The 144,179-nt window shown below is 40.6% G+C and overlaps 2 protein-coding genes across 2 annotated transcripts; one reads left to right on the forward strand and one right to left on the reverse strand.

The window, feature by feature from the left end:
* Positions 1–12,524: 12,524 nt before the first annotated feature.
* Positions 12,525–37,750, reverse strand: LOC126298613 (protein starmaker-like). Its single transcript, XM_049990019.1, has 4 exons — positions 37,225–37,750; positions 23,336–23,788; positions 13,291–13,435; positions 12,525–12,946 (listed from the first exon to the last, which is right to left on the reverse strand). Exons 2-4 carry the CDS (start codon positions 23,778–23,780, stop codon positions 12,862–12,864), a joined length of 675 nt encoding a protein of 224 aa, XP_049845976.1. The 5' UTR covers positions 23,781–23,788; positions 37,225–37,750; the 3' UTR covers positions 12,525–12,861.
* A 21,373-nt stretch (positions 37,751–59,123) lies between these two features.
* LOC126298551 (axoneme-associated protein mst101(2)-like) lies at positions 59,124–74,135 on the forward strand. Its single transcript, XM_049989907.1, has 4 exons — positions 59,124–59,184; positions 67,011–67,715; positions 68,224–68,335; positions 73,796–74,135. The coding sequence occupies exons 1-4, from the start codon at positions 59,124–59,126 to the stop codon at positions 73,899–73,901; spliced, it is 984 nt and encodes a 327-aa protein (XP_049845864.1). The 3' UTR covers positions 73,902–74,135.
* Positions 74,136–144,179: the final 70,044 nt, after the last annotated feature.

A 144,179-nucleotide genomic window follows, 5' to 3' on the forward strand; every position in this document is an offset into this window, starting at 1 on the left:
ACTTGGAAGAGCAGTTGAACGGAATGGACAGTGTCTTGAAAGGAGGATATAAGATGAACATTAACAAAAGCAAAACGAGGATAATGGAATGTAGTCAAATTAAATCGGGTGATGCTGAGGGAATTAGATTAGGAAATGAGACACTTCAAGTAGTAAAGGAGTTTTGCTATTTAGGAAGTAAAATAACTGATGATGGTCGAAGTAGAGAGGATATAAAACGTAGACTGGCAATGGCAAGGAAAGTATTTCTGAAGAAGAGAAATTTGTTAACATCGAATATAGATTTATGCATCAGGAAGTCGTTTCTGAAAGTATTTGTTTGGAGTGTAGCCATGTATGGAAGTGAAACATGGACGATAACTAGTTTGGACAAGAAGAGAATAGAAGCTTTCGAAATGTGGTGCTACAGAAGAATACTGAAGATAAGGTGGATAGATCACGTAACTAATGAGGAGGTATTGAATAGGATTGGGGAGAAGAGAAGTTTGTGGCACAACTTGACTAGAAGAAGGGATCGGTTGGTAGGACATGTTTTGAGGCATCAAGGGATCACAAATTTAGCATTGGAGGGCAGCGTGGAGGGTAAAAATCGTAGAGGGAGACCGAGAGATGAGTACACTAAGCAGATTCAGAAGGATGTAGGTTGCAGTAGGTACTGGGAGATGAAGCAGCTTGCACAGGATAGAGTAGCATGGAGAGCTGCATCAAACCAGTCTCAGGACTGAAGACAACAACAACAACAACAGGGTAGTAGAACTGTTATTTAGCGATGATACAGAAATTGAGAAGCATTCTGCTATGTCTTTGGCTGGCATTGAAATTGTGGAACAACTGTCCGCCTGCTTAGAAAAATGGTAACACGCTTACCTCCCATGCATCGAACCCGGGTTCGATTCCCGGCCGGGTTGGGTTCTGTGTCATCTTCCTCATCACAGGCATGCGAGTCACCCAATGTGGCGTCGACTGAAATAAGACTCTCACTCGGTGGCTGACCTGTCCCGGATGGGGCCTCCCGGCCAGCAATGGGATACAATCATATCATCTGGTAAAATTGGTTTGGCTTGCTTTGCTTTAGAGCGCAAAATCAACTGGGGTCATACGCACCCAAGTCAAAACTATAGAACACGAATACAAAGTAGTTAAAAGAACGACTATACATCAGTCCCAATGGACATAATAGAAGAGAGCTAAAAAAAGGCATGTGGGAAAAGGGGCTACAAAGACACCATACAGAAACAGAAGTCCAAAACTAAAAATTAAATGGCCTTCGCCATATTGCTTTGGAGGACAGAAAGTAAGGCGCGGTCGACAGCCCGCATGTCATTTGCTAAATGGTCTGTAACTCAGATGGCAAACACTAAAAGGAACGTAAAAGATTAAAAAATGGACGTTCCATCAGGAAGTGGCACACAGTTTAAACTTGAGTGCAACGTGTACAAAGTGGTGGGGTAGAGTCACTTAGCAAATGACGATCTCTAAAAAGGCAGTGCCCAATATCCAGCTGAGTTAAAACAACCTCCTCCCGGCGGGAGGGCCGAGGGGAGGTTGACGAAGCTGCTGGGAGAGGCTTAATGAGCCTGTGCTTATTCCAGTGAAGCGAGGACCATTGGCGATCCAAAGGGATACCGCTTCCTGACCGACGGCAACAAAGATCATCAGAGCAAATATAGGTACTCGCGGGCTGAGGTACGAGGACTGCAGCTTTAGCAACAGCGTCAGCAGCCTCGTTTCCTGGTAGACCGACATGGCCAGGAACTCACAGAAACATCACACTGGCTCCACCAAGAGTGAGCAGTTGACAGTTTTCCTGGACCCGCTGCACTAAGAGATGGGTGGTGTATAGCGCTCAGAGACTTTGAAGGGCAATGAGAGAACCGAGCAGAGAACTACTGAAAAGGCTGTGTCACTGGATGTACTCTGTGGACTGATAAAAGGCGAAGAGCTTGGCTGTAAATACTAAGGAGTGTGCCCACAGCCAATATCGAAAGACATGGTTGCCAATGATGAAGACACACCTGACCCCATGGTCAGTCTGAGAGCCGTCAGTGTAGACAAAGGTACTATCGCTAAGCTCGACGCGAAGGTCGTGAAACTGAAGGGGGTAGACCGAGGCTGGAGTAATGTCCTTAGGAAGCGACTGAAGGCCGAGGTTAACACGGGTCGCTTCACTAAGCCAAGGTGGTGAAGGGTTCAACCCACCAGGAAAGGTGCAGTTAGTGTGAAGTAGAGCCACCGTATCAAGTGCCGAAAGTGGACTCCAGGAAATAAAAGAGAAGAAGGACGAGCCCCATACTGATGATCAATGGATTGATAGAAGGAGACAGCATAGGAAGGGCGGCCACGCATGGCAGAAAAACGGCTTGCATGCCTGCTGAGGAGAAAGTCATGGCTGTAGGACAGGGGTTGTTCAGCAGCTTCAGCATACAGACACTCAACCAGACTGGAGTAAAAGACACCCATGGCCAAACAGATGCCACGATCGTGGATAGTGTTGAGACGGTGTAAGAGGGATGGGTTTGCAGATGCATAAACGAAGCATCCATAGTCAAGTTTCGAACGGATAAGTGACTGGTAAAAACGGAAGAGGGTGGTTCGATTGGCACCTCAGGAAGTATTGATGAGGACGCATAGGACACTGAGGAACCGCTTACAACAGGCTGCCAGATAAGATACATGGGAGGCCCAGGAGAGTTTCCTACCCAGCATGAGCTCCAGGAATTTCGTAGTTTCGACGAACGGAAGGGCAACAGGTCCAAGATGTAAAGATGGTGGGAGAAATTACTTACTTCGCCAGAAATTCACACAGTGTTTTGTCACTGGAAAAGCAAAAGCCATTGTCGATACTACAGAAGTAAAGACGATCAAGACACCGCTAACGACGCCTCTCAGTGAGATACGGACGTGGAGAACTACAATAGATGGCAAAATCGTCAACAAAAAGGGAGCCGGAGATGCTCAGTGGGATACAGGCCATGATAGGGTTAATGGCGACAGCAAAGACGACGACACTCAGGACAGACCGTTGAGGTACACCGTTTTCCTGGATAAAGGTGTCAGATAAGGCAAAACCCACACACACCTTGAAAACTCGATCATGTAAAAATGCCTGAAGGAAACAGGGCAGGCGGCCACAGATGCCCCACGTGTAAAGACTACAGAGGATACCAGTTCTCCAGCAGGAGTCTTAGGGCTTCTCCAAATCTAGAAACACGGCCGCAGTCTGGGTTTTCACCAGAAAACCCTTTATGACATGGGTGGACAAAGTATCGAGATGGTCAACTGCAGAACGACGTGCTTGAAATCCACACTTTGCATTCGTCAGTGAATGGCGAGACTCGAGTCACCATACTAGCTGGGCATGAATCATACGTTCCACAACCTTGCAAACGCAGCTGGTAAAAGAGACTTGGCTGTGGGTGTGGGTATGGGTATGACGGTGGCTTCACGCCAGCGTTCAGGAAATGAGCCCTCTGCCCAGATGTGGTTGTACATGTTAAGCAGAAAGTGCTTGCTCACAAGAGGAAGGTGCTGCAATATCTGAACGTGGATGGCGTCCGGCTCTGGGCAGAGGATCGGGATGAACTGAGCATGATCGAGCTCCCTCGTAGCAAAGGCGGCATTGTAGCACTGACGTGAAGGGTATCGCATGAGCCGCCTCTGCTCGTTTCCGATGGAGGAAGACAGGGCGATAGTGGGAAGAGCTCGAAACATCCGCAAAATGATGGCCCAAGGTGTTGGACATAGCAATAGGGTCCATGATACCATCGTCTGCTACTGTGAGGCCGGAAATGGGAGGAATGGATCTTGGTCCCAGAGAGCCATTGGAAGTTGGCCCACACGACAGAAGAAGGGGTGTAACTGTTAAAAGAACTAGTGAATGAAATCAAGCTAGCTCGTCTGCTATCCTGAAGAATGCAATGGCACTTTGCACTCATCTGTTTATAATGACTGCAGTTTGCCATCGTAGGATGATTGTTGAAAACGCGGAGAGCATGTCTCTGTGCACGAATTTCATCACTCCAGGGATTGGGACACGACGTGGTGAAGAGGAAGTGCGAGGAATGGAACGTTCTGCAGCACTAAGGGTAACATTGGTGAGACAGTCCACCTGGTCATCACAACTGGGGAAATCATGTTCTTCGAAGGGCACCTGGGAGGAGTAAAGCTGCCAGTCAGCCTTAGTAAGCTGCCCTTCAGGCATGCAAGAGGATGGGGTAGGAGCCAGCAGACAGAGGGGATGATGTGCATTTAAGTCGCCAAGTAGCAAAAATAAGGGAGGCAGCTGCCCAATAAGCTAAAGGAAGTCTGCCTGGTGACAGCGAATGACGGAGGCACACATATGGTACAAAGGGAAAAAGTCAGGCGGGAAAGGAAAAGGTGAACTGCAACAGTTTGAACATGGGTAGTCAGAGAGAGGTTGAATATGAATGTCATCCCATATGAGCAGCATGATGCTCCCATGAGATGGAATGCCGACCTCAGGGGGGTGGACTAAACGAATCGGGAAGTAATGTGAAAGCTCAAAGGGTCGTGAGGGTGCAATTTCGTTTCCTGAAGGCAGAGTACAACTAATGCTGAAATGCAAAAAGCAGCCGTAAATTCTCTTTGTGGGGCTGAAGGCCGCGAACGTTCCTTTGGAGGACAGTCATGAGGAAGAAGAGATATAGTGGTATCAACTTGGCGTCTGTTGAGTGACAGCCGGTGTAGAGTCACTACTGCAGACCACAGGAGGAGGAGGATCCTGTTCCATGGGGTCCACAGAAGCATCAGCTTGCTTGTGCAGGAGGTCTGTGGAGTCCAACACTTAAAAACTGTTGGTGGTGCGCAATGGCGAGACAGAAGCCGGCCAGGGTAACCTGTTATGCGTCAGACACGTGGGCATGCCTTCAGGAGCTCACAGTGGTGAAGAAGAACTAACACCGAAGTGGAGGAACGAAAGGAGAAAGGAAAAGAAGAAATGAAATAGGAGCTGAAAACAAAGGTGTGACTGTTCTTACATCAGCGACAGACAATGCAGAACATTCCCTATAACACCCTAGATATGTTCCCAAGGATAGGGAAAAATAATAGCAAGAGGATATACATGCAGCACGGAAGGGGAAAAACGCCCCATGGTATCCAAGCACGAATCCGCCAAAGACCGGCGAGCCCCAAGGGTAGGGGGGGGGGGGGGGGCGGGGCTGGTAAAACTGCTGAAGTTGATCACGCTATCGACTGCAGTACATATTACAGTACAAAATCCCGTATCAACAGCCTTGCCCTTACCTTGCCTTCCGAAATTCCAGAAATATGAAATCGATCTGAAACCCCTTGTCAATAGCACTCAACACTTCATGTGAATAAAGAGCTAATTGTGTTTCACAGGAACGATGTTTTCTAAACTCATGTTCACTGTGTGTCAATAGACCGTTTTCTTCGAGGTAATTCATGACGTTCGAACACACTTTTCTAAAATCCTGCTGCATATCGACGTTAACGATATGGGCCCGTAATTTAGTAGATTACTCCTACTACCTTTCTTGAATATTGGTGCGAACTGTGTAACTTTCCAATCTTTGGATATGGATCTTTCGTCGAGCGAACGGTTGTATATGATTGTTAAGTATGGAGCTAATGCATTAGCATACCCCGAAAGGAACCTAATTGGTACACAGGCTGGATCAGAATACTTGCATTTATTAAGTGATTTAAGTTGCTTCTCTACTCCGAGGATATTTACTTCTGGGATATTTATCTCGTCTTTTGTGAAGGCATTTTGGAAGACTGTTTAGTAACTCTGCTTTGGCAGCACTGTCTTCGATAGTATCTCCATTGCTATCGTGCAGAGAAGGCATTGATTGTTTCTTGCCGCTAACATACTTCACATACAATCAGAAATCTCTTCGGATTTTCTGCCAGGTTTCGAGACAAAGTTTCGTTGTGAAAACTGTTATAGGCATCTCACATTGACGTCCGCGCTGAATTTCGAGCTTTTGTAAAAGATTGCCAATCTTGGCGATTTTGCATCTGTTTAAATTTGGCATGCTTGTTTCGTTGTTTCTGCAACTGTGTTCTAACCCGTTTTGTGTACCAAAGAGGATCAGCTCCATCGTTATTTTCTTTGGTATAAATATCTCAATTGCTGCCGATACTTTTTCTTTGAATTCAAGCCACATTTGATCTACACTTGGACTATTAATTTGGAAGGAGCGGAAATTGTCTTTCAGGAAGGCATCAAGTGAATTTTTTTCTGATTTGAGTAGGAATATTTTTCGAGGATTTGGGGATTACAGTATTCAATCTCGCCAAGACAACTCAGTGTTCACTAATCCCTGAATCGATTTTTGCTGCCCGTCATTAACTAAGGATTATTTGATGCTAAAACGTCAAGTGTTTTCACAACCGTTTACTATTCGCGTTGGCTCATTAACTAATTGCTCGAAATATTTTTTAGATCATGCGTTTAGCACAATTTCGGATGATATTTTATGCGTACTTCGGGAATTAAACGTTTATTTGCGCCAACATATCGAGGCTAAATTAAAGTCACCACCAACTATTATCGTACGAGTCGGGTACGTGTTTGAAATCAGACTGAAGTTTTCTTTGCAACTTTCAGCAACCGTATCATCTGAATTCGGAGGTCAGTAAAAGGATCTAGTTCCCAACAATGACCTATACCCATACTAACTCACAGGAAGTATCTAGTTCAATTTAGTGACAAGTTTAACTACTGACAGCAACCAACACGCCACCGCCAACAGTGTTTGGGAACACCGTTGGGTTCTTCGCAAAACTTTCGGCTGAGCTCATATTCGGCTTTAGCCAGCTTTCAGTGCTTATAACGATTTGAGCATCAGTTGTTTCTATTAGTGCTTGGAGTTCTGGTAATTTCGCAACACAGCCACAATTTACAACTGTTGTACCAATGGTTCCTGTATCTGCGTTCAGTCTGCCCCCTTTGTGACTGAAGCCGTTCTTGTGTTTTCCCGAGGCCCTCTAACCTAAAAAACCGTCCAGTCCGCGGCACACAGCCCCTGATACCCGTGTAGCAGCCTCCTGTGTAAAATGGACACCTGACCTATTCAGCGGAACCCGAGACCCAACCACTCTTTGGCGCAAGTCTAGGAATCTGCAGCCTATGCGGTCGCAGAACCGTCTGCCCTCTGATTCAGACTCTGCCCTCGGCTCCGTACCAGAGGTCCGCAATCGGTCCTGTCGACTATGCGGCAAATGGTCAGCTCTGGTTTCATCTTGCAAGCAAGACTGGTAGCCTTTACCACTTCTGCTAGCCACTCGAAACCAGAGAGAATCTCTTCTGATCCAAAGTAACACACATTGGTACCACCTGCAGTTGGCTGCACCCTGGGCTCTTCATCGCAACCGGGAGGACCTTTTCCACATCTGGAATGACTCCACCCGGTATGCATACGGAGTGCACATTGGATGTCTTAACCTTGTCAGCCAAGTCCCTAAGGGACCCCCATAACGCGCCTAACGTTGGAGCTCCCAACTACAAATAATCGCACCCTCTGCGATTGGCCGGATCTTTCAGGCTGAGTGGTTTCCTATGAAACAGGACAGCGTCAGCCACAGACAGCACCTGGAACCTGTTAGACAAACTGGGGAGGCCTTACGTGAAGCCGCCTGGGAAGTCTTTCGCTGCCTGCTTCCCCCCTAGGGCGACCTCCCCCTCGCCCGTAGGTGAGGGGTCAGCCTCAGTGTCAGCAGTAACTGGGTTGGCCACCAGTGAGGACTGATCTGAGAACTGACGTGTTGGACGTCCGTTGGATCCCCATAACAGGTGCCTAGCCAATGCAGCCTCAAGCTGTGTAACCCAAACCATCACAGCCTGAAGCTGAGAGCGAAGTGTCACCAACTCGGCTCGCACCAGCACATAACAATCGCAGTCACTGTCCATACTAAAGGCCATGGAAAACTATACTATGCAGATATACTATCGGCACGTGCAGCGCAACTCTACTGTAGACCCTGACGAAAACGCACGAACTATGTCTAGTAATACGCAGATAGTTAATATTTCATGTATCTGAAATGTTTGTAATACACACGTGCGTAACATTGATTTGAACACAAGATATGCTCCCAGGTCGTGTAGTCTGTTCGTTAAGTTGAAAAATTGCTTGAAAGACTTTCTTCGGGTCTACATTCTCGCTTTTTGTTTTGATTGTTACGAAATAACTGGTACATTCTGTGGTTGGTTTGTTTTCGCAGCAAAATTGTGAAAGTTTCGTCCCCCAGTTTTATGCACTGGTCATGTGTAGAGGGTGTATAACCAAACCTGTAAATTTTTGTTAAAAAAAATGGGTCAAATGGCTCTGAGCACTATGGGACTTAACATCGATGGTCATCAGTCCCCTAGAACTTAGAACTACTTAAACCTAACAAACCTAAGGACAGCACACAACACCCAGCCATCACTTTAAATTTTTGTCATCAATCTATGGTGATGCACATCTTTGGATGTCAAAATAGCGAGATGGACCTATCCTAGACACGTAGAAACTATAATTTTTGTTCATAAAACAAAGGAAACAATTTGCACTTGTTATAGGAGAACATTTATCACTACATTTTTTCCTTTTTAGTAGATTCTCGCTTATAGGAGATGCACTGACTAAATGCAACTGTTACAGTGAGACATTTCCGCTCAGAACATTGTGCTCTTGCAGGGGTGGTGTAGGGTCACCCCAGACTGCTGTGCCCTACCAGGGCACAGTGAGTGCGGTGGGGCTGTGCTGCTGGATTTTAGATGAGGGAGGTAGGGGAGATTAACCCTTATTTTGGCCGTAATCTTCGATCGATGAGAATGCAGTCTACTGCTCCCTCTGCAATCTTATAGGACAACCATTTTCCACAGTACGTGTGCTGCATTAAGACTCACCGATTCGGAGTGCTGCTGTTTTTTCCAAGAAAACAGCAATGTGTAGTTAGAGCAGTGAAGCATTTTGCGTTGGTTGGGGTAGCGTGTATTGACTTTCATTACCTGATCGAGCAGGCGTCTTTAGCGACCCCTGATGAACAGATGGATACAGTCCTGAGCTGTATGTTTTCAGTTAATACACAAACTCCTCTGTCCAACTCCAACATTTAATCAGTTGAATATATTAAAAAGATAGTACTTCCCAGTCCAGCCGTTGTTCCTACCATCTTGCAGGTGAGCAGTAGAGCGAATGCATCTGCCACTAGTTTTAAGTAGTATTGCGAAAGTTTTTCCCAGCAGTATAACACCAGTTGTAGGGTAGTCTTTAGCCCTACGCATATAGTTGTGTAATTAGGACCGATCTTTACTTCAGCTTCCCAACCAAAATAAAGTACACTAACCTTCCTCGCCTGCACCTGGACAGTTTCCATGTGTTGGGTGAGAAGGGGGGGGGGGGGTGCACTTAGGCTTTCCGTTCCGGAGAACTAGAGTGAGTCCCAGAAAGAGCACAGGCATTTTTAATTTTCTGTTAATTCTCAGGGTGGGAAGTCAGCACAACCATGGAACAAGGAAATTCCCACCGAACTTCGAAATACCTACTCATAAGGTAGGTTGGGGAAGGGGGTGGGGTGGGGGGTGGGGAGGGGAGGGGAGGGGAGAGGACCCAGGTGCTGGCTGAGGAAATCGGTCATCTGTGGGTGGGCGTGTAAGGGTAATTGATGACTCCTCTCTGCAGCAAATTGTGCACGGACATGAAACGAGACGAAGTTAGGACCTTTGCCTTTTTGGAGCAAATGCTCTACCAATGGAGGTACGGAAGTGAAAAACTTTCTACCAGCATAGTCAGTGTAATATAATAAAATGAGGCAGTTAGATCCTTAAGAGCCTGAAGCACAACGCCGTCGATTCCACATTTGACTTCCTCAGAAACCAGTGATATGGCTTTTCGTAATTTTCAGTTAAACGATGTAGGCCTACATCACATAACCCTGACTCACCACAAGGTCAACAGATTTCAGAAGCGTGAATAAATGCTAAAATCACACTATCGACAATGATTTGTTTTAGGCCCTTATGGTTCTCAACGGCCCAAATAGATTGGTGTATGATAAAATTCATAAAGTAATATGCTGTAACTCATTCAGATAACCACAAAATAGTTTGTCGTTGCAATTTTCACCTATATTGACGTCAGATATAATTTTAGTATTGTGAGTGAATTAGCGTATCTAGGGGTGTGCTATCTTCTAGCAGGATTTTCGCCGAGCTAAGAGAGATGGAAGTCTGCCGTAGTGTGCTGCTGACGCTGATGTGAACTAGTTCAGTGGGAAGGGCTAGCTGTGCACATCGTGAACCGTGCACGTTGTTTAAATCCGTATGTATTTGGTCCGTAAGGCAATTACGTCAAGCGAGTTGCGCATGCCGAAGAGCTCGTTAAACGTGTACAACGGAAGGTGTGCTCGCGACCCGGATGCCAAAGCGTCACGGAGTCTAGGAGCAGTAGCGCGGTAGATGTAAGTGCAGTAACTGTCAGAGTTCAGCATCTATGTTACGTTTAACAGCATTCGAAGAAAAATAACCAATAAGTCCGCTGGGTTTCGGAAGTTAGGGCGTTCACGTGATCTTGTGCTTTCACACAGCAGCCGCCACTGGTTACAGCTGAGGATCATATAGGATACTGAGGATCATAGGATACTAAGGGTTCGTCACACAGTCTTCGTCTCTGGCGTTATTTGATACGCAAAGTGCTGAAGAGCCATTGGAGGATTATGTCGACCCTCCACTGGTGGGGGGGAAAAAATTGAAGTGGACTAGCCCATTAAAGATATCTTTTAAATACACTGCAACGTACGATCTTGCCAACCGCCCATGATTGTCCAGGGTGCGGTGCTGTAATGGCAGCCTGTGCATGTGTCATACGACTTCCCGTCCCAGACTATACCTTTTGCAACTGAAAGTACACCCTTCAGAAACATGAAATCTGCATGCAAGGTTAACGCTAACTAGAGATGGCCACTCCCAAAATCAATGCAAAAATGTAATACCACTCAAGACGATGAATCAAAGGTTTCACATTACTTTACCTAACGGGTAACTAGAGTATTACCCCAAAGATCACAATGCATAAGAAACTAGTAATCGAAAGTATAATGGATGAGAAACTCTGCACAAACATCACAAAATCTAGCCGAAGTTAACAAATGAATTCCCTTACTTCCCATGGACAGAGACTTTGGATAACGCCATTTGACTAAATAGCATTGAGAATTTGACTCAACCGACAAAATGGTTTGGCAATATTTGTCTGCTCGCCTCAGAACTGGTAAAAATAGGCTCTCCGCCGACAGTGAACTAAGAGTCCCATTTCCCTAACCGCAAAGCTGCAAGTATTCGTACCAAAACGCACATCCGTCTGCCAGAAATGGTGATGCAGCAAACACCAATTTGTGTTTCTCCACAGTGCCAGGGGCTACCGTCGCAGGCCAGGCATGTGTATCTGCAGTCCCTTGTGCTCCGCACCCGTCTTCCACCTAACTCCACTGTGGTCCTCTGCCTTTTGTCCTTCACGAGTTATCAGCCAATGAGCTTTTCCCACAAAACGAGGCAGTTATAGGGTTACTTCTGATAAACCCGACTGCCAATGATTGTTTCACCTGCTTCAGCAGCAAACACGTCTTGTTGGCATGCGTAACTTAACAGTGGCACCGCTTTCTCTTGGGAGTCAGTGTTACGCCTACGTCGCCATCGGGTCAGCCACGCCATTTTCTCCCTGGGCAATGTCCTGCAATGGCTCACAAAAGCTCTACCATCCGTGACATACTTGCAAACTTTCACAGGCTCGCAGCCCGAGTAGTGCTGTGCCAGTGTGCAAGCGAGAGACTAACCTTTTTGTGGCTTGCCCCCAGCACATACGACACTCCAAATGCTGCCTGTCCCTCTGCCTTTTGTGGCAGGCCATCGACCATAAGACTTACAGCCAGCTTCAGAGCAGACAAATTATTCTCAGCCAGAAAATTAACTTTTAAAAATCTGCTGCATAATGTATCACAGTTAAAGCCTTATTAAAATGCGTTATTACCCTTCCATAAGGACTTACTGATAACGGCATAAAATAAATAGCTGAAATGAAGTCTGGAGTGAAATGGAAGCTGTCAAAGAACCAGCATCCTTCAGCCATCTGCTGGGCTAGGTGAATAATGTTAATTACAAATAATATTTTTTATTAAGATGGTCGAGACATGTCTCACCAGTACTGAAAGTCCAAAAACAGATTCTTATTTGGACAGTAAAGGTCAATGTGTGTTACGTGGTACGAACACACGGGATGATGGGACACCCATTTGTTGAAAACAACTCATTTAAATTATCCATGCACGACTGTAGCTGTAGCTTAATCTGAACTGTGTAGGGCATTGAGCAGTTTAGCCTACTGCACAGCTTTACCAATTTTATTCTGCTAAGACAAAATTAGGATACAGACGCATCCACATGTTAACTTCATGATAATGTCATGTTGCCTGTTATTTAAATGAAATCTATGTGGCATTGGTACATTTACACTTAGTTACAATATTTCTAGATTAAACATAAGGAAACCTTATTTATGAAAGTAAAATTAGGTGTGAAAGTAATTTAATTCAAAAACAAAGCATTTACATAGTTCATTTAGAAAGCTTAACTCATGGAAGGGGGTATAAATGAACTAAACTACATCAGAAAACTTGCTGGACATTACTTCCAATTTACATTTCTAAAAGCATGCAGGGTTAAATTTCGTTGTAGATATTAAAATTTTATAATTAATATACACAGTGCAAGACAAATTTAAAACACGAATAAACTTTAGATCACATTGATACAAGAAAACATACATGAAGTTTCAGCTGTAAAATTTAGAAATTGCAGCGAAGCTTTAAATTTTGTTTCACATGTTTCAGTCATATCTTCTTTGGCTTCAATGGGCTGTTTTCAGGAGTCCAGTCCTGTTCGCTGCAGCAGTCTGAACATGAGCACGTAGTGTCACTGTCAGAGACAAATAGACAAATTCAGTAGACCCACCACTAACAGAATGTTAGTTTTGCATAAAAATGGGAAAATTTGTCATTCATGCAGTATGTAAGAACTGTGTAGCACAAAATGGAGAAACTATTTATGATTTTGTAAATTCTTTAGTCTCTGCATCGTATCACTATGATTAAATTAAGATGATAAACCACAGCGACTAGATACAATAGGCACATTCTGCTGAAGGAATAAAAAACATTTAAATGTATCGAAATAAGCTACTGCTAAGAACGTTAGCATAGAACTTTCATATACTGCTTAATTATCTCGTTCATGAAGTGCTTTGGTCCAAATAAATTTACCTTTCATCAGTACCACTGTCGTAGTCACTGCAAGTGCTGCAGCTATCAGAATGACTTTCGCTGTCACTGCAACAGTCACAGTCGCTGTCGCTGTCGGACCAACTGTCCTCTGAACAAGTTGAACAGCTATCACTGTGCGAAGAACCTAAAATATATCAACAGTAAAATTTGAGTTAAGAACTATTTACTGTGTTTTCCTGTGCGCTATTCTGGGAATATTTTACAGTTTTCAATACTTCTCCAAGCTAACTGCAAAAGGAACACCCAATTTCTTGAAATTCAAAAAATTCACAATACCGCTTTCTATGTTAAAGTAATGAAGATAATGTACAAATTTAAATGTGCTGCTGTAAATGAAGCGCATTAGTGTTCTGAGAGATGGTTTTAGTTTACGCGAGTTGTGCAGTACATATTCCTCCTACAGATTTCTTCTTATATTTGGTATCGGTATCTGCGAGGACGGTGGGCAGATCTCCAGCGAGACCAAGGACTGCCCTATGATCAGTATACAGGACACATAGCCACAATATGCTGAACTGAAAGTGGCACGCCACAAACTTCACAGAAAGGTGGATCCTCCTCCTGGAGGAGGAAGCTGTGTGAAAGGGCTATACTCAGTCTGGTAAGCAAAACAACCTTCCAGCAGCGAGGCTGATACGAATTCCGCCTAACTTTTGTGGCCGGTTTGAGTGACCGCAGATGGTCAGACACCTGCAACCAGTCAGTCTCCCATTGACGCACGATGCATCTGTCAAAGTGAGAATGGCGTGAAACGGGATGCGACATTGATGGACAGCACAATCCCAACATGCTTCCTTGGCAGCTTGATCAGCCATCTCCTTGCCACGGCGTTGGAGCCGCTGCAAGCAGTCATGGTTGAGCTGAATCAGCGGGTACATTTGGTGAAGCGCTTGCAGTGCACTAAGAGTCGGACCAGACAAGGAAACTCGTACGGTGATGTCTGAACCCTCTCCAGTGCCATTAGAATGCCATATAAATCTGCATCATTTGTAAATTTTTCTGGAAGACGCACTTAAGAAACCATATCAGGGAAAACCACAGAACCTAGAGCATTCCCCTTCTGGGATCCATCTATAAATAACGATAAAACTCTGGTACATACTTAAAACAGACGAAAACAAAGTTGTATTAAGCATATCTGGAGTACCATTTTTCGGGTATTGCGTCAAGCTTAAAAGCACTTTGGGCCTCTGAAGATACCAAGGCGGCAGTGGATTTTCACGTCCGAGAAATCCAGATCCTTTATCCAAATGGCTGGATTGCTTGGGGCCGATTCCTGAATACTCGTTCGAAGGCAGGTTGGATCACTGAATTAAATGCCAACGACAGGGGTGACATTTTAAGCGCCTGTCGAGCCAAAAGTATACATCGCCGAATCCAGAGTGGTGGTTCACCAGCCTCTGAACACAGACTCTGAACTGGGCTGGTCCAAAAGGCTCCAGTCAATATCCGAATGCCCTCATGGCGAACAGCATTCAACATCCGGTGGTAGGAATGACGGGCCGATCCATAGATCACGTTACCATAGTCTAAGCATGATCGAACAAATGCTCTATAAAAATGTAGGAGGCGGGACCTGTCGGCTCCCCATGTTTTTCCGCCAAGGCTTTCCAAAATGTTCAACAATCTGAAGCCCTTTGTTCATATGTCTTTCAGGTGTGGGAGCCATGTTCATTGTAAGCTCTGGTTGGTTAAAACACACACACACACACACACACACACACACACACACACACACACACACACACACACCTCAGGTGAGAACCGAAAACCAGTTGTCTTGGCCCAGGTTTCCAACCTCCTAATGGTCAGTTGTAGTTGCCTCGTCGTCGTAAGATCAGAGGAAGAGTAGAATTTTTCAAAGTCATCCACAATCAGAGCATTTGTTAGGGCTGACTACAGAGGAATTGCCATTGATAGCGATGGCAAACGATGTAACACTGAGGACACTGCCCTGGGGCACCCCATTCTCCTGAAAATAGCAATCACATATGGCATTGCCAATGCGATAACGGAAATGCCTGTCCGCAAGAAAGGATTGGATCAGAAGCAGCAGGCGTCCACATAGTTCCCATTCATAAAGTTGGCGAAGGATGTACCTCCCAGTAGTGTCAAACTTTTTTCGAGGTCGAAAAACACAAACTAAATGGCTTCGGCGTAAAAAAAACACTTATCGCCGTCTCCAGTAGAATTAACCCTTTCGTGGTTGATGGGTCATATGTCCCACCAACTGAGCACCAGTTCAAGTGTCGGGATATATGTTTCCCAGCTCTGCACGGTGTTGCCATCTAGGGACCACTATACTGAACCCAAGAGAAAGTTTTGACTGCACTGAAAAGGCATTAGAGAAGTGGTGACCACTTTTGTTGAGTGGCGTGTATATATGGCCGCTGCAACGCCACTTATTTGTGTCTTTCAGTTTTCATCATTTCTCACTTTCCAGCTATGTCTGAAGTAAGTAATTCATCTTATTAACTTAATCATTTTTTAGTACAAATACATTGTGGAATGTAGTTCTCAGCAACTGTACTATCTTATAATCGAAATAAAATTAGTGGGACACGTGTCCCAGCAGACATTATTTGTCAAGATTAGCAAGACCATTGATTAATGGGTATTCACCCAGGAAAAAGAGGATAATGCCCACTTTCTTCCCAGCAAAGAAAGGAGTCTAGTGTGCCAGATGGCGTCCGGCTTGTGAACGTAGGCAAAGATGTACCGAAAGACAGTGGCACTAGGAAGCGATGCAGATACTGCAGCATAAACTCTGAAGAGAAGAGAACAAAAGTTGTTTGCACTGCTTGTGGTGTACCACTGTGCCACACAATGTTTTACCAAGTTTCATGGCATGTAAAGTTTTGTAAGTATTGATCATTTATCATGAAAACTGAAATGTAATGAATATTTTTTACACTGGCTCTACACAAAAGATGACATGCATGTATAATTTGTAGTTTTATTCTTTGCAAAATCCTGTTTATGGCTAAAAAATAAAATTACAAAATCAGTTAGCAGAAAACAAAGTTGTATTAAGCATATCTGACTACGACACTTCAGCTCTTACTGGGAGTGGAACTTTAAAATAAAATGTTTATTAATGTCAACAATATTGCTTGGGCAGTGAAACACGATTCACAGATATCTCATGTTTATCGCTCGTGTATCAAAAGGATTTCTACTGATCATCTTGCGTTGGTTCATGGGAAGTGTGTGTCTCACTTCCTGTTATGGAGAAATTAAATATTTTGGTGGTGAAAATATAATAATGGGACTGAAAAACTTATCACCTTAATATTTTAAAAATCTGTAAATGAATTTTATCCATGAAAGGGTTAAGTTGTCAAGAGCGGAACGGTAGCGCCTGAAACCACACTGGGAGCGGCTCAGGTAACCTCGGGATTAGAGCAGCCAGACGAGACGGCGGTTGAAAATGGGTTCAAGAGTCTTACCTATAGAACTAGGAAGGGCGATACTCCGGTAACTGTAAGGGGCGCTCCGGTCCTTACCTGGTTTCCAGAATGGAATTAAGATTGCCTCCTTCCAAGGCGTGGGGTACTGTCCATCAAATCAAATCTGAAACAAGAGGGGAGCAGACCTTTCACTTCAGGGCACAGATGAAGCATGGTATAATGGATCTCATCAGGTCCTGGAGCCGTGTCTTTGGCTGCAGATAAAGCTGATTCCAGTTCAACATGGAAAATGTAAGGTGTAGACTTCATTACGCTAGAAAAAATTGAGCTTCCTCATCTCTGAACAGCAGGAGCTTGTCTGGATGACTAAGTAACAGTAAAGTAGTTTTCAGCTAAAACGTGAGCCATCTATTCTGGCGTGTCCACCAAGAACCCATTATTTGACAAGGTTGTAAGGTCATGTGGACTACCCTTGCCTGAAATCCTTATTTCCAAACGTGCGCAGCGGAAGTGGACTGATTAATGGAAGTCCAATTCCCTCCAAGAAGCCCTCTTCCATTCCTTAATCACTCTCCTTGCACGTGCTCTCGCAGACCTGAAGACATTAAGGTTGTCTGTATGAGAACACCGTTTGAAGTTCTGACCCTGATTGTCAATCAAGTGGTCATTCTACCATGGTACAGGCCGTCGTCCGAGGTGGTTACGAGACCTGGGGATGGAATTGCGGCAACCCTTGGGATCTCTTGAGTGATATGGGCCACCGCCTCTAAAAATAGCCGATCGACTGTACTGTAACCAATTTGCCCTTTGTATCAAAAATGGTTGAAATGCTTCTGAGCACTATGGGACTTAACATCTGAGGTCATCAGTCCCCTAGACTTAGAACTACTTGAACCTAGCTAACCTAAGGACACCACACACATCCATGCCCGAGGCAGGATTCGAACCTGCAACCGTAGCCCTTTTGTATCATCCACGTGCGTGGTCTCCTGCTGGTCACTGTGAAACGTCCCCTTTGAAAAATTTATACACGACTGTGCTTAAACTGACAATATTTTTAGCGCAACGCAATCTGACTTCCAAAAATTCCTACGAAAGAATGGCCCTGACTAACATTAACCTATAACTTTCACAAATCACTTACCTCACAAAAAATCTTCGTTACTCGAACTACTGCAATACAGCGAGCACCACTACTGCCAGCTAAATAAAAGATTCTACCTACGGAAGGCACTAACTACTGATAGGTATAGTTAGCAAATGAAAGATTTTAATAGAGAACAAACAGTGTATTTACCTTAATAGTCAAAATATATTAGATAGTTCATGACATCCAGTCTTACAAATTACAAAACTCCGCCATCTCTCTACCCACGTCCACCACTGCTGGCGGCTCACCAACTGCGCAACGCTACGTGCTGTTAGCATCCAGCTGCCGCTGCCCAACACTACAATGGCAGACAACAATGCAAACCAGCCACAGACTGCACACGGCACAGCCAGTGATTTTTATACAGAGCGCTACGTGGCGGCGGCGTTACCAATAAAAAACTTAAACAGCTTACTTACAACTGTCCTAGGTAGCGGACGAATCCACACTGGGAAGTGGTCACTAGAATTTAAATCCGGATCCACTTCCCACTGAACTGAATCTGCAATAGCTGATAAACAAAACCAAAGATCGATAGCTGAAAAAGACCCTGCAGCTGTGGAAAAGTCATCCGACCCGCGTTCAGAAGGCACATCTCAAAATGGACGAGTCGCTCAATCAGCCGACCCCTGGAGCAAGTAGTAGCCGAGCCCCACAACACATTGTGGGCATGTAAGTCCCCAACATGAAGGAATTTGCACTGGAGTGCCTGAAAGAGGTCTCCAGTGCGTCCGCATCCAAAGTGTCATGGGGGCAGGTACAAAGAACACACTGATAGTAAATTGTGAGAAAACTTTCACAGCAATTGATTGGATGGTTGTGGCAAGACGGACAGCAGAGGAGCGGTATCTGTCAAGAAAAATAGCCACACCACCTTTAGCCCGACCTACATTAGTATCGTGTTTCCTGTATATGCGGTAGCCCCGTAATGTAGGTGTGTCTGCGACTTTAAATTTTGTTTCTTGTAAGCAGATGCAGAATGGTTTATCCTGGACCAACAGGTGCAATTCTTCCAAATGTGAGCGATCTCCATTAAAATTCCACTGCAACACAGAAGTCCCTATGGAAGCCATTGGTTAGCGATGGTGGTTCTTTCCTGTCTCCCTCTTAGACGGTGATTTACCGGGGAGATCAGGGGTAATGTTAGCCGGTTCCACGCTCTCTAGTTCTTCCGATTGGAAGTCCGTATCTTCAAGAGCATAGTCGCCATCAGAAAGGGAGAGCACTCTTAGATCCGAGGGCTTACCTACCCCTTTCTTGGACTTAGAACTACTTTTAAAAGAACGTTTTTCTTTACTGACAGGAGGAGGAGGCTGCCTGGGTTGCTGGGATGGCTGAGGTGGTAAGTCTCCTGCTGCTCCTGCTGACGGCTTCCGAGCGACATAAATTGGAAGCGTAGCGTTCCTCTTATGACCAGAGCTTACGGTTACAAGGCTGGTGGCGCGTACCAGTCCCCAGCTCAGAAACCCCGGGGTCGCCAAGCCTGTACTCAGCAAACGAATGCTGAGCCCCTGAGAGGTCATGGAAATGAAGCAGTTTATTTTACCTCATTAGGGAAAATTCATCAATTACCACATTCTGACACTTGACAGTTACCTTAAGGCGGCTGGCTACGACACTTCAGCTTTTACTGGCAATGGAACTTGGAAATAAAATGGGTATTAATGTCAACAATATTACTTGGGCAGTGAAACACGATGCACAGATATCTAATGTTTAGCGCTCGTGTATGAAAAGGATTTCTACTGACCATCTCATTCTATCTCTGAAAATACTGTTAATTAAAAACAGCCATAAATATTCCCAAATAATTATGACGTATGTTCTGTTTCCGAATTAAAGTAGCCGACCAAGTTGAGAATTTTAATTAACGTAATTATTCTGAGACATGCATGTGTAGTGAACTTTAGGACATGTAGGGCTTAACTGAGCCTCTGACGTTTAATTCTATCGAGTCCTATTATTGTAACTCCTTACAATTTTAAATTGGGAGCACAGCATCACCGGTAGTCCGAAGTAGTCGATAAAATAAAACTTCACAAGGAAAATGACTGTCAGACATGGGGCAAACGGCGTGTACAGGCACATAAACTTGTGCCAACAGAGGTCCACGAGTAAGACAGGCTGTGGCACTTCACAGCACGTAACTAGCTCTTTACGAGTGCCAGCAGCCGTCTCCAGCGGGGAGCGAATAACTATTTCAGATGAGTTTCATAATTTGACTGCCTGTTGTGCGCTATCTAAAGCTTGCATGCATTCGCAGTCAAGAGTGGGGAGTATTTATCATAATCCTAGGTGCGGACGCTTTCGCCTCTTTACTGCCTTTGTTGCGTTACAGCGGCAACATACCAACTAGACCTGTTATACATGACATTAGAAATAAAACATATACCGAGGTAACTGAAGTCGTGGGATACCTTCGAATATCTTTTCTGACCTTTTGCCCGATATTGTGCAGGAATTAGACGTGGCATGGGCTCAAGTCGTCGTAAGTACCCTCATAAATAGGGAGTCACGCTGCCTCTTTAGCCTGCCAGTGCAGGCTTTTATGCACGAGCCCACCCCTGTATCAAATCCAATAGGTATCCGATTGTATTTATGTCGGGCGATCTAGTTATCCAAATTATTCGCTCGACATCTCTAGACGTTCTTCAAACCAACCTGAACAAATGTAACCTGGTGACATGGCGCATAGTCATCTATGACAATTCCATCGTGTTTTGTGAACATTAAGTCCATTAATGGCTGCAAATATTCTCCAGGTATCCGAACGTAACAGTTTCCAGTCAATGATCAGTTCAGTTGAGCCAGAGAACGCAGTCCATTTCATGTAAACAGCCCACACCGTTATGGAGTCACCAACAGCTTGCACAGTGCTTTGACAACTTTAGTCAAAGGCTCCGTGTGCTCTGCGCCTGTAACCCTACCATCAGCTCTAACCAACTGCAGTCTGACTCGTCTGACCAGGTAATGGTTTTGTCACCAGCAGAGGAAAGGCTATGTAGGCGTTTTCCATGCTTTCAGAAACGTAACTTGCATCGGTCGTCTGCTGCCGTACTCCCTTAACGCCGAATTTCGCTGCACTGTCTTCACGGATAGGTTCGTCTTAGTTCCCGCATTGATTTCTCCAGTTCTTTCACGAACTGTTACTTGTCTGTTTGCACTGACAACTCTGTGCATAACGTCCCTCTAGGTCGTTAAATGGAGGCCATCAGCCAAGAGTTAATCCCTGCAATTTGGTGTTCTTGGCACGCTTTTAACATTGTTTATCTCTAAATATTTAATTCCCTACCTATTTCTGAAATAGAATTTCCTACGCCTCTAGTTCCAACCACCATTCCGCGTTTAAAGTCTTAATTCCCGTCGAGCGGCTATAATGACGTCTGAAAGTTTTTCATAATAATCACCTCAATACAAGTAAGAACTCCGCCAGCTCACTGCCCTTTTATATCTTGTGTACGCGATACTACCGCCATCTGTGTGCAAATCGCTGTCCCATGACTTGTCACATCAGTGCGACAAACTTACTGGATACTGACAGCGATCGCGAAATACGTAGTGATTTCACCAGCATCGTTAGCTGCGGTCCGAAGAACGTGCTATCGTCCCTGTGGAAGTAGCTGAAGGTGAAAGTGCCTGGTTGGCACTAATTGGACCAGAGTCCTGTTCTGTCATCTGCCCAATACTTTTTGTTGTCCCGTCGTGGTAGTTGCCGACGGCCTTTCTGTGGTAGCTTCTCAGCTTTTCCAGTGTCTTTAAGGGAACTAATTTCGCCAACAAAACAGAATTTTAAACACAGTTTAAGATACTTTAAGAGCATTAGTTATATAGGAGTAACAATAACATTACGTTAAGGAGTAAGTTGTTTTAGGTCAGACTTTTAGCAAAATTTTATCTTTTATGAAACTTATTTCAAATGGATTGGGCTTGTGCGTAAGGACAACACCCAGTCCCTGAGTGGAAAAATCTCCGAGTCAGCCGAGAACTGAACCCGGGCCCCTCCTCTATGTTAATCGATTAGTTAAGTTCTAACCTGAAATACCATAATTTGCGCGCCCCCCGTACTCCGCTACCCTATGCGTGTGATGCTACTTGCTTTCACCAAATCAAGCATCCCCGGAGAAACTAATGACAACCTCAGAACCAAGCGGCAGGCTCATTCGTGGTATGTGCCACTACTGCAGACGATTGCACCCAGTGAGCTTGGCTACTGCCGGCAGGGTCGCCGCCACGCACACGCTGGCATTCTTTCCTGCCTGCCTGCCTGCCGTTTCACTGAGGGGCTCGATTACCCACCTAACGTTTGAGCTCCTAGTTACTAGCATACCCGCCCTCTGCCCTTCTCCCGATTTGCTCGCAAATACTTCCTCTTTCCAACTAGGAATGTTCGTGACGCAACATTTACAGTCAGGATCAACACTTTCTGATGCAATAATATTACCACCTGTAACAATCCGAACAGCCTGTTAAATGATTCTGTACAGCCGTTACATGTATTGCGTAGAGGCATGTATCCAGGTGGTCGTAACACCCAAGAAATTATTTAGTGTAAGTTTTTATACATTTTGATGCTTTGTATCAGTTTCACGACTAATGGAGATTGAAGTAGGTTTAAGACAGTTTCGAGAAGGCAAGGTTATGTAGCCTTTACAAACTACATTGAACGGAGGACAGTTTTAAGCTGCTTCTTTTAGTGGCTGCCCATGAAATGGGGCCGAGGTCTGACCATTTAGATTCTAGCCAGGCAAAGCCACACATTCACAGGCTGAACACCAGCTTTCAACACTAAATCCTCACTATTCATTGGACCACAATCACAACTGCCGCACTAAAGGAAACTGGGTACGAAAAGGGAAACCAACATTACCTGATACATACATTACCATTGTCTGCAGACCTGCCTTAGTGGCTAGCGAAATATTGGCAATTTCGAGTGCAATTCTATAATAATGTGTACCTTATGATGTACAAATTTATTCTGTTGCTGCTGTTTATATGAAATATCTCAAATTTTCGGAAATATGCTTTTCAAAGGTTATGCTTTTGAATCGCAATTTCTGCTATGCTGAAGCTATGTGCTAAATATTAATATAAACAAACTGCTGTATTAGACGGTTTTATGCAATTACGTGAAGCGTTATATGTATGATTGTTATGAAAACAGTAAGCATCTGAGGCATGTCAAAATGGCGACAAGCTGTATTTGAGGGGTGGGTGGGGGAAGACAGTGAACGCCCCCACCCGGTCCCCGTCCCTAGACCAAACGAAGACCACATCTGGCGGTGAACATTGTCTTGTTCCTTCCCAGAGATACGCCAGATTTGAATTCCATTATACTACCTTTTCTCTTACAGACTAGCCAAATGTACAGGGTTTTTGTACACAGTGAAAATACGGTGCATGAAGCAGAGTTTTGTTATCTACAGTCTTCATTCTGCTGAAGTGCGTTACTTTAGTGCATTACCTCTGCGGCTCTTCGTGGCTCCCCGAGTCCGGCTCTTCCTGCCACAGGCGGCGGCCCGCCTGCCCTTTGCTGTCCTGCAGCACTGGGTGGATTTCTGCTTGAGCGCCTTGGTCTTGACCCGCCCTTTGTCTTTTCCCACTCGTGTCGCCGTCTTGCCTTCTACCTTGCCAGCGTGGCACACTGCTTTGGCCTTCACTCTGTCCACAGCTGCTACCTCTCTGGCTTCTTTCCTTTTTCTCCCTCTGACACCTTTCTTTTGAACTTTCCCACTGTCGTTTGTGCCAGAGACCTCTTTCTTATCTCTGCTGCGCTCTCGCCCCGACTTATTTCTCTTCTTTTGGTAGTGTTTCTTTGAGTCTGGTTGTTCGATTTTTTCTTTCTGTATATCCAGTGGCTGTGTTTCCACTCCTGCCATAGCTGTTTCAGGAAACTGGTTTTCCCACATAAGAGAATCTGCAACAAAATTTTAAGTCAACACACAATTCCTTATAAACACACTTCAATAATACCTAGAACACCAACAGAGGAAATGCTTACCCCATAGCACAGTAAAACAGGAGACATCCACAATGTCTGTTGCAGTCTCAGAAAGTTAATGTGGCTGAACAGACTGTTTGTACGGCTATTACTGTCTATTCATCCCTATCACACGACAAATTAGCTTTTAACGTGTCAGTCTTCAAACACTAGCAATTTTCAGAGCAGAATCACTTGTTGGCAGTGGCAAAAACATGACTGATTCAGTATATAATTTACTGAATCAGTTGATACATGTATCTGCTTTTGTCAGATCTTTGCATTTCCATTTCTGTATACAGCACTTGATATTAAAGTTGGTTACTTACTAATGAATCCATCTGAAACCCCGAATCTGTGTCCAGCAATGGACCAATACAAATAATTTGGATAAATATCTGATTTTGATACTGATGGCAATTTACTTTAACTGTAAATGACTCCCCACATTTTTGCTTCTCACGTAAACAAGCGTTTGTTGTATGTAGAGTACTTGGGCGCTTTTATTGTTAAATAGTATTAAAGATTTTTTCAAACACATGCCTTTATTTTGACGTCTGGGTCACTCACGGCATTTAGACAGCCTGAAGCGTTTGCCAAAAACATAAGTTGAACAAAGGACTGTCCACACAATGTGAGTAACTGGTAAATTAATGACATGATGACAAGTGATCATTAGATACTATATACTATCTCCCCTCTCCTTCGGCTACAACCAAATTAACGTGTAGATTTATTGCCAACGTCTGTTATCAGGCATAGCAGATGGAGGATCTATTGGCAGATTCATGGCAAAAAGATAGCGAAAATTTATTCTCCTCCAGTGTAGAGTATGAGCTGGGTATGTTTCAGCATAGTTTGGTTGCCGATAGATCTCCCCAGTCAAAGTCACCCCTCCACCACTTCTCTATCCCAATTCTGGTAATTGTAAACGAAAGGAAATCAAAAATTCTAGTCGTGGTACTGTCCCATTGGTTTGAGTATCAGCACAGCCTGCATGGTTAACAGATTTGTCAATGATGGCAAATTAATTTTTACTGCCTGTCACCTTTAGCTACACACTTTTACATCTTTTCACTAATTTATTACCCAATTACTGTAATGTCTGACCCAAAAATGGCGGGCAAGGTGTTTTCTCCCCAACAACCAGTCCAGAATAGTTGTTTCAATTTTCTATCTGGTAACTGGACTTTTTAATCCTTTTTGTACTCCGTTTATTATCCCTATTAGGCAGATAGGACTGACCTAGGCTCTCATAGCTGCAATTTATCATCTATTTAGCGTAATTTACTGACCATGATTTAAATTTGTGGGAAATTAAAGACAGTTATCTTGTCAAAACAATACTTTATTATTGTCATAATAGATATACACCCAGTGAGAAAACCGCTAGAATTCCATTACCACATTGCCTACACTCAAGCCATTTGTAACGTATCAAGGAAACGAACACCATAGGCATTTTCTTGTACAGTCATTCTGTACCACCCAACAGTACGAAGTAAGGTAATTAAGTCATCTTTATTATAATCACGGCAAACAGCGAATACATTTCCTATGTGCATGAAGGCATGCCAACTGGCCACAGCTGCCACAAATTGGCATATTAAGACATATTTGGCACACAAATCGGCACTGCACTGATTGTTGTAACTTCTGCTCTGCATCTGCCAGCCAGGGGAAATGAATCCCAGAGGCGCCAAGCACCCCTGCTAAACCTAACATCCTTTCGCAATGCTTAGGATGGAGGAAGTGGCCTTCACATTTCTGTGCAAAGATGATCTACACAAATGGGGAGCAGTGGATCTGCCCTTGACTCGTGGACACAATTTCGTCTCTCAACGGCACTTCCAAAATCAGACTACTAAGAACTTCTCACCCTATAACTCACCGATAAAATTGAAAATTTAGTTACTTCATCATATCAACGAGAGTATAATGCCAATCGGCAGCCCAGTATTAAACTATTGAAGATACCAGGAAGTTACAAAGCAGAATGAATAGTTTTCAGTCCAGGTTTAATTATGCGTTGCTTAGTGTTTCATGTTCTAATAACATTTTTTTTAAATACGACAAATAGGAAGCACACCACTCAGTGCGTATCATGTTGAGACCCCGAAAAATGTTCAAAGAATGGCAGCTCATTTGGTATTATTATGAAGTAGTGGAGAGCCACTGTATATGATGGGTGACCTGGGATGAATCTTTTTCCATGTAGACATGCATACCCACACTGGGTAATTTAGTGAACGAAGATACAACCTTCAGTACAATATGCAGACGAAATCGACAGCTGTCGTCATTAGTCAAAAACAAATGTTTTGTCTGTTCTATTAATATGCCCTGACAAATGTGTAAGACTGACGATCAATGCTGAAAAACTAATTGAACACGTCTTGAGTCATTTCTATTGTGAGTGTACTACATTTGAGACTCTCCCACAGAAGCTCTGCATGGCATCTAGTTTTCTTTTAAGTTATGTAATCCGTTTACTTTAGATATGCCAGATAGTAAGTATTAAGTATTTTTAATTTGTTGCCATTTCAAGTTGCTTATTTCCAACAGCATAATGTATCAGTAATTGACCTCTTCACGTATTCATGTACACTAGCTACACTTGCTTATGCTAGATGCCTACTGCCCGGACCTGTACCAACTGTTTATTCCCCATTTTCGCCTACAGTTTTTGTCATTCATCACAGAGAACCTTGAGACCGTCACTGGTAACAGTTTCCCCCAGCTTTAACAAGGTTTCCCAAGCTCTACTATGCATCACTGAAAGCCATATTTGTCGTGATGTTTAAACAGGAAACGAGCCCTATAATTGCACATTTCCCTTTCCCCTGCAAGTGTAATTTCTTCCGTTTTCTCCAAAAATCATTTCACGATAACCTATAAACTATGATTATACAGGAAGTCCACACCACCACCTCACAATCTGTAACGTGCAGAGTTAAACTTTTTATTCAATAGGTCTGGTTACTTCCAGTTATTTTGTGATTGTTACTGCTTCTAATCATTTGTCAAATAGTGGAGTTTTATGGCACTGAATGTTCGCCTATTTATGTGCAGTACTTCACATTCACATGCATCCCAGTCTAACTCCCTGTCCCCACATCAATCCTCTATATGTCGTCCTGCAATTAACTTTTCTGACCAAAGACATTGGTTAATTTGAGAGGATGTGTGGCAAGAATGACTGCCAGTAAGTCTCCACACGAGTTTCTAGACCTATTAATGTACCTCATCAGCACTATACGGTTCTTGGCAGTAGGTTGACAGCTATATTGCACCCTTGCCCAGTGAAACACGACGTACTGGGAAGTTTCAGTCAGTTTTGATGACTGTGATCCATATTCAGAAATCTAATTCTTTTTGTGCAATAAGCAACCTGCTTATAAATGAACATCTGTAAATACAGGGTAGAGTCCTGGGATAACAATCAGTAAAGCAATGTAAAACTATTTTGATGGCCCACTACTTGGGGAGAAATAGGTATTTTAATAGAATAAGAGGAATCAGAGCCAACACCAAAATATTTACTTTTTAATACCCATTTTATTTTTCCCATGTGCTATTAAAAAAATAGACTAATAAACTGAAGAGGCTCACTACAATTGTTCTGCTGTAACAGCAATATAATAGTAATTTTTACTGTATAGTTTATCTGCAACTGAGAATTCCATCAGAAATCTTAGAAGGAACTGTTATACGAATTTATTCTGACAAAATGCTTTGTTTTCAGTGTAGTTTCACCGAGTTCAACACAATTTACTGATTTTTCTTCTAATTTCTAAGATCTAAGACTTTAGAAAGGCCTGTTTTCTAACAAAGTTTTGGCTTGGACCTAAACTTAGCACATCATAAACAGGAACTCTAATAGCAAAGCATTAGAGTCAGTGTGCAGTAAACTGTACGTGTTTACTGTTGAGGAGCAGCCATTCCTGAACTCTAGCAGCGCTGCACTCTTGGGGATTGAGTGCTTAATGACTGCTGACTAATAGATCCGCAATATTTCTCTATTGGCACAGACCCAGTTTAGCGGTCGCGCAAGTTAATGAAGCTGTTTACATAATTTAAATGAAACGCTGAAACGAAACAACCTTCCAATCCCAGTATACCGTAAAACGATAGCCTACATCCATCCTACTACACACCAGTGGCTACTCTGTTTCTGAAGAAATGACATGAACATTTATGATTAGGTAACCATTGTACTGGTCTGATTTAAAAGAACACGAGTACTTCTGGAATGATATCTAACGCTTGACAAAAGCAAGTTTATTTACAAAGTGTTAGAAAATATCTCTACCACAAAGTAATCTGACTGTTGGGCAAAGTCTCACTGGACATTGCAGTGAATATAAAACGTGTGCTTTGTAGATTAGTATCAGAAGTCATGTCCTAGACTGTGTGACATTTAAAACACATACTGTGGAATCTCTTCCATAGGAACTATGGTACTTTAAGTAATTACTCCAATTTTATTATTTATGGAACATTGTCAAGATGTAATGGTACCTGCGCTTATAAAAGTATCATGCATTTGCCATTGCTATTTACTTTCCATGCAACACACACTAATGCAACTAAAATTAGCAAACTCATATGCTGCACAAATATGTTAAACTTATTTAAAAATTCTTAGTGATAATTAGCTGCAAGATGACATAAGTGGACTTCATTCCATAGTTCTGACATCTTAATAGTTTGTCACTATGAAGTTCTGTTTTAGACTTTTACAGAATGTCATGGAAATTTTTTAGTGTCTTATTAAACTATAGATATGATGTGTCATCTCTAGTTGCAAATTCGTTGTACTTCCTCTGTATACCACTTTTTCTAAATTAATAAATTAATATAGGAGAAATTTTAATGGATTCTGACATGTATAGGCAACGAGTTACTTATTTTACAGAGTGATAGTGTAGTAACGATCATATTTCCTGTACTACATTTCCCACTGCGACCTTTAGTCTTTACTAGGTATGTGGAATATTCAGGTTCTTCATCTGTGCTATTTCTACAGTCCAGATGATACAGAGGTGGGTAGTATAGTTCCTATCCAGATGTCTTATGCTTCCTCAAAGCTTATTGCTATTTGTTACATAGCATCTTTGGAATGGGGAGGGGTGGATGGGAGACTGGTGACTGACCTCAGCGGAGATCTGACAGTGCCAACAGCTGGGATGTACCCAGCCCCACTACTATGGTGACAACTTTCCACATTTCCCTTACACATTGACCCACAGGTAACTAGTTTCTAATGTTACACTGATCCACACCAGCATCCTCCCAGCTACTGTATGTTGCATGGCTGACTACTTCCCATTATATTTGCTTGTCAATTTATTAATTTAATGAAGATGTTTCTTGAGAAACTAAGGATATTGGGATTTGTTGATGGCCTTCACAGGTACACAGGATTTGATGTCATGATGACATCAAGGTCACTAGAGACAGCAGAAACAAGGAGTATTAATGAGTAAGGCACTGAGTCAAACCCCTTCGAAGGAATCATGCCTGCATCAACTTTGTGAAATCGTGGAAAACCTAAAGCTAGATGGCCATATGCTGATTTCAACATTTTCCTCCAAAATGTGAACCACTGCACTAACTTGCTCAGAATCTGAGAATGGTACCTCACATCAGAAACATAGCAGCTGTACACACTATAATAGACCACGTTAACACCACGTCCGCTGTTCCTTTACGGACATGCTTAAGTTTCACAAATTCCTCCAACAAAATTACGTTTTCTATCTATATTCCACGCAATTCACTTCGCATGTTTGACCCATTTTGGTTAAAGAAGCTTAGTATTACCCATTAGCGCCTGCAGAAATTTATCGTGGGGAGGTGGGAGCACATGCACCCAAGTGTTCCCTCTTGCCCCTTTTTTTCAGACATCTATAGAACTGTCCCCATTTGTTATTAAAACTTGACTGGGTACAATAAATATCACAAATTAATAATAACGATTCCTTTGTATACAGTAATGTAGTGTGAGGAGGGCTATGCGGGAGGCGCTCAATGAATTCGAAAGTAAAGTTCCATTTACTGACATGGCAGAAAATTCTAAGAAATTTTGGTCTTACGTCAAAGCGGTAGGTGAAGCAAAACAAAATGTCCAGCCACTCTGACCAAAATGGTACTGAAACAGAGGATGACTAAGAGCCGAAATACAAAATGTTTCACACAGGAAGACTGCACTGTAGTTCCTTCTCTAGATTGTCGCAAAGATGACAAAATGGTAGATATCGAAATAGACGACAGAGGAATACAAAAACTATTAAAATCGGTCAAAAGAAGAAAGGCCGCTGGACCTGATGGTGAACCAGTTCGATTTCACCCAGAGTACGTGAAGGAACTTTTCCCCCTTCTTGCAGCGATGTACCGGTCTAGATTAGATTAATACTAGTTCCATGGATCATGAATACGGTATTTCGTTATGATGTGGAACGAGTCAAATTTTCCAATACATGACATAAGTTAATTTAACAACATAATTCAGTTATAACAACTATTTTTATAGTTTGTTTTTTTCTTTTCTTTTTCTTAATTTATATCTAAAAATTCCTCTATGAGTAGGAGTTGTCATTCAGAAATTCTTTTAATTTTTTCTTAAATACTTGGTTATCTGCGAGACTTTTGATACTATTTGGTAAGTGACCAAAGACTTTAGTGGCAGTATAATTCACCCCTTTCTGTGCCAAAGTTTGATTTGATCTTTAATAGTGAATATCACCCTTTCTCATAGTATTGTAGTTATGCACACTGCTATTACTTTGAGTTTGGTTGTTAATAACAAATTTCGTAAGAGTAGACATACTGAGAAGCTACTGTGAATATACCTAGATTCTTAAATTCTGCAAGATGATCTTGGGTGGGCTCCCACTATTATTCTGATTACACACTGTTGTGCAATAAATACTTTATTCCTCAGTGATGAATTACCCCAAAATATGATGCCACATGCAAGCAATGAGTGAAAATAGGCGTAGTAAGCTAATTTACTAAGATGTTTATCACCAAAATTGGCAATGACCCTTATTTCATAAGTAGCTGAACTCAAACGATTCAGCAGATCAATGTCTTTTTTCCAATTTAATCTCTCATCAATGGACATCTAAAAATTTTGAATATTCTACCTTAGCTATGTGCTTCTCATTAAGGTCTATATTAATGGCGTCATACCATTTACTGTACAGAACTGTATGTACTGTCTCTTATCAAAATTCAGTGAGAGTCCGTTTACAAGGAACCACTTAGTAATTTTCTGAAAGACATTGACAATTTCATCAGTTAATTCTTGTTTGTCAGGTGTGATTACTATACTTGTACATCAGCAAAGAACTAACTTTGCCTCTTCATGAATATAGAATGGCAAGTCATTAATATATATTAATAAAGGACCCAAGACCAATCCTTTTGGAACTCCATTCTTGATAGTTCCCAGTTTGAGGAATGTCTGGATCTTTGCATATCTTAACTTTCTGCACTCTTCCAGTTATGTACGAATTGAACCATTTGTGCTCTGTCCCACTCAGCCACAATACTTGAGCTTATCTAGCAGAATTTCATGATTTACACAATCAAAAGCCTTTGAGAGATCACAAAAAATTCAAATGTGTGGTATTCGGTTATTCAGATCATTCAAAATATGATTGGTGGAAGCGTATAGGGCATTTTCTGTTGAAAAACCTTTCTGGAAACCAAACCGACATTTTGTTAGTACTTCATTTTTACAGATATGTGAAGCTACTCTTTAATACATTACTTACTCGAAAATTTTGGATAAAGCTGTTAGAAGGGAGATTGGACGGTAATTGTTGAATCTCCCTTCTAACAGCTTAATATCTAGAAGAGCGTAGCATTCCAAAGGATTGGAAAAGGGCGCAGATCATCCCATTTTCAAGAAGGGACGTCTAAAACAAACACGCAAAAACACACAAACACACACACACACACAAACACACACACAAGCAAAAACACACACACACACACAAGCAAAAACACACACACAAACACAAGCAAAAACACACACACAAACACAAGCAAAAACACACACACAAACACACACACAAACACAAACACACACACAAACACACACACACACACAAACACACACACAAACACAAACACACACACAAACACAAACACACACACAAACACAAACACACACACACACACAAACACAAACACACACACACACACACGCAAAAACACACAAACACAAACAAAAACACACACACACACAAACAAACAAACACACACACACACAAACAAACAAACACACACACACACACACAAACAAACACACACACACACACACAAACAAACACACACACACACACACAAACAAACACACACACACACACACAAACAAACACACACACACACAAACAAACACACACACACACAAACAAACACACACACACACAAACAAACACACACACACACACAAACAAACACACACACACACACAAACAAACACACACACACACACAAACAAACACACACACACACAAACACACACACACACACACAAACACACACACACACACACAAACACACACACACACACACAAACACACACACACACACACAAACACACACACACACACAAACACACACACACACACAAACACACACACACACACAAACACACACACACACACAAACACACACACACAAACAAACACACAAACAAACACACACAAACAAACACACACAAACAAACACACACACAAACAAACACACACACACAAACAAACACACACAAACAAACACACACACACAAACAAACACACACACACAAACAAACACACACACACAAACAAACACACACACACAAACAAACACACACACACAAACAAACACACACACACAAACAAACACACACACACAAACAAACACACACACACAAACAAACACACACACACACAAACAAACACACACACACACAAACAAACACACACACACAAACAAACACACACACAAACAAACACACACACAAACAAACACACACACAAACAAACACACACACAAACAAACACACACACAAACAAACAAACACACACAAACAAACACACACACAAACAAACACACACACAAACAAACAAACACACACACAAACAAACAAACACACACACAAACAAACACACACACAAACAAACACACACACAAACAAACACACACACAAACAAACACACACACAAACAAACACACACACAAACAAACAAACACACACACAAACAAACAAACACACACACAAACAAACAAACACACACACAAACAAACAAACACACACACAAACAAACAAACACACACACAAACAAACAAACACACACACAAACAAACAAACACACACACAAACAAACAAACACACACACAAACAAACACACACACAAACAAACACACACACAAACAAACACACACACAAACAAACACACACACAAACAAACACACACACAAACAAACACACACACAAACAAACACACACACAAACAAACACACACACAAACAAACACACACACAAACAAACACACACACAAACAAACACACACACAAACAACACACACAAACAAACACACACACAAACAAACACACACACAAACAAACACACACACAAACAAACACACACACAAACAAACACACACACAAACAAACACACACACAAACAAACACACACACAAACAAACACACACACAAACAAACACACACACAAACAAACACACACACAAACAAACACACACACAAACAAACACACACACAAACAAACACACACACACACACACACACACACACCGTTGTGCGATTGGATTGAGTTCCTAGATAACAGAACGCAGCATGTCATTCTCAATGGAGAAAAGTCTTCCGAAGTAAGAGTGATTTCAGGTGTGCTGCAGGGGAGTGTCGTAGGACCGTTGCTATTCATAATATAAATGACCTTGTGGATAACATCGGAAGTTTACTAAGGCTTTTTGCGGATGATGCTGTGGTATATCGAGAGGTTGCAACAATGGAACATTGTACTGAAATGCAGAGGGATCTGCAACGAATTGAGGATGGCGCAGGGAGTGGCAATTGAATCAATGTAGACAAGTGTAATGTGCTGCGAATACATAGAAAGATAGATCCCTTATTTAGCTACAATATAGACCAGCAACTGGCAGCAGTTAATTCCATAAATTATCTGGGAGTACGCATTAGGAGTGATTTAAAATGGAGTGATCATATAAAGTTGATCGTCGGTAAAGCAGATACCAGACAGATTCATTGGAAGAATCCTAAGGAAATGCAATCCGAAAACAAAGGAAGTAGGTTACAGTACGCTTGTTCGCCCACTGCTTGAATACTGCTCAGCAGTGTGGGATCCCTACCAGATAGGGTTGATAGAAGCGATAGAGAAGATCCAACGGAGAGCAGCGCGCTTCGTTACAGGATCATTTAGTAATCGCGAAAGCATTACGAAGATGATCGATAAACTCCAGTGGAAGGCTTTGCAGGAGAGACGCTCAGTAGCTTGGTAAGGACTTTTGTTGAAGTTTCGAGAACATACCTTCACCGAGGAGTCAAGCAGCATATTGCTCCCTCCTACGTATATCTCGCGAAGAGATCATGAGGATAATATGAGAGAGATTAGAGCCCACACAGAGGCATACCGACAATTCTTTCCACGAACAATACGACACTAATAGAAAGGACAACCGAGAGAGGTACTCTAAGTTCCCTCCGCCACACACCGTCAGGTGGCTTGCGGAGTATTGACATAGATCTTTAATCTATCCACAGTTGAAAATGTTTGCTATTCAGACCCCTACTCCGTTCCTCATATTCTCCCGATCGTCTAATGAATGTATAATCTCCGACTGCGTCCACAACTAAGACATCTATAAAAAACAATGACCTGCATTTCACACTAGCGTGTTCTCATCTTTGCCTTCATTACTATGTATGTTTAATGTTAGCACATTCTCTTGACTAGTAGTCACCAAGCCATCAACCGATTCTCTGGGGATAGAACTTAAATTTTCGCGTTCTTCGCTTTAGTGGACCTCTCTAAACTGCTAAAAACTTTTGAAGAGTCACGATTTAGCAATCACTGCATATAAAGTAGGTGTATGATACAACACGTCATACGATTAGTGACTATCATCACGGCAACTTCGTCAACACTACGCAACGCCACTGGTGACTGAATCTCCCATATTTGCTATTAACGCCTTCGCACATTAAATCTTACCAATATCAGACCACAGTGGCAAAATGAAGGTTTTAGTGAGGAAATAAATACATTTATACAATTCAGAATGTATAAATAGATTCTCTTGCCACTCGTTGCCTTCACAAACAAAAATGTTTCATATTGAACCTTACCTATCCTGCAGGATACAATACAAATCAGTGCCACCACAACTATCATTTGAAAGTTAGCTATGGTGATTTCACTAAAAATTAGACTAGCAATATCGCTAAATTCATGGAACATTTATAGTATCTGAAGAGTCAGTTCAAATTGTCCATGGACAAACTGCACGGTCTGAACAGCATTTCATACCGTTGACCAAACATCCTTGTTTACAAAGCAGTTTTCGTAGCAATGGCGAGATCAGACAGACAAGGCTCAGAGTAAAGGTGTCAATGGGATAGACCTTTTATGTTAAATGAGTGACAGTTTTTGCTTCTAACTCTGCTCAGGCCTTTGCTGCTAATTCTGAATTTCTATATGTCAGATGCGAATATTCTCTGTAAGTAATTTCTCCCACAGATTTAGACGTACTAGTTAAATCATTCAGAAGCCTAAGCTAGCGATTATCAGTCACTAACAACGGGTAATGTGCGAGAAATTCTTAACCCGTCGTAAGTTGTGCAGAATGTAAAATAAGATTAAATAATTGAAAATGCATTGTAAGAGCATGAAGACTGCAAACGCCGAGGTGATTGTCAACAAATCCGACGCAGCTGTTACGTAGCTCTGAGAAAGTTTCCATGAAGCACTGGCAATACTCAGGGTCGGCAAGTATTTTGGATCAATTAGGAGTAGTTTTCGACGTAAGTAGAGGGACGCGTCATTCCACTGTTCTTACAGCCGATTACAATGAAAAATATGAATTTTCTAAGCTTGTGACTTAGTGGATACTTTAAAAACCGAATGCGGTAGTACTCCCATTAAGATTTTTCTACCGTACGGAGGCTACAGTTTCATACTCCGTCCGTCCACCACGATTTAAATTTTCGTGGTTTTCCTATACCATTTCACGATAATGCTGCGACAATTTTATCAACAGAGCGAAGACCACCTGCCCTAGCCTCAAACATCTACATATGTTTACTGCATTTTCCTTTTGCTGAGATAACAAATCCTAGTTAATGGTATAAATAATCCCTGGATTAATATTAATAAACAGCCAATTTTTCCAACTACCTATTCCTTCTTTGTATATAAATGTCTAGAAAGTAAGCTAGGCACTGCTGATCGTTGACTAAAGCACAGTAAACAAGTCACAGCCTGGCAGCTAAGCTGCTAAATTTGAAAGCGGTAGGATCTATCAAGCAGTCATTGCAGAATTTCGCGCTGTATACCCGTCGTCTCTTATCCCCCCCCCCCCTCCTTTAATAAAGAAAACCACACACGAAAGACAGCAATTTATTTGTACGTAATATTACGCGATCACTGCACGACGTAAGCCCAGCCAGAAAGTTATTTAACAAAACTATGAAATGCATGAAGTTCAGTGAAAGAATTAACTTTCTTTCAACATGTTTAGTAACTGTTAAAATGTGAAAACTGGAACCGTCTCATTTGTCTAAAGTAATATGAGGAAAGCCGTGGAAATTCTTATTAAGCTGACTGGATCTGTGGAACAAGATAAAGGAGACACCAGATGTACAGTTTTTCCATCTAATAAAAATCATCCGAGTTACTGTAAAACAACCGAGCAGGGCAGATTACGTTACCGGCATTTTCTGATGGGTTCGTTATATATACACCTACATTGATTTACGTTTAACAGTTTTCTTTCCAGTACAGACAGATGTGCTTTCTAAAAGTTTCGTTGCCCTTCTTACTCTTAAAAATTAGAAAAATTGTGGTATACCCACACTACCACTCACGGCAATACGGACCACCTCGGGCACCAAACCGTTAGTATGCCAGATCTCTACCTACGCTAGCTGCGTATGTTATATAACGCGCGTAATAGATTTTTTTTGCCCATGACTTACGCAATTTGAATACATGCAGAATCCCAGAACATCACACTCACTGAAGCAACTACAAAAATCCGTAGCAAAACGAGCTGCAATCTTATTTAATATTACGTTCACAAAACGGAACGGGTGGTCATTCACTCAAAAATAATACTCACCTAACAGGGCAGCGATGAGAAATGGACACACGCTTACTGACGAACGCAGAAGACAGACTATACTGTTTTTCCTTCAGGGATGTCAGAAACCTTAGTGGTGGCGCCACTAGTGTAGCGTCACACGACCTCTGTTCGACAATTGCATCACGATCAACGTTTTTAAACTTTGTTTCTGACAAAACACTTGTAACTCAGCTATTTACATGCTGTGATATATCTTTTGCCCTTTTATGTTATGGAATGGGATGATGAATGGAGATATCTGTGTCAATGAATAGAAAATTTGGCAAACGAATTAAGTACACACAAATATTACACACAGATGAGAATATTTCAGAGTTTTCGAGCACAAATAAGCATTTCAAGGCATGTAGCTACGGACTAACTGGATCTCTCCTCTCTCTCAGAAATACACAACAAGGCTAAACTTGGACCAAATATTTTAATCGTTTAGATCAGCTGGAACAAAAACACCCGAACAATTTGGTTTAACTACGCAATTGCTGGCAGAAATGTAACAATTAGTAACAGCTGATGACAAAAGATGAACGGCACGACAACATGGGTAGCTGTGGTATGTTCTTATATGGGAAAGCGTGATGTGACTAATTGCCTTCTTAATGGCGAGTCAGCGTTTATAAAGGCAACTAGACGGGCAGCGATTCAAAATTTAGTTTCTCGCTTCCACTTTTTGGATCCAGCCGTAGCACCGATCATCAAAGTTGGCCATCGCTAAGACGATACTGCCTATTGTCCATAAATACAGGTTCCGACAAAATGAACATGACATACTGTCGACAGTCGACTCATACGATTTAAGAAAACTTATGGTGAAGGAGGGGCAGCACATTTCGGGGATGGATCTTATGCTTTGTTCAGCCATAACGCTAAGCGTGGTTTTGCCAAATCACGTCAGGCAAATGCCATGGTGGTTCCATCAACAAGGCTAGCGCCCATCATCTGAACTGCCCTCTCCTCATTCACTGTCTCCATATATGACATATTTTACATGTGTTGTTGTTGTTGTTGTTGTTGTTGTTGTGGTCTTCAGTCCTGAGACTGGTTTGATGCAGCTCTCCATGCTACTCTATCCTGTGCAAGCTTCTTCATCTCCCAGTACCTACTGCAACCTACATCCTAATGAATTTGCTTAGTGTATTCATCTCTTGGTCTCCCTCTACGACTTTTACCCTCCACGCTGCCCTCCAATACTAAATTGGTGATCCCTCGATGTCTCGGAACATGCCCAACCAACCGATACCTTCTTCTAGTCAAGTTGTGCCTCAATCTCCTCTTCTCCCCAATTCTGTCAATACCTCCTCATTAGTTATGTGATCTACCCATCTAATCTTCAGCATTCTTCTGTAGCACCACATTTCGAAAGCTTCAATTCCCTTCTTGTCTAAACTATTTATTGTCCACGTTTCACTTCCATACATGGCTACACTGCATACAAATATTTTTAGAAACGACTTCCTGACATTTAAACCTATACTCGATGTTAACAAAATTTTCTTCTTCAGAAACGCTTTCCTTGCCATTGCCAGTCTACATTTTATATTCTCTCTACTTCGACCATCATCAGATATTTTGCTCCCCAAATAACAAACCTCCTTTACTACTTTAAATGTCTCATTTCCTAATCTAATTCCCTCAGCATCGCCCGACTGAATTCTATTACATTCCATTATCCTCGTTTTGCTTTTGTTGATGTTCATCTTATACCCTCCTTTCAAGACACTATCCATTCCGTTCAACTGTTCTTCCAAGTCCTTTGCTGTCTCTGACAGAATTACAATGTCATCGGCGAATCTCAAAGTTATTATTTCTTCTTCATGGATTTTAATACCTACTCCGAACTTTTCTTTTGTTTCCTTTATTGCTTGCTCAATATACAGATTGAGTAACATCGGAGACAGGCTACAACCCTGTCTCACGCCCTTCCCAACCACTGCTTCCCTTTCATACCCCTCGACTCGTATGACTGCCATCGGCTTTCTGTACAAATTGTAAATAGCCTTTCGCTCCCTGTATTTTACCCCTGCCACCTTCAGAATTTGAAAGAGCGTATTCCAGTCATCATTGTCAAAAGCTTTCTCCAAGTCTATAAATGCTAGAAACGTATGTTTGCCTTTTCTTAATCTAGCTTCTAAGATAAGTCGTAGGGTCACTATTGCCTCACGTGTTCCAACATTTCTACGGAATCCAAACTGATCTTCCCCGAGGTCGGATTCTGCTAGTTTTTCCATTCGTCCGTAATGAATTCGCTTTAGTATTTTGCAGCCGTGACTTATTAAATTGATGGTGCGGTAATTTTCACATTTGTCAACACCTGCTTTCTTTGGGATTGGAATTATTATATTCTTCTTGAAGTATGAGGGTACTTCGCCTGTCTCATACATCTTGCTCACCAGATGGTAGAGTTTCATCAGGACTGGCTCTCCCAAGGCTGTCAGTAGTTCTAATGGAATGATGTCTACTCCGAAGCCTTGTTTCGACTCAGGTCTTTCAGTGCTCTGTCAAACTCTTCACGCAGTATTATATCTCCCATTTCATCTTCATCTACATCCTCTTCCATTTCCATAATATTATCCTCAAGTACATCGCCCTTGTATAGACCCTCTATATACTCCTTCCACCTTTCTGCTTTCCCTTCTTTGCTTAGAACTGGGTCTCCATCTGAGCTTCTGATATTCATACAAGTGGTTCTCTTTTCTCCAAAGGTCTCTTTAATTTTCCTGTAGGCAATATCTATCTTACCCCTAGTGAGATAAGCCTCTACATCGTCACATTTGTCCACCAGCCATCCCTGCTTAGCCATTTTGCACTTCCTGTCGATCTCATTTTTGAGACGTCTGTATTCCTTTTTGCCTACTTCATTTACTGCATTTTTATATTTTCCCCTTTCATCAATTAAATTCAGTATTTCTTCTGTTACCTAAGGATTTCTACTAGCCCTCGTCTTTTTACCTACTTGATCCTCTGCTGCCTTCACTACTTCATCCCTCAAAGCTACCCATTCTTCTTCTACTGTATTTCTTCCCCCCATTCCTGTCAATTGTTCCCTTATGCAGTACAACCTCTGGTTTAGTCAGTTTATCCAGGTTCCATCTCCTTAAATTCCCACCTTTTTGCAGTTTCTTCAGTTTTAATCTACAGGTCATAACCAATAGATTGTGGTCAGAATCTACATCTGCCCCTGGAAATGTCTTACAATATAAAACCTGGTTCCTAAATCTCTGTCTTACCATTATATAATCTATCTGAAACCTGTCAGTATCTCCAGGCATCCTCCTTGTATACAACATTCTTTCATGATTCTTGAACCAAGTGTTAGCTATGATTAAGTTGTGCTCTGTGCAAAATTCTACCAGGCGGCTTCCTCTTTCATATCTTAGCCCCAATCCATATTCACTTACTACGTTTCCTTCTCTCCCTTTTCCTACTGCCGAATTCCAGTCACCCATGACTATTAAATTTTCGTCTCCCTTCACAATCTGAATAATTTCTTTTATTTCATCATACATTTCTTCAATTTCTTCGTCATCTGCAGAGCTAGTTGGCATATAAACTTCTACTATTGTAGTAGGCGTGGGCTTCATATCTATCTTGGCCACAATAATGCGTTCACTATGCTGTTTGTAGTAGCTTACCCGCATTCCTATTTCCCTGTTCATTATTAAACCTACTGCTGCATTACCCCTATTTGATTTTGTGTTTATGACCCTGTAGTCACCTGACCAGAAGCCTTGTTCCTTCTTCCACCGAACCTCACTGATTCCCACTATATCTAACTTTAACCTATCCATTTCCCTTTTTAAATTTTCTAACCTACATGCCCGATTAAGGGGTCCGACATTCCACGCTCCGATCCGTAGAACGCCAGTTTTCTTTCTCCTGATAACGACATCCTCTTGAGTAGTCCCCGCCCGTAGATCCGAATGGGGGACTATTTTACCTCCGGAATATTTTACCCAAGAGGACGCCATCATCATTTAACCATACAGTAAAGCTGCATGCCCTCGGGAAAAATTACGACCGTAGTTTCCCATTGCTTTCAGCCGTTCGCAGTACCAGCACAGCAAGGCCGTTTTGATTAGTGTTACAAGGCCAGATCAGTCAATCATCCAGACTGTTGCCCTTGCAACTACTGAAAAGGCTGCTTCCCCTCTTCAGGAACCACACGTTTGTCTGGCCTCTCAACAGATACCCCTCCGTTGTTGTTGTACGGTACGGCTATCTGTATCGCTGAGGCACGCAAGCAAGGCACCAACGTCAAGGTCCATGGTTTATTGGGGGGGGGGGGGGGGGGTTACTTGTGTTAAGATGATATATACCATGTCATTTTAAAGTGATCCTCAGACAAATAAGTTACTGGTACTGTTATTGATACGTAAGATCAAATGGCATGTAACTATGCCAGTATAATAAACAAGCGGTAGGAACTTCTGATGTATTGGGGTAATAGGCCTGGAAGGTAGATAAAGGAACAATGTGACGGTGACAATGTCGTTTGAAAACATGAAGCTCTAACCAGTTTATACTTTCCCAAAGGTGGGACTATAATGCTTTTTAGTTTATCGACAATTTGTTTTTATATTTACGTTACTTTACTTGCTGTATGCCTTCTTTCCCTAGTGCAGATATTTCTACCACACGACGTTTTGTCGTTTTAGTTATTAGTGGTACTAATAATGATGATGATGCGGAGGAGGAGGAATATAATGAGAGAAACGAGAGAGCGGAAACGGATGCCAAAGCATATACTATTTCCCTCTAGTATCACTGAAGGGACTGCTGAGCTTAAAGTCCCCATCCTACAGACACGTGTAACTTGCTGTCGTACCATCAAATATTGCATAATGATTTGGAATGTAGCTCAGCATATTGGTCAATACTTGATTAAGTGCATGACGCCACCACCGTTTATCTCATGGGCTGCTAAATACTGGCGATAAAAATTTCTTCTACGGCCGGAATTTGAAGAGCCAACTTCACATTCCAGCGCCACCGCATAAACCTACATTAGCAGCAGTGTCAGCCATGAAGACTCCTTTCAGTTGATGATCGTATGCAAATGATAAGTAATGTGCTGTATGGATAATAATCGTATCATGTTCGGAGATGCTGAAGTAAATGAGATTTTATTTTTTTTTAAATTAATTCTAGAGAAAAAATAGTGGAAGAGAAGTTAGTTAATACATAATTTCGTAATGGTAAACTGTAATTGTAATCTGTAAAACGGTACCAGCTTTTTAGTATGCACCTGTGAACTGAAAACAGTCTAAGTGGTTTCCTGTGGTATCAGCGGAGTTTTTGATAGATTAGTATCATTCACGATATTGTCCATAGGTTACTTACCAACAGGCAGCATACTGCAGAGAATGTTACTGGTTCAACTTAGGACAGAGCCAATAATGACAGGGGCTGTTACTGAATAAATACTTTACGGAGTTATTGCTGCGACAGGTATGTATTCAGTCTCAAGCTTTCGATGACTTCCACCATCGTCATTGTCAGGAGTTTTCCTTAGACCGTATAGTACGTTTTTTATCTGGATGTATTATGCCACGCAGACGTCGTGAGGGGATGAAACTTCCTATGTAGCCCAAGTTTGCGTCGATGTCTACGATACAAAAACATTGGTAGTGACGCTGATTTCGACAGTTGGTGGATGGCTGAGCTTATTTCTCTGTTGCATTTCAACATCGAGCACCCATTTCCGTGCACCACTGAGGGTGCAAACCCGCTGTCCCGCTTAAAGTTGTTGCAAAGTCAGATGGGTGGTTGAGTCACTCTGTTTACTGGAAGCCGATAATGCTGACCTACGTCTCAGTACGCGAAGTTTTCACCATCTAGAAGATAATAATGCAACTTTAAACGCATTGATACACAGATAAAACTGGTTCTCATAAGGACCACTTTGTTTCTGAAATCCGATACCTGAGAAATATGTTTTGGTAAAATGGCTGCAATGAACGAGGTACTACGTTAGCTGTCTCTAAGAAAGAAGAACACAGAGATACTCAATACCAGAAGATGGCCAGCGTACAGCACTTCTTCCTTTTTTCGAAGCTACTACTAATAAAATATGTAGGGCCCTGCGCAGACACGGTTTTTCAATCCATTTTCCCACCACTCAGAAAATTAAGGAGTTGCTGCTCCCAGCTTCGGTCTCAGTATTCTTGGAATTTATTAAATTCCTTGTGAATGTGATGAAAGTTGCATTTTAATTTTAATCGGGGCAGCGCCTCTATACCCTTGATGGGTCACGGAAACTGGTGCTTAATGCTGAAAAGGAACAGAGAAATACGCTCTGTCATTCACCATCAACGAAATCAACAATTCTACCAATGTTATTCCATTATAGACAGCGACCTAATTTCTGGTAGCATATGGAGGATCCGTGACTTGGTGTTGTCTCGGTGACACAGTTCGGTCAAATGGAGTATTACACGGCCTACGGATAACTCCTGACGATGACGACGTAGGAAGTCGTCGAAAGCTCAACAAGACTGACAAATTAACCGGTCAGTGTAGACGATTTCCGTAGTGGACAGAGAGTGTCGCCATTTGACGAAACAGGCCTTGATTAAATAGTTCTAGTAAGTAATCACATGGCAGTGTCAAGAAATCGCAACACGGAAACGACGCAGCGGCACTCGTTAAAACCGACTGCTTTTGGATCACAGTGGCCCATTCATATGATTATTAAATATGATAACATCGAAACGTGAGACGAGATAATTGAAACTCTATGTATAGGGGGAGGGAGGGAGAGAGAGAGAGAGAGAGAGAGAGAGAGAGAAAGAGAGAGAGCACATGCTCGCGGGCTGGTGGAAGAAGGAGATGGTAACCAGCCGTGTCCTTTTCCAAGGAACCCTCACGGAATTTGCCTCAGTCGATATAGAGATAGCACTACAGCACACTAGTCCCTGCCTCTGAAACCAATTCTAATCACGCGAGTCGCCCAATCTATCGCTGACGATCTGAAACATCCCCAAAATACCACTGTTACGAGGAGAGTAATATATAAAGGGTAGAAGAGAGCCCAGATGTAAGTATGAATGGAGAGAGGTGGGCTCAGCGACACTTCAAACAGCAAGACATCAACACATGCTTAAAAGAAAAAAAAGAAAGGCAGAGCTTAGAAGTTCACACTAGACGTAAGATGGATTAATGACGTCATATTAACAACAAATTTCACCACTACTCTACCCAATGCCACCGTAGACGTGTCACACGATGGTCAGTTCGTCACATCCACTTTTACACGCTTTTCTCCCTTTATCTTGAGACCTCTGTGATGTAGGTCATATCTTCAACGCCCTGGGTTAAAATTAATCGGTTTTCTTTTGGGTGGCCGAAGAAAACATTTCAGACACATCACCACCATCGAAACGAAGAGGCCTGAAGAAGTGGCAAAAGGACGTAACTGAAACCACCCCTTTCCTTTGGGCGTTCGTTTTCACACATTTTGCAGTCGAAAACGACTGTATGCAGCACGATGTGCAACAGGACGACGTTCTTGACACCCACTGAGACTGACGCTCCACAGACGATTCAACACTTCTCTAAGAAATTGTAGGCATGCAGCGCCATTAAACGTAGAATGTAGAATGATCACAATTTTTTCTCTGTTATACAGGGAGGAACCACTAGGGACCATTCAAAACCATTCAATGAAATCTGAACTTGATATGAATCAGCCGGCCGGGGTGGCCAAGCGGTTCCAGGCGCTACAGTCTGGAACCGCGCGACCGCTACGGTCACAGGTTCGAATCCTGCCTCGGGCATGGGTTTGTGTGACGTCCTTAGGTTAGTTAGATTTAAGTAGTTTTAAGTTCTAAGGGACTGATGACTCAGCAGTTAAGTTCAAATGGCTGTGAGCACTATGAGACTCAACTGCTGAGGTCATCAGTCCCGTAGAACTTAGAACTACTTAAACCTAACTAACCTAAGGACGTCAGACACATCCAAGCCCGAAGCAGGATTCGAACCTGCGACCGTATCGGTCACGCGGTTCCAGACTCTAGCGCCTAGAACCGCTCGGCCACTCCGGCCGGCAGCAGTTAAGTCCCATAGTGCTCAGAGCCATTTTTTGATCCGAATCAGCAAAAGGTGTTAACGCTTTCTCAGTCCCACTGTTTCGCACTCCCCTGTGGCGTAATCACGAGAGGTGCAACACTGAGACGTACGTAAGTAAAACCGAAAAGGGTCCATCTAAGATCCCCAATTTGGCAACAACCTCAATGTCACCCGCACACCTTTGTCGAGCACTTTATAAATGTACCTGTACTGAGACTTCGACACTCATTCAACATAGTGCTAGTCCGCTGTCGCTCCAGCACCTGAAGGAAGACAACCCCTTTGAAACCCCTTACACTGCACATGCCGGCGAGCGGCGAGCAGACATTACAGCAGCAGAGGAGCGCAGCTCAACTGAATAGATTCAAAATCTCTGTACTCATATATTTTTAAAGTGCTCGACAGAGGTACGTGGGTGACGCTGATGGAAATGCCGAACTATGGGGGGGGGGGGGGGGCACGGGAGGGCGCCAAAGAGCAGCGCTGAAAAGACGTAAACGCCCTTTGCTGCCTCAGATCACGTCCAGATTTCGTTGAACGATTTTGAACGGTGCCTGGTAGTTCCACCCTGAATAGCTGAGCAAATTCGCAGTCGCGCTACCCTCCGAATGGGTCAGATCACTTTCAATGGGGTTGCAAGCCCGCGGTGCTCTTAGGGAAGGGTTGACTCATCCGCGAGAGTCAGCAGTCTCAAAGGATGTCAAGAACGTCATCCTGTTGCATGTCGTACTGCAAACTGTCGTTTTCGGCAGCAAAATGTGTAAAAATAAGCGCCACAGGGAAAGGAGTGGTTTCATTGACGCCCATTATGCCATATTCTGAGGCCTTTTCGTGTCGATTCAATGAGGCGATGTGTCTGAAATACACTCCTGGAAATGGAAAAAAGAACACATTGACACCGGTGTGTCAGACCCACCATACTTGCTCCGGACACTGCGAGAGGGCTGTACAAGCAATGATCACACGCACGGCACAGCGGACACACCAAGAACCGCGGTGTTGGCCGTCGAATGGCGCTAGCTGCGCAGCATTTGGGCACCGCCGCCGTCAGTGTCAGCCAGTTTGCCGTGGCATACGGCAGTCTTTAACACTGTAAGCATGCCGCGACAGCGTGGACGTGAACCGTATGTGCAGTTGACGGACTTTGAGCGAGGGCGTATAGTGGGCATGCGGGAGGCCGGGTGGACGTACCGCCGAATTGCTCAACACGTGGGGCGTGAGGTCTCTACAGTACATCGATGTTGTCGCCAGTGGTCGGCGGAAGGTGCACGTACCCGTCGACCTGGGACCGGACCGCAGCGACGCACGGATGCACGCCAAGACCGTAGGATCCTACGCAGTGCCGTAGGGGACCGCATCGCCACTTCCCAGCAAATTAGGGACACTGTTGCTCCTGGGGTATCGGCGAGGACCATTCGCAACCGTCTCCATGAAGCTGGGCTACGGTCCCGCACACCGTTAGGCCGTCTTCCGCTCACGCCCCAACAGCGTGCAGCCTGCCTCCAGTGGTGTCGCGACAGGCGTGAATGGAGGGACGAATGGAGACGTGTCGTCTTCAGCGATGAGAGTCGCTTCTGCCTTGGTGCCAATGATGGTCGTATGCGTGTTTGACGCCGTGCAGGCGAGCGCCACAATCAGGACTGCATACGATCGAGGTACACAGGGCCTACACCCGGCATCATGGTGTGAGGAGCGATCTCCTACACTGGCCGTACACCTCTGGTGATCGTCGAGGGGACACTGAATAGTGCACGGTACATCCAAACCGTTATCGAACCCATCGTTCTACCATTCCTAGACCGGCAAGGGAACTTGCTGTTCCAACAGGACAATGAACGTCCGCATGTATCCCGTGCCACCCAACGTGCTCTAGAAGGTGTAAGTCAACTACCCTGGCCAGCAAGATCTCCGGATCTGTCCCCCATTGAGCATGTTTGGGACTGGATGAAGCGTCGTCTCACGCGGTCTGCACGTCCAGCACGAACGCTGGTCCAACTGAGGCGCCAGGTGGAAATGGCATGGCAAGCCGTTCCACAGGACTACATCCAGCATCTCTACGATCGTCTCCATGGGAGAATAGCAGCCTGCATTGCTGCGAAAGGTGGATATACACTTTACTAGTGCCGACATTGTGCATGCTGTGTTGCCTGTGTCTATGTGCCTGTGGTTCTGTCAGTGTGATCATGTGATGTATCTGACCCCAGGAATGTGTCAATAAAGTTTCCCCTTCCTGGGACAATGAATTCACGGTGTTCTTATTTCAATTTCCAGGAGTGTATTTCTTCGGCCACTCAGAAGACGTTATACTGGGTGATTAAAAAGTCAGTATAAACTTGAAAACTTAATGAAGCACGGAATAATGCAGATAGAGTGGTAAAAATTGACACACATGCTTGGAATGGCACTTGGGGTTTTACTAGAACAAAACAAAAAAAAAAAACACGAAGCTTACAAAATGTCCGACAGATCTTTTGCGCGCGTCGTTTGGTGATGATTGTGAGCTCAGCCGCCACTTTCGTCATGCTTGGCCTCCCAGGTCCCCAGACCTCAGTCTATGCGCTTATTGGCTTTGGGGTTACCTGAAGTCGCAATTCTATCGTGATCGACCGACATCTCTAGGGATGATGAAAGACAACTTTCGACGCCAATGCCTCACCATAACTCCAGACATGCTTTACAGTGATGTTAACAACATTATTCCTCGACTACAGCTATTGTTGAGGAATGATGATGGACATATTGAGCATTTCCTGTAAAGAAGATCATATTTGCTTTGTCTTACTTTGTTATGCTAATTATTGCTATTCTGATCAGATGAAGAGCCATCTGTCGCATATCTGTTGAACCTTTTTATTTTTTTTATTTTTTTTTGTTCTGATAAAACCGCATGTCATTCCAAGTGTGTGTGTGTGTGTGTGTTTGAGGTTTACGGGCGCTAAACAGCGTGGTCATCAGCGCCCAAGCACATAAAAACAGGAACACATGCAGTGAAGGGACTAAGACGAACAGCGATCAAGGAGAATGGCTAAAAGACGCAGACCTGACGCAGTTCCAAATCCCCACATACAGAGGCAAAACAAGAGGAGAAAGAACACACTAAAAAAGGAAAGGAAACACAAGGAAGAGAGAACAGAAACCGAAGGGAAACAAGGAGGTAGTCGTGACTGTCGGACCTCTTACCTAAAACCTGGGTGAGCCAGTCACCCAGCAGCACATTAAAACCCTCTCCCTAAAATCCGAGGCAACAGATTGGACAGGACACAAAACCTTAAGACCTTAACCACAGTCGCTGCGTCGTCTTGCAAAATAGAGGGCAAATCCGGTGGCAAAGAAACCACCGCCCTCTGGTCAGAGAATAAAAGACAGTCAAGTAAAATGTGGCGGACAGTAACCTGGACGCCACAAGCACTGCAGATTGGTGGGTCCTCCAGCCGGAGTAAAAAAACCACGCGTTAAGGGACTGTGCCCGATGCGGAGGCGAGTGAGGAGAACCTCATCCCGCCTGTATGACTGGTAGGACGTACACCATGGTCGCGTAGTGGCCTTTACCAGACGCAGCTTATTGTCAGAAACTGCCAGCCACTCCTCTTCCCATTGATGCGTAACACGAAAACGCAAAAGGGAGGTTACAGCATGGAGGGGGACAGCACATTCAACAACGTGAGGGAGGGAACATGCATCTTTGGCAGCCACATCCGCCAGTTCGTTTCCCCTAATACCCACGTGCCCCGGCACCCAGCAGAAAGAAACCTCCTTCCCCTGCCGTTGCAGGTGGAGTAGGGCATCATGGATGTTCTGGACGACCGTATCCGCTGGGTACAAGTGTTGCATGGTCTGAAGGGCACTCAGGGAGTCAGAACAGATGAGGAACTTAAGACTGGGAACACATCTCATCTGCTCCAATGCCCGCAAGATTGCAAACAATTCGGCATCAAGGATGGTAAACGCCGCAGGAATCCGTAACTTGACGACTCGATCAGGGAAAACAATAGCACAACCAACAGAGTCCCCCTGATTAGAGCCATCTGTGAATACAAGTACATGGTCCGGATGCTGGTTTAAAATATCGTAAAATAAGGAGCTAAAAACAAACGCGGGAGTGCAGTTCCTCCGGTTCTCCGACAAATCTAGAAGGATGCTGGGCTTCTGGAGCAACCAGGGAGGCAGGCGAGTAAAACCTTGTCGTTGGGGGGCCACACGCTCCACACCAAGGGACTCTAGCAAATGCTTGGCACGAATCCCAAATGGTCTCGTTGCCCTGGGACGACTGGAAAAGAGACGTTCCATAGGCGGTCGGGCAACGGTAGGGTACACAGGGGAGGTAGGACAGGCAAGGAAATGACACACCCGTCGCACCATGAGGAGTTTCCGCCGGATGGCGAGCGGCGGTTCCCCTGCCTCAGCACACAGGCTGGGGATGGGACTGGTACGGAAGGCACCAGCGGCCAGCCTGATACCCTCATGGTGTACTGCGTCAAGGATCTTCAGATACGAAGGCAGTGCTGACCCATACACGGTGCAAGCATAGTCAAGACGCGATCGGACGAAAGCCCTATAAAACTGCAGCAGACGCTCCCGATCTGCTCCCCAGGACCGATGGCTCCGGCACTTCAAAATATTTAGTGCCTTCAGGGCCCGCACCTTGAGGTCTTTAAGGTGAGGCAACCACGACAACTTGGAATCAAAAGTGAGGCCCAGGAACCTCACAGTGTCTCTAAAAGGAAGAACGGTGTCCCTCAAACGCAATTCAGGGGAGGTAAAAGGACGCCGAGAACGATTAAAATGAACACACACAGATTTGTCTGCAGAAAAAGTAAAACCCGTCTTTGCAGTCCATGCCTCTAAGCGCTTTATTGTAAGCTGCAACTGCCGACTAGCAGTTACAAGACTGGAGGAAGAACAGAAAACAGCAAAATCGTCCACAAACAAGGAGCATTGGTCAGGACTCCGGATAGTGGACGTGATACTGTTAATAGCGACGGCAAAGAGGGTGACACTTAAAACGCTGCCCTGAGGAACACCATTCTCCTGCACGTACAAATCATATGGCACATTACCAACCCGATACCGAAAGAGGCGGTGAGAAAGAAAGGACCAAATGAAGATGGGGAGACGGCCACGAAAGCCCCACTCATGGAGTTGATTGAGGATAAGGCGTCACCAAGTAGTGTCATACGCCTTATTAATGTCAAAGAAGACCCTTAGACAATGCTGGTTACGTAGGAAGGCCTGCTGGATGGCGGCCTCAAGCAGGGTCAAGTTGTCTATAGTGGAACGACATCTCCGAAAGCCACACTGAGAGGGGCTAAGGAGCTGCCTGGTCTTGAGCAGCCAAACCAGGCGGCGGTTGACCATGCGTTCCAACGTCTTCCCAACACAGCTCGTCAAAGCAATACTGCGATAACTACTGGGATGCGTTCGGTCCTTCCCTGGTTTGAGGAGGGGAATCAAAATCGCCTCCCTCCACGAGTCAGGGTGCGTGCCGGATAACCATATCTTATTGAAACAGCTCAGGAGAACTTCCTTGGATGGCAGCAACAAGTGCCGCAGCATGCTGTATCGGATTTGATCATGACCAGGCGCAGTATTATGAGCCACAGACAGCGCAGAATGCAGTTCCCACATTGTGAAGGGGCAGTTATAGGGTTGAGAATTTAGAGACCGGAAGTCCAAGTGAACCCTCTCGATGGCAGTGCGGTAGCGGCAGAAATCTGGATCACAGTTAATAGTGGCGGTAGAGTCCGCAAAATGCATGGCCAGTGTCTTGGCAATGTCTCTCGGCGCCGTGAGGAGACATCCCTGATGCAGCAATGCCGTGACGGGTAGCTGGCTGAGTTACCCGGAAATCCTCCTGATGGCTTCCCATACTTTCGTAGAACTAGTGGAGCGAGAGATGGAGTTCAAGAACGATTGCCACGACCGTCGTTTGCTCTCTTTAATCACTCGCCGCGCTCTGGCTCTTGCCACCCGAAAGGCCGCTTAGGGACGGCACTTGAAGCGGCGCAGAGCAGCACGGAGGGCTCGGATGGCTGAGTGGCACTCAGTGGTCCACCAAGGGACAGGACGCCTCTTGGGATGACCGGATGACGGTGGGATTGACAATTCAGCAGCATGGGAGATCACGGCTGTAACATGGTCTACCCATTCGTGGACGCTGGCACAGTGTTCCAAAACAGCCGGTTGGCTGAAAAGTGTCCAGTCAGCTCTGCAGTGGTGCCACCGGGGCGGCACTGGTAATGCCACAGCCTCATCCAGGAGGCGAATCCAAAGGGGGAAGTGGTCCCTAGAATGGAGGTCAGCAGCAGCCTCCCACGGACCAGAATCCGCAAGTGCTGGAGAGCAAAAGGAAAGGTCAATAGCCGATGACGACCCGGAAGCAGTACAGAAATGAGTGGGAGCACCAGAGTTGAGGATGCACAGTTCTTCAGACATCATGAGGCTTTCCAGAATGCGACCCCTGGTGCAAGTAGTCGGAGAGCCCCATAAGACATTATGAGCGTTGAAGTCCCCCAGAAGAAGAAATGGGCGGGGTGTTGGCTAATAAAGTCCGTGAGAGCCTCAGAGTCTGTCGCATCCAGAGGCGGTAAATAAACTGAACAGACTGTGAGCCTCCGACCCACAAGAATGTCAACTGCAACTGCTTGCAAGTCGGTGACGAGAGGAGCTCAGATGAGGGGTGCATGTCACGGACAAAAACCGCACCACCACCCTATGCCCTTTCCCCCGTCAGATCATCTTTTCGATATACGGTATAGCCCCGTAAAGAAGGAGCATCAGGGGGCCGAAAATGTGTCTCTTGGAGACATAAGCACAAGGAGCACTCTCGTATAAGGAGTTGTAATTCGGCCACATGCGTCCTGAACCCATTCAGGTTCCACTGTAATATGGGAGCCAGTGATCAGGGTGGCTGAACTTTCACCCTGCCTCTGTGCTTTGGAGGTGAACCCGTACTGGCCGGAGATTTATTCCTGGGGCGAGAAGATCGCCCCCGGTCGACATCAATGTCCATAAGCTCCGATGACGACCCACGGGAGATGTCAGACAGTACGATGGCCTCGTCATCGGACCGACGCTGACTAGTCTCCTTAGGTGGCAAAACCTTCACCTTCTGAGGCTTTGTCTTGGGGGGCTTAGAATGCAGAGCCTTGTCAACAGTTGGAGCTTTACTCGCCTGGGCAGAAGGCGCCATATGGGGAGAGGCAGGAAGTACCCCAATGTCAGCAACCACGGCCTTGTCCGACGTAGCGGGGAGAGCCGCAGGTTGCAAAACTACCGCAGCAGCACAAGTGCACTGGCAAGCGCAGGTATTAGTGCTAACACTAGCAACCTCCGTTTGCGTAGCAACAGTGGCCAGTTGTACCGGGTTTTTGAGAGCGGAAGCGAAAGATGTTGAAAACACAGGAGGTTGCATGGCCTCAAAGAGCTTCTTGACCTCACCATAGGGGATGCGCTTAGATGTTTTAATCTCCTGTACCTTCCGTTCTTCGAGATAGATGGGGCAGATCCGACTCCAGACAGGGTGACTCCCAGAGCAATTCACGCACTTCACAGGTGATGAACAATCGGCTCCGTCATGGGCAGGCTGACCACATTTACCACAAGTGGCTATCCCATTGCACCCCAACGTAGTACGCCCAAAGCGCTGACATTTAAAACAGCGCATTGGGTTGGGGAAATATGGCCGTACTGGCAAACGTAAGAACCCCGCTTTAACATGCTCTGGGTGTCTCGGGCAACTGAACGTGAGAATAAACGAGTCAGATATGACGAGGTCCCCATCGACTCGTTTCATAATATGCTGCACGTCAACAATACCTTGTCAGCCCACTCAGATTTTAACTCGTCTATGGGGATATCCACCAAGTCCCTACACGTCACAACACCCTTACTATAATTCAAAGTGGAGTGGAGCTCGGTCTCGATAGCGTACTCTCCTAGACAGGTTGCTTTCCGAAGGGAAGCGACTTGACGGGAACTAGAAGTCTCAACTAACAGAGTCCCATTGCGCAGTCGCTTTACAGTTTTCAGTGTTCCTGCAATTCCCTCAAGACCCTTGTGCATGTAAAAGGGAGAAACCCTCTCAAAGCTACCCTCCTTCCTTTTAATAATCAAAAACACATTCTGATTATCAGCATGTGCTCCGTTACTACAGTTACAGTGGCCCACCCAAGCCACTGGTAGGGGGAAATTTAGAGGTCGAAGGGTCCATTGCGGTCCCACGAGCAGCTAGGGAACTAAAGGTCCGCTCAGACAGAGCCCCGCGTGCCTGAGTAAGCCTTATACAACTGGGGTGCGGCAGGTGCCCCAGAGGTTTCCCGCTTGCGACTGTTCCACCCCAACAGCCATGCATCTTCTAGGCGTGGAGCACACCGAAAGATTGAGGGGTTTTTATAGAGGTTGGCCTTCCTCGCAATCCAGGCGGTCAAGCCAAGATTACTGGCGGCGCAGACCAGTCCCCAGCTCAGGACCCCGGGGTCGCCAAGCCCGTACTCAGCAAGTGAATGCTGAGCCCCTGGGGGAATGCCATTCCAAGCATGTGTGTCAATTTGTACCTCTCTACCTACATTATTCCATGATTTATTCAGTATTCAAATTTGTACTGACATTTTGATCACCCGGTATTTCTCATGAACTTCCGAGGTTTGGCCTTTTCCTCGCATGAGTCGACACCTTGCTGTTTGAAGCGTCGCCGAGCCCGAGGGTGACGTCACGGGGCGCCACGCTTTTGCACCATTACAGAGGAAGGTTGTAGGCATCTTAAGCCAAATTTCAAACGTCTGAGTCGAAATGGGAGACAATTATAGGGTTTCAAAGAAAGTGATTCTTTAATTGTGTTGCGCACTCTATGAAGGAACAGTGCTTAATTAGGTTTTTATGTATACATTGGGAAAGGGTGGATTCGAAAGTCTTGAAAACACCAAAGTAAGTTTAATGGGTTGGTAAGAGGAGATCCAATCCCAAAGAAAGTAGGTGTTGACAGATGTGAAAATTACCGAACTATCAGTTTAATAAGTCACAGCTGCAGAATACTAACGCGAATTCTTTACAGACGAATGTAAAAACTGATAGAAGCCGACCTCGGGGAAGATCAGTTTGGATTCCGTAGAAATGTTGGAACACGTGAGGCAATAGTGACCCTACGACTTATCTTAGAAGAAAGATTAAGGAAAGGCAAACCTACGTTTCTAGCATTTGTAGACTTAGAGAAAGCTTTTGACAATGTTGATTGGAATACTATATTTCAAATTCTGAAGGCGGCAGGGGTAAAATACATGGAGCGAAAGGCTATTTACAATTTGTACAGAAAGCCGATGGCAGTCATACGAGTCGAGGGGTATGAAAGGGAAGCAGTGGTTGGGAAGGGAGTGAGACAAGGTTGTAGCCTGTCTCCGATGTTACTCAATCTGTATATTGAGCAAGCAATAAAGGAAACAATAGAAAAGTTCGGAGTATGTATTAAAATCCATGGAGAAGAAATAATAACTTTGAGATTCGCCGATGACATTGTAATTCTGTCAGAGACAGCAAAGGACTTGGAAGAGCAGTTGAACGGAATGGATAGTGTCTTGAAAGGAGGGTATAAGATGAACATCAACAAAAGCAAAACGAGGATAATGGAATGTAATAGAATTAAGTCGGGTGATGCTGAGGGAATTAGATTAGGAAATGAGACATTTAAAGTAGTAAAGGAAGTTTGTTACTTGGGGAGCAAAATATCTGATGATGGTCGAAGTAGAGAGAATATAAAATGTAGACTGGCAATGGCAAGGAAAGCGTTTCTGAAGAAGAAAATTTTGTTAACATCGAGTATAGGTTTAAACGTCAGGAAGTCGTTTCTGAAAGTATTTGTATGCAGTGTAGCCATGTATGGAAGTGAAACGTGGACAATAAATAGTTTAGACAAGAAGGGAATTGTAGCTTTCGAAATGTGGTGCTACAGAAGAATGCTGAAGATTAGATGGGTAGATCACATAACCAAAGAGGAGGTATTGACAGAATTGGGGAGAAGAGGAGATTGAGGCACAACTTGACTAGAAGAAGGTATCGGTTGGTTGGGCATGTTCCGAGACATCGAGGGATCACCAATTTAGTATTGGAGGGCAGCGTGGAGGGTAAAAATCGTAGAGGGAGACCAAGAGATAAATACACTAAGCAGATTCAGAGGGATGTAGGCTGCAGTAGGTACTGGGAGATGAAGAAGCTTGTACAGGATAGAGTAGCATGGAGAGCTGCATCAAACCAGTCTCAGGACTGAAGACCACAACAGTAGGAGGAGATCACTAGGTGTTTATTAGAACTAACAGTATAAGTAGAATTCTAGAGGTATTTGGCAACTCAGGATGTTAACCGGTAAAAAGTACCGCATTATAGACAGTTGCGCCGGCAGTAGTGGCCGAGCGGTTCTATGCGCTGCAGTCTGAAACCGAGCGACCGTTTACGGTCGCAGGTTCGAATCCTGCCTCGGGCATGGATGTGTGTGATGTCCTTAGGTTAGATAGGTTTAATTAGTTCTAGGTTCTAGGCGACTGATGACCTCAGAAATTAAGTCGCATAGTGCTCAGAGCCATTTATAGACAGTTGCAAAAATTATGAGGTAGCCGTGAGGGTATTCTTTCAACTTTCTGCATATTCTGAAGTTGTGACTGAAAGGCCTCCTATTTCCTTGTGTATTAATTTTCAGACGGCATTGAAGTTAGTGTGGAATAAATATATGAAATATGTGAAAATGAGGGTTCGGGATCAGACGTGAGGTGTGAATATAGCAGGTAGGTGAATACATCCAGCTAGATCCAGGACTTCTGCAACAGTGTGCCTAAGAAGCAACATTTTACGGTAAGTGACTGCACGAACAGAGCGTCACTCGTGAGTGGAAACAGGTCGTACCAATCTCTAAAAAGGGCTCCCAGATGGGTGGGTTGAACTTGAGACCTGTATAAATGATAACGATTTCTTTTAGAATTTGTTCTTTCATGATATTTTGAAGGCGCTCAGTAAATCCCAGTTTTCTTGTCTTCCACAAAGCCTTCGATGCAGTTCCACAGCATCGTTTCGTGAACAAGATTCGCACTTAGGGATACTCGAACTGATGTACGATTGGACCGAAGATTTTCTAGCACACAGAACTCGGTAAATCGCAGTTTATGAGGAAGAGTCGTCAGAATCCAATGTAGTGTATGACAAAACTCAGGGTATAATGCGAGGACCGATGACTGTGACTCTACGTGATTGCTGGCAGACAGCGATCTCTATACTACGTGGATGTTGAACTTCAGCTGTCTGATCGTAGCGCACGTAGATGACCGTATTTCGTTTCTTGCTAAACTACAACATGTTGCTAAAAAACTTCACTAGCATAAGAAAAGAAAATACCCTTCGATTCTGCTCCCACATCAGCGTATTACATCATAAGTTGGCATAAAGTTCAAAACGGGAAATAAGTCTGCAATTCTTTGTCATGTAGAGACCAATGGAAATTTCTTTGCCAAACTACAACATGGCGGACGAGGCAAAGCACATGAATTTGCACACACGCTACAGTTCTATACTCAGAAACCAGAGTTATATATAAAGGTTACACAGAGATCACTGCTGGCAGACGTCGCAGTTGACTGCAGGGAGGTAACGTCGTTACAAACCTGCGAAATGTACAGCGAGTTGCAGATGATACTCGCCTGGTGCAAAAATTGGCAACTAACTTTAAATAAATATAAATTTCATGTAATGCGTGCCAATGGACGAAAATGTCCAACATCTTTGTGAACCAGTTGCACTATTCAGGTATCTGAAAGTTTCTGTCCGGAGCGGTTTACGGTGAAACGACCACATGAATCTAGCTGTGGCTGGACTCAAATTTGTTGGAAGAATACTGAGGAAGTGTAATTCGTTCATTAGAGGTCTGTTACAAGACCCTCGTTCAACTAATTCTTGAGCATTTTCGTCAATCTTGGACCCTTACTAAATTTGATAAGCGGGAGAGGCAGAAAAGATTCAAAGAAAAGCTACACGAATTGCTGTGGGTTTGTCTGGTCAGCGTAAAAGTGTCACGAAGAGCCCAGTAAATTGGCGAGGTAGACATTGCAAGAGAGGTGACGTGCACACAAAATCCGGAGAGCCTACGTGCCAAAGAGAGTCAAAAACGTGGTACTTGTTCTAACATCTCTGGTAATCACCACGGCACTAAAGTAGAGAAATTTGGGCCCTTGCAGAGTACTGACGGTCTTGCTTAATGTGTACCGTCCGAGAAGGAATAGAAAGTAGAAGGGGACTCAGAATACGCTCACTCCGCCACACAACTCGCAAACTACTTTCTCCGTGGTAAAATATGGTATCGTGCTGACCATTTATGTGATTAGAATGAAATTTTCATTCTGCAGCGGAGTGTGCGCTGATATGAAACTTCCTGGCAGATTAAAACTGTGTGCCGGATCGAGACTCGAACTCGGGACCTTTGCCTATCGCGGGCAAGTGCTCTACCAACTGAGTACAAGGTTAAGTGTGCCTATCTGTATATACAGAGCCCTCTAGTCCAGGTATTATGGACGCCGTTGCCACGGTAGCAGGAGAGCTTCTGTGAAGTTTGGAAGGTAGGAGACGAGGTACCGGCAGAACTAAAGCTGTGAGTCGTGCTTGGGTAGCTCAGTTGGTAGAGCACTTACCTGCGAAATTCAAAGGTCCCGAGCTCGAGTCTCGGTCCGGCACACGGTTTTAATCTGCCAGGAAGTTTCATTTATGTGTTTGTCCTTCATTTAACACAGTGATTTGATTAACAATATTAAATCTGTCAGTCTCCTCTTCTCTCTACGCGGTTGACTGTTAACAACAAACTGTATGAGGGGGTACACGTAGCCTACTGTGAGAGTATTGTCAACATGTCCAACTGCTTAAAGGGCTGTCTGCATTAGGATCTGGAGTGGACTCCACGTATTCTTACCTACACGTTCGGAGAAATGAAAGCACTTTTTCCTTCAATGACGAATTGACACAGAACATGTCATATGAAAGTGGTGAATCGAAATTGTTAAACTAAGTGTACTTATTGACATTCTAATTTCCAAAATATTTCCAAAATATTATATTATCTGTAAGCCAAAAGTTGAAAAGCTTAGACGTTTAAGAGGACCTTCAACATGTTACTTCTATTTAAGGTACTTGTCAATATTAACACGTAAGAATTGAGATTATTCTGTTTAATTTGTTTGTTTTATCCTACGTGCTATTTATAACGGTGTGGTCATGCTTTGTGCAGTGCTGAATTTCGTGTAATTTTTTTTTTTTTATCTACATGAGAGGAAGGCAAGAGGACGTCTGGTATTTAATTACTTCCAAGATAAGTGTGTTTTTGGCTGTGGAGACGTATACTTTACAAAACATCAGTAAACCGACAATTGTTGTTAAATACAGCCTGAGAGCCAACATGATCGAGGAAGTCTGACTTTTTGGCAGGTGTAGCCTCAACAGTTTTTCGATTGGGTCCTCATCCCTCCCATCTATAAGCATAATAAATTTCTACTCTTTGTCCGAAAATGTCGTAAAAAACAGAATTAAATTATTTTTAAATAAGTGAAATATTCATATCACTCAGAAGAGAATACACACAACCTCTGAACACACAAGTCTACGAATAAAGGAAGAACGATAACACGATATTCGACGCCTGTGTAGTATTAAAAGCTTTTCTTTATGATGGAGGTATTTTTGCGAAAATTCACTGAAAATGCTTAAAATATTGAACCTGATGTATCTTTTAGAGAAAGGGGGCGTCTTATGTGACACCAGTGGCGCCCTCACCGCCAATCTTTTGATGTCACTGAATGAGGGGCTCGTTAGTTCGGCTACCGCTGTCGCTGTTGTTGGGGCTACCGCTTATAAACGGTTTGTGGTTCGGTTTTGTTTGTTTTATTAGGGTATGGAGTGTTTGTGGTAAGTTTTCCTCTATTCATTGCGAGGGTATAATGGACTGAGGTCTGTAGTAAGCAACAGAAATAGGTTCCTTGTGAAATTGTTGCTCATAATTGAGAGGTGTGAATAAGTCTTTCTTGGGCTTTTGTTTGATGCTTTTGAAATATAAAACACTGCGAAAGCGAAATGGAACAAAGAGCATAATGGTATTAAGAGTTGTAGAAAAGGGTGCGGGGTCGTTAAATTATTATAATGCGGTTCCTTAGAACAGAAACTTGTACGTTTGATAATAGGATGGTTTCCATTAAGTTTACAACTCGTTGCCCACGTATTACGATAAGTTGTCTGGCACGTTAAATTTAAAGCTAGATAGTACATGTACTTTTATGATTAATTCCATGTTCACAGTATATTTGGAGATTTCCGGAGTTAGACTGTGCCACAGATAGCCAATTTACGTGATAGAAAGCTTTACTGAATACTTGTCTTCGGTGTACGGCAAGATCGAAACTGCTGTTAGCGAAGGGCTTACAGTTCCGTACGAAATCTTGTCTCACTTAGTCTCAGTTTAAGGATTTTCGAAAAGGCCCATTTGATTTGGAGCGACGCCAGCATGATAACGGCCTAAGACTGGTCGACATCGTGAGTGCGGCTGTCTGCTCTTACGAAAATTTAACTGGTGATACTTGTTTTAAAGGAAAATTCCCAGATTACGATTTTTCACGTTCACTAAAGTACTGCGAACGAAGACTGATGCACTACATCTAAAATGCCAAGAACTCTAATATCGCTACACGATCTTATTGTAAACATTAGCAGTTTTTTTTAAAAAAGAAACATGCTTCTCCGAAGACTGTATCAGCTTATGGCTCTTTGACTGTCTTGGCAAAAACACTTTCGTGGCTGCAAAAAATCCGGTATGGCTGCTTTTTTTCCACCCCATCCATTTCCTCAGTTTTGTTGTGCCTTTTTTAACCCTTTATCAAAGAGATTTTTCCTGTTAATTCTCCACATTTTTCTTTCCCCGGATAATTGTCTAGTTATGGGTCTTTGATAGATATCCATATACAGTTGTCCGTAAAATAGAAAATATTTTCACCCTTAAGTAGGCTGCTGACCTTATAGGAAAGACGGCTATACAAACCCACTACGAAGGGGTAGGAATGCCTGAGGTTGTCAAACGAGGTTTATTACGTCTGTTCAGTATAAAGCGAAAGTGGGTAGAGAACATTCGTGCTACGAAGAAACGGTAGGGGACCGATTACAATAACGGTTAAACTTTATATGGTCATATTTGATTACGATATGAAGAATATGTAATTGATGCCTTAAAATACTTTGCCCACCTATTACGATAGAAATCAAATTGGTAAATATGATATACATTTTCATTTACTCATATTACTGCTATTGAAGGAAAACATACTTTGTATATAACGGAACATGCTGTGTAACCAATCCCATTTCTGTTTAAGACCCAAATTTTTGACAGCCCCTGGCTGATACTGCGGATAAAGAGGAAGTGCACTAGTCTTCCACCTTGGGGGGTGAAAGTGTTGATGACGGAAAGCAGTATACAACGATCAAATTTCGCTTAAATTTCTAAGATCTTAACTCAGGTATTTGCATGACTGTACACTACAACGAAATTTCATCAGAACTGTTAAGGGTGTGCTTAGGTCGTGTATCTGTCACGACCTAGTCTGCGTCCTGAAAGTGTTTCGATCGTGGATTAGGCGACGAACCCAACAAATGCCTACGAAATCTTAGTTCAGGTACAGACCTAGAGTTTAGCTTCAAACACTAAGGTTGACATCTAAGGCCTCGGTGAATGGAAGGAAAGGCTATTAAACCAGCACGACTCGATTTATGAAAGCTACATCAACCGGTAATTAGTCATATACCGATAACAGGTCTCACAATCGTCATATTACGAAATAGTGTAGCAGATATTTTCGTGACATGCCATTTGACAACGAACGAAGTAAAAGTATAGCAAACATCTCGGCGTGTAGGCTACTAATGGAAAGAATGTTGAAATTTCATACAGCAAAAATGTCAAATTTCTGACTATATACTTACCACTTTAAGCAAAGTATTTAGATCCACTATCTTTTGCATATGTAAATGAAATGCCAAGTAATTACAACAAGGAGATGAAGTTATAAGTGATTTAAAATAGATTTGTCATCTGACACATTAAACAGAATACTTCTTATTGCAAATCATATGTCAGACAATAAATCCATGCCAAGAGTTAATAAGGCAGAATTTTAGTTTTCGGGTGTATACATATGGTTTCTTTTAAAAACTCATTGTTTTGAAACTTGGAAGCTCATTAGACATTTGTGCAATGGCAAGCTACTGTCACAAATAAGCTGACTTACGTATTTTGCTTTCATTAAATAGTATAGACTGGAATCATCTTATGGTCTTAAATTTAATACAGAAATTAGTCAGTGTCAAATCACGAACGTCTCGGCGACAGGCTTAAACACTCAGCCTGCGGTGTTGCATAAACGCGTATTCATAGAAGTTACCACGAAATCGCCAGTAATTTTGTCATGACTTGTCGGATGCCATACTGACATGCTCAATCTGCTTGCCAGATAATGCTAGAGCATCGCAGGATGTCGGAAGAATGAAGCCTTAGAGAACCCTAAAGTTCAGACCCTTTAAGTGAAAGTCACATGTATTAACACATACCAGGCTTAAAAGCATACTGCAAGGGATGGGCGTTGATTACGCGGTGAATGAGTTTTCTCAACTCTGGGTACGTCCGCTATTTGCCAATACACATTACATGTTATGCCTTTCTTCATACTGGAGTGGAAACCGTGTGTTTGGCGGAACCCGGCGAGAGTTCGGTCCGCGAAGACTTTAGGAACATCTGCCCTCCCCTGTTCCTCGCTGGGTACGTCCGCGTCAACCTCGCTCATGTAAAAAGAATGCTACTGTCGTGAACAAAGGACACTGTTAATATAGGTAATTGTTTCAATTAACATTCTGAAGGTAATTTGATAGTACCCCCTTGTTACCTCATCAAACTTCCTGGACTTGGAATCTACCTACTGATTTGTGAAATACTTCCGGTTGTCAGGAATAATTACCCAGGTGGAATATTCCCTGTGAATTTTCAGTCCGGAAGTCGATCAATGTGAATTTGCTCTTGTGCAGGCAAGTGAAAGTGCCGTGTCGAACGTAGCTTCTGTAATTTCCTAGAGCTACTTGACACTTAAAAATTGTTTTCGTGCTATGTTTTTCGGAAGGTGGATGGAAAAAATGCGTGCAAACGTGTAAATGCTCTTGACAACACTTAGGTTGGGAGAAGGGCTGTGACTCCCTTGAATCAACATCTGTGGCTATCTAGTGAGAGGTGAAATCACAGCTCCAGATTTTTTGCAGCAAATAGTTTAGCGTAGACCCAAATACAGCTATGAGCCATCCATACATCCTTCTTGAAATAGTGTAACAAGTGGGTATGAGTGGCGTGGTCTGGTTAGATGTTGGTCAACAATTTCCAGTTTCGTATTGTCGTAGTTTGTCGGTTTAGCGACGTCTGACCAGAGAGCAATGCGACCTCTTTGTTCAGTAGTTTCTATATTTTTGACAGCTTTGTAAAATCTCTCAAGTGCAGAAAGTAAACAGAACAAAGGTCATAGCAAACAAATCTCGTCTGCAACAATAGACATACCACAGTACAGCTACTAAATTCATAATCAGGCCATCTCTAAGACAAATAAGTGACTCCACCAATCGGTTTTTGGACGTCGGAAATATTTAGACGCAACTAAAGAGAACTGTCGCCAAAATAGGGCTAAGGTACAAACCAAACAGTAAAGCACTAAATACTTGAAACATAAGAGATTTGGATTTCTCTATTTTCATCTTTGCAAAACATACGTAGCGCAGCATACCAACAAACACTCCTGGTGGTTTACAGGTAATCTACGCTACTTAAAGATGATCCATACTTTATTTTTCAGGTTCTCTGTTGACGAAAGTGTTACGGCTATGACCCAGAAACTAACCAGCAATAGTTCCAATGACAGTCCACCATCGTAGCCAAAAATGGACACCCAGGTGCAGAGTAACATGACCTTCATCTGTTTCTAGTAATTGCGGATTCCGTGTAGTTGATTCCTGGTCAATAGTCATAAAGTTCTATCATACCTAAGGTCTCCGAAGGACGTAATGAGAACGTACAGTAAGGTGACATACAAACGATTGGTTAATCGGTCACAAAGAGCACAGGTAGTCCCAGTCTTCAAGAAGGGTCGTCGAGCAGATGCGCAAAACTATAGACCTATATCTCTAACGTCGACCTGTTATAGAATTTTAGAACATGTTTTTTGCTCGCGTATGTTGTTTCTGGAAACCCAGAATCTACTCTGTAGGAATCAACATGGATTCCGGAAACAGCGATCGTGAGAGACCCAACTCGCTTTATTTGTTCATGAGACCCAGAAGTTATTATATACAGGCTCCTAGGTAGATGCTATTTTCCTTGACTTCCGGAAGGCGTTAGATACAGTTCCGCGCTGTCACCTGATAAAATAAGAGCATACGGAGTATCAGATCAGCTGTGTGGATGGATTGAAGAGTTTTTAGCAAACAGAACACAGCATGTTGTTCTCAATGGAGAGAAGTCTCCAGACGTCAAAGTAACCTCTGGCGTGCCACAGGGGAGTGTTATGGGACTATTGCTTTTCACAATATATGTAAATGACCTAGTAGATAGTGTCGGAAGTTCCATGCGGCTTTTCGCGGATGATGTAGTATACAGAGAAGTTGCAGCATCGGAAAATTGTAGCGAAATGCTGGAAGATGTGCAGCGGATAGGCACTTGGTGCAGGGAGTCGCAAGTGACCCTTAACATAGACAAATGTAATGTATTGCGAATACATAGAAAGAAGGCTCCTTTATTGTATGATTATATGATAGCGGAACAAACACTGGTAGCAGTTACTTCTGTAAAATATCTGGGAGTATGCGTGCGGAACGATTTGAAGTGGCATGATCATATAAAATTAATTGTTGGTAAGGCGGGTACCAGGTTGAGATTCATTGGGAGAGTCCTTAGAAAATGTAGTCCATCAACAAAGGAGGTGGCTTACAAAACACTCGTTTGACGTATACTTGAGTATTGCTCATCAGTGTGGGATCCGTATCAGATCGGGGTGACGGAGGAGATAAAGATCCAAAGAAGAGCGATGCGTTTAGTCACGGTTATTCGGTAAGCGTGATAGATTTACGGAGATGTTTAGCAGACTCAAGTAGAAGACTCTGCAAGAGAGGCGCTGTGCATCGCGGTGTAGCTTGCTGTCCAGGTTTCGAGAGGGTGCGTTTCTGGATGAGGTATCTAATATATTGCTTCCCCCTACTTATACCTCCAGAGGCGATCACGAATGTAAAATTAGAGATACTCGAGCGCGCACGAAGGCTTTCCGGCAGTCGTTGTTCCCGCGAACCATACGCGACTGGAACAGGAAAGGGAGGTAATGACAGCGGCACGTAAAGTGTCCTCCGCCACACACTGTTGGGTGGCTTGCTGAGTATAAATGTAGATGTAGATGAAAAGCTAGATCAAATTTCTTCCATACTCACCATACGTAGCTCACTTCATATACGCAACGATGAAAAGTTGTAGTGAAGATTTGACCCACATGTCAGCAATGGTGGAAGGTATAAGGGGAAGCACGCAAAGTGGGGGCTCCTGTAGAAGGTTTTATTCGCTACAGGGCTTAAACTTTTATAAGAATGATTGTGATGCTATGGAACTGTTATAGTCACGTTGAATAGAAATGGAAACGCACTTCACTAAATACAGTAAACGTTCAAAGAACACTGCCAAAATAGTCTGTAATCTTTAGTCACTTGCTGGTAAAACCCTTCGGAGCCTCCATAAAAAGCTCGAAGGAAACTCTGCTATAGTATACCAGCAGGACATCCATGTCCAGTGGGACCAGTTTCCTTGCTGTGCGGCTGAGTCTCAACACTAGAACACAATACTAGTTTTATGCATACAGGCGTACCTCAGTCGGGGCTCAAGACAATCGCTTTACACGGCCCGCTCGAAACACTGGCTGTCGAAAACTGGAGGTATGTTTGTGCGGATCCAAATACCTTAGCACAGAAATACTATTTCATGTGTCAAGAGAGAACTGGCACAGAAAATAATGGGCAACTGTCGGGCACAATCGTCTGACAAGGGGAAGGCCTCAGACACGGCCAATCGATTCGGCGCAAATTTGGCAGGTCGCTTGTGTACAACCTCAAACGAAGGAATCTAAGATAATTTGGGTCAACACCACGTTCTTGAGAAAATCACCCCTAAAGGTTATGACGAGCAATGGACTCAAAATTGGCGGGATCGATAGATAATTGTAAATAGAGCATTTTTCATCAGGTATGGGGTCCGCAAACGCATAGTTTTCCAGAAATCGAGGAAAGAAACTTTTACAACTGTTGCTTCTGTACCCACATGGTAAAAGCTTTTCGCCGACAGCGCACGGTAGCTCAGCGTGTTCGGTCAGAGGGCTGCGTGCTCTCTGTAATAAAAAAAACTGAGTGAAATCATCAATGATCAACTTGAACGGATATCTTGTGACGTCCGCCCAGACCAAACGCGACGAACTATATCAAACAAAATGAAAAACAAAAAATAGCGCAACGGGTAAGGTAACTGGCTGGGAATCGGAGAACCCAGATTCGAATCCCGAAGAGACTTAGCGAATGTTATTCTTTCGTTTGTATTTTCCATATTTCAATTGATAGGGATAGGAGGGTTAATAAGGTAAGTAAATCAATAATGAATAAGGTAGGCAAATTTCTCAAACCTCTTGGGGGTAGTAAACACCTACAATCTTACTCCAGGTCACTTTACAATGGCTCTTCTAGTCACTGTTACGTGTCCTCACTTTTCGTCGAACAACTAGATGCATGGTACTTGTCATATAAAAATTTGAAACAAATATACTCACGGCACCAAGAACCTCTAATGAAAGCAATCTTTCGAAAGCTGCACTGTTCCTACCAAAGACTCGGAGGAAAACACTTTGTTTACATTTAAAAATGTCTTTTTTCGGGAATTAATTTGGATGCGTACCACGCATACGATATCGTTGCCTGAAAAATCGGTGCCGAAAGTTGGTTATAAATTATGCTGTAAATAGTTATTGTCATTGCGGTTGTGCAATTCCCGCTGCGTTTCCAGAGGCATACTGCAATTCTGAAGCCTGTAAATAGTTTTTAACCTGCTGATTCCCAGTTAGTTACCTTAGCCGTTGCGCTATCAGTGTTGTTGGCAAAAAGCATTTACCATGTGGGTACAGAAGCGACAGTTGTAAAAGTTCTTTCTTCGATTTCTGGTATAGAATGCGTTTTCGGATTCCATACCTGATGATGGAAAAATGCTCTATTGACAATTATCTGTCGATCCCGCCAATTTTGAGTCCATTGCTCGTCATAACCTTCAGGGGTGATTTTTCTCAAAGACGTGGTGTTGACCCAAAATATCTTAGATTCCTTCGTTTTAGGTTTTACACAAGCAACCTGCCAAATTTGCGCCTAATCGGTTGGCCGTGACTGAGGCCTTCCCCTTGTGCGTTCTCGTTTTTAGAGTAGTATGTTTAAAGTGGCTGAAGTTTTTAGATTGGTGTATTTGCTCTAAAGGGGACTGTTTTGAAGGTATGAGTGCAGAACAAGCTCTAGATACAACATAGTTTTAATATATTTGGGGAACCTTTTGGTGCCCTTTGTTACTACGTGTATACATTAGAGATCTAACACTTTCTTAGGTTGTTTGGTGGAAGCCAGATCGATGTCCGAAGAAGGTATGGCGGAAGTGGAAGCACAGCAGGACACAGAGGAAACACAAATTATACAACTAGAAAACGAAGAACCGTCTCAGAAAAAGCGAAACAAGGTAAGGAGAGAGAGAACGAGAGGTACAGAGAAGTCCATGATGGAGGACAGTGGTCTAGTCCAGAAAGCGAGGACTGGTGGTGTAGCAGGCACCATGGAAAGAGTGGCAGTAGCCGCCTGCAGAGCGGAAGGTAGGGCGTTGGCGCGCGCTGGAAGGGCGGAAGGCAGGGCCGCGGCTGCTGCGGGAAGGGCCGAAGGGAAGGCGGCGGCGATCGCGGGAAGGGTTGAAGGGCGCGCGGCCGCCTCTGCTGGCAAGGCAGCAGCGCGCGCGGCGGTGGCAGCGGCCAGGGCGCAGAGCAAGGCGCTGCTCGCAACCAGCAAGGCAAATGCTGCACTCATCGTAGAGAAGGCAAAGGCGCTAAAGCTGTCGCCGTCTAAAAAAGAAGCGAAGACGTCGAAGCTGTCGCCGTCTAAAAAAGAAGCGAAGGCGTCGAAGCTGTCGCCGTCTAAAAAAGAAGCGAAGGCGTCGAAGCTGTCGCCGTCACCGAAGGCCACCTCGCAGCGCTGCAAGGCTGCTGGCGCCCGGGAACGGCGTGCTGCTTGCGGCATGAAGCGCACGTCCAGGAGACGACGCAGAGGTAACACTACTAAAGCTCTATCTCGTGCTCTAACATCTTCAGCCATGGCAAACATTTGTCATTCTATTTTAACCACACATTTTACACTACAAATAGGAACAATAGTGTACTGAAATACTGTTGAGATTGTTCACTGTAGGCCTATATTGGTAGCGCTAGGCAAACAATCCTGTAAATACTGCTAATTCTGTTCAAACCTATGACATTCTTAACTTTCCGTTAGGGATTGCTATATCTCAAATACTTTAAAAAATCATAAGTTATTTAACACTTACATTCTCAGCCTCTACAGTGTTAAAGAATCCCAGATTCAAAGACGTTCATTATTTGTTCATGATATTCCTGACTTGCCTCTTGGCTTCAATTATGTTGTTAAGTCAGTACTTCAAATTCAGACCAGCTGTATTTAATGGTATTGTGTTCACAATGATTATTGCTGATACTAGCAGATGTAGCGTGTGTAGTGTTAAACTCTATAAACCAATTTAAATTGCAATGTTTCTTTTAGATTCTTCATGCAGTGACTGCTGTTCAACCTGCTCTGAAGACAGTTCCTCTGAAGAAAGCCATTCTGATAGCTGTAGCACCTGCAGTGACTATAATACAGGCAGTGACGGAAGGTATGTGTTACAGCTTTAGACTGATCATGGCAGGATGAAATTTAAATTAATATTGAAACAAATTTACTGTAATAAAATGTTTTATTCTACATACAGGATGGGTTGACTAATCAGTGGCAACAGTAACACATTCTAGTACTCTTCACTTGTTCTCGTGAAGCTTGGATGAAAATAATGTTAAGTCTAATTTTCAGTATAATTTGTACAAAGTTTAAATAGAAAGTTGTCTTTCACAAAGATGTCAGTGGAAAGTTAGGAGTGAAAAAATTTTGAAATATTCTGCTACCTATTAGTGTTCTTAAAGTGCTGTAGACTACTAGTCTGAAGTATGTTTAGGAGTCAGTGGCATAACAGCACGCACAACAAACTGTCATTAAGGAGACTACGAATGTGTGGAAGTCTTCCATGCAGGCCTGTCGCAAGGATTCAGTTGTCCTCTGCCGGCTCCGCAGTGGCCATGCGTGGCTAACAGTTACCTCCTCTGTCGGGAGGACCCACCTCGGTGTTGCTGTGGCTCACAAATGACGATCGTCCACCTCTTGCTGGACTGCCCACTTTTAGCCACTCTGTGACAGGCTTTAAACTTTCCCAGCACCCTGCCTTCGGTGTTGGGCAACAATACCTCCACAGCAGCTTTAGTTTTTTTATCCCTGAGAGTGAGTTTAATACTTCTATGTAGGTTTTAGTGCATGTCCTTTGTCCCTCTGTCCTCAACCTTACTGCTTTTAGGGTGGAGGTTTTAATGTGTTGGAGAGTGGCTGGCTTTCACTTTTTATTCTCATGGTAGGCCAGCCACTGTAATCTACTCTCAAGTTTTACCCTCTTCTGTTCCTAGTGTGCATTTTCTTGTCCTCTTTTGTTCCATTTAGTGTTCATTGCCTTGCCTTTGTTCTTGTGGCTTTTCCTTTTTCTGTTTTATTCTCACACTTGTTACATTGTTTTATCAGGAACAAGTGACCAATGACCTCGTAGTTTGTCCCTTCTCCTGCCTTTAAGCCACCCAACCAACCAACCAACCAATCAATCAATCTTGCTCCCCCTTCACCCTGATTGGGCTGGCTTTGACTGGGCTTGGTGGTTCACACCTGCCCTCTGCCCCCCACTTCTTTCTTTATGGGGTCTGTTCCATCTTGAGGGTCTATCTTCTGTACATGTGCTTCGTCATTAATGACAATTTTCCTTCCTTCCCTGTCAATTTGTAATTTTATGACCATTGTAGTTCCTTTTTATAGTGTGAGGTTTTATTGGTTTTAGTTATCCCAAGGTTGGAAGGACTGATGACTGTGTAGTCTGGCCCCTTCTCCAAACCAACCAACCAAAATGAAACGTGAAAATAATGGAAAGTATATAGGAATCCAAATACACCAGCTTTCATGAAAACTCAAAATCAGGAAAATGATGTAAATGAAAGTGTAACTGAAAAAACTCATTACACTTCAGTTTCCACTGAGTTACAAAATTTTTAGAAAAATGTGCTGTTGACAGTCCATATTCACATGTTTAGTGGGTGATATATTGCCTTCCTTATTTAGCAGCTTAACAACGGCATAATATTTCAGTCTGGAAAAATTTTGATACTGTGATGCATTATATATTTCAGATGAGGTAGTGCTTATTCTGTGGTAACCAGTCTCTATTGTTTCTTGGAAGTTCTTAATTTTTATAGGAATTATCAAAAGAAAATGGGTGTGATTTGGGGACTGTGGAGGTGGGTCACAGTTGGTCAGGCAGGGTTCAATATTGCTGTTGAGTATGATGGGTAGGGTTGGTGGTGAAAAAATTCCTGCATAATGGAATTAGGGAGTGGAACAAAAGGTGAGACATTCAGAAAGGACTGATACTTCTGTGGGGCTAAGGCTTTTGGAGGAAAGGTTTGATTGTTTTGAGAGACAGGGTTTCAGCTATGATGGGATGTGGGGAGATTAGGAGCTTGTTCTAGAGGTGGTGGATATTGGTAGTCAAAGAAACAAGTAGGAAGTGAACAGTGGAAAGTTTTTTGAGGTGGGTTGTGAACGTTATAATTCCTGGAGGGCAAGAGTTTTGTTGTCTAATGGGATCCAGGAATTTGGGATCACTATAGCAGAAGAATTTTACAAATGGAGATAAGGTTCTGCCACGAGGTTTGGGCCTGATCCAGTTTTGCAGGACTAGTACAGGTTGATTGGCAGATGGTCACTGTGGAAGGAAGGGTGGCATCTGTGACAGGTAATTTGATGGCAAGGCCATTTGAGGATTAATGAGCTATGCAACATAGGAACAGTATGTGGGTCTGTGTTCTGGCCAGACAAAAGGACACTTTCCTGTATTGATGCAGATGGAAGGATCAGGGATCAGCAGTGGTGGATAAAATGCATAAAAAGCATAAAAATTCATGAATACTGCACAACTGTCCAAAAGTTCACAAAATACATACAAACATGGGAAAAATCACAAAGGATGGAATGGATGGAAAAGGGGACATAGATTAAATCTGAGGGAGTAGGCTGATGATTAAAGGCAAACACTGAAATTGGCATGAAGACAGAGATCAAAGAAAAATAAAAATATTGTAATGTGGGTTGCTAGGCTGTGGGTGGACAAATGTAAATGGGATGGCAAATTGGACTGGATTAGGTAAAGTTAGTAGGGGGGTATTGGAACGGAGGAGGAGAATAATAAACTATGGCACAGGAAAGGTGCATAAAATTACATGTGAAAATAAGTGACCTAGGAAGAGTGATAAATTTGAGGGTATGGGATTAAAATTGGTGGGAGTGATATAAGACATGAGATGATGCACCACCAATCAGTATGGTCTTGTAGGCATCTGTTGTGCATGGCTGAGAAAGTTGATACTTAGTGGCTCATAAGTAGTGCATGCAGTGGGGTTTGTAAGGTGACAGGAGAAACACAGAAAAGAAAAATGATGGATACTGAGTAACTTATTAGAAAATAGTAACAAAGGAAACCAGCACTAGGTTACAGGATGAAAGAAAATTGTCAGGCAAAATCAAACAATGGAACATCCCGGATAGACTTTAAATATTATGAAAAGGATAGTTGCTACTCACCATACAGAGGAGAGACTCTTAAGCTTTAAAGTTGCTTGTTCAGTAGGTCCTAGGATCTTTATATTTTATTCTGAATTCAAGAAATGATCATTAAACATGTCTCTTAAATGTGACTGATAATTTAAAGCGATATCATTTAAACTGATATACTCTTGTCACTGCATTCCAGATAACCTTAAATCTGTTTTTAGATTTACAGGTTTGACACATGTATGTTCCTTGATATAGTTAAAACTTTCCTCAATAACTCAGAGTATTTGTAGTGTGAAACTACTGTACAATCTTTATTTTGGACACCTTACTTCTTCCTTTCATAAGATTTTTTTATTCTCGTTATTGATCAGTGATATTTTACATAGATGTTTGTCATTTCTGATTATCCTGTGTGGTATACTGTTTCCAAATAATATGAAATTTGTCAACATTTGGTTGATTGCAAATTTCAACCCATGCCAATCTTCTAAGCCATTCTTCAAAAAATTTGTCCTGGGATCATTAATTCTAATAGATCACCAGTTAGCAGTATCTGTACTGTAAGGGTACTACTTATCCTCACTGCACATCATGATCAGAGTGCATATATTACTGTGCATGCAGTTACCTTGCTTTGAGATTAATCAAAGAAAATCACTACGGGTCCTGTCTTTAGCCACCAGTGTTGGAAAGACAGTGAGGTTAAATTGTACAAATGAAATGTTTCCAGGCTATTTTTCCAACCAGAAGTCAATCTCCATTGAAATTACAAGACTATTAACTGCTTGCTGTCTGCAAAATTGCATAAGGAATCCATATAATTTGTAACAGTTCAAATTTGTCAGAGGATCTATAGGGTGGAGCAGAGGAAACGCATGTTTTTTGAACCACTAGTACACAACAATTGGAGGTGGTATTGACCTTGAATGAATGTTGGGAGACTCCCCATACAATGCAGTTTGTCACTATGGAGCATTGGAGCATAGAGCATAATGTCTGTCAAGCAGTACTTCAGAGACAAGGATTCTGTTGTCACAGTGCAATGTCTTTTGTCAAAATTTGAAGTGGACAGTGAGGTGCAGTTCCTGATCAAAATACTGTACTCCAATGGGTTGCAGCATTAGAAGTGCTGGATGTCTCATGAAAAAGAAACCACCTGGTCTTCCCCTTGCAGTTTGTACTATGGAAAATGTAGACGGAGTGAGAATGGCAGTTGCTAGTCCAAAATGATCAGCTTGACAGCAGGCTGCAGTGATGGGTATGTCACATTGTTCACAGCATCTTACATGATGATCTTAAGTTCCACCTGTACAAGATGATGATTGTCCAGCAGCTTAGTGAGGGGGATTTTGTGCAGAGCAGATTTGTCACATATTGGACGAAATTTTTACGGAAGATGCAGATGGTAGTCAGAGTGATAAAGCTAAATTTTCATGTAGACAGTTAGGTAAATGTTCAAAATTGTCAGTATTGAGTGCTGGAGAACCAACATGCACTACACCAAAGACCTCTCAACAGTCTTAAAGGGTGGTGTGTGTGTGTGTGTGTGTGTGTGTGTGTGTGTGTGTGTGTGTGTGTGTGTGTGTGTGTGTGTGTGTGTGTGTGTGGTTTTTTTTTTTTTTTTTTTTGTGGTGGTGTAAGCGACTGCTCATTTATACATCTTTTTGAACCCTTAACAGATAACAGCTTGTACTTCACATGCAATTCATAGACTAAATGTTTGCCCCATTTCAGCTCACTTTGTATCAGTGCCATGAAACTGTTGCATTTTATTAACAATGGCTTATCAGGTTAATGAGTCGGTTTACTATTTTGGCTGACTTGTAATTGTGTATCATGCATATTGGCTATCTTTGTTTTTCTACTGCTGAAAACATAAGTAGGAGCAAGTAACTTCGGTGTGAATCACCATCCAGAGCATTGGTATATCAGGAAAGAAGTCCCATTGCCTCTTCAGGTATCACATGAGTGACTGAATGTCCTGACAAATGTTGACATTGATTTTGCATCATCTTACTTACCTTTATCTTGAGGCTACCAAGAAATAGAAAAATAGATTTGGCATGTCCCTAATGCCATATTGGTCACAGGGAAAGATGGCACAGCTTAAAGACATAAAGTATTTATTACAACCTAAAACTATAAAAGACCTAATGACACTACAGCAGCAATCAGTTATGCAGTGAGAACTCTTGGTAACTTAACATTCAGGTATCTGCATTTGTGTTTATAGTTCCATCCATCAAACATTTCAGGGCAACAAGAGAAGTCAATAAAGGAAAAAGATAAATTACTTGGCTGTTGGTAGTATGAAATATGAAGGAATAGTCTTCGAACAGGATTTGAGAAGTTCTATTTTAAAATTGTTTTCATGTAATTTAATGTTTAGTTGAGCTATGCAACAAGTGTTGAATTTAATATTTAATGGTCTTTATAGTTACAGTGACACTTCCTGCTCATGCTCAGACTGCTGCAATGAAGAGGACTGGACACCTGGCAACAGCCCACTGAAGCAAAAGAAAAAGTTTCAGGAGTGTGTATAATATAGTTAGCATCTTCACTGATATTTATTCATAATTTTTTCATTTTAAGGTTGGCTTGTATGGATATTGATTGTAAGGGCAATTTTTTAATGTTGAAGTGTGAAGAAATTTTAATTGAAATTTTTAAACTGTTTTCCAAAACTCTTATGGTGCAAAATTCTAAAAGTAACAACAATCTGTATTTTTCAATTTATGCAAAACTGAAAAAGTAATTAATAAACATATATTTTAAAAGTTACGATGAATGGTCACTTATGTTTAATAAAGTTTTGTGATCACTCCATAAACTTTATTTGTATGTTGATAGTGCAGCTTTCTCTAAAAATTTCACAGGGTAAAGGACTGAGGTAATCTCATCTTGTCTGGTACAGTATTCAGTTAATATGGTACTCTCCATTACCAATATAACCATGAAATTTTGAAAGAATTTTGACATGCAATCACTGGCCACTGTGTTGGACTTAACACACATGCCACAGCCTTGGATTCAGCCTCTACCAAACTGAGTGCCTCAGTTGGTAAACTCAGTATTTACATGCTGAGTGGCATGTAGCCCCCCTTCCCTCCTGGAAAATTAGTTGGGTTTTATGACCATACTAATTAAAGATTTAATCAGGTCTTTCACTTATGTATTAACATTGGCCTAATCTGCAACACTTCAGGTTTTTGAATAAAAATTGGGCAATGTTCCATGTCTATTAAAAAGGCTGACTTCATGTGGAGCTAGTAGTAGAGCCTGGTATGAGAGCTGACTCATTAGTTGGGTGCTACACTAATACAAATTGATCTCAAGACTGTCTGCTGAGAATCAGTGATGCAGCACAATGTGTAGCACACACAAAACATAATTTCTCATGCTCCATAACATACTTCACAAATGTAAATTAAAAATAAAGGTAAAATTTATGTTAGTATTGTTGTGAAAGTAGATCAGGATCAAAGCTGACTGACACTAAGACCATGTTGGGAAGAGGGTCATCAAATTCACAGCTCGGATGTCTGAAACCAAAAGTCCAAATATTTCAAAGTAAAAATTTGATGGTGGGAATGGAGTAGGAACTGACAAATATTTGGAACATCTATGTGGGACAGACTATGAAACCCCCACAGAGCCCTAAAATGCTATATGTTGTGAAACTCTGCATCTACCAGATCAAGCTAAATGCCACAAGAAAGAGTCCTGTACAGAAGACAGACTAATGTAGGTTCAGCATCTGAGATTTACAATAGGCAGAACTGTCTGCTGTGGCAGCTGCAATATTTACACATGCACACAGGATGTGCCACCACCCTTTACATGTTGCCTTGGTTTTCCGTGCTGTCTCCATTCAAGCTTAAATTACCAGTCTGCTGCTTCTTAGTCACTGATATTAAATGTTTAGATGGACATTGTGCAGTGCTGAGACTTAGTAGTTACTCAAGATGCCTCAAGTCATTTGATAAAGACTTGGCAATGCTTGGCTTAAGGGATGTTAGTACATAGTGCATTTAACTGAAAGTGCCTGAACTACTTAGCACCCTTCATGTGCTTAAGACACCTTCCACAAGCTACAACAAATTTATTAGCTTCTGTAACAATGAGTGCCCTCAGTAGGTTTTATTTGGAATGCAGCACTTGCCGCATGGGTGCACTGTGACACTATGGTGCTGGAACCAAAGTATAATATTAATGGATTTGCTTGCCAGGCATCTGAGCATAAAACTGTTTTCAGAGCTCAACCCAGGAAGTCAGTAAGACAAGAGTGTAAATCTTTCCTGGAACAACTCATTTGTGCAAGGTCTTTGTATCTGGTGATGTGCATCAGATTAATTTACTTGCATAAGTTGGAAATCTGCAGAATTTTCAGGCTGGTCAAGGATAAGGACTGGTACACAACTGTCCTGCTGCAATTCTATCAAGCTTAAGACTTGGATGAACAAAGTTGAAAGGTTTTTGACACTGCATATAGCATTTGGAGCTGGTAATATTAAGCTTAACAGTGGAATCAATACAGGGATTCTGTAAAGGGAGATGAACTTGAAGGTTATATAATATAAAGGGATGTAGACAGATGAGAGGGGATGTATTGCAAGAATAATTTGACAAAGCTGTGGAGGATCAAAGTTGAAACAAGACCCCAGGAGTAGACGATATTCTGAGCTCTTACATCAGGTTTGCAAGATGTAGGAGACATGAAATATGCTCATGCTTCAAGAATAATGTAATAATTCCAGGTCCAAATAAAGCAGTTGCTGTCAGGTGTGATTATGGAACTGTTTAATAAGCCATGACTGCAAAATACTAACAATTATTTACAGAAGAATGGAAAAACTGGCAGAAGCAGACCTCAGGTAAGATCAGGTTGTTCCAGAGAAATGTGGGAGCAATATTAAACCTGTTACTCAGAAGGTAGGTTAAGGAAAGACAAATCTACATTAATACTACTTTCAGATGTAGAATAAGCTTCCGATATTGACTGGAAAACTCTTTGGAAAATCTACAGGTAACTGGTAAAACAAAAGGTTCTTTACAACTTTTACAGAAACCAGATGGCAGTTATGACCTGAGGGCATCAAAGGGAAGCAGTGAGTGAGACAGGCCTGTCTGTGATGTTATTTAATCTGTACATTGAACAAGCAACAACAGAAAACAAAGAAAATTTGTATAGGTATTAAAGTTCGGGGAGAAGACATAAAAACAGATTTGCTGATAACATTGTAATTGTCAAAGGACCTGGAAGAGCAGTTGAAGAGACTAGTGTCTTGAAAGGATATAAGATGAAAATAAAAGCAAAACAATCATGGAATGTAGTCAATTCAGGTGATGCTAAATGAATTAGATTAGGAAATGAGACACTTACAGTAGATGAGTTTTGCAACTTGGGCAGGAAAATAACTGATGGCTGGAGTAGAGGATATAAAATGTAGTCTGGCAATGACAAGAAAATTTTCTGAAGAATATAGATTTAACATTGATAGATTTTAGTGACTGGAATGAAGCCATGTATGGAAGTGGAATGTGGATGATACAGGTTAGATAAAAGGAAAATAGCCTCAGAAATGTGATGCTACAGAAGAATGCTGAAGATAAGATGGGTTGGTCATGTAACTAATAAAGTAGTATTGCATAAAATTTGGGAGACAAATTTGTGGCACAGCTTGACCAAAAGAAGGGGTTGGTTGATAGGACACCCTCTGAGACATTAAGGGATCACTAATTTAGTAACGTGGGAGGAAGGGAGGAGAAGTGTGGGAATAAAACTCGGAGGGAGACAGAAGAATACAGTAAGCAGATTCAAAAATATGTAGGTTGCAGTAGATATTTGGAGAAGCAGCAGCTCACACAGGATGGAGTAGTGTGGAAAACTGCATCAAATCATTCTTTCAATATACAGCGACGACTGCTGTATACATTTTAGGTGACAAAGTACATCATGAATAGTTTTGGAACTCGGAATATACATCACCAGTTAACACTTTCGCTGTGGCTGATGCTTAAAAGCGCCACAATAAACCACGAGCCAGTGCGGCTGACGCTTATAAGCATCCGCGCTCACTGTCAGATTACTCAGTCCAGTTGCAGTGTCTAAGCTAGCATCAAAGGATGTAAACTTTTGTTTTGTGTGCTCAGTTATTGAACATATATCGTTCGTAATGGCGATTAATGGACCTTCCAATGTGAAAAGGAGCAGGAAAAGTGTTTCGCTTATTAATTTCTACACATCTGTGCATCCCCTGGGTGTTTGACAAATGTAGATGGCTAATTCTCTCACACCAGGAGCAAACATGCTACTGAATTGACGACCTCTATCAGAGTCAATCTTAAAAATGTGCATTTAAAGTAAATGTGATTTCAAATGAATCCAGTTTCTTTTTACTTTGTTCTTCCTTTTTGAGAATCTGTTTTGGAATCCAAATTGTATTTTTTGTTGCATTATCAACAAATCAAGAACATCTGAATGACTCCTGTGAGCCCTACAGGTGTCAGATAGAAAACATACTTTAAAACATGACCACAATACAGTCAAAGCTTATTTGAAGTAATGATTCTAAGGTGTCTTCATTAGGTCAGTATAGAACATGATCCTACAGATCTTACAAGGTCTTGACATCAGCCTGTAGCTGAGGTGTGCTTAGGAATGTCGGCTCCAAGCGGTACCTGCCATTTCAGAGTGTTACCGGCCTGCACTCGAGCATTAGCAGCCCGCACTCGAACTTGCCAGGCCACACTGGAGAGTTGCACGCCTGCACCGATGCCGCAGCGAAAGTGTTAATGGTGTATTCCCTGCTTGTGCAATATAAATGGCTAATTATTTTAAGAATAAACAAATGTCACTTCATTTCTCCCAATTTGTATTCAATCACTTAATAATAGAACCATGGATTTTCTTACATACCTAAAATCCCAGCAGAGATGGAACTGACTGCAGTCACAAGCTTACCTTTCTATTTTAACAGGGTATTGATTGCAAAACTTTACATGAAGGACATTAAAGCTAAACTCATCATTTGAAATTGTCTAGATTGTTTTGAATAATAGAATAGAAATTAAAATTGGTTTCTCACTGTTTTAGAACAGAAACAATACATAGAGGTTAATTCTCCAAAAGTTTGTTACAATACATTTCATATTTAATTAGATGGTGGCAAAATGACAAGTGATTCTAGTGTTAATCAGAACAAAATTGCGTTTTATTTTTTGTCTTACACATTTTCAGTTTCATTCACTTTATGTAGTGGCTACTTATTTGGATCTGTACCTCTACACTGAATTTAATATTTGTTTTCTAAATTATTTACCAATGGAACTAAAAATTAACAGTGGTGGTTGGTGGTTGGGAGGGGGCAGGAACAATGTGAATAGGGGCTTGGAGGTTGTAAATACTTGGTGGCATGAGAAAAATAGCTTGTCTAATTGGTAGCATCAATGAGGGCTAAGTTGAGCTGATCTGGCAGGATGGTTAGCCTCCTCTTGGCAGTGCTCTGTGGCAAGTTGATGCTGAGATGGAAAGGCACTGATAGCTGATGACTACACAAATAGCACTGGTGTCACTGGGGACTAGAGGATGGGGCTACAGTGAGTTTGGTCTGCACCTCAGTGGGATTGGGAATAGAAAACATCAGACAAGAATGGAGCCACACAATTTCCTATTGGCATGGGTAGCATAACTCTGCTTTTTAAGATAAATTGTAACACGCTCCCCCTTTCTTAAATTTATCCTGATCAGTTTAAGGATTTCTTAAACTTCAACACAAGACATCTACATCTACATCTACATCCATACTCCGCAAGCCACCTGACGGTGTGTGGCGGAGCATACCCTGAGTACCTCTATCGGTTCTCCCTTCTATTCCAGTCTTGTATTGTACGTGGAAAGAAGGATTGTCGGTATGCTTCTGTGTGGGCTCTAATCTCTCTGATTTTATCCTCATGGTCTCATCGCGAGATATACGTAGGAGGGAGCAATATACTGCTTGACTCTTCAGTGAAGGTATGTTCTCGGAGCTTTAACAAAAGCCTGAACCGAGCTACTGAGAGTCTCTCCTGCAGAGTCTTCCACTGGAGTTTATCTATCATCTCCGTAACGCTTTCGCGATTACTAAATGATCTTGTAACGAAGCGCGCTGCTCTCAGTTGGATCTCCTCTATCTCTTCTATCAACCCTATCTGGTGCGGATCCCACACTGCTGAGCAGTATTCAAACAGTGGGCGATCAAGCGTACTGTAACCCATTTCCTTTGTTGTCGGATTGCATTTCCTTAGGATTCTTCCAATGAATCTCAGTCTGGCATCTGCTTTACCGACGATCAACTTGATATGATCACTCCATTTTAAATCACTCCTAATGCGTACTCCCAGATAATTTATGGAATTAACTGCTTCCAGTTGCTGACCTGCTATTTTGTAGCTAAATGATAATGGACCTATCTTTCTATGTATTCGCATCACGTTACACTTGTCGACGTTGAGATTCAATTGCCATTCCGTGCACCATGCGTCAATTCGCTGCAGATACTCCTGCAATACAGTACAATTTTCCATTGTTGCAACCTCTCGATACACCACAGCATCTTCTGCAAAAAGCCTCAGTGAACTTCCGATGTCATCCACCAGGTCATTTATGTATATTGTGAATAGCAATGGTCCTATGACGTTCCCCTGCGGCACACCTGAAATCACTCTTACTTCGGAAGACTACTCTCCATTGAGAATAACATGCTGCGTTCTGTTATCTAGGAACTCCTCAATCCAATCACACAATTGATCTGATAGTCCGTATGCTCTTACTTTGTTCATTAAATAACTGTGGGGAACTGTGTCAAACGCCTTGCAGAAGTCAAGAAACACGGCATCTACCTGTGAACCCGTGCCTAAGGCCCTCTGAGTCTCGTGGACGAATAGCGCGAGCTGGGTTCCACACGACCGTCTTTTTCGAAACCCATGCTGATTCCTACAGAGTAGATTTCTAGTCTCCAGGAAAGACATTATACTCGAACATAATACGTGTTCCAAAATTCTACAACTGATCGACGTTAGAGATATAGGTCTATAGTTCTGCACATCTGTTCGATGTCCCTTCTTGAAAACGGGGATGACCTGTGCCCTTTTCCAATCCTTTGGAACGCTACGCTCTTCTAGAGACCTACAGTACACCGCTGCAAGAAGGGAGGCAAGTTCCTTCGCGTACTCTGTGTAAAATGGAAGTGGTATCCCATCAGGACCAGTGGCCTTTCCTCTTTTGAGCGATTTTAATTGTTTCTCTATCCCTCTGTCGTCTATTTCGATATCTACCATTTTGTCAACTGTGCGACAATCTAGAGAAGGAAGCACAGTGCAGTCTTCCTCTGTGAAACAGCTTTGGAAGAAGACATTTAGTATTTCGGCCTTTAGTCTGTCATCCTCTGTTTCAGTACCATTTTGGTCACAGAGTGTCTGGACATTTTGTTTTGATCCACCTACCGCTTTGACATAGGACCAAAATTTCTTAGGATTTTCTGCCAAGTCAGTACATAGAACTTTACTTTCGAATTCATTGAAAGCCTCTCGCATAGCCCTCCTCACACTACATTTCGTTTCGCGTAATTTTTGTTTGTCTGCAAGGCTTCGGCTATGTTTATTTTTGCTGTAAAGTTCCCTTTGCTTCCGCAGCAGTTTTCTAACTCGGTTGTTGTACCACGGTGGCTCTTTTCCATCTCTTACGATCTTGCTTGGCACATACTCAACTAACGCATATTGTACGATGGTTTTGAACTTTGTCCACTGATGCTCAACACTATCTGTACTTGAGACAAAACTTTTGTGTTGAGCCATCAAGTACTCTGAAATCTGCTTTTTGTCACTTTTGCTAAACAGAAAAATCTTCCTACCTTTTTAATATTTCTATTTACAGCTGAAATCATCGATGCAGTAACTGCTTTATGATCACTGATTCCCTGTTCTGCATTAACTGATTCAAATAGTTCGGGTCTGTTTGCCACCAGAAGGTCTAATATGTTATTGCCACGAGCCGGTTCTCTGTTTAACTGCTCAAGGTAGTTTTCAGATAAAGCACTTAAAAATATTTCACTGGATTCTTTGTCCCTGCCACCCGTTATGAACATTTGAGTCTCCCAGTCTATATCTGGCAAATTAAAATCTCCACCCAGAACTATAACATGGTGAGGAAATCTACTCGAAATATTTTCCAAATTATTCTTCAGGTGCTGAGCCACAACAGCTGCTGAGCCCGGGGGCCTATAGAGACATCCAATTACCATGTCTGAGCCTGCTTTAACCGTGACCTTCACCCAAATCATTTCACAATTCGAATCTCCGTCAATTTCCTTCGATACTATTGCACTTATCGCTATAACCACGCCTCCCCCTTCACTGTCCAGCCTGTCTCTGCGGTATACATTCCAATCTGAGTTTAGGATTTCATTACTGTTTACATGTGGTTTCAGCCAACTTTCTGTCCCTAGTACTATATGGGTGTTGTGACCGTTTATTAATGAGAGCAGTTCTGGGACCTTTCTATATACGCTCCTGCAGTTTACTATTAGCACATTAATATTGTTATTCCCTGTTTCATTTCGCCTACTCCTGCCTTGCCGTGTCTCAGGAGACGTCTTGTCGGGCCTAGGGAGGGAATTCTCTAACCTAAAAAAAACCCAATGTGCACTCCACACGTACTCCGCTACCCTCGTAGCCGCTTCCGGCGTGCAGTGCACGCCTGACCTATTCAGGGGGACCCTACATTTCTCCACCCGATAGCGGAGGTCGAGAAATTTGCACCCTAGCTCTCTGCAGAATCGTCTGAGCCTCTGGTTTAAGCCTTCCACTCAGCTCCAAACCAGAGGACCACGAGATGTAAGGTATCACACTGAATTACACTAATACCATAGATTTGCTCAGTTATCAAGTCATCTAAATGCACAGTCTGTTAAACATAAAGTACATAGTCTAAAATTGAATTAGTCTTTAGTCATCATGGTGGCATGCATTATGGAGCACTGGCATCTGCAATCAAATGCAGTGCATAATGTTATCACAGGAAGGTGCATATTGCTACTGTAGTACTTTTTAAAAGATGGGACAATGTATTCATCACATGTGCCACACATTTTAAATCTAGAGAGATAATTAATGTAAATGTTTTGAGTTGGCAGCCACTGAAAAGTTACTCAATCCATCATGTAGTGCTCACTTAGCAGTAATGTGGAAACTTTCAACAAAGTAACCAAAGTCGTGGAAAGCCTCAGCCCCCCAAAACTATCATTTGTGGAGACATGAATATAAAAAGTGTTGAGTGAAATTAGTAACTTCCTAAACATTCTGAACCCTTTTGGCATGGCACAAATGGCAACCATTGCTACTCGGGTTTCAAAAATTTAAGCATTAGTCTATCTACTTACAGATGACAGGGAATTGAAAATATAGGGTGATTCAAAAAGAGAGATTTCAATTGCTTATTACAGATCAACTGAAAACACATATTGTCTGTCACTGGATACAAAGTTGTTTTGTGTTCACGCATGCTATACCATACACTCCACATCAGCACTGCGTTGCTCAAGAAACATTGAAATGGTAGTCCATTTCATTCTACACACAAATAAACAAGTTCCTGTTTATTGAACCAATAGCTTCAACAATTAGATGGCTCAGCTCTTGAAAAGTAGCTGCCATAGGTGGGACACTTATGTATCCTTGCAAGAAAAATTGCTAGGTGTGACTGGTGAGGCCAAGATCAATGAACAAGATCTTGTTGTCCACCTCTTATAATCAGTTGTTGGATGGTATTAACACACCACTTCAAGATGAAAGTGAGGTGGTGTTCTGTCGTGTATGAAAATGAAATAACTGAAATCTTCATTAAGTTCAGGAAACAACCAATTTCGCAATATGTCCAGGTATGACATTCCCATCATCTTCCTGTGCAAAAAAGAAGGGTCCATAAATTTTGAACAGAAACAGCACAAAAGACTTGCAGTTTTGTTGATTGTTTCATGTTAGACCATGACACCAGGGTTTTGACTACCATATTCTTACATTGTAGTAGCTCAAAGATAGATGGAATGTTGATTTGTCTGAAGAGGAGTCGTTCAGGAAGTTTTGTCCACTATATCCTGGAGAATTTAAATGCAGAGTTTGTACCATGTGTTACAGTCACCAGGATGCAATTGTTGCAGTAACTGAAACTTGTAAGACTTCATATGCAGACATCATTTCACAACATGCCACACTGTTGGAGGAAGTTGAAGCTCCTGGACTGAGGGCTCCCTGTGAACACATTTTGGGTACACTTGACATTTTCATCAATTGTGCATGGCCTACCCGTGCTCTTCCTTTCGCCTAAGCAACCACTTTCAAAGAATTTTGTATGTCAGTTATAAATCTACTTGTGCAGAGTCAGCTTCTTGCTGAATCAATGGTGGAATTCATGTTGCACTTGAACAATGGATTGAATTTGTGCAGATTCCAACACAAAATGATTTATCTTGTGGTTTAGTTGCCATGTTGTTACAAACAGTATAGCTGTATCAGAACTCTGAATCTTCCTTTATTCAATGCTGTGGGCAATGTTTCTTCTATATTTTGCCTGAAAGTGACACCTGAAAGCTTTTCTTTTTTGAGTTGTCTAGCATTCTAGATCTTGGCATTTCTGAGTTTTACTGTTAGATAATGAAGATGGACAGGCTTGCTAAAACCCAGAAAACTGTGGACCTACAAAAAGATCTCTCTGGAAAATAAAACACTTTCTAGGGCATTGCCAGAGCAAACCTGGGATGAAGTGTGTGGGCATACAGTCTAAATGCTAAGCTCTCAGTTCTGTACATAATTTAGATCTTAGAGTAGACATTTGCAAAAGTAGCCACTTGAACAGCAGGGGCTAAAGAATATGGGTGATTATTTTAACGATTTAGTAGAAAGGTGTTGAAATAGAAAAAGCCAGTATAAAATACTGGCTTTTTCTATTTCAACACCTTTCTACTAAATCGTTAGAATATGGGACTTTCTAATACACAGTTGTTTGATGTGTAATTTTCTTAGCTCTTTGAAAAAAGCACTAAATTAACTGTTTCTAGGTTACTATCACAAGTATATAATACAGGACAACCTGGTACCATTTGCTTCAAAACAATGACAAAATTATTTATAACATGGTAAAAAAAAATACAGGATGTAATGAAGCACAAAACTGGTAAACACGAGTATAAAGACATACAGATCAAAGGTAGGGTATAATAAATTATCAGTAAATGGCAATTACCTGGAACTTATCCTCCTATATAAAAGATACCAACCATTTCCTAGACCGACTCTCCACAGTTCCTGTCGCTTTACCACATGATGCCCTGCTCGTCACTATTGATGCCACCTCCCTGTACACAAACATTCCTAATGCCCATGGCCTTACTGCTGTCAAACAGTACCTTTCAAGATGCCCTATGGATTCCAACCAACAACCTCCTTCCTAGTCTCCATGACCAACTATACATCCTCACTTCCTTACTTCTCCTTTGAAGGCATTACCTACAAACAAATCCATGGTACGGCTATGGACACTCACATGGCACCATTCTATGCTAACCTATTCATGGGCCATCTAGAGGAATCTTTCCTAAAAACCCAGAATCCTAAACCCCTCAACTGGTTCAGATTCATTGGTGACATCTTTTCTATCTGGATTGAAGGTGAGGACACCTTATTCGCATTCCTCCAGAACCTCAACAACTTCTCCCCCATTTGCTTCACCTGGTCCTAATCAACCCAACAAGCCACCTTCACCTCAGAGATGGCAACATCAGTACCTCCGTCCATATGAAATCTACTAACCACCAGCAATACCTCCACTTCGACAGCTGCCACTCATTCCATACCAAGAAGTCCCTTCCGTACAACCTAGCCACCCATGGTCATTGTATCTGCAGTGATGAGCAGTCCCTCCCAAAATATACCGAGGGTCTCACTGAAGCCTTCACTGATCGTAATTATCCTCCCATCCTTGTACAAAAACAAATCTCTCGTGCCTTATCTTCCCAGTCTGCCACCACCTCCCTAAGTCCTTCAGTCCGGCCACAGATGAGCATTATCCTCATAACTCAGTACCATCCGGGACTGGAGCAACTGAATTACATTCTCCGCCAGGGCTTTGATTACCTCTCGTCATGCCCTGAAATGAGAAACGTCCTGCCCACTATCTTTCCCACCCCTCCTACCATGGTATTCTGCCATCCACCAAACCTACACAATATACTCGTCCATCCTTACACAACCCTGCTCCCAATCCCTTACCTCATGGCTCATACCCCTGTAATAGACCTAGATGCAAGACCTGTCCCATATATCTTCCTACCACCACCTATTCCAGTCTGGTCACTAACATTACCTATTCCATCAAAAGCAGGGCTGCCTGTGAAACCAGTCATGTGATTTACAAGCTAAGCTGCAACCTCTGTGCTGCATTCTATTTAGGCATGACAACCAACAAGCTGTCTGTCCACATGAACAGCCACTGACAAACTGTCGCCAAGAAACAAGTGGACCACCCTGTTGCTGAACACACTGCCAAACATGATATCTTAATCACTCCTTCACAGCCTGTGTCATATGGACCCTTCCCATCAACAGCGGATTTTCTGAATTGCACAGGTGGGAACTTTCCCTGAAATACATCCTACATTCCCGTAACCCTCCTGGCCTCAACCTTCGTTAGTCACTGTCCTCACCCATCCATCCCCCTCCCTGTTCCCATTCCAGCAGTACACAGACGTCATTTCACCGCCACACCCAGTCTTTTATTTTCTCTCCTTTCCACTACTTAACCCCTCCTCCCTCTGCACCTTCTCTCCTGCCCTCTGTCTAAACTGCAACACTTGACTGTCTGCCACTCCCACCATACTATCCCTCCCCCTCCCCACCCCAGCCTCCTCCGTACCCCCGAGGTGAAATCACATGTTGCACATGGAGGTCCTTATAATGTACAAATGTCTCTGTACATCTAACAAGCCGGCAAGGTGTCATCTTCTTGACGAAAAATGGACTAAGAGTGAAGGAGCTTGTGGAACTACCCCACAGTGTCACATAAGCTAAGTGCATTGGATGTTTCTGGACAACATGTGGTGTAGTAGAAACCCATATACAACATTTCTGTACATTCATGGCACTTACATGTACATACATGAGCCTTGCCCATCCAAAGAATATTCCCCAACCACATGTCATCCATTTCCATGTGTGCCAAAAAGTGAAGGGCAAACTTGCAGCATTGCAGCCAATTTTGGAGCTTCATTTGGCACATGTTTTTGTGTGATCCTGCAGATCACTAGCAGCAAATGAATTAGGGAGTTATCATCCCATGCATAGGCTCCAATTAACACCACACACTAACAGCAGTGTTCAGAGTGGCACCATGATGGGGAAGCATGGACTGCTGGTGAATGGTGTTGCATTGTGTTCAGCAATGAGGCATGTTTCTGTACTACCCCAGATGACCACTGTTGGCGAATCGGGAGGCAACCTGGGAAGAGTTTCCATTTTTCCAATGTTTTGGAGAGGCACAGCAGTGTTACTCCTGGCGTCATGGTATGGGGAGCCACAGGGAATGACTTTAGATCACAGCTGGTAGTGATTGAGGCAACTACGACAATACAACATTATGTCACAAACATCCTACATCGTCATGTTTTACCTCTCATACGATAGCATTGTGATGCCATATTTCAGTAGGACAGAAATCATCCACACATGGCACATGTATTAATGAACTGTGTGCAATATGTTGAGGTACTCCTGTGGCCAGGAATATCCCCAGATATGCCCACAATAGAACTTATGGGGGACCAGTTTGGACATCAACTCTGTTTCACTGTCTGTATCTAGGACCTTGAGGACCAGTTACAGCAGCTGTGGGCCAGCATGTGTGAGGACAGGATACAACAGCTTTATGACACTCCCACCAAACAAATCAGTGCAAGCATCCAAGCCAGAGGAGCTGTAATGTAATATTGATAAAGTGGGCTCATATTTCCAATTTGGATCCATTTGTAATCACTGAAATAATGTCACATACCTCTCAATCCAAGAAGTTTTGTTTCATTTCCTCCTGCGATTCTGGATGTTTCACATTTTTTGTCAGGAAGTGTATGCTGAAATGGCCTTATCTTAATGACATCTACATACAGGGTGTTTCAAAAATGACCGGTATATTTGAAACGGCAATAAAAACTAAACGAGCAGCGATAGAAATACACTGTTTGTTGCGATATGCTTGGGACAACAGTACATTTTCAGGCAGACAAACTTTCGAAATTACAGTAGTTACAATTTTCAACAACAGGTGGCGCTGCAAGTGATTTGAAAGATATAGAAGACAACGCAGTCTGTGGGTGCGCCATTCTGTACGTTGTCTTTCTGCTGTAAGCGTGTGCTGTTCACAACGTGCAAGTGTGCTGTGGACAACATGGTTTATTCCTTAGAACAGAGGATTTTTCTGGTGTTGGAATTCCACCGCCTAGAACACAGTGTTGTTGCAACAAGACGAAGTTTCCAACAGAGGTTTAATGTAACCAAAGGACCGAAAAGCAATACAATAAAGGATCTGTTTGAAAAATTTCAACGACTGGGAACATGACGGATGAACGTGCTAGAAAAGTAGGGCGACCGCGTACGGCAACCACAGAGGGCAACGCGCAGCTAGAGCAGCAGGTGATCCAACAGTGGCCTCGGGTTTCCGTTCGCCGTGTTGCAGCTGCGGTCCAAATGATGCCAACATCCATGTATCGTCTCATGCGCCAGAGTTTACACCTCTATCCATACAAAATTCAAACGCGGCAACCCCTCAGCGCTACTACCATTGCTGCACGAGAGACATTCGCTAATGATATAGTGCACAGGATTGATGACGGCGATATGCATGTGGGCAGCATTTGGTTTGCTGACGAAGCTTATTTTTACCTGTACGGCTTCATCAATAAACAGAACTGGCGCATATGGGGAACCGAAAAGCCCCATGTTGCAATCCCATTATCCCTGCATCCTCAAAAAGTACTGGTCTGGGCCACCATTTCTTCCAAAGGAATCATTGGCCCATTTTTAAGATCCGAAACGATTACTGCATCACGCTATCTGGACATTCTTCGTTAATTTGTGGTGGTACAAACTGCCTTAGACGACACTGCGAACAACTCGTGGTTTATGCAAGATGGTGCCCGGCCACATCGCACGGCCGACGTCTTTAATTTCCTGAATGAATATTTCGATGATCGTGTGATTGCTTTGGGCTATCCGAAACATACAGGAAGTGGCATGGATTGGCCTCCCTATTCGCCAGACATGAACCCCTGTGACTTCTTTCTGTGGGGACACTTGAAAGACCAGGTGTACCGCCAGAATCCAGAAACAATTGAACAGCTGAAGCAGTACGTCTCATCTGCATGTGAAGCCATTCTGCCAGACACGTTGTCAAAGATTTCGGGTCTTTCATTCAGAGACTACGCCATATTATTGCTACGCATGGTGGGTATGTGGAAAATATCATACTATAGAGTTTCCCAGACTGCAGCGCCATCTGTTGTTGACAATTGTAACTACTGTAATTTCGAAAGTTTGTCTGCCTGAAAATGTACTGTTGTCCTAAGCACATTGCAACAAACAATGTATTTCTATTGCTGCTCGTTTAGTTTGTATTGCTGTTTCAAGTATACTGGTCATTTTTGAAACACCCTGCATAAATAATTGTCTAACATGTTCAAACCAGCAAGAATGTTATAAATAACTGCTGTATCCTCAGTAAGAATAGAAATCTGTCATTCTGCAGCATCTTATTCACCAAATGTTTCATTCCCCCATCACTTACATAAGTGCAGAAGCCTGGGTTGGCCAGGTTACTGTTTATCCTTCCCAATCTAACAGTTTCAGAATATATCATATAGGTGGATTGTAACACAAAAATTAAAGTGTGTAGAAGCTCTTTTTGCATGGTAGATGCCCTGACAGTTTTACACCATATAGAAACATGAGACAGTTTTCTCTGTGGCCCATATTTGGTGACCAGTACCAGTTCAAATATTCACTATAGTTCTGTGTATAAGTTGTTCTGTTACATTTGTATTACAATTTTTAAATTCCCACACATGACTGTTGTTGGTGTTGAAAACCTCTTTTCATTAAGTAAATTAAATTTGCAATAGAAATGACTGACAGAAGACTGTGTTACAGAAAATGTTATCAATTAACTGGCATTGCAACTTCTTAATAGGGTGGGTACATCCGCAGCTCCTACACAGCATTCCAGTCATTGTTTTAGGAAAATACCTGTTGCTGAAGCCATAGCCAATCAATCTGTAACCATGACACCAACTTATTGAAAGGACAAAATCAGAACAGTTTTCTGATATTGCTGAGGACTAGGAAATTCATAGATTCAGTTGCTGACTTTTGAAGAACGTAAAGGGCAGGTTCACATAATTCAGTGAGGTGCAGAGTGGAGGTGATGGTTTTCAGCAGCTATTATTTTCTGAACCAAGTGCTGTGATTTAGATTATTTTTTATAAGCAGCCCTGTGTTACACAGTCAATTTAATAGCAATTTAGGGAAAGTTTCATTCAAAGCAATGAAACTGGGTAGTTTGTTAAAGCACTGCAACTATCAAAATCAAAATCTTTGTTTCTGGCAATTCTTTGACCCCCCCCCCCCCCCCCCTTACTTTTTAACTATTATGTGAAGATTTTTCTTTCCCATAATTCAAGAAAACTGCAATGAACCAGTTGTTAGGTTATGTGGATGTTGTTAGTGACGTGTAGTTCTCATCCTGTGGCCAGATCAGGAATTTCTTTGAGAACAATCAAAGAGCACATTACATGGTTGACCAAGTCAGATATTATGAAACATCTGATATCACAGTCTTATATGACATGATACCAGATATTACATATTTTTGGAATGTAGATTACATGATTTTTCCTTCGAAACTACATTGTCCAATACTATCTTTTTTAAAATTGTTCTGTTAAAATACCACTACACAATTTCAGTATTTTATTACTCTAAAATCATGGTAATCATTTTATATACAACACTATTTGATCTCAAATTATTATTCTTTTATGTAAAACTACTTTCCAGAAGATATTACAATAACTTGAAATTAAGTTGAAATATTTATGAAATTTCGAGCAAATATTGGATTATATCTGTTTGCCAATCTTGTGTTGAACACACTGTGAGAATGTTAGTAATAAGATTCAGTTATTATTTAAGGTTTTAAATTAAAATTATTCTGGTGTCAATGTTTGCAAAGAATATTTTATTAATTTATGATATAAAAATGTGTTTTCATCTCCCATAAGAAACTTGTAATTTTATTTTGTTGTAACAAATTTTCTACACAGTTTATCAAAACTTCACAAATATTGATTCTAGAATCGAAGACAAAAAAAGGCAACACACCATGAAGAAACTATCTGAATGGGATAGAAATCAGTAGATGTGACATAAATGTACAGACAAACAAATGATTACAATTTAAGAAAACCTGGATGGTTTATTCAAGAGAAAGAGCTTCACAAATTGAGCAAGTGTATAACACATTGGTCCACCACTAGCCCTTATGCAAGCAGTTATTCAGCTTTGATTTGATTGATAGATTTTTTGGATGTCCTTCTGAGAGAGATAGTGCCAAATTCCATCCAACTGGTGAATTAGATTGTCAAAATCCCGAAATGGTTGGAAGGCCCTGCCCATAATGCTCCAAACGCTCTCAGTTGGGGAGGGATCCTGCAATCTTGCTGGCCAATATAGGGATTTCCAAGAAGAAAGACAAGCAGTAGGAACTTATGCAGTGAGCAGGCAGGCATTATCTTGCTGAAATGTAAGCCCAGGATGGATCGCCATGAAGAGGAACAAAAAAGGGGTACAGATTATCATCACTGTATCACTGTTCTGTAAGGATGTCATGGATTACAGCCAAAGGAGTCCTGTTGTGAAAAGAAATGGCACCTCAGACCATCACTCTCAGTTGTCATGACTGTATGGTGGGTGACAGATGGGTTGGTATCCAAGCACTGTCCATGGCATCTCCAGACATGTCTTCAGCTTGCAATCTCTCTGACTGGAATAGAATTGTCTTCATTGATGAGTCCCACTTCAAACTGAGCCCCACTTCAAACCGAGCCCCAATGACTAACACAGATGTCTCTGGAGATGCCTCAGGCACTGGGGGGAGGGGTAGGAAACTGACTGTCAACTGCCATACGGTCCAACAAAAGGGAGTGATGGTCTGGAGTACCATTTCTTTTCATAGCAATAGACAATGTCATCATGTATTTGTTGACACCAAGAGCACCCACCAAGAGCAACCAAATTAAATAACTCTGGTGGGCTCTTGCATTAATAATATATTAGTAAATGAGTGTTTGTAAAATGATTCTTTCATATAGTGTTCACTGAAAAAAATTACTGTCATTCCACTTGGGACCTGTGGAAGGTACATTAGCTTATTTGCTTCAGTTGTGAATATTTGTCATGTATTATTGTTTTTCTGACATGTTCTACATCCTGGAGGACCTCCTCACTATGGATCAACTGGAATGAAAGTAAATCTAATCTAATCTAATCTAAAATGACTACAGTTTATTCAGAAATCTAATTTTTGCAGTATGATTGTTCAAGAAACCAAAAAACACAATAAATTGTGAAAGTTAAACTTAAAAACATGGACTTGGCTACATTTTTGTTTCATCATAGAAAACCCAAATCATACATCAAGGAGAGTAATGCAGATCAGCATCCCTAACCATGGTCAGATTCATCACAAAATCAGATGACTATCTCTGATTCCAACTTAAATGCGTATTCCACTCTCTTAACATTAAATATCATGTGGAATAATCCTGTAAAAGGTATGTCACTTGAGTTACCATATGAAAGTTAAATTTAGTATCCAGTAATGGACAAATAACAAGCAGAATTGACAAGCAGCAGATCTCAGATCAGGAGTGCATGATTTGTGTTTAATTAGACTTGCCTTGTAGGTCAAATCAAGGATGCAAGTCATATTAAGACCATTTTCATAAGTAAAAGAGTAGAGAAAGTGTATAAATTTTATTAGAGATTTTCAATGAAAGTTTTCTCTATCAGCCAGGTGACTATTACATTGTGAAATGAAACCCAGATTGTAACTGATCATCGTAATGTGGTTTACGGCAGTGGATGTTATTTCAACTTCATGGAGGAATGATGGAGCATTAATTGGTTTGCAGAATGACACATCTTTCAATGGAGTAGATGAAGAAATCAAACCAAAAGAGGTTAGTGGTCTGGAAAATGGTTATTGTTGTACCTTTCAAAGACCTTTTGCAATAAAATGGTAAATCTGGCAGATGTTTTCATAAAATACATTTCTTTTTGTCTCTTGTATAAGTCTGGAAACATTTCTGAATATATATATATATATATATATATATAGTCATTTTAGATTAGATTAGATTAGATTAGATTTACTTTCATTCCAGTTGATCCATAGTGAGGAGGTCCTCCAGGATGTAGAACATGTCAGAAAAACAATAATACATGACAAATATTCACAACTGAAGCAAATAAGCTAATGTACCTTCCACAGGTCCCAAGTGGAATGATCGTAATTTTTTTCAATGAACACTATATGGAAGAATCATTTTACAAACACTCATTTACTAATATATTATTAATGCACTGAATTCAAATTTTTTAAAAAAAATGTTTTTTTATAAGGTAATAAAAATGTAATAGAACTACTACTCTGACAAGTTATTGAAAATGTTTGTTCCTGAATAATGCACACCTTTTTGTACAAGAGTAAGTGGCTTTAAATCCTTGTGAAGATTATTCTTATTTCTTGTATTGAGTCCATGAATTGAGCTGTTGGTTTTAAAAAGTGATGTATTTTTAATGGCAAATTTCATTAAAGAATAAATATGTTGGGAAGCAGTAGTTAGTATCCCTAGTTCTTCACCCCTCTCTTTCAATTGCCAAGGAGCAATATACCCTTAACCATGAAAGAACTATATCCCCAGATTTGTGCATTAAAGGGACTGCTATTTAACAAAGAATTCACACATGTGTAACACTGTGGTCAGCTAATTTTTCGTGTACCCATGGAACACTACTCTCACTGTCTACAATGACAGCCCCAAATTCCCCAGCACTAAAATGACCCTATACAGAAACCTTGTTAAATAAATCATTACCCAAAATCAATCTCCCCTTTAATGTTATGCATTATGATTAGTATTGGTGGATATTGTCAAACAAGAACTAATCTCTATGTATGCTAGGAACACTACATTTGAAATAACTCTTGAAAAGACTCCTAGTTAAAATAACTTCTTTTTTGTTCAGGGTGCAATATGCTGACAACTTCACTGGTGTCTTGTTCTAGTGTCATAAACAGAAATTCAAGACTGGAGACAAACTGTCAAAGTAACACCCATTTCACAAATATGTACTTGTTCATTTATTCACACATCATGTGCTGTAGATCCCATCATGGGAAAGAAACTTGAGGGGTGCAGGAAAAAGATACACTTTTAATTTACTTTTGAATTTCTACTTATACATATTTCTCCATGAACCACTGTACTGAGTGCAATGGAGAACAGATGGTGTACCAGTATCATATTACCCCTTTTCCTACTCCATTTCAGATGGTACATGATGGTCAGAAAGGCTTTTGATTCTGCAGTGAATGATACTGGCTTTCTCTCTAATTTTAATGTTGCATACCCAATGCAGGATGTATGTTGAAAGAACCAGTCTGTATATAAACTTGTTTTTACTTATTTTGGATCATGGGCTCTCAGGATTTTATTAGTAAGGATCTCTGTGCTGCAAAATTTCTTTCTTTTAGCATCTCCCACTGTAGGTTGTTGAACATCACACTGACATTATCACAATGACTAAGCAAACCTGGAAAGAATCATACATATCTTCTACAAATATTTTCTTTCTCTTCTGTTCATCAAATTTTGTGAGGGTACCAGAATGATGAACAGTACTCAAGATTTTGTTGAACAAATGTTTGTAAGCAAGCTCTTTGGTATGTTACAAGTTTCCTCACCTAGTGTCAAGACTTCGGTAGCTTTGAAGTTGGTCAATGACAGAAGTCTTCCTTGTGCTGAAAGGATTTGACATATATATGTCAAAATAGGTACACTACACTGCAGTAATTAATTTTCCATTTCTTTATGGTGTATTTACAATCCATTATCCTTGTGTGATGATTACCTTTGACACAAGTGGGGGCATATGAACCAGGAGAACAGTTACATTCATGGGCATTATATCACAAACTTGGGGACAAGAACGGAATCAAAGATTGTTATAGCAAGATCGAACATGATGTATAGAACATGGTACTTTATAGAGCAACACATAAGATTGACTGGACAAAAGTAATGCAGTGTAAAGAATACAATGAACACTCATTTGTGATCACTTAAATAATTTTGTTTCTTTGGCGGCTCAGCAGAGCATGCCAGGGGGCTGACTTAGGTGGCCTCTAGAAGTGGACCTGTGGACTGTAAGGATGTGTACTCTCTCAAATTGGGCATGTAATGAGTGACGGTACATCAAATGGTTTACTCAGAGTTGACATATGCCAATCTACAATGTTAGGACATGTAATTATGAAGGTAATTGAGCTGAAATAAGCTTATAGATTAAAATATAATATAAAGCAGTATATTTTCTACCAATTTTGTCCTACTGTGACATAATATATGCTGAAGGTCCCACAATAAAGATACATTTTTTTTTGTCTTTTTACACACATTTCTTGTTCTTTAGTGTTCAACCCTGATGCTGATTTGCGGCAGTGTATTATTCCACCCTCCTGTCTGCCCTCCTCTTCATTTCCACGTATGTAACACATCCAACATGATTCATGATCTGCCACATTTATGATACACTTCACTTGCATCAGTAGCTCCTTCTGCTATTATTCCAACGATGTGATTGTGTCTTAAAATGTTTCCCATGTTTTTGTCTCTTCTTGTTTGTATGTGCCTCCAAGAACTCTAGTTTCCTGTTCTCTTCTCAGGACCTCTTCATTGGTAACTCTGTTTCTCCAATTGATCATCATTATCCTTCTGTAGCACCAAATCTCCAGGGCTTCTAGCCATCTTCTCTCTTGTTTTCCTATTGCCCAACTTTCACACCCATATAGGGTCACACATTTGGCCTGCTGTATTTTGTTCATAACTTGTTTTCACCTTCTACCGTCTGCTATGATCCTGTTTTGCAAACAGGTAAATTTCTCTTTCCTCATCTGTTTCTTTCCAGCTTCTGTCAGCCCTTGCACTCTTGCTTCGCAAATAGCTAAATTCCTCTGTCACTTCCAACTCTTCTCTTCCAATTCTTGTCCCTAGAGGTTCATATTCTTCTTTATTACTACATACAATCACTTTAATTTTTCTCTTGTTTATTTTCATGCTATACTGATTACAAAAAATCCTTTCCATTCTGCTAAGGACTTTCTCTAGATCTTATTTCATCTCTGTGGCCACAGAAATATCATTTGCATAGTTCAGCATGTCAACCTTCTGCTCATTAATTTTGATCTCCACCACACTTTTTTACAACCTTTATCTATAGCTTTTGATTTACAGCTTCTGGATGTTACATGATTTGACCAGAAGGCCAAATGGAGACCCTCAAAGATACCTCTAAAACTCTATCAGGTGCTGATAACACTGTCTCACGTGAGAATGTGGCACATCCATGTCCCTCACAGTGAGAATTCAATATCTGATACTGTTTATGCCACCTGTGTACACAACCAAGTCTGATAACAATGCTAGACATAAACAACACTTTTGGACTATTGTTCCTGTTATATCTGTCATGGAGAATTGTAGCTCTTATTACTCATATACCCCTAGCTTTGTTTTTTCCCTCCAGGTGCCAGTCATTCACAATTCCCTCTGCATGTCATAGTAAGCTGTTAATTATGAAACAGACTCTCCTACAACTATGGCATTATCTCTCATGTCATTTATATAAACTGCTAAAAAAATAACAAATAATCCTGTTGTCAGAACACCCACAACTGAGCATTATAGCAGAGGTTGAAAATACCACTTCAGATGTAAATTACTTTATAGCACAGCTACGACACCTGAGGGTGGGCTTATAACAGTCCAAAACCAGTAGTGTGGAAATAAAGTAATTTACAACTGAAGTGGTATTTTCAACCTCTCCTAAGAAAATTTTAGCACAACCCTCATGACTCACATAGTTCTTGTTTTCTTTATCAGAAATCTGTTTCTCAAAACTCTTTTGAACACACGAAATCACTAAATATAGCCCCCTGAATAATGGTGGTGAAAGTACAACAGCATTCTCATTGTAGTTCAGTGGTACGTGCTGTGTCTGTGTCAAGAATGGGACAATGCAGCTTGTGTACACTGTTCTGCCTGTCATCACCAGCAATCATTCACAGACTGCTGCTCACCCTCTCCATCAGATCACTTATGGATATAAAGAGTGGTCCTATCACACTACATTTGGGCATACCTGACAATGCCTTTGTCTCTGATCAATACTCATTGTTGAGAACAATGTACTGGAAGTGCATGTAATAATGCTGAATGACCAGTAAAGAATCTGGATCTGAATCTGGGTTCTATTACTTAAGAATCTTTGAGCCACTAACATATCTGAGAAACTATTCTGTATGCTCACATCTTCATTAACCATTTGCAGTGGAGCACCATGTCAAATGCTTTCCAAAAATCTAGGAGTATGGAAACTGTATGTTGCCCTTCATCCATGGTTTCCAGAATATAATGTGAGAAAACGCCAGATGGGTCAACAAGTTGCTGGATAGGGTCCTTCAACCAACTTAACAATTTTACACTGGACCAGAATTTTCTCACATTCTCAGCAATAGCTTTTACTAAGGTATGATAGTGGCAGTTGCAGGCTTTGTGCATTTAACTTTTTACAGAGGCATGAATTTCTGTTAACTTTTGGCTGTTATCATTTGCACATTCTTTTTTGTACAGAGAGTGCAACAGTCTCTGCTCCCCCACCATTTTCTGAGTTTTGTTATTAAACCATGGTGTGTCTTTTCCATCCTCAATCCAGAGTGCAATTTATAATCTGTTTAAATTGTTACCATAATTCCTCAATATCTACTGTACTGGAATTAAATGACTTACTGTCTAACTGGGATGTTAACAACTGCTTATCAAATCTTTTCTAGTAACATACTCTCATAGTTTTCTTGGTGAATTTATTAATTTTAGTAACCTTTGTTGCTATAATGACATCTTAAACACTAATCCCTGTCTCTATATTGTCACTATCAATAAGATCAGGACTGTTTGTAGCTAAAAAGCCTAAAAGTTTTCCATTGCACATGGGCTGTCAAACTAGCTGCTCAAGACAGGTTTCGGAAACCATGTTCAAAAGTATTTCACAAGACTGGCAGTCTATATCACCTGCAGTGAATCCATAGAAGTCCTAGTCAATACCCAGTAGGTTCAAGTCACTACCAAATAACATTGCATGATCTAGGTATTTCTGTGTGACTGTCATGGTGGAATCAGGTGGCTGATAAAACATCCAATAATTAACTTGAATTCACCTAGACCCCTTTCTACTTCAGGTTTCAGACAGCTCTTGGTTCCAAGGACAATTTGAATGTGACAACTTTCATAGAGGTCAGTAAATTCAGGACTTTGTCACAAAATACTTAAAAAATTTAGTGTTAACATTTTGACAGTCAAACTGTCTTTACTTTAAATGTGGTCTGATTTCACTCTGTTTATAGCAACTGGCAAGCATTCATCTGATGCCCTCAGACCACTGCCTAGCATTAAAAAAAAACTACATGCATTCAACAAGTACTCTAATACCTGAGCAGTACTTCCTTTGTGAAGTGTACCCCTGACCTGTCAAAAGGAATCCTACAATACCCCACCCAATAATTCAGGTCCAGAAATCTGCAGCCCAGATAATCAAACAATCAGCGGAGCCTTTGGTTGGGGAGATCCTCAACTCAGCTCCACACAAAAAGGACCCCAATCAATCCTGAGAATGGTGCTGCAAACTGTGAAATCTGCTTGCTTCCCCCCAGAAAGGTCAGCAGTCTTCACTACCTCTGCCATCCACCAGTACTAACTGAAGATGACCTCAGAACTGAAGTGAGAGGTGTCATACATGTCAACATGAGCCACAACTTGCAAATGACTGCACCCTGCATGATCGATAGCCACAGCCAGGGTGCTGCCATCTGCAAGTTGTGGTTCACGTTTGCACATATGACATCCGTCGCTTGTGTTTTAAGGCCATTCTTGATTAGTATAGGCAGCTGGCAGAGATAGTGAAGGCTGCTGGCCTTCCTTGTGATGTGCAAACAAATCTCACAATGCTCAATAGTAACAGGCAGGGCCTCCTCCACATGTTAGACGAGGCCCCCCACCATACATATCAAGTGCTTATTGGATTTATTTCTGACCCTGAATGCTATTTCCCTGTGGGACTCTGTAACATACCGAACATTAGGGCTCCTGATAACTAACAAATCTGTCCCTCCTGTGTGACTCCTTGGAACCTGCTAAGTAACCAGCCACCTGTCCATTCACATGGTGAATGCGTGAGGCCAACCTCCATATAGACTGTACGCCTCAAGGTACCAAAATTCTTTACCATCTGCCTCTCACCCTGTGGTGATGGTGGACCCCACATACTAGGTTCACTGCAAGGTGTCTCAGAAGCAGAGGCCATGGGTGAAAACAGCAACACCTGGTATTTCCCATGTGATGCACCAGATTCTCCACCACTGCTACTTCCTGAGGCAGCAGCCTGAAGAGAGCTAGCCAAGGCCAACAGTATTTTCATCTGTTCGTGAACTGTGGCCAGGTCCTCCTGTATCCGCACACAACATGCACACAGTCTGTCCATACTAGTACTACTAACTTAAGAATAAGCTATAAAAGGACACAGAGCAAGCTAAGCATGTAATTTGAGCTGTGTAGCTGGCTGTTCAAAAGAAATGACAACTGCACCACAGAATATCCAAATCTTCATTTTACAGTTATTAAAATGCAAGATTACACCTCTTAAATGCAAAAACGTGATAGAAAATTAAGAATACAACTTAAAAAAATAAAAGAAAAGAAAAGCTAAATAAGTAACTTGCTGCTCTACTGGTGTGTTACAAGTGGCAGCTGGTCGCTGACTAGGGTGAGACAAATTGTCAGTGGCACTTCAAACCAAACAAATGACAACTGCACTAAAGACTATTAACTCTATACTTTACCATTATTTAAATGTGAGATTACACCTCTTCAATACAGAATACACAAGGACTTTAAGAATTAAACTAAGAAAAAACATCGAGAAACTATGGAACCACAAAGTTTCGATAACTGGTGTACGTGTACAAATAGTGTGCAGAAACAATTGGGGTTTTCAATAGACTAACACCCTTTCTTTGTGCTAAAGGAGGGAATCATTTTCCTGGGCAGTTTCAATGGTCCCACTGGTAGCAAAAGTGCAAATAAAATTGTTGGATGTTTTTGGGGGAGAGACAGTGAATGGTGATGAAGTAAGATTAATAAAGGTAACAATAATGTGGGACTGTGGGCCTGCCTTGATGCATACAAGAAAGTGTTAACATAAAGGTGGACCTACAATCCAATATTGTGTTGCACAGGCATGTACCAACAAAAGAAGAGTTCAAGTTAGAATGATTGTTAACAGACGTATGAACAGTTTGGCTCAGAAATCTCAAACAATTTTCTTTCTTCTCACAGAAAAAGGTACACAGATAATCTTTGATTTATATGAATGCATGGCGTCTGTTCTTTTGGACATGTCTGAGGAAACAGACAGCACATGGAATTTGCAGCTGTGATACATATTATGTAAGTTAAAGGTGGATGGGAGACAATGGAAATGAAAGGAAATGAACTTTTATGTCAGCTATATTGGGACTTAATGTAGAATCGTCAGTGGTGAATGAAAATGTATGCCAGATTGGGATTTGAATCTGGGATCTCCTGCTCACTAGGCAGTTGCATTAACCACAGTGCCATCCAGATGCAGTGTTTATAGCAATTGTGTGGATTGTCTCAGTGCACCTCCTGGCCAACTAGCACTCCCTCTCAGCTCACCTATCTGCAGTCCCCCTCCATTTCCTGCATGCTCACTACTTTGAGATTCCCGTTGCACGTTGAACATACTTGTGCATCTGCAATGAAGGTAGTGAATTCAAGGTGTATCAGTTATGTAAATTCACAGCATCTGTTCGTTTGGCTGGGATGCATGCTGAAATGGTTTGCACAATTGTAATAAACACTGTGTGTGGATGGTGCATTGGTTAATGCAACTGCCTAGTAAGCAAGAGATCTTGGGTTTGAATCCCAGTCTGGGCACAATTTCACTTATTGCCACTGATTCTGCATAAAGTCCCAATGCAGCTGGCATCATGCTCCCACCTCTCCACCTTTATTATCTTGGACTTGGCTGACAAGAAACTCATAGCCAGTAACTGAGTATGTCAGATGGATGGTTGTTAGAATGCAAAGAGGAGTATCCTGTGGATCAGATCACTCTTTAATGAAAGGTGAAGTACATTTTATCTTTTTCATTACATAAGCAACAGAAGAAGAAATGCAGCATAAGAGTCCAATACATAAAAAAGGACAAAAAGAGAGCACAGTAGTTATAGGGGACTACACATTCTGTACAGAAGATAGGACAAAGAATGAGTTACTGTGAACAGTTTACTGGTAGGATTATTCTCATCAGAATCAACAGGAAATTGACACCAACAATAATTGTTCAGACAGACATAACATTGTGGAAACAAAGTGTACCACCACTTAACTTAGAGCTACAGCCAATATTTCCGTGCTAAGTTTTGAATTTAGTGGAACATTATTGATTTGACTCAACTGTTGACAAAATTAACCTGACTTCTAATTAGACAGCTGAATAACCTTGACCAAACTAGTGCTGAAATCTGATGGCTGAGTTACCAAATAGTAGAGATGAACAAAGATGACCCCAGGAAAATGAAATGGCTTACATGTAATGACTTACGCCATCTAGTGGGCCAATCATAGTGCCATCTGGTTTCCCCCTTCAAGCTACATGAGTTTCGTTCTTTGTAGGATTTTTGTTTGATGCTTATTTCGTGAGATATTTGGCCCAGTCACTATCAATGGACCACCCTGTATATTCTGACAGTAATGGCAGAGGAATCACAAACATTTTACAAAATGATCACAGTGTAAACGCCACAAGTGGCATCAAACTGGGAGCTCCTATGTGTGAAGTCATTAAGAATTGCTCCAATAAAGAATGGTGCATGTTAGTAATAGCAGGTGCTAACAACGTGTACAAAAATGAACTCAAAGAAGCCACTAGATGCTTAATGTAAAAACTGAGATCACAGGACAAGCAAACAATGATTGCTGTGGGAATTCCACACAGGTACAACCTTCCAGATTTCTCCTGTGTGAACAGAGAGATCCAGAAAGCCAAGAGACTGTATTACAAAATCTACCAAGCCTTTCAGAATGCATTATTCCTCCCTACAGGGGACATGGGCCATGAATTCTTTACCAGACATGGCATGCACTTCAATAGGAGGGGATTGGTTGTTTTGTGGAAGGAGACCAGACAGCGAGGTCATTGGTCTCATCAGATTATGGAAGGACGGGGAAGGAAGTCGGCCATGCCCTTTGAAAGGAACCATCCCGGCATTTGCCTGGAGCGATTTAGGGAAATCACGGAAAACCTAAATCAGGATGGCCGGACGCGGGATTGAACCGTCGTCCTTCTGAATGCGAGTCCAGTGTCTAACCACTGCGCCATCTCGCTCGGTCAATAGGAGGGGAAAATCATTTCTCAATAAAAAAAAAATTGTGGAAATTTGGAGAAGTGCTCATTGCACACCTGATTTAACAACCATTCCTCTACCTCAGACAGTACTAACAGTTTCACAGAACGCTAATCATAGTCAGTCAAAGTGCAGTGAAGTGTCTCAAACCACAGGAAGAGCATCAGAAGATTGCTTTCACACTGACAGCAGGCCTACACAATCGGTGTCAACACCAGATACCTCTCAAGGAAGATACCCAAGAAAAAGTTATGATAGCATTGTGAATACAGGTGCAGAAGTCCCAGCTTCTGCTATAAATACAGAAGAAACAACACCGGCAGCAGTGTCCATTGAGCAGGGCAGAAGGGAAAGAGTACTGCCTTCCCACCTGAATGATTTTTTAGTAGAAAACAGAGCAAAGAAGAACAACACAAGATAAACAGGGTCAGGACTTTATTTGAGGTGAGTGGTTCACCAGAAATGACTAAAAGCAGTAGCTGCAGTAAGCAAATTAAATCCAGCCTTCTGCCATATCATATAATGTATCATAACATTCAGTCTCTGTATAACAAATTGCAAGAACTAGAAATAATGCTGTGTTCTGACCTAAATGTTGATGTTATCTGCATAACAGAACATTGACTAGAAGAACTGCAAATAGAAACACTAAAGATCCTTGGTTTTTCTCTAGTCAGTTTATTTTGCAGGTCTTATTATAAACATGGAGGGATAGCTATCTTTGCAAAGCAGAATTTAAGAAATAAAGCAATCCAACCATATCCTGAACTGAATAAAGAAAAAGTCTTTGAAATGGTGGCTATTATACCTTCTGACATTCAACTAGTTATTATAACTATATACAGATCCCATGATGCTGACATAGAAGAATTCCTGTGTAAATTTGAAATGTTAAATATTGTAGAACCGAAGAAAAAGAAAATCATTTATGGAAACTTCAACAGAGACTTTTTGAAACCCTGAAACTACAAAGATGAATTACTATATATGACAAAGAGTTTCAACTTAATCCCCACAGTAAATACACCAACATCACTAGGCATAGTAAAACTGCACCAGACCAAATTTTTATTCAAGAAACCTTTTCTCCATACAGTAATGAAGCAGTTAAGATGGGATACAGTGAGCATGAGGCTGTGTTGTTCTCAATGGAATTATGTTCAGAGAAAATATCTCCCATTAAAATAACTGAGTGCAGGGAATTCAGTGATTGCAATATAGCAAACTTTTGTAACATATTAAGCCGAGAAACATGAGATGAAGTGTTCACTGAAACAGATGTAAATAGAATGTTTGATAACTTTCATGGATCATATAAGTACTATTTTGACATAGTATTCCCACTAAAGCAATGTAAATTAAAATCAACCAGAAACAAAAGTTGGATTACTAAGGGCATAAAAATCTCCAGTGCAAGGAAAAGATTTCTACATTCATATAAAAAACAAAATAATATATCATTAGAAATGCAAAATTATATCAAAGGATACAGTAAGATCTACCACAAAGTTATTAAAGAGGCAAAGAAAAGGGGAAATGTTGAATATATCTGCAAATCAAAAAACAAAATATGGGCCGCATGGAACATCATCAAGTTTGAAACACACACAAAACCAGTGGCAAAAAATATTAACTTAAACCTGGAAAACAAACAAGTATCTGATGCTACCTCTGTAGCTAACATCTTCAATGAGTACTTTGGCAAAGCTGCAAATAATCTTATCCAAAGCAACTTTCAGAATACTAATATGCACTACATTGAGAACTGTAAACTTCCCATTGGGTGTATGTTTCTCAAGCAGGTCACACAGAGTGAGTTCATACTGGCAATCAGCTCATTAAAGAAACTTTCATGTGGTTTTGATGAAATTCCAAACACACATTAAAATATATGAAACTTCCGGCTTTTCAACTCACTGAATTTTTTAAAGATTATGTTGTAGTTAATACCAGCCACTATTTCTGGTTCAATTGATAGTAGTGACAATGCAGATAGTCTTTCTTGGCACACTGTGCTTCTTAAGTATGTCTTAATCAATTTTAACTTTGAGAAACTTCTCTCAGCAGAAGCTGTACTGACCTAAGCTGTGAGCATTGTTCTGATTGTTATGTACACATTCGGATATACTTCTTCCAAATTATTTTCTAATATGTACTGAATAAGTTGTTTTTCAGTTTTGATTGAGTCCTGTAGGTTGGACTTTAAAAGATGCAGTTCCTTATAAAGTTTGAAAGGCTGCATGTTGCTATTTTTGCCTTCTCGAAGTATTGTACCTAAATCATTACAATGTTTGCAAAGGTCATCCCGTTACAACAATTTCAAATAATACATATCATAAATAAAACCACATCATTCAAAATATTAGTTGAGCACTTTGAATTGACATTCAGTGTGAATTATTATAGTGTTTATCATTGTATTAAAAAAAGCTAGCTCTGTACTGCATTTCAGCAGATTGTACAGGTTCATAAATTTGTTCATAACCAAACATTCATTTTTTCTGAGCTATTTTTTTTCAAACTGAGGCTCAATTTCATAATTACTCTTTTCTACAAACACTCGAGCATGTGCAATGTTAGTTTCAAATCCTGTGTTACAAAATTCTTGAATCCAGTCACAAAATTAACATAAAGTATCAACAGCAACTTTCAAGTTCACTTGAACCAATTGCCATAGTTAACTTTTATTGTTGACATGTAGTAAAATCTTGTACCACATGTGTATTGCAACAAGAAACTCAAAAGTTAACATTTCTTTCAAAACTGCTTCACAGTTGCTAAGAGTTTCGGAATCATCAGTTCTACTTTTTAGATTACTCACATGATATCATCAAATTGCAAAACTATCGCTTTTACAGCTGTGATTCTACTTTCCCATCATGCTTCAATGTCAATTTCAATTTAGTTTTTATAGGATCCCAACATTTGCTTGATTTTGTAAAAAGGGTATAAACTTTATTGATAAAGCTGAAAAACATTTTAGCTTTTGTAGAAGTGTTAGCGGCATCTAGCAAAACGAAATCCCAACAATGGCATCTGCACCATGTGAACAAAGTTCATGGATTAATATTGAGTACTCTTGTTCTAACACCTTTACTAATGCCAACCATACTGACATTCTTGTCATATCCCTGTCGTCAACAGTTCTGGATGTCTAGGCCATTATCTTCTTGCTCCTTTAAATGGCATTTGTTAAATACACTCCTGTTGTTTCTGTGACAGCTGAGGAATTACAAAATCTTAATATTATTGACATTTATTGCACATGGCTCGAAGCCCTGGTACAATCAAGCATGAAGGCTTAATATTTTGCTTGTTTATAATTTCATTGAAAACATATTTGAGCATTAATGTAATTAATTCATTTTGTATGTTGTGGTTCAGATAACACTGACAAAGTTGCTTTTTGTCAATATGTTGCAAGTGCTCTTTTAGTGTTGGGTAACATTTTAAATAGGTCTATTAATTTTCCACTGTTTCCACTATCATTCAGGTTAAGGGATTCTCGATGCCCTCTAGACACCAGATAATGTGAAGCTAAGTAGTTTATAATATCAATCAATCTTTCAAACAAGTTGTACCAATATGTTTGTGAGTCCCTAATCAGTCTCTCATTTTCCTTATCTATTATTTTTCCATATTGGATTCCTTTACAGAATTCCATCTGCCTAATCATGCACTCCATGTGTCCTTGAATTTTTTCATGCCTTCGAAATACCCTACTCAGGTCTTTCCAGTCACAACATCCTTCTATCCTTCTTTTACCATCTGCATCTGCAAATGTGAAAAAGTCAACATGGAAAGCAGTAAACTTTGTCTTGAGATATGGCGTAAGCTAAACATCTGCAATGTTGCTTTTTGCAATTACTTGATTATCTAGTAAAATGAAATATAGTAAAATGTCTTATTTGCATCTTTTGGGTAACTTTCATCTGGTTTCTCTAGGTATTGTTGGGGACCATTTTGAATTAAATCATGACACTGTGAATCTGTTACTGGAAATACCCACTTTTCCAGATCTAGTTCTATAAACGGCTCTCTTACATGAACTGTTTGCTCTTGATTGTCACTTTTGAAGTCTTTATTCAGCTCAAAATCTTGGATCACAGCAGGTTCACACAATTCTGATGCTGTATCAGAAAGGGTAACAGATTCATTTGACCCTGCAGCTGGTTCTGTTTCAGAATTAAAGTCACTTGAATAAGAGCTTCATCGAAGGTATCTGAAGCAGTTACAGCCAAAGTTTTCTTAAGAAATTTTGTTATACTCCTCATAGCTAGGTTGGATATAATCATCTCAGCCTTTCTTTTTCTTTTTGATGCGCCAGATTCCCATTCCCTTCCTATGTCTCTGTCTCCTGAGGGTCCTCTAGACATGATGGTCCTAAACACATTTTTTTTCTAAATACATTGATAAGCACAGTATGGTACTTAAAGTACTCACTGTCATAGTACACAGCAAATAGGCTGTGTAAATATCATACATAGCAGAATATTATTTTTTATTCTGTCTTGTATGATAGCAGTTAAATAAATAGGCCAATAAATGCATTTGTATATTGACTTACCATAGGATGGGGTTCCTTTGGTATGTATGACTAAAATATTGGTATAATCCACCTTCAGAGATAAGAGACTTGTTCACTTGTACCAGTTAAATAACTTGAGAAAAGAGTGAAATGTCACTTGGTAGGATTGGTTTCAGAAACCTGGCATTACTGGGCAAGGCAGTGCTCTTGTCTGTATTGTCTCTGCCAGAGAGTATTGTTGCGCTTGGTAGTTGTTGGATCGAAGTGACAATTCAGAAAAACTGGGCATACCAAGCAGGCTGTGAATATTGTATAAAGAAAATTAAGTGTATTTTCCATTTAACATGTATCATTCTTTAATATGGTAGTCATATTCCTCTCTAAGAATATAATTTAATAGTTTATTTTACAAAAATTTTTAAATCTCTATGAACAACTTTACATCAAAACAGTCTCCTTTCCATGCATTACTGCCACCTAGTGTGCATGCGTTGATTCATGACAGGTATATACCACGCAAATTGTGTAATGCAATAGGCCTACCAGAACAAGTCTGCAGTTCCAGACTTGAACGCTTCATGCACTGCCGCATAGGTGTACATTTTAGTTGCATCTTGTAATGGGGCTTAGTTGTCATAATGTTGCCAGATGATCCTAGATAAATACTACTACATTCATATGGAAATAGAGACAGACAACTAAGTATCTAAAATTTTAACAATCCCATGTGGAAGTTTCTTTCTATTTTATTTACATCTTCATTAATTTGAACCCAACAATTAAGTACAACTTTGTATCATAATTATTAATAAATGTTATTGGTTACTTCTTACTGTGTTTCCACATTTCTGTTCTAGCCTCACCCTGTCAAGCAAGTCGTTAATAAGTGATAAATACTGTGGAAAATGCAATGCATTTTATTGAACCATTGTAGAATTAGGTTTTCTACCACCACAGATGTTTCGGCTGAATTAATGGTATCATCGAGTTACAACATTCCAGTACTGGTGACAAGGCAAACTGAAAAATGTTGACAACAAATTTCTTGCCAGTTACCAATAAAGGCAAAAAGGCAAAGTTTATAGATTTTCTGAAAAATTTCATTCAGACCCAACTCTGGCAATGAGTTAAATCGGGATTCATGATATTCTTGTCAATTGCCAACACTGAGAAAGAGCCTGTGAAAACCCACAGAAGTCTTCTCAACAACAGTGCTGAGCAAAAGGCATCAATACTGAAAACAAATGAAGGGCACTAAGCAGGTAATTTAATTTTCAATTTTTCCTTTAAGTACAGCTATTACTTTAATGTTTGTGGCAACACTGTGTGGCTTAGAATTATCTGTACATATCAGAGTCTTAGGATTGCTAATCTTTTTCCTTACAGGAAGATTTTTGTGAATTTTGTAAACTTTTCACGGCATAAAAGTTTATTTCACAAGCAATCACAGCTAAAAAACTTCATGTTGAGTAAAATACACAACTGCAGCTGTTTCGTTACTTTATTTAAAAAGCAGATCAGTTTTGTAACGTTAGTCACACCACCAGGTGAATTCCTCAGCAGAAAGAAATTTTGAAATAATAGCAGGAAATGACAACCATGGACAAAAATTATATCAAATCATTGACAAAAGTGGCTGAAATCAGTGATTCCCAGACTGTCACTTCATTCTAAAAATCATGTCACATTCCATGATAGACTAATGTAGAAGGGGACTCCATAGCAACTAAGTTTTTCGAGCAGTAGTTTATGATCAATAATGTCAAAGGCATTTGATAAACCTAAAAAGACCCCACAATATACTTCATTATTATCAATGGAATAAACTGTTGTCCCTGAACCATTTACTTGCTTCAACTGTTCTTGTTTCAGTTTTCCTGTTAAGGTCAGTCTGATTCTGAGCTTTAATAAAGAGACTTGTATCATCAGCAAAAAGTACACAATCAGCTTGTGTTAAATAGTTTGGCAAGGCATTTATAAAGATCAAGAGCAAATGGGGTCCCAACACCAAACCTTGGGGCACCCCATAACTAACTTCCTTATAACCAGAAAAGTATGACTTTCCATCATGAACTATTTATACTTTCTGGCATCTGACAGATAATTATGACTTAAACCATGCATGTCAAAGGCATTTGATAAACCTAAAAAGACCCCACAATATACTTCATTATTATCAATGGAATTTAGGACAAGTTTTAGAAAGTTGTATATAGCTGTTTCAGTTGATCTATTCTTTTGAAAGCCATTTTGTTCATTGACCAATATTCCATTTTTTTTTAGGAAAGTAGAGTGTCTTCCATACATTACTCTTTCTATAATTTTTGATAAACAAGATAACATTTATAAAGGCCTGTAGTTTCTTACATCATAACCATCCCCATTTTTGTATAATGGTTTTATAATTGATTGTTTCAGCTTTCTAGGGAAAGTGCCAGTACTGAAAGATGCATTAATTATATCTACAAGAAGAAGAGTAATATATTTGTTGTGTTTAATGATTCTGTCTGGAATGCCATCGGTGCCACAGGATAATTTATTTTTTAGTTTGCTGATGGCATTCTCTACCTCATGTACTGTTACAGGATACAAAAACATAGTTTTAGGATTCAATGTTATGTTATGACTGATGTCTGTACTACTTGGGGTTCATATGAGGTTTTGAACTACACTTGTAAAATGAGAGTTGAATATATTGGCAATGTGTAATGGATCATTTATGGTTTTGTCCTCACTTTTAATAAAAATGTTGTTTCTTACTTTGCTTCTTCCTAAGTTACTATTGATCACTTTCCAAATTGATTTCATTTTTTGGTTGCCATTACTTCTACTGATATATGAATCATTATTTAACTTTTTTGCTGCAGTAATTACTTTCTTGTATAATTTCCTATAACACTTAACATGGTGCATCTGCAGATCTAGCTGTTTTTTCATTACACTTAGCAGGGGTCTCATCAATTCTTGGTGCAGTAAATTTTATTACAGTAGCAATTAATATAAGATCAGAAAGTATAACTTTAGACTGTATAACTTATTTGTCTGGTCTGTCACCATTACAGTTCTTCACCTTCTTCTTTCACTTCCTGCTTTAGCAGGGGCTATTACCATATTTTTAGCAGACTGAAACCTAAACACATCATTCTTTGACCCTGCTGGAGTGCAGGAGAAGGGGGGGGGGGGGGGGGGACCCAATTCTATACCAACATTTATTTCGATTCTTTACACACCCAGAGGTTTATATTTTAATTTTACTAGGATTTGGTATTATTTCACACATTATATGCCAAGAAAGAGGGAAAATTGAATCATTTGGAACACTAAGTATAATTTATGTGATACTATCAATTGGATTAATAGGATTTATCATATGAGCACATCATATATTTACAGTGGGAATGGATGTTGATACATGAGTATACTTCACATCAGCAACAATAATTATTGCTGTACCTATGGGAATCAAGGTATTCAGATGATTAGGCTCATTATATGGGACTAAATTCAAGTTTAGCCCACTGTTATAATGAGCTTTAGGATTTATTTTCTTATTTACAATAGGTGCATTAACAGGATTAGTATTAGCAAATTTATTCCTTGATATTGTATTACATGATGCATATTATGTAGTAGCCCACTTCCACTATGTATTATTTATAGGAGCAATATTTGCAATTATAATAGGTTTTTTTCAATTATATCCACTGTTTGCAGGACTAACCATGAACAATACATGATTAAAAATTTGGTTTACAATTATATTTATTGGAGTAAACTTGACTTTCTTCCCACAACACTTCTTAGGATTAGCAGGAATACCACGATGATATTCAGAGTACCCAGATGCATACACATCATGAAATGTAGTTTCAAGAATTGGATCAGCAGTTTCTATTATAGGAATCATTATATTTATTGTAATCAAATGAGAAAGAATGGTTACAAACCGAGCAATAATATTTAGAGCTAATATAAGTAGACCAACAAAATGATTACAAAATAATGTTACTCAGAATTATGATTAATTTCTAGATTCTAATATGACAGATTAGTGCAGTAGATTTAAGCTCTACAAATTTATTAGAAATTTACAATAGCAAAATGATCAAATTTATCACTTCAGGATCAAGCTTCATCATTAATGGAGCAATTATCATTCTTTCATGGCCATATTAAGGTTGTATAATTACAGTAATTGTACACTATGCCCTAAGATATATACTATTTATTGCTTACACAAACCAAAATATACTTCATGGGCACTTAATTGAAACTATTTGAACAGCATTACCAGCAATTACTTTAATTTTTATCGCAGCTCCCTCACTACGACTATTATATTTACTTGATGATTCAGTAGATGCAATAATCACAATTAAAACAATTGGATGACAATGGTATTGATGATATAAATACTCAGACTTTGTAGACATAGAATTTGAAGCATATATAACACCAGAGCAAGATCTAGAAAGTAACGGATTTGGATTTCTAGACACAGATAATCGGACATTTCTACGTATAAATACAGAAGTACAAGTATTAACAAGAGCCTCAGATGTCCTTCACTCATGAGCAGTACCTGCTCTAGGCATTAAAATCGACGCCATACCTGGCCAATTAAATGAAGGAACATTTTCAAAATAAATCAGCCTGGACTATTTTTTGGTCAATGCTCAGAAATTTGTGAAGCAAACCACAGATTCATACCAATTGTAATTGAAAGAAATTAAGTAAATTTATTTATCAAGTGATTATCTAAGATAATTTAAGGAGTTAGTTAAAATATATAACATTAGTGTGTCAATCTAAAATAACTAAATAATTAGTACACCTTGAAACATCAGATGACTTGAAAGTAAGTAATGGTCTGTTAAACAAAATAACAGTTAATTAATGACTACTTCTGATGGGGAAATTTAATCCTAATCCCTCAAATATTTCCAATCATATGATTCTCTCTATTTATTATATTTTCAGCCACTTTAATTTTATTTAATGAAATAAACTTTTTTCCTTTAAACCTAATCTTATTTAAAGAGCAGAAAAAAACAACTGAGATAAAAAATCGAAACTGAAAATGATAACAAATTTATTCTCAGCATTTGATCCACCTGCTGACATCTTTAACTTATGATTAAATTGAACTAGAACGTCTCTAGGACTATTATTAATTCCATCAGTATTTTGGCTTACGCCATCACAAATTAATATTATCTGAAATAAAATAAACTTAACCTTACATAATAAATTTAAAACATTATTAGGACCAAAATCATTTAATGGAACAACATTCATCTTTATTTCAATTTTCATTATAATATTATGCAATAATTTCCTAGTATTAGACCCTTATATTTTTACCAGAACAAGCCATTTAGCATTAAAACATTCACAATTGCTTTACCTGTAAGATTAAGATTTATATTATTTGGATGAATCAGTCACACTAATCTCATATTTACACACCTTGTTCCCCAAGGAACCCCACCCACACTAATGCCATTTATAGGACTAATTGAAACAAATAAATGTGTTATCCCACCAGATACATTAGCAATACAAATAGCAGCAAATATAATTGCTGGACATTTATTATTAACCTTATTAGGAAATACAGGCCAACTATAGCAATGAATTTAATTTCATTCCTAATTATTGGACAAATACCTCTATTACTCCTAGAATCAGCAGTAGCTATAATTCAGGCTTTCCATTCCATTTGTAGATTATAGACCTTGACCATTAACAGGAGCAATTGGAGCAACAGTTCTAGTATCAGGGTTAGTAAAATTATTCCACCTATTCACTATTAATCTATTCATAGTTGGATTTGAAATTACTTTATTAACTATAATTCAATGATGACAAGATGTAGTCTGAGAAGGAACATACTAAGGATTACATATAGAATTTGTATCCATTGGACTACGGTGAGGAATAATTTTATTTACTGAATCAGAAGTTTTATTCTTTACATCATTCTCCTTTAGCAGAAGACTAGCACCAACAATTTAATTAGGAATACTATGACCCCCAATATGTACATTAATTCTGTCTCGGGGGAGATAAGGGTGGTGGCAGGAAGGGCATCTGGCCACCCCTTAAATTAACCTTGCCAAATCCAAATACCCATGCTGTCCCTGTGTCACTGCAGGAAAAAGGCACAAGCAAAAGAAGAATATACTATGACCCCCAATAGGAATTTAACCTTTTGACCCTATACAAATTCCATTACTTAATGCAGCCATTCTTTTAGCCTCGAGGTAACTGTAACATGAGCACACCACAGTTTTATAGAATCTAATCATACTCAAGCACTACAGTGCTTATTCTTTATAGTACTATTAGGATTGAATTTCACAATACTTCAAGCATTCGAATATTGAGAAGCACCCTTTACTATTGCAGACACAGTATACGGATAAACATTATTTGTTGCGACAGGATTCCATTGGCTTCATGTAATTACTGGAACAATCTTTTTAACAACATGCCTACTTCAACATTCAATAAATCAAATCTCACCAAGACACCACTTTGGATTTTAAGTAACAGCATGATATTGACGCTTCATAGGTGTAGTGTGATTATTCCTATATATCGCTATTTAATGATGATGTAGATAGTTGTTTTTGTGGTATAAATAGTACATCTGACTTCCAATCATAAAGATTGATATAAGTCAAGAAAAACAATGCTAGTCCTATCTGCAAGAGTTTTCATTAGATTTATTATTTCAATAATTGTTATGATCCTCGCAACAGCACTATCAAAAAAATTAGTTAATGACCACAAAAAAAGATCACCATTTGAATGTGGGTTTGATCCAAAACGTCAGCACAAACACCATTCTCCCTCTGATTATTCCTAATTGCAGTACTCTTTCTAATCTTTAATGTAGAAACTGCATTAATTCTACTAATTGTAATTATTTTAAAAACATCAGACTTCATAATCGGAACAGTATCAATAATATTCTTCATTCTAGTCCTATTAGCAGGATTATACCATTAATGAAACCAAGGGTCCTTAAAATGAGCAGAATAAAAGGTTGTAGTTAACTATAACACTTAGGTTCCACTCAAAAAATATTGATATAATCAATCAATCTTAAACAGTATAAGAAGTGAAATATTTCAGCCAGTTTTGACCTTAATATCTAATTATATTTAAATCAGCATATAAATATACACAAATTACAAAAACAAAACTTGACAGGAACATTAAAGAACCAACCAACCATCAGCAATTATTTAATAAACAAAGAGGGATCAAAAAACAGTCATAAATAAATATTTTAACATAAATACAATCCACAACAATTAAAAAATCTATTTCCATGTGACCAAATTATTGAAACCAAGGTATAAAGACCTAAAGCTGCATTTACTTACATGTAGGATGAGGAATCTAGCAGTAATAGTAGTAGTAGTAGTAGTAGTAGTAGTAGTAGTAGTAGTAGTTATTGGAACAGTAACTCTGTTCTTAGTTCTTACAACTACATTTATAGGGTATGTTTTACCTTGAGGTCAAATATCATTCTGATGTGCAACAGTAATTAATAATTTATTATTAGCAATTCCATATTTACGAACAGACTTGGTTCAGTGTGTATGAGGAGGATTTGCTGTTGACAACGCTACATTAAATCGATTCTTTACATTTCATTTTGTATTAACATTTATTATTGCAGCTATGGCAGCAATCCACTTATTCTGTCTTGATCAAACAGGGTCTACTAACCCTTCAGGATTAATGGAGATATTGAAAAAATCCCATTCCACCCATACTTTACGTTTAAGGATTCGATCACATTTGTATTAATAACATCATTATTAATTATATTATGTCTAATTAATCCCTACCTTCTAGGAGACCCAGATAATTTTGTATCTGTGAACCCACTAGTAACATCAGTCCACATTCAACCAGAATGATATTTCCTATTTGCTTATGCAATTCTACAGTGAATTCGTAATAAATTAGTAAGTGTTATTGCATTATTTTTATCAATGAGAATCTTAATAATTTTACCATTTTACAACAAATCACCAGTCTGAGGTATTCAATTCTACCCCATTAATAAAATTCTGTTTTGAATCATAGTAGTTGTCATATGCTTATTAACATGAATTGGCAAACGACCAGTTGAATAACCATATATAATAACAGGACAAATCCAAACAATTATCTACTTTTCATACTTCTTAACTAATGTTCATTTTGCAAACACAAGAGACAAGTTAATTAAGTAATAAGTAAATAAGTTAATTAGCTTAGGAAAAGCACACATATTGAAAATGTAGAACTAGAACTTTAAATTTAACTTTAACTTTCCTCAAAAAATTTCATTAAACCAATAAAGAAAAAAATTCAAAGACAATGGCATCACTAAAAGGTTGAGGAATACCTCAAAACGCAACTTTATTTGGACCTTTATGAATCTGAATATAACCTGTAACCTTTCGCACCACTAAAGTTAAAAAAAGCTACACTAATTAAAAAGAAATAACCAGCAAAAGTTCAAAACAAACATAAATAAATCATAAAGTAGCAATACTATTTGTAGAAAACTTCTACATAAATGAATTCTAAATTCAACACATTAATCTGTCAGAATAGTAAATTAATTAATATTAATTTTATAACATAAAAAATATTTTAACCATATGGACCTTTCGTACTAATATGGCTTCATAATCTTAGGATAGAAAGTGACATGGCTCATGCCTGCCTGAACTTAGATCATGTAAAAATTTAAAGATTGGACTACCTAATCACTGGGCTCCTGCACCCAAAATTTTTCTTAATCCAACATCAAGGCCACAATCTGCCTTCTCAATATGGGATCTCAAAAACAATTACACTGTTATCCCTAACATAACAACAAACATAAATAACAAAAAAACATAAATCAATGACATAATAATGAAGAGTTTATTTATTTTTCATGTCACCCCAACAAAGAATCGTCATTAAATATAGAAAGACCAACAAAAAACTCCTATAAAAGTAAAATGTGAAGCTCTATAGGGTCTTCTCATCCTAAAGGTAAATTTAAGCCTTTTGACTTAAAAGTTAAATTCAAAAATTTATTAAGAAACAGTTGATTTCTCATCATGCCATTCATTCATGCCACTAATTAAGAGACTAATGATCATTCTAACTTTGCACGGTCAAAATACTGTGGCTCCTTAGCAATTTGCTCAGTGAGCAGACAAGACCTCAAAACATTTTCAAGAGGATATGTTTTAGATAAACAGGCAGAAATCAATTTTGCCTAGTTCCTTATAATAAGTTAATAAGGTAAAATTTTAATACAAATAAATTACTAATTCTATCATTATTAAATTAAATCAAGAGTCTTGATATAAAACCTAAAATTATTATAAAATCAAAATATAAAATAATGAACTAAAATGTAATCTTAAACATAGCTGGTTTAAAGCCTACTATTATATTTCAAAAATGAAAGTATAGGTTAGTAACTTTAAAGCTTAACCCTTAAAGAGAAAATTGTGGTGTCACCGCCAGACACCACACTTGCTAGGTGGTAGCTTTTAAATCGGTCGCGGTCCGGTGGTATACGTCGGACCCGCGTGTCACCACTATCAGTGATTGCAGACCGAGCGCCGCCACACAGCACATCTAGCGATGGTTCACTGACAAATTACACTCTCATTTGCCGAGACGATAGTTACCATAGCCTTCAGCTACGTTATTTGCTACAACCTAGCAAGGCGCCGGTATCTGTACTATTGATATTGTGAATCATGTACCATAAAGAGTGACGTTCTCCATGAATGGATTAAAGTTAAGTATTCCACCAGCTACGTCTGTTTTTCTCAATTCTAATTCCCTTGTCATGTTCCAGACCTCACGCCAGCCTAAGTGAGCTGAGGCACGTGCATTTCGGCCTCCTTTAGAAAAACAAGGTTGGCTCTCCTGCCAACCAGAACAAAAATAAGTTCATATTTATACTTTAAAAAATAAATAAAAACACTTAACTTCAGAAAATTAAATTTTTTCAAAAGAAACTAGATATCTTAGGAAATGATTAAAATTTCATTTCTATAAATAATTTAACAATAATTATGACACATTAACAATAAATTATTTATAAATCAATCTAAATTGAGACAAGTAAAATAAATACCAAAATTTTGATAAACCCTGATACAAAAGGTATAGCAAATAAAATCTACTTTTAAAAATTTTAAATAATATTTCATAAAACACTTCCATTACAAATACAAATTTGAACAATCAGTTCCATAATATATGCTAAGAAAAACAAAATTATTTATATTAAATAATTAAATAAACAAAATATCAATATAATAAAGCAAATAATCAAGACATCCTGATTGGCACAGAAAAATTTTCAGTGTAAGTGAAATACTTTACTAATAAGTTATATCTTGAACCTCTTCCTAGATACACTTTACAGTACATCTACTATGTTATGACTTATCTCATCTAAATTGAAGCTACCTTAAAATAATTCAAATAGAATAATCAATAATGAGAGAGACCGGCGATGTGTTCACACCTCAGAGCCAATACCAGTTAAATGAAATCAATCAAATAACTATCAAATCCACCTTCATCAACAGTATTTCACCATCAAATCCATTATAAACAAAAATCCATTGTAACCCACCTCCTCTTAACTATTAGCTGCACCTTGACCTGAAATATTTTATAATTATAAATCCTGAGAATTATAGTTGTAAATGAAATACGAGCACGCAGCAGCCTTATCATAAAAGACAGTCCCACAGAGTATGACTGTATACATTTTTTTTTTAAAGAAAATGACATTACAGACGAAGGAAATTAGAAACCACATTAAATGGAAACTACAGCAGTCTAATTCATTCAGATAATTGGGCTACCCTAGATCATGTAGTGAAAATAAATGAATAGAGAAGGTTTTGTGAAAGTAGAATACCATTATGTGGCATATAAATGTACAATCTTTTAGGTGTAAAATCAATGAATTACAATACTGGCTCGATCAAATCAACTGCAGTGTTCTATGCATCAATGAACACTGGATAAAACACACTGAAATAACCTTGGATATTCATTAGTTACAAGCTACTGCAGAAAAAGTATTGCACATGGTGGGGTCTCAGTATATTTCAAAAATAATCTTGAATTGCATTACTCAGTTATAGACCTTTGTAGAATATGCCTTGAAGCTACAATAGAAGTTGCTGGTGTGGCAATGCATGAACAGAAAACTGTAATTGTCTCAATCTATCTAATCCCAGGCTCTGATGAGATAGTATTTACAGAAAAAATTAATACTTTAATATTGCTGTTGTCAAAATATAAACAACATAGAATTGTAATTGTAGGTGATATTAACATAGATATAAGGGCAAAGTGAAAAAATGTTATTCATATGATTAACACTCTGAAGTCATTAAACCATTACTGTCTCAATGAAAAACCCACTAGGCTGAACGCATGCCTTGACAACATAATTAGCAATGTACAAAGAGACTCCATATAATGTGATGTAATAGAATTAGGAATATCAGATCAAGCAGGGCTATGGCTTCAAATAGAAAAGTCAGCTTACAGTTCTACAGAGAGAGAAGTGACATATAGAATTCTAGATGAATCCAATGTAAACAAAATGATAAACCAGTTGAAAGAAATGGATTGGAATCATGTAATGGATACAAGAAAATGATTAATAAATGTTTTTCCATTTTCCTGGCAGAGATCAAGCATATAGTAGAAATGACATGCCCCTTGGTAACCAAAAGGTACCAAGGTGATACTACTCATAAGCAATAAAATACTAACAAGTGGTACACTCCACAACTTAACTCAGAATACTATTGATGATTATGAAAGACAAATCTCATAACAGTGATATGAACAAGGAAAATTAAACTAAAATGAGAAACCTTTACAGATTATAAATAAAAATGCTAAGTGCTTTGCAAATTATGAATATATTTTAAATTCTAAAAATAAATGTAAAGCTGCCTGGACTGTCATTAAAAGGGAAATTAATAATACCAATAAAGAAAGGAGTATCCCTACAGACTGCAATATTCTCAATGAATATTTTGTAAATAGCATCACCACCCCTTCCCCCCTCCCCCCCATCAATTCTGACTCTGAAGCAGAAGCATTGCTCACTTGTGCAAAACAGACAAGAAGTGAGAAGTTCACTTGGACCCGAATCACATTAAATGATATTCATAAGCCAATAAACAAATTAAGTAATTCCAAAACAGAAGACTATTATGGACTTAGTAATTTCATCATAACATGTATAGCAAAAGAAATTAAAATGCCACTTCTCTCACTATCAAACAGAGTACTTCATGAAGGAATATTCCCCGGCTGTCTTAAGCTCACAGTTAAATTGCCTGTGTATAAAAAAGGTGAAAAATACCTCCCAAATAACTACATACCCATTTCAATAGTACCAATTGTATCCAAGTTAGTAGAAAATTGTGTGCATAAGCAGATATACAGGTATTTTGAAACCAACAAAATTTTAAATGAACAACAGTTTGGCTTCAGGTCACACCTATCAATTGTAAAAGCAGTAAAAGCTTCGGTGAGCAATGTTTATGAAGAGTATGAAAAAAGGGTATCAATGTCTGGAACACGTATTGACCTAAGTAAAGCATTCTACTTGGTGTCACATGACATACTCATCAAAAAGTTAAAATACTATGGCGTTGAAGATGATACACTCCATCTATTCAAATCTTATCCAAGCAATAAGTTACAACTAGTATATGCAAATAAGCAGAGGTCAGAAATACTCCCTATAGAAAGAGGAATACCCCAAAGCTCTGTTCTTGGACCTTTTCTGTTCCTTGTCTATGTTAATGACTTCTCAAATTACATACCATGTAAGAACATAATATATGCTGACAATATGACATTAATAAGTACAGGTGCATACTTACAGAGTGTACTGGACAAAAATAGAGAAATGATGCAAATGGCTAATTACAGGTGTCAGGCTAACCAGCTGTGCATAAATCAAACAAAAACAGAAGAAATAATATTTAATCTCAAAGTAACTAAAAATGAAAACAAAACAGTGAAATTACTTGGACTAATCATTGAGCAAAAACCTCTCATGGGAAGGACACACCAATTATCTATGTAGTGAACTACCACAAGTACTTTTCTTGTTGTATAAGTTAAGAAGCAGTGTGAGCAAGCAATTGCTACTCCACTCACACTATGCTTTTTTTTATTCCCAACTGCAATATGGAATATTGCTTTGGGGTAACTCCCCAAGGGGCTGAATGTACACTCCTGGAAATTGAAATAAGAACACCGTGAATTCATTGTCCCAGGAAGGGGAAACTTTATTGACACATTCCTGGGGTCAGATACATCACATGATCACACTGACAGAACCACAGGCACATAGACACAGGCAACAGAGCATGCACAATGTCGGCACTAGTACAGTGTATATCCACCTTTCGCAGCAATGCAGGCTGCTATTCTCCCATGGAGATGATGGTAGAGATGCTGGATGTAGTCCTGTGGAACGGCTTGCCATGCCATTTCCACCTGGTGTCTCAGTTGGACCAGCGTTCGTGCTGGACATGCAGACCGCGTGAGACGACGCTTCATCCAGTCCCAAACATGCTCAATGGGGGACAGATCCGGAGATCTTGCTGGCCAGGGTAGTTGACTTACACCTTCTAGAGCACGTTGGGTGGCACGGGATACATGCGGACGTGCATTGTCCTGTTGGAACAGCAAGTTCCCTTGCCGGTCTAGGAATGGTAGAACGATGGGTTCGATGACGGTTTGGATGTACCGTGCACTATTCAGTGTCCCCTCGGCGATCACCAGAGGTGTACGGCCAGTGTAGGAGATCGCTCCCCACACCATGATGCCGGGTGTTGGCCCTGTGTGCCTCGGTCGTATGCAGTCCTGATTGTGGCGCTCACCTGCACGGCGCCAAACACGCATACGACCATCATTGGCACCAAGGCAGAAGCGACTCTCATCGCTGAAGACTACACGTCTCCATTCGTCCCTCCATTCACGCCTGTCGCGACACCACTGGAGGCGGGCTGCACAATGTTGGTGCGTGAGCGGAAGACGGCCTAATGGTGTGCGGGACCGTAGCCCAGCTTCATGGAGATGGTTGCGAATGGTCCTTGGCGATACCCCAGGAGCAACAGTGTCCCTAATTTGCTGGGAAGTGGCGGTGCGGTCCCCTACGGCACTGCATAGGATCCTACGGTCTTGGCGTGCATCCGTGCGTCGCTGCAGTCCGGTCCCAGGTCGACGGGCACGTGCACCTTCCGCCGACCACTGGCGACAACATCGATGTACTGTGGAGACCTCATGCCCCACGTGTTGAGCAATTCGGTAGTACGTCCACCCGGCCTCCTGCATGCCCACTATACACCCTCGCACAAAGTCCGTCAACTGCACATACGGTTCACGTCCACGCTGTCACGGCATGCTACCAGTGTTAAAGACTGCGATGGAGCTCCGTATGCCACGGCAAACTGGCTGACACTGACGGCGGTGGTGCACAAATGCTGTGCAGCTAGCGCCATTCGATGGCCAACACCGCGGTTCCTGGTGTGTCTGCTGTGCCGTGCGTGTGATCATTGCTTGTACAGCCCTCTCGCAGTGTCCGGAACAAGTATAGTGAGTCTGACACACCGGTGTCAATGTGTTCTTTTTTCCATTTCCAGGAGTGAATTTTCAGATGGCAGAAGAAAGCAATCAGGTGCATGGAAGGGTTAGCACACAGAGAGTCCTGCAGAAATTATTTTAAATCTCTTGGCATAATGACAGTGCCAAGCATGTACATATATAACTGTTTAATATATGTCAGAGAAAATCTGAAAAAACTGATCATGAGATGTGATGTGCACCTGCTGGACTTGCCTTCCACAAGACTTGCTGTAGTCCATAATAACTATAAGTACTTAAGCATAAAATTTTTCAATAAGTTACCATGCACAGCTCGTACAGTACCACTAAATAAATATAAGAATACAACCTGGCTAAAAAACAACAAATTCTATACAACTGAAGAATTCTTAGAAACTGATCATCAAAATATATATTTTACCTAAGTTCTGAAGAAAATGTTTTGATATTATATAAACTAGTTATTTACTGTTATTCTTTTCTTACATGTGTATTTAATTATTGTATAAAACATTGTTTTACATAATGCTGAAGAAAAGGTCTTTAGTTCCTTTTCTCCCCTTTCTGTAACTATTTGAATATCGTACTGAAACTAAAACCCTCTGTAAACTTTGACGAAGCCAATTGTATGAAAAATACTGAAAGGCTAATAAAAATATTCTATTCTATTCTATTCTATTCTAACTCTAAAAAGATTATCTGATAACAGAGATCTACAAACAAGTAAATTACATAGAGTAAATCATGTATTATCTATCACGGGGTAGGTTCTTCTGAATGGGATGAGATACTGCCAAATACTTTGGGTTTGAAGACTTTAATTAATAGTACCCTGGTTAGTATAATTAACATTTAAAATAATAGCATATATAATCCTAGTTTATAATTTTAAATTTCTTACAGATTCATAAAAAGAGCTATAAATAAATTTTAATATTTCATCTCACAAATTTATATTTTCACCCAAATAATATAAACAACTGTTTTAACCAATAATATTCACTTTCATCAATCATATAACCACAGCTGCTGGCACAAATTATACCGATACTAAATCAATTGCTGAGTCGAAACTCACTTGATTTAGTTTAACAAAACTAACATATAATACAAAGAAAAAGTGAATAAGCAAAGCAAGAATAAAACTTTTAGGAATAAACAATAAAGAGGAAAAAAATTAAATCTCATAAGAAATAAGAAAAATTAAAAATATTTCAAGAAAATAAAATAAAAAACAAATGATAAAAAAGAACCATGCTCCCATTCATGACCATGTAATGGTTCATGCAATGGAGAGGATGGGTGGACAAACCATTTAGCACATATCAGATGTAAAAGAACCATCCTGCAATGTGAGGAAAATGTCCAAAAATGGCAAAATTTTAGTAGCAGTACACCCAATACTGAATACCACATGCTCATTGAAGCCTTTAAGGTCATGAATAAAATAGTTACATTCAGGAATGGGTCCATTAGATAAAAGGAAACTGTGACCACAGTACCTATTTCTCTAACAACTAGTCAACTCAATAAATACCCAATGTTCCAAACTAGTCATAAATATATTAGCCAACACCTATGACAAGGACGAACTGATGACGAGTCAATGCTGTGAACATAGAAATAAACCCAAAACCTAAACTAAGTAGAACCAAGTACTAACTTCAGGAGCTGTAAAATTTCATCAGTTTCATCTACTGGCCTCCCACTGCACTACCTGATGTTATCCCTAACACTACTAATGACCTGATCGGAGGGTACACTCAAGTTCATATTCTTAACACCAAATAAGACCATCACCACACCAGTTGGGGCAGACAAACCTGTCAACCTCTTAATCAATTCCTCTCTATTATAAAAATGAGTGAAATATGATATCCAAAATATTTCTTAAACTATTTTGTTATGTTTCTCAATTAGGTAATACAGTCCAATCCTGGCATTTATTATGGGATGTATAAGGAAATTGCACCTACATATCTTAACAACAGCCTGTCATTTGGAGTCACAGGCATTCATGGGCACAAAAGTGTGTCTTACATATTCATTAAGGAACAATTTCAGAGATTTCAGATATGCTTAATATGAGTGAGATATTTAGATGTAAGATCAAATTTGCCTATACCACTATTCTCAAAGAACTTATGAATGTTGTTCACATAGTCTCCCTCGTAAATAATTACCACTGCCATTGACTTACCAGCACGCATTACCACCAACTTACAAACCTTGCTAACATAGTCTTTTTAATAGATAATTACCATTGCCTTTGACTTATCAGCATGTGCTACGAGGGCCTCTTTGTTGGTTAGTTTGTCATTAATAATAGAAATAATACTATTTTCAGAAGACGCAGATGATTTATTTTTAAACCCACCTGATTTACCCAAATGATGCCTTGTCACTTTATTGACATTGATTGCTACTTCATTACATTTGGCTGTGGTCGACAACAGACCATCCTGTGGTCGACAACAGACCATCAATGGCAGATACTGCATGGGAAACCAACAAATCAGTCTGTTGTTGTGACAGACTGTTATGGGGATTGTAGATAAGACCTTTCTCTAGTAAATTCAGTTCCTTTTGATCATAAGGAATGTTAGTTAAATTTTATATTTTCCAATAAACTGACGTTTTCAGTTAGTAACAGGTGCATCACAATAACTTTCAGACCCAGCTGAAAGTTAAGCAAACTTAAACTTATGACCACCCAAGCCAAACTTCTTCCTAAATGTAGCAAATACATATGTACAGATTGGGATACATAATAAAACAGTTTACCACATAACAGCTGCAATAAATGTGGGTGAGAAAGATACAAATAGTTGTTAATACTTTATCTTTTCATATTATGCTCACTCTTCATTTCTCAAATTAAAAAAAAACATAACATTATGTAACTGAGAATTAGTTAGAGAAGATTTTCTGCTAAACTGATGTCTTATAAAGTTGTGGATGATCCTTTTATGTTAAACACATTTTACTGAATCTAATGTTGGGAGTCATATTTTTTTGAAGATTTTTTCAAATTCAGGTGCTTGTAAAATGTCTTTTTATATAGGCTAGGCAGCCTTGAACGCCAGGCATGCAAGATGACTCAGTTTGTAGCATTTTCTAATTAACACCCATGACTTTGTACAGAATGTTAATACAATCATTCTTAAAAAACTTAAAGGTTCCTCAACTCCACCTTTGACCAGCAAGAGGTTGTGATTACATTAGTTCCATTAGGTAAATGTACCACTAAGATGCTTCCATATCACAGAGTTCCATACTATGGTAAGATTTCATGTCATGTTGGTAAACAGCTTTCCACTTGGAGATTGTCCCAGCATATTTCATTCCCAGGAATGACAAGTAGAGGTTCAGACAAAGTAAAAAAATAAAGGGTGATATTTTTAAGTCACCAGGGGTTTACAGAATTACATGTAATGACTGCCTGTGCAAATATATTGGCCAGCTGGATAGAACATTTGGGATCAGGTTTATGGACATTTATCTGGCTTGAGATCTAACTCAGCTTTGGGTACCCATTTTTCTGTGACGGGTCATTTTGTTACCAGTATTTCATACAACCTTTCAGTGTTGCATAGGGCAGCACACAGCTCTCCTGGTCATTACGATGGTTTTCTTTGACCAGAGCCACCACTATTCAGTCAAGTAGCTCCTCAATTGGCATCATGAGGCTGAGTGCACCCTGAAAAATGGCAAAAGTGGATGGCAGCCCAGGTGGTCACCCCTCCAAGTGCAAGACAAGTCCGACAGCACTTAACTTTGGTGATCTGATGGGTACTGATGTATCTACTGCGGGAAGGCCATTGCCAATGTTCTAGAAGACCTAACGATTTACTGTGCCTTAAAGCAGTCTCCTAGACACACTCTCAACACCCAGGTTGAACTGAAATATAAATCAGTCTTAGGTAATTTTGACTCTCTCAATGGATAAACCATCCCATCTACTTGTTTGTGCATTGCCTCCTCCCCATCTTGCCCCCATCTTTGGGGCTTTTTACTGTTTGATGCTTTAGGGGTCCCTCTCCTACTAGTTTTAAAATGAGTTTTAATATTTTTAAGTTTCCCACATTATGCCATTTATGTCTTCCATTAGTATCAGTTCTCACACCATATCTGACTGTTTATTTACATTCTAGGACAAAACAAAAATGATACACCATGAAGCAATTATTGGAACATTACAGAAATCAGTGGATGTGATGTACATGTACAGACAAAGAAATTATTCAATTTCAGAAAAAATAGATTTGTTCAAGAGGAAGACCTTGACAAATTGAGCAAGTGTGTAATGCATTGGTCCACCTCTGGGCCTTATCCAAGCAGTTGTTCAGCTTGGCTTAAATTGGTAGAGTTGTTGGATGCCCCTCTTAGGGACATGGTGCTAAATTCTGCCCATCTGGTGCGTCATATTGTCTAAATCCCAAGTTGGTTGGAGGGCCCTGCTCATAGTGTTCCAAACATTCTCAACTGGGGAGATATCTGGTGACCTTGCTGGACAAGGTAGGGTTTGCAAGCATGAATATGAGCAGAAGAAACCCCTGCTGCGTGTGAGCTGGCATTATCTTGCTGAAATTCAAGCCCAGGATGGCTTGCCATGAAATGCAACAAAATGGTTCAAAGAATGTTGTCAAGTTGCCACTATGTTGTAACAGTGCTTGAATGACAACCAAATGTGTCCTATTATGAAGTAAACTGGCACCCCATACCATCACTCCTGGTTTTTGGGCCATATTGTGGGTGGCAGTCAGGATGGTGTGCCACTGCAGTCTGGGGCATCTCCAGACACATCTTCGTTGGTCACCAGGTCTCATTTCAAAGTGGGATTTATCACTGAAGAGAATTCTACTCCAGTCAATGAGAGTCCATGTCCCAATGACCAGCACAGAACAAAAATCAGCTGTTACAAAAATATGGTGGTATTTTTTCCTGAGGCAACAAGCAATATGAAAGGTTATGAGGCACACATTTTGCTATAGTTTGGTACAGTGCCACAATTTCACAAATCACACAACATTCATTTTGCATTAAAAAATAAAGCTAACCAGGAACTCAACTTTCTTGAATGGAATCAAGTTATAGAAACCATTATAGAAGCCATATTCAGTAGCCAAAGGGCATTGCTGATTGTAGTTGTATGGAAACTGAACGGATCACTACACATCTGTGGAGATTTCAAGGTGATGGTTAATACTCAATTTACTATAGACTCATATCCCATTCCCAAGAAGGAAGAATTTATGTCAAAGTTATCTATTATCTTTTCCAAAATCGATCATAAAGAAGAATGTCTGCAAATCCTTTTGGATGCAGACACATAGAGATCTATGGTGATAAATACTCCGTTTGGTCTCTACCCTTACAAAAGGTTATACTCTACAGAACAGCCAGCACACTGAATTTGTTCCAGCAGTATTTAGAACAATTAATTCAGAAACCTTCAAAGCTTGATGACATATTTGTCTCAGGCACAAGTCCACAGGAATTCTTACAGCCTTTGGACTTGAGGCACATACTGTCTGCACATGGCATCAAATTGCCACCACAACATTCTCACATCAGTAAAAACCTTCTGGCTCCCAAGGACATGAATCAATTTCATGCCATATTTGGAAAAGTAAATTATTATTGGAAGTTTCTTCTTCATGAAGTTTCCATCAATGAACTGCTGCACAAATTGTTACATAAAGGCACCAAATGGAACTGAAACAGTGAACACCAATGCACATTTAACAAATTAAAACAGTGTTTGCTTGATGCCAAACATCTTATGATGTATGATCCAAACAAAATGCTCTTGGCTGGTGTGCCTGCTCCAGACTATGGTATAGATGCCATTCTGTCACATGATTTTAAATGGCCAATTGTGCCTACTTAAAAGATTCTGACAGTGGCACAAAAGAACAAGAAGGAGGCTATCAAGATTATACACTAAATGTCACACCAAAAAATAAGAAATGCAGAGTAATGAAATTCTGGGAATACATTTTTCTAGGTAACATATTTAAGTGATTAACATTGCAAGATCACAGGTTAATGTAAGGCACTGCGAAAATGAAATGCTGGTACATTAATAACTGGTGTAACCAACAGATTTTTAATGCAAGCATGGAAACGTGCATGCATTGTGTTTTATGGGTGCTGGATGTCAGTTTGTGGGTTGGAATTCCATACCTGTTGCACTTGGTTGGTCTATACAGCGATGATTAATGCTAGTTGTGGATGATGCTGGAGTTGTCATCTGATGATGTCCCATCTATGCTTTATTGGAAACAGATCTGGTGAACTAATAGGTAAAGGCAGCATGCAGACACTCTGTAGAGCATGTTGGGTTACGACAGCAGTACGTAAGTGAGCATTCTCCAGTTGGAAAACACCACTTGGAACGCCTTTCACTGACAGCTGCACAACAGATTGACTCACCAAACTGACATACAAATTTGAAGCCAGGGTGCATCCAAAAGCCACAAGAGTGTTCCAGCTGTTATATGAAATCATAGCCAGATGTGGGTCCAGTGTGTCTAGCATGCAGACTGGTTGGCTGCAGGCCCTCAAATGGCCTTCAAAGCAACACTTGGCCATCACTGGCACTGAAGCAGAAACAGATTTCATCAGAAAACGCAACAGACCTCCACCCTGCCCTCCCATGAGCTCTCCCTTGACACCACTGAATTCACAAATGCCAGTGTTTGGGGTCAGTGGAATGCACACTACAGGGCATCTGGCTCAGAGCTGTCCTTCAAGTAACCGATTTGAAGCAGTTTGTTGTGTCACTATGGTGGCAACTGCTGCTCAAACTGTTGCTGCAGTTGCAGTATGATGTGCCAGAGCCCCTCGCTGAACACAATGGTCATTCCTCTTGGTAGTGGCCATCAGAAACCTGGTGTCCTTGTGACGGTACCCTCTTGTGACCACTGCTGTCATCAATCACATATAGTGGCTACATACCTGCCAAGTCTTTCTGCAGTATCGCAGAAGGAACAGCAGCTTCTTGTAGCTCTATTATATGACCTTGTTCAAACTCAGTGAGGTGTAGAAAACAATGCCTGTGTCGCCTTAAAGGCATTCTTAACTAACATGAACTCATCATGTCCAGTCTCAAATGTAACTAACACTCATGACCATTACAGTGTGTATTTAAAGCAAACCTGATTTGCATCCTCACAGTGACACTGCTTACACCACTCTTATGTTACTGGAGCAAAATTTGAATAGACAACATCTTTCAGATGTAGAAATGTGCCTACTTACTTTTGTTTATATCGCATAACTCCTCCTTGGTGTTGTGATCAATTTTATCTTTCAGTGTATGCCAGCTCCACATCGACAATATTTTCATGACCAAAGGCATCAGAACCCTGCATATCGATTTTGCAGGACCTTTTCTCAGAAGCCACTGGCTCATCCTCATCAACACTTTCTTCAAATTTCCATTTGTGATACAGATGTCATTGACATCTTCCACAAAGACTATTCAGCTTTCATAAAGGTCTCCTCTATTGAATAACTGCCAAAATAAATTGCCACTGGCAACAGCACACAATTTTCTTCTTAGGAATTTAATCATTTTGTGAAACCGATGGTATTTTATGCCTCAAGACTACACCATTTCGTCCTGTGGCCGATGAACTTGCTGAAAGATTAGTACTTACTTTCAAGTCACACATGACGAAACTTGTTCAACTGTACAATAAAGGCAATACTTTATTGATCTTCCTCTTTCAGGACAGAGACACTTCACACAATGCACAATCTCCAGCTGAGGAACTACTTAGAAGACCACATCAAACATTAGTGTCAATTTTAAATCCACTTGTACATCCACACACCAAGCTTGGACAATTGAAACAATTTTTTTTTATAACCAAGTGACCTAATTCTCATTTCAGTATCCAGGTATGGGAAAGACATGGGTACCTAGCACAGTCATAAAGCTTCTTGGCAATGTCATGTATAAAGTTAAATGTTCAAATGTATTCACAACATGCTATAACAAACAAATCAGGCTGCACTGCACTCAGATACATATAGGCACAACTCCTTGGCTGTTTTCTTTTATAGAATCAGAAAACCTGTCTGCAGTGAGCTACTTGATGAACATTCCAATTCAGCTTGCAGTTACCCATGCCAGTGCCTCCAGCAGTGGTGCCCAGCTGCACCCAACCAGTGAAGAACTGATGGAAGTGGATGTCATGCCTCACATCTCAGACCAGCCTATGGATGTCAAAATGGCAAATGCTTGACTGACTGGCTTCTACCATCATTTTTCATAGGTTTCCTATTGTGCTACATGTGAACACCACAAGGAGCAACAAATGTGCACCCACCAAATATGCACACCAGCAAGCATGATGCTATTAAAGCCAGCCAGCTTCATCAACTTGCCTCACCCCTACCTCACTACCCTCTCCCCCTCCAGGGCAGGGCTGTTGTGTACATGGCTCAAGAGGTACACAACAAAAATGCGAGAGCCCACAACCACATAGACACATTACTTACATGCCTGTCACCTCCCAAGGTCTGAGAAGCAGCCTCCATATGGCATTAGCTAACCAGGACTATTTTTCTGCTTCCGCAACACATACATCACAATGTTGAGGTCATTCACCAATAGTCTTGTCAGCTGCCAGAGAGAATGCTGTCAACAGTGAAATACTTTGTTTCCCCCTATTACTGGCAGGGATGGAGATCCTTCCACTAATAGGCACAAATCACAATGCACCGCAGGCACCCACTTCAGTTCCTGCAATGCTAGCAGTTCCTGCAGTTCACTTGGTACTGACAGTGGCAGTATTTCCTAGAATTATTCTACAGAGCACAGTTAAGGATCCCATTCAGAAGACTACATTCTGGGTTAGCAGTCACAATCTGTAGAGCAATAAGTACAATCTAATGAGTTTCTGCATAATTACTTTCAGGCGTAGTCAGAATATCATAGACTACCATGAGACTGCCAAATTATTTGGATTTTATTGCATTGGGTATAAGAAATCAAGTGCCACACATCAAACTGATACCAAAGGCAAGCACTATTAATTATTGTGAATATCAGCCATCAAAAAACATAGTTTGAACTGCGGGTCCCAAAGAACAAAAGTTATTACTATTAATATGTTGCCTCATATCTGTTCTAATGCTGCCCAGTCGAGGAAGCATTTAATTAGTAACAACTAGTGTGCAAAAGTGCCACCCGTTGTATTGAACCATCGTAGACATAGTACGTTTTCTGCTACTGTGGGTGTTTAGGTTGAATTAATAGTAACATTCAGTTATAACATCCCAACATGTGGATATCCACAATAATGTTAAAATAAGTATCAGTATTACCATTTTCATTTATTTACATTACATTTACATCAACAATGTTTGGTATAAAATCAGTGAACCTATCAAAGTTTTTCTCAAATATACACAGGCAATACTTATTAATATGAAAAGTACAACACATTAAAATAATTTAACATTGTGGTGAAGTAACATAAATTTTATAAACAAAGTACATGACTAGCATTTAACAGTTTGCAACACATAACACAGATTCATTTGATGTCCCAGTGTCGCACAAATGCTCAATGAAAATTTCACAAAATCCTTTTCAGTAATTATGAGAGAGAGTTGTGTAACTTACTGAATGTATCCAGAATATGACACTTTATGTTATTTTATAGCCTGATCATGATTATTTTCTACTTTCTTGATATATGTGATGTAAATTATGAGGTCTGAATACAGCAGAAAGAAATCCAGGCCAACTGCAAGCCTACCATTGGAGCCCCACAATACAAAATGCATTAAAGTGGTTTAAAAATTTTTAATATCCATGGATGTGGACAAAAGACTTGGAGATGGAGATATAACAAGAGGCTTATAGATGTGGTGCAGATAATATTCCTCCTATCCACCCAGATGTCTGTGAATAGTCCGCTGTTTGCTAATGTCCAAGCAACTATATTTGAGAATGAAAAAACCATAACTTCCATGTTTAGAAGGTCAGTGGAGGAATACAAAGAGTGGGGTATGAAGATATATGCTAAAAAGAATTCAGCCTAAGGTTATAGATATTATAGGAAATGACGAAGATCAAAAATGGAATTATTAATTTATGTAACCTTATACACTATGTGATCAAAAGTGTCTGGACAACCCCAAAAACATACGTTTTTCATATTAAATGCATTGTGCTGCCATCTGCTGCCAGATATTCCACATCAGTGATCTTATTAGTCATTAGACATCGTGAGAGAGCAGAATGGGGCGCTCCACAGAACTCATGGACTTCAAATGTGGTCAGATGACTGGGTGTCACTTGTGTCATATGTCTGTACATGAGATTTCCACACTCCTAAAAACCCCTAGGTCCACCGTTTCTGATATGATAGTGAAGTGGAAATGTGAAAGGACACGTACAGCACAAAAGTGTAGAGACTGGCATTGTCTGTTGACTGACAGAGACCGCCGACAGTTGAAGAGGGTCGTAATGTGTAATAGCCAGATGTCTATCCAGACCATCACACAGGAATTCCAAACTGCATCAGGATCCACTGCAAGTATTATGACAGTTAGATGGGAGGTGAGAAAAACTTGGATTTCATGGTCCAGCAGCTGCTCATATGTCACATATCACGCCAGTAAGTGCCAAACAACACCTCACTTGGTGTAAGGTGCATAAGCATTGGACGATTGAACAGTGGAGTAACAAATCACAGTACACAATGTGGCAATCCGATGACAGGGTGTGGGTGCCAGTGTGCATAGTGCCAACAGTAAAATTCGGAGGCGGTGGTGTTATGGTGTGGTCGTGGTTTTCAAGGAGGGGGCTTGCACCCCTTGTTGTTTTGCATGGCACTATCACAGTACAGGCCTACATTGATGTTTTAAGCACCTTCTTGCTTCCAACTGTTGAAGAGCATTTCGGGGATGGCAATTGAGTCTTTCAACATGATTGAGCACCAGTTCATAATGCACAGCCTGTGGCAGAACGGTTACATGATAATAACATGCCTGTAATGGACTGGCCTGCACAGAGTCCTAACCTGAATCCTATAGATCACCTTTGGAATGTTTTGGAATGCCAGCTTTATGCCAGGCCTCACTGACAGACAGCGATACCTCTCCTCAGTGCAGCACTCTGTGAAGAATGGGCTGCGTTTCCCCAAGAAACCTTACAGCACCTAACTGAACATATGTCCGCGAGAGTGAAAGCTGTCATCAAGGCAAAGGGTGGGCCAACACCATACTGAATTCCAGAATCACCAAGGGAGGAGTCATTTTCAGCCAGGTGTCAGGATACTTTTGATCACATAGTGTATAAATACTTAATTGTCATACTGAGACCAGATGGAGTGTGTGGTCAAGATATGCATAATACTGGCTACTTCCATTATTATGGAATGACAGTATCTCCAAAATTACAAAGAAGCAACTTACAAGAGTTTTGTTAAAATCACTGTGTTGCATGAGCCAAAGTGTAGACAGTAACAAAGAAAGTGAAAGAGAGACACCATACAAGTTGCAAAGAAGCAACTGTTCAATAGCTTTGTTAAAAGCATAGTTTTTATGGAGGCAGAAGTGTAGACAATGGGAATGAAAGTGAAAGAAACACTCCACACAACAGAAATGATGCACTGAAGGTGCTGCAAAACTACAATCATAGAGTAAAGACTGAGATATAAAGAAAGTGACAGAGACAACATTGGTTTAGTAGATAGAAAGAAGGAAACTGTAATGGTATGTATTACAAATTTTAATAGTCTTAATTTCAGTACAGTCCAATAGTATGTGTAATGGTATGAACATATGTATGTATCACTGATCACTGGTAATGCAATACCTCAGAAAGTATGGAAGGTGGAAAACAGGTAGACTTAGGGAAGACCTTAACACAAGAGAGATGGCTGATACAAGACAGCTATATAGATAAAGACGCATAATGGTTTGTTTGCAGTAAATGGTCTATGATGTCACGAAAAAGCTACTACTGTAATATTATGGCAACAGACACTATCGTTCATTTTAAATCGACTTTTTCATTTGCCTAAATAACATCAGAGTCCTGAAATGTGAGAGTGAGAACTACAGATTCACTGAAGAGACATTTGCAAGTTGTTTTGCTCATAGCTATTCACAATAATCTCATTGTTCATGTTTTTTACAGAATAAATTTCTCTAGAAGACTATTACATAAGGTAACAGCTTGCATATTTCAGTACTTCAGGAAACAGCTGTATAGTCGATGAATGATTGCAGATATCAAATTTAATCACATGACATCAGCATAGGGTTTTACATCTATGCTTGACATACTCTCACAATCAAAAGTTTCAGTAGGATTAAGTCATTCAGTGACTTTTGCAATCTCTTTTCTCATTCTGTCTGGAACTGATATTTATTAATGTTGTATGCAGTGTCTGTCTGAATAAATACAGTGCTTCTACATCTGAACATTCATTTTTAATCCCTGTGTTTTCTGCCACTGCTATGAAGAAAACCTTGAATTCTGTGATCATTGAGTTGATCCTGTTATCATATGCCTCTTGGACAAATTTATGTTTATCAAGGGTCACATCAATTTCCTTGTTAAGGTCTCAGATTAGTTTTATCACCTACATTTTAGCATGGACTCTGAACCACAGTGCAACACTGCAGGACATTTGGGAGAGAAAAAAATGGAAGACAGGAAGGTTTAGGTTAAAAATCCAATTGATGGCCATGTCTTTACAGAAGGAGCACATGTTCAGGTTAAGGAAGAAAATGCTCCATGTCTTTTTCAACTGAAGCAATTTGGCAGTTGTCTCAAGTGATTTAGGGAAATTATGGGAAACCTAAATTGAGATGGCTGAATGTGGATTCATCTACTGAATGCATGTCCATAATCATAAAAAAGTTCAGTACAATTGGCACAAATGAAGTACAAGGTGCATTCAAGTTCTAAGGCCTCCAATTTTTTTTCTAATTAACTACTCACCCGAAATCGATGAAACTGGCGTTACTTCTCGACGTAATCGCCCTGCAGATGTACACATTTTTCACAACACTGACACCATGATTCCATGGCAGCGGTGAAGGCTTCTTTAGGAGTCTGTTTTGACCACTGGAAAATTGCTGAGGCAATAGCAGCACGGCTGGTGAATGTGCGGCCGTGGAGAGTGTCTTTCATTGTTGGAAAAAGCCAAAAGTCACAAGGAGCCAGGTCAGGTGAGTAGGGAGCATAAGTAATCACTTCAAAGTTGTTATCACGAAGAAACTGTTGCGTAACGTTAGCTCGCAGTGCGGGTACGTTGTCTTGGTGAAACAGCACACGCGAAGCCCTTCCCGGACGTTTTTGTTGCAGTGCAGGAAGGAATTTGTTCTTCAAAACATTTTCATAGGATGCACCTGTTACCGTAGTGCCCTTTGGAATGCAATGGGTAAGGATTATGCCCTCCCTGTCCCAGAACATGGACACCATCATTTTTTCAGCACTGGCGGTTACCCAAAAAATTTTTGGTGGCAATGAATCTGTGTGCTTCCATTGAGCTGACTGGCGCTTTGTTTCTGGATTGAAAAATGGCATCCACGTCTCAGCCATTGTCACAACAATGAAAAGAAAGTCCCATTCATGCTATCGTTGCACGTCAACATTGCTTGGCAACATGCCACACGGGCAGCCATGTGGTTGTCCGTCAGCATTCGTGGCACCCACCTGGATGACACTTTTCGCATTTTCAGGTCGTCATGCAGGATTGTGTGCACATAACCCACAGAAATGCCAACTCTGGAGGCAATCTGTTCAACAGTCATTTGGCGATCCCCCAAAATAATTCTCTCCACTTTCTCGATCATGTCGTCAGAACGGTTTGTGCGAGCCCGAGGTTGTTTCGGTTTGTTGTCTTACGATGTTCTGCCTTTGTTGTGGTTGGCAGGAAAGCCAACACCATGTTACTAGAGGAGGCCAAATGCACGCAATTTAGCTCATGCAGGCTGGCGTGAGGTCTGGAACAGGACAAGGAAATTAGAATTTAGAAAAACCGACATAGCTGGTGGAATACTTAACTTTGATCCATTAATGACGAACGTCGGTCTGGACGGTACATGATTCATAATATCAATAGTAACTGACAATGGTGCCTTGCTAGGTCATAGCAAATGACGTAGCTGAAGGCTATGCTAAACTATCGTCTCAGCAAATGAGAACGTAAGTAGGCAGTGAACCATCGCTAGCAAAGTCGGCTGTACAACTGGGGTGAGTCTCTCTAGACCTGCCGTGTGGCGGCGCTTGGTCTGCAATCACTGATAGTGGCGACACGCGTATCCGATGTATACTACCGGACCACGGCCAATTTAAAGGCTACCACCTAGCAAGTGTGGTGTCTGGCGGTGACACCACAACCTTCATTAAACTGTCACACCCACGAACGCACTTTCGACACATCCATAACTCGATCACCACATGTCTCCTTCAACTGTCGATGAATTTCAATTAGTTTCATACCACGCAAATTCAGAAAACAAATGATTGCATGCTGTTCAAGTAAGGAAAACATTGCCATTTTAAGTATTTAAACAGTTCTCATTCTCGCCGCTGGTGGTAAAATTCCATCTGCTGTACGGTGCTGCCATCTCTGGGACATATTGACAATGAACGCAGCCTCATTTTAAAACAATACGCGTGTTTCTATCTCTTTCCAATCCGGAGAAAAAAAATCGGAGGCCTTAGAACTTGAATGCACCTCGTACATGACTGGGCACCAAATTTTAATGTTAGAAACACAAGCCAGTCTGTGTAATTCCAACACTGTGTTGGCATAAAGGACCAGCAACCCAATTTATTTACTGTTTATTTAGTTTTCTGTCACATTTGTTTATTATCTTTAATACTGACTGGTTTTCAATGCTTGTGTTCATTTTCATTTCATTGCCTACACCTCTAATATTTTTAACATAATTTCAATGGCACATTCAAAACAAAGTCTTTCATTCTAACTGTAATGCTTGAGGTGGCCTCGAACAGTGTAAAAAAAGATTTGTCATCAGTTAATAGATTAATATGCATGCCATACACATAATCATGGAACTTCTTCGGACAAAAATAATAGTCAAGGCTTCCTTCTCTTGTTGGCTTTAATTATGTCGCACTTAAGTTAATGTTTTGGAGACAAATGCAATAGGGCATTCCAACACATCCACCTCATGTGACAGGACTATCCCAAGCCACAGTCCAATGAATTTGCTACCTCAGTTACAGACTTTGAAGGGTCATCTGCCACGAGACATGCTTAACAGAGATGAGCTTGTTTGAGATCCTAGAAAGCCTTGTCATTGTCACATTTGGGAGTCCAATTCCACTTTGCAGTTTTCTGTAGCAACAGATGGAGTGGTACTGTAACAGCCACCAGATGGGGAATAAATTTTCTGTAGTAGTAGAATTATTCAAGAATGGATTTTAATTGTTTGGTTTCATTGTGGACTGGGAGTTTCTGGCCACCCTAGATATAATGTGTTGTAGGCCGTATCCTCAATGCACTGAACAGATGTCCCAAATATTCAACACGTGGCACCAGTGGTGTAGCATGGTTGTAAAGGTTGGGGTGGCTCTGCAGTTATTACAGGGAGACAAAATAGTACAATAAACAATAATTTAAACAAATGAAACAAGATTCATCAAATAAAACAACAACATCTACTTCTACTACTACCACTACCACTGTCACTGATAGTAATAATAATAATAATAATAATAATAATAATAATAATAATAACTAACTGTTTCAAGGAATGATGACAAATTTGTAGAACTCCAGCAGCAAGAGAAGAAGCTCTTATATTTTCTTGTATGCAAGTGAAATGCATCTGTCTTTTCTCTCCATGAATAAATCTATAACTCAGTCTACAAAGATCTGATCACTGGATAGCTCTCCAAGTAGTGTCTTTTCTATTGCTAATGTGCTCAATCATGACTACCGGATGTTGGCCATTGAATTCCTTAAATACTTTTTCACTCGTTTAAGAGTACTTATGATTTGTTCACTGCTTGCTGTAGTTGCAGGTAGGGTCAAAACCAAAAGCGGGAACTTCGTTGTTTCTTCATAAACGGAGTCTAAATCATTGTTGACAATGTACCTTAAGAGGATCCTTGGAGGTGTTTCTTTCATCAGTGCATATGTTACACAGCTCATTTTTAAGTTATTCTTGTTTGAAAAAAGGGTACTGTTTTACCCTTTTAACTTTGGGAATTCTTTTTGATAGTTCAGGAAACACTTTTCATTCAAACATTCAACAAACTGAATTTGGGGAATGTCTTGAAACCTTCTTTCCATCTGAACATTTTGCAAATCCAGTATCTTGTAAGTTAGTGCCCTGAGAGATGTCTTTTTGACGTCACAGAATGATAAGTTGCCATTCCATTCAAACACAAGCTGCATTTAATGCATTCATCAATGAATGTTTCCGTTCTTAATTGTCGTAAGTTTCTCAAAACATTTCTTATTTCATTGTGGCAAGCAGTTATACTGACATATTTTTACTGAAGAACGTAAAAGAGATGATCAACATAAACAAAGCACCCTTGGTAGAAGCGAAGCAAGTAGACAAACGTAGGATCATCCATCCTTCGTTTCATTCACACAGCACAGCTCAAAGATTCTGGGTCCCACTGAGAGTCTGTATCATCAAGTAGATAATTAAAAACACTATATAGCCCTGCGAAATGACTAAATGTTGTTGAAACTGCCATGGAACAAAAGTTCTAGCGAGTGTTGCTTGCATGTGGCAGTTTAAATCCTTTCTCAGTTAGCAATACAGTCCGTTTTGATGATTTCCTGAAAAATGAATGAAATGCAGTAAGATCACTTACAAACAAGTGTACATGTCGTATGATTTTGGAGGCATGTAACAGTACCAAATTCAGTTGGTGTGCGTAACAATGAATAAACAGCACATAGGGACAGAACTGCTTCACCAACTGTACCGTAGTCCTCTTTCTCTGCCCACCATTACTGAAGCATCATCATAGGTTTGACTAACCACTTTTCCTTCCACATTCCATTCTTTCAATACTGCATGAATAATGAAATTTCCTGGCAGATTAAAACTGTGTGCCCGACCGAGACTCGAATTCAGGACCTTTGTCTTTCGCGGGCACGTGCTCTACCATCTGAGCTACCGAAGCATGACTCATGCCCGGTACTCACTACTTTACTTGTGCCAGTATCTCGTCTCCTACCTTCCAAACTTTACAGAAGCTCTCCTGCGAACCTTGCAGAACTAGCCCTCCTGAAAGAAAGGACATAGCGGAGACATGGCTTAGCCACAGCCTGGGGGATGTTTCCAGAATGAGATTTTCACTCTGCAGCGGAGTGTGTGCTGATATGAAACTTCCTGGGAGATCATATCCGCTGCAGAGTGAAAATCTCATTCTGGAAACATCCCCCAGGCTGTGGCTAAGCCATGTCTCCGCTATATCCTTTCTTTCAGGAGTGCTAGTTCTGCAAGGTTCGCAGAAGAGCTTCTGTAAAGTTTGGAAGGTAGGAGACGAGATACTGGCAGAAGTAATGCTGTGAGTACCGGGCATGAGTCGTGCTTTGGTAGCTCAGATGGTAGAGCACTTGCCCACGAAAGGCAAGCCCTATGCATGGTTTTACATCTATAATGCAGTAATCCCTGTGTCTTTAGAAGTTTCTTTGCAGCGACTGTATACCATGGAGGTTCCCTCCCATTACGAACTGTTCTGCTCAGTTCATATCTAACCTGGGCATGGCCAACTATTCTTTTAAACATGCTCCCGCCATGTTCTGATGGTTTCAAGTTCCTCATCGAGATATGACACTCTGATTTTGAATCTAGTTTACTGCTTTTTTTAGCTGTCATTTGTAGTTTGGTAATCATTTTTGCCATGACCACATCATGGTCACTGATGTCAGTTTCAATGCAGACATCCTCAAAGAGGTCAGGTTTATTTGTTGCCATTAGATCTGATATATTTCCATCAGGAGTGGGGCACTGAACTATCTGGTTTAGATAGTTTTCAGACAAGGCATTTAGTAAAGTTTCACAGGATGTCTTTATCATGCCCACCACTAAAAAGACTGTAATTTTCCCTATTACTTGTTGGATGATTAAAGTCTCCACTTATTACAGTATGAATTTGGAACTTATGTACAACTGAACAGAGGTTTTCTCTTAAGTTTTCAGTTACATTAGGAGATGATTCTGGTGGGTGATAGAAGGATCCAATTACCACTTAATGCCCACATCTGATACTGAGTCTTGCCCAAACAATCTCACATGTAGCTTCAATTTCTACCTCGGTGGATCTGAGTTTCTCGTCTACTGTGACAAATATACTACCTCTATTTCCCATTAGCTTCATTTTTTATATAAACTTAAATTTTCGCCAAAAATTTCATTGCTGTCAATTTCAGATTTCAACCAGCTTTATGTGCCTAGTATTATGTGAGCTTCACTGCTTTTCATGAGCACTTCCAAATCAGGCACTTTGTTGCAAACGCTTTGGCAGTTTACCATCAGGATTTTAATACTCCCACCTGTGGAAGGCATTTCTTATGATCTTACATTGATACTTCTGGGTTTCCTACAGCTACCATTATATGGATTGGATGGAGAGTTGTCTAATCTAAAAAGTCTTTGTGTGCACCTCACACACAGTCAGGTACCTAGGGTCCAAACACCCTTATGCCAGCACACTTTTATAACAGAAATATTTAATACAACATAATCTAATGCTATCTAGTAGAACTGATTAATTATCAATTAAACATTTATGCTCACTAATTCTTACACACAACAGATACACATAACAGAAACTTTAGTCATCGACAATATATTCTCCTTCACTACTTCCAACAGTCTGCCAGCACCAGTGTATCTTCTCAATTCCCCAATGAAATTATAAGTAAAATTAAATCATTAAGCAATAAAATGTCAAGTGGTCTTGACGGAGTACCTAATTTCATATTAAAAGCACATGCACACCACATAGCAAACCCCTTGGCCAAAATTTTCAACCTCTCTTTAAAACCTGGTGTATTTCCAGATATTTTTAAAATAGCAAAAGCTTCACCACTGCAAAAAAGAAGGTTCTTCTGAAAAAATATCGAACTACCAACCCATGTCACAGTTAAGCTCCTTCTCAAAAATTCTAGAAAAACTCTTCTATGACAATCTTTTAAGTTTCATAAATAAATATGCACCTCTTACAGTACAACAACATGGTTTTAGAAAGTCTGAATGTACACAGACAGCTATTTTCGGATTCTTAGACTGCATTTTAAAATCCCTTGATCAACATAAATCAGCTGCAGGTATTTTTCTAGATCTATCAAAAGCCTTTGATGTCCAGGACCATAACATTTTGCTCAACGAATTAGAAAGACAAGGAGTAAGAGGTATAGCACATAGCTGGTTGTGTTCATCCCTAAAATACTGCAGGCAAAAAATCACTTCAGTATGTATTCAACAAAATGAATAAAACAAGAAAGAACTTCTTTCTTTCTAGTGAATTACCATGAAATATGGTGTACCACAAAGCTCAATCTTAGGTCCACTACTCTTCTTGATTTATGTGGATGACTTAGTTGAATATATGAGTCCCACAAAAACTATCCTGTTAGCTGATGACACCAGCATATTGCTCACTGGATCCAGTCCAGAAACTTTGCAGTCCACAGCAGAAAGTTCTATGAAAAGACTTTCTGAGTGGTTCACAAAAAACAAACTCATTATAAATACTGAAAAAACTGTGTGTGTCACTTTTCATTTAATTCCTCCAACTAATCATCTGTCTATTCAAGCACAATTTTAAAAAAATATCCCCTAGAAAATGTGTCACAAAATTTTTGGGTCTATGGGTTCAGCAAGCCTTAAAGTAGGACACACATATAAATAACTTGTCTAGAAAACTATCATCTGTGTGCTATGGCCTACGAATTTTAAAGGCTACAACAAGCAAAAAAACAGTACTGCAGGCATACTATGCACAGTTCCACTCATTACTCTGATATGGGATCATTTTCTGGGGATACTTAACTCACAGTGAAAAAGGTTTCTAGAATGCAAAAAAAAAGAGTTCTAAGAATAATTTGAGACCTTAAAAAGATGGAGTCCTGTAAATCCCCTTTATCTGAGCTTGGTGATCTAAATATTCCAAGTATACTCATTTATGAAACTTTCTTGTTTGCTAGGGACTACCTCCTGAAAACAGGCAAACTGCTACAGAATTATAGTACCAGAGGGAAACCAAATATACATCAAAAATATCACAGACCAACCACCTACCAGAGGAGCATAATTAACCTTGGTGTAATACTACACAATAAGATACCAGAGGAAATAAAAATCTTACTCATCCAATATTTAAAGCTAAACTAAAGGTGTTTCTAATAAAGCACTGTTTCTATTCTGTCAGAGAATTTCTGAATACGTAAAAAAGTTAATTGTAATAGGTACCTATTTTTAATCTGCCTACTATTTTGCTAATACTATGTATTATTGTAACTTATCTTTTACCTGTCCAATATCAATTGTACAATTTGTGCAGTATGATAAAACTGGACCAATAAAAAATCAAATCAAATCAAATCAAACTAGAAATTATGTGGTTTTGAGTCAAAGAACTCATTGAGGCATGCATCTTGCAGACACAATCTGTGAACAATGACCAGAAAGACAGCATGAAGTGATACTACTCCACAAAAACACCAGCCTGCATTTTGCTAGACTGACAAAAAACTGCACGGGAGTTGGGTTGGGAAGTCATTCTGCTCCCACCTTATTCACCTGATTTTATGCCTAGAGATTATCACCTTTTCCACTCTCTATTGAACAACCTTCAACGAAATTCATTTAAGATGAAAATGTGTCCCCAACATGGCTTGACAAGTTCTTTGCACAAAACCATGTGATAAGTCATGGAATTGAAAAGACACATCAGCACTGACAGACTGTTGTAAACAGTGAAGGAAAATATATTACTGTTGACTAAAGTCTCTGTTATGTGTGTCTGCTGTGTTTTTTAAACTTATGGAAAAATGCACCAACCCATGCCAAGCGAAAATGAAGCAAACAACTGGCAAAATTGATTATTCAACATGTCAACAATTCACAGGGAAAACCAGAAGAACTATATCATATTGGCTCTGTTGTGAACACCAGTACTTCAACTAGGAAACAGTATCAGACTCCTATCTGATATAAAATATAACAGAAACCTTAGATACTTTGGGCAGGACTCTGTCACCACAGAATTACATGAAAAAGATTACCTGAGGCAGATAAATTATTTCAAATGACTGGGATGGAGATTTTTGGCCCTTTTGCACAAAACCAACAGGAAACCATTATGTACTGACAATAATTAATCATTTTCAAGATACTTTGCTATGAGAGCCATACAAACTAGCAGGCAGAAACAATAGCACATGCAATAGTGAACCAGTGGACACTAAAATTTTTAACACCTGAACCAATAATAGAACACTAATTTAAATAAATAAATAAATAATTTTATGTCTGATTTCATAAAGCAGTTGTGCTGGCTATTGCACATTAGGAAACTTTAGACCAGTGCTTTCTCCCACAGGCAAATTGTCAAACAGAGAGTTCACTGTACAGCTGCAAAAATGTGACAATGTTGACTTGTACCATAATGACTGGGACACACTACTTGCATATGCCACAGGAGCATGCAGTTCGAAAAATCCACGAAAAGAGGTTTTTGGCCAGAAGATGTCTTCCCCTTTTGAGTTTTGTAAGAATCCCCCAGGAAGTGATATTTCATCAGTGGAAAACTTCTCTAAAAGGTTAAAAACTATATAGTGACAGGTGAAAAATATGAACACCAAAACTTTGGAATGAGGAGACAGTACCCGCAAAAAGAAAACAATGTTACCTAAGTATCACGTAGGTAGATGGATTATGATCACCAACATATACATAATAAAAGGAAAGACAAAAAAATTTCTAACATGTTATCATGATCCCTTCCATGTGATAGAAATGATGTCATCTGTTAACATTAAACTGCAACTTTCAGCTCGCCCATGATAGTTCATGTCAGACACATTCGTCCTTTTAAAGAAACTAGAGGTTCTGTCTCCACCATTAGTAGCATCTTCAGGAGAGGGAGGGAAGAATTTGGGAGAAGAGGAAGAAGGAAAAGGTTAGGTAAGAAAAACAAGACAGTCCTCCATTACCCTGACACATCCATTACCCCAACACATCACTGTACACTTAGGCCACAGTCAAGAATAATAAACAAACAACAGGATTTCCTCTTCCTTTAGGCACACAGATCCACCCCAGGATGAGAAGAAGCAGTTCCAACACCAAGCACTGGGCAACATTACAACATAAGAATATGAATGTAATTTACAGTTCAATATGATACAGTAAAACTTGCTCAAAACTGAATCACCTGGGACTAAAATAATTTTTCAAATTGGACAAGTTTTTTGATTACACAAAGCTCACTGGGTTACCTAAAGTTTGTCAGGTATCATGCACAAAAGTACAGTAAAAATTTTTAATTATGCATTTACTGTATTTATGTACCTTCACTCCATGTAATCATCTGCACTACATGAAATGTTTCACATTTTCATTATTGCTGCTGCATTTTCTGGAACTTTTATGCCCCCCCCCCTCCCCCCAACCCTGATTTGTTGACGCACTTGGTGACAGTTTTAGGTTTTATTTCCTTTA

Source organism: Schistocerca gregaria, chromosome X, assembly GCF_023897955.1.
Source record: "Schistocerca gregaria isolate iqSchGreg1 chromosome X, iqSchGreg1.2, whole genome shotgun sequence".
Classification (NCBI taxonomy): Eukaryota; Metazoa; Arthropoda; class Insecta; order Orthoptera; family Acrididae; genus Schistocerca; species Schistocerca gregaria.

Excerpts from the sequence above, each read along its gene's own strand:
- LOC126298613 (XM_049990019.1), bottom strand. The coding sequence starts at position 23,780 with ATGTGGGAAAACCAGTTTCCTGAAACAGCTATGGCAGGAGTGGAAACA. Across the intron at positions 13,436-23,335 it reads AGCCACGAAGAGCCGCAGAG|GTTCTTCGCACAGTGATAGC; the intron begins GTAATGCACTAA and ends GATATATTTTAG. Across the intron at positions 12,947-13,290 it reads GACAGTGGTACTGATGAAAG|TGACACTACGTGCTCATGTT; the intron begins GTAAATTTATTT and ends TGTCTCTGACAG.
- LOC126298551 (XM_049989907.1), top strand. The coding sequence starts at position 59,124 with ATGAGGGGCTCGTTAGTTCGGCTACCGCTGTCGCTGTTGTTGGGGCTA. Across the intron at positions 67,716-68,223 it reads GTCCAGGAGACGACGCAGAG|ATTCTTCATGCAGTGACTGC; the intron begins GTAACACTACTA and ends TGTTTCTTTTAG. Across the intron at positions 68,336-73,795 it reads AATACAGGCAGTGACGGAAG|TTACAGTGACACTTCCTGCT; the intron begins GTATGTGTTACA and ends TGGTCTTTATAG.